Source organism: Microtus oregoni, unplaced genomic scaffold (genome assembly GCF_018167655.1).
Source record: "Microtus oregoni isolate MIOR12 unplaced genomic scaffold, Mior012 000008F_ref0000371, whole genome shotgun sequence".
Taxonomy (NCBI): domain Eukaryota; kingdom Metazoa; phylum Chordata; class Mammalia; order Rodentia; family Cricetidae; genus Microtus; species Microtus oregoni.
The window spans coordinates 49,013,653-49,157,831 of NW_024543067.1; the positions used below are offsets into that span (position 1 = coordinate 49,013,653).

The 144,179-nt window shown below is 44.1% G+C and overlaps 1 protein-coding gene across 2 annotated transcripts; it reads left to right on the forward strand.

The window, feature by feature from the left end:
- Window positions 1-5,057: 5,057 nt before the first annotated feature.
- Ets1 (ETS proto-oncogene 1, transcription factor) lies at window positions 5,058-65,135 on the forward strand. Of its 2 annotated transcripts, XM_041657343.1 has the most exons (8): window positions 5,058-5,468; window positions 37,055-37,174; window positions 38,634-38,834; window positions 41,458-41,535; window positions 42,444-42,692; window positions 47,010-47,270; window positions 63,184-63,302; window positions 64,702-65,135. In XM_041657343.1, the coding sequence occupies exons 1-8, from the start codon at window positions 5,387-5,389 to the stop codon at window positions 64,915-64,917; spliced, it is 1,326 nt and encodes a 441-aa protein (XP_041513277.1). In that variant the 5' UTR covers window positions 5,058-5,386; the 3' UTR covers window positions 64,918-65,135. The 2 variants fall into 2 exon arrangements, with proteins under 2 accessions (XP_041513277.1, XP_041513278.1); XM_041657344.1 differs by lacking the exon at window positions 47,010-47,270.
- The last annotated feature ends 79,044 nt before the right edge of the window (window positions 65,136-144,179 follow it).

The following is a 144,179-nucleotide window of genomic DNA, read 5'->3' on the forward strand; positions in this document are numbered from 1 at the left end:
GAGCTCCCTCTCCCAGTTTCATGGCTGTTGGTCATGTGAGATGGTGAAGGTGGCTTCGTGAAAGTCCTGGGTTCATTATCAGGTCCTAATTTCATTGTAGATTCTTGGAGACTCAAGGACAGACAGCCACTGTGCTTTTGACTTCTATCATGCCCTCTGTTGTTTCCAGAGGAGCCCCCTTCTATTCCTTTACAGTCTCCCCTGGCAGGGCTGTTTTCTCCTAGTCTCCTTTGTTTGACTCTCAACTCCAAATGCAGAATGGATAAATGAATCCATCACTTCATCTCTGCTCCTTCGTCTCCAGAGTGGTACATGTAAAGTCTTTTGGGTGGACTGACTTTGAATTTAAAAATGAAAGTGAGTTAAGGGAAGGGAAAAGATTTCACAGTGAAATTATTTGAATGTAAAGTTCAAGCCATGCATACAGAAAAACCCGTCTTGAAGTTTGGCACTGTCTTTATAATCTAAAAGAAAAACCGGGCAAGATCAGGGGAAGGTTGTAACCTTCTGCTAGGACAAAACCACCTGAAACTCTTGGGGTAGGATATAATCTTGTTGCCATGGGGTAAAAGCCTGTTGCTAGGGGCTTCTGTGATGTTATTCGAGAACCCAGTTCTCTTGCCATCTATGCCAATGCCCTCATCCCCCATCTCCTCACTAATCTAATTTAGAACAACTTAAATTGGGATCCAAATTATAAGATCCCCGTAGGCTCATAGGGCAGTCACATTCTACATTCTCCTGGCTTGGAAAGCAGCAGCGATCCTGAGAAAGACATTCAGTGAGATTAAGGAGAAGCACACTGACCCTGGGTGTGAAGAAGGCCCCCAAGCTCTGCAGTTTTGATTGGCAGTGCCTCTCCTTTTGCTGTCTGTGCCAAGTCTGATTTGCTCTGAGAAGAATACGTGATGTCTAAACTGATGGATTTAAAATGTCGCTTGGTCTGTGGATTAGGCCAATCCATCCCACATTGTTGGGGCTGCAGATGCAGTTGAATGGCTCATAATTATAGCCTAAGAGACTGCAGACAGCAATAGAGCCAAGCCAGACCCCCTTTCTCCTCCTAGCCCATGCCAAGCTATCTCCCACAGGGAACGAGGGTGCTTAGTCTGCAATGTACTTGCCGAAAACAGCACAGATTCCTGCTGGATTTCTGGGAACAGTGCTTGGTCACCTACCTGTTCAGACGCACATAGGGTTGGGCTTTTGTTTGACAAGAGTAAGCTCATTTATATCCTCCACTGGCTAGGAGGGCTGTACTTGGATGTCACTAACAGGCTTCCATCTCTCACCATGTGGTGAGAAAGGGCAAGGTTTTGCCTCCAGTATGATCTAGAATAGTACCTTTCCGCCTCACTTTTAGAACAAATACAAATTCATGTTTTTTTCTTCCTCAGTCAGTGCTGGAAAGTCTCAAGCAAGGCCAGGTAGTTCCCTGTTCAAGGATCATGGAAGGGGACTGGATTTTAAAATTCGTCATGATAGTTATCTGAGCTCTCAGTTAACTGAGGTTCTACTCCACTCCACAGAGTTGTCCAGGGAGACAGATTTAAACTGCTAGTCTCCCTAACTCGGGGTCTGAAGTTAATTGAACACTTTCCTACTTTAGACATTCTGCTGAAGTTTTGTGCACATATGGTATTATTTAAAGCAAAGAGATAATCTTGAAAGGTGGGTGCTATTATTTTCCCCGCTTCAAACATGGGAGCCTGAGTGAGTTTCAGGACTAAGTGGTTTACCTTAGTAACTTAGTAAGAGCAAGTTGGTTAAGTTAAAAATCTGAATCTCACTTCTGAACCCTTGCTGCTCAGTATCTCTGTTTATTACAGAGTTTTCTGGGCGGAATGGGCCTTCAGTCCTCCCCACCCTCCTCCCTTTCTGCCAAACAACTGCGGCTCTCATATGGTCCATTGTTTATTGTATTACTCGAACAATAGCTAATGAGTGTATTCCATGCTAGAAAGATCCAGGGGTGGTTTTATTCCCTGAAGCAGAGACGAGGTTGTGACACCAGAAAGGTTAAGTGGCCTTGGTGAGGTCACAGAGCCAGCCTGCTCTCAGCCACACCACCTTCTGAGTCCCTGGCTTAGTTCCTAAACTGACCCTGAGGCCTTTTGGGATTACACTTTAATTGATAGTTATTTTAATTTCCTGCTTATCTCCAACTTTCCATTTTATTGCTGCTTAAATGGTAGATATTGAAGCCTGGGGCAGTTTTTTTCTTTACTCCACCCCCCCCCCCATACTTTGCACCAAAAAGAAACCGCTTGGTAGAGAGTTAAGTTTCTGACGTGTTTTTCGGGGTATGACAGGGCCTGTTGGCTTTTCTCAGCCTGAAAGGAGACCACAAGTGCAGCTTAGACAGGTTGCTAACTGAGATCTTGAGAGCTTGTTTAAAAAAAAAAAAAAAAACACCTTACATTTCTACCAGTAAGTCAGCCTCTGTGAGTCATGAACTCGCTTGGGATCAGTTGTTAGTGGTCGAATGTTTTTGTGCTCCCTTCAGAGAGGCCTATTTTTAAAGGTTCAGAAGGCAGAGAATTCTAGCACACTTCTGCAGAGGAAGGCAGGAGCTTCCAGAAGTCTTTGAAATTAAATGCATTTTTATATACTTACTGAGTCTGAGGCAGGATTGAGGGAAGAATGAAGGGAGATTATTTTTTGCTCGATGCTCCTTGTGGTGAGGACATCCCTGTATAAAGGTGACTCCTGTCTGGATACCATTCATGCCTTTTTGGACTCAATATCCCTATTCTCCAGAGTCCCAACCTTTGGTCAGATGTAATTTGCTAGACTCTGAGGGTTTTTAAAGATACAAATCAGTTCTCTCCCCAGTAGGAAGCAAACTCAAAAGAGATATTACTTACCCCCCCCCCCCCCATTCTTTCCCCCCACCCTGTCCCTGCCAGGTGCTTTAAAAACCATCAGTCTTGAAACAGTGTGCTCAGGTATAAAGAAGATATATGATGTATGTAAAATGTAGTTTGGGGGAAAAATCTACTTGTGTTATAAAGAGAATACCAATTCCATTTGTCAAACATTAATTAAGTGAGCTACTGTCCTTGGATTATTAATGTCCCAAACATGTAAAACTGTCTTAACTGGTTCTCTCTCAGTGCTTTTCATCCTACAGGGCGTTTCAGCCAGATCCTGGGCTCTTCACAGGACTAGTGACGTTGGGAACATTTGCCATCAGTATCATCCCAACCTACTTTCTGGTCTGGACATTAGCACATTTGAGCTCCTGCACTTTGGGACAGGGAGGGGAACAGGAAGATCTACAAATAGACGGGCACTGTGCAAGGTTTACAAGGAATACATTCCCTCCCTGTTGCCAGGGCAGAAAATGTCTACAGCGCTATCTTGTTGGTGGCTTAAGTGTCTCACATGCAAGCATGTAAGCAGTGGTGTAACTAGACACTAGTTTAGTAGAGGAAGAGAGGTGTGACCCATGGGAGGGAGAGAAAAGGAGTGATTCTGAGCAAGCTGCTTTTGCAAATAGAGTAGAACTCTCCAGCATTTTCCTAAGACCAAACAACAAAATGAAATTCCCCTAAGAATCTGTTCACTTGTTCAGTTCTCCAGATGTCATAGTAACTCAGGACCAGCTCAAGATTCTGTCCCTTGCTGCTTGTTTGGCATGTGGATGTACAATCCATTCATCAGCTGGTTCCCTAAGCTTTTCCCAGGATCCAAAGTGTCTGTTCTTGTCATCTGGAGGCCAGCATTGTTTTCTCATACCTTGCAGAAACACAGCTGGACTGCAAACAGTCTTTGTTCTTTAAAAAAAAAAAAGAGGATTATCACATACACATATTTTTCTCTGGTGACCAAAGAAGGGTGGAGCCCGGAGGTTGGACCAGGACCCAAAGACTGACACTCTATTACTGTTTCTTCAACCTGATTTGCTTTGGGAATCCTGTACACTGCTAAAGCCCAAAGGGGGTAAAACAAACAACAACAACAACAAAAAGCCCCCCCCCCCCAACATGCCTAGATGAAAGTTAGCAGGTGTGATGGAATTTCCTAGAGCAGAAGTTAACAGTTGCAGACATGGAGTGGGAGTTAGTTCATCACATGCTTAGAAATCAGGAAACAGTACCAAGAATAGCCTTCCCTGAGGCTGCTCAGGAAGATTTATGCTGTCTTTTAATCAAAGGTAGATGTCAGTGCCTTGCTCCAGCTACACATGCGCTACCATGTCCTGGGTAATTTGTTGATGTATGTATGTAACCTATGGATTATCCTGGCTCGCCTTTTTATCTGGAGCCTCGGGAATTCCCAAATATGACAACGACGTGCACCGTGATTCTCTGGGCTAGCCCCACAGATTCACACCAGAGTGCTGGTGGATGTGGTGATGTAGAAAAGGATATTGGAACTTTTTTCTAATAGAGCGGAAGAACTAGTTATGGGTTCTGGACTCCCCGTTTAATCCAGGAGCTTTGGGGCTTGAGTTCTGGGGGTCTCCGATTGACTTGGTTCTGAGCTAGGGAAGCTGGTTAAGGTTTTCCGTTCACCGATGCTGGCTACCCTTGTCACTTAACCATCCCAAGGGTGGGATTCTGAGTCATGTCTCGGCTGGAGGCCTCCCAGAACACCCGGTGTGGAATCCCCCGCACGCGCCCCTCGGTGCGTACCCAAGCAAGCCTCACGTCCTGTGTGTCAAGCTTTGTGAATGAATGATGTACACGCACTTGGAAAACTATGCTGCTACCGGAGCGGGCCGCAGCGGTGACCAAGCCCTCAAGAATGCGTGCAGAATCAGACGGACTTTCCCGAGACCGTGGCAGCAGCCCCTGCACGCCAGCTACCCGCGCTCGCCTTTCTCACCAGAAGTGGCCCGAGGCCCTTGTCCAGCGACCCGAGTAGCCGGGGCTGCGCAGCGTTGCGGGGTCCGGGTCCGGCGCGCCCGCCCTTCCTTTCGCTTTTGGGAGGCCGGCGGTAATTGGCTGCGGGAGCTAGGCCCCGCCCCCGCCGCCCCGCGGAGTGGGCAGGGCAGACACGGGACCCTGGGCCTGGGCTCCAGGAGGAACGCCCTAAAGCGGAGGCGAGCTGCACAGCGCCAGCACTGGCCAGCAGAGCGAGCGCCGGGGACGGAGGAGCGAGCGAGCGGGCGGGCGGGCGAGTGAGGCGCGGGCGAGCGAGGCGCGGGCGAGGCTGGGACCCGAGCGCGCTCTCTGCTCAGCCAAGTGCCAACTTCGTGCTGACGGGCTGGGTGTGCACCTTCCCGTAGGGCAGGCAGTCAGCGGGAATTTGAGATTTTAGGGAAGAAAGTCGGCTTCGCCCTGTCCTCTTCCCCCCAGGGTTCAAAATCCCCATTAAAAAGCAAAACATTTACAACAAACTTGCTCTCATCCCGCCGGCCCCCTCAACTCCCGGCACCATGAAGGCGGCCGTCGATCTCAAGCCGACTCTCACCATCATCAAGACAGAAAAAGTGGATTTGGAGCTTTTCCCCTCCCCGGGTGAGTGGCGACATCAAGGCCCCCACCCCAGCTCTGGGTCCCTTCCACTTCTCCTCTGGGTTGCGCTGCGCTCCCTCAGGAGCCAAGGATGCAGAGGCCAGGACGACTGACTGTTGGTGGCCCGAGACCCTTGTTTTTTTTTTGGGGGGGGGGGCGGTATTTATTTTCACAGCTGCTTTTTTTTTTTGTGACTAATGGGAAGAAACTTATAGAATTTCCAGCGTCTTAATTCTGGTGTTTCAATTTTCACACATAAGCGAGAACCTTCACGTTAGCTAGGGGGGCTGACACTGCCTCTCAGGTCACCCCCTAACTCCGTGTCTCCCCAGAATGGAGCTTAATGGGAGGGCTCTGCGGAGTGCTGAAAGGGTGTCTGGCGAACTGCCTGGCCTTCAAGCACATTTCCAGCACTCTTGAGTCCTGAGCGCCTCTGTCACAGGTTCCTTAGGGTCCTCTTTGCTAGGTTGAGGAGGTACCGGGAGGAGAAATGAAATGAATCTGTTTAATTTGGGGATTCATGTAGGTTACTAACTTTACTGGCTTTCTCTGCCGTGTTTTGTCGTCTGGTACCAAAGGTCCTAGAAGCAGGAAAGCATCCCAACACCAGATGTGACTTAGTGTCGTTGGTTCATGGTTTCATTTAGAAGGCTTAAAGGACTTAAAGAAGAGAGGGATAGTAAAGACACTGAATTCTGTCTTAGAAGGAAATTTTAGTGCTCAACAGATGGAGTCAACTCTTCAGGATCTCCGAAACTAGCGCAGTTTGATAGGGAGTTGTGCCTCCTCTTAGGATAGGGAGCCTGCAGCTGGCCTCAAAGAAGAGCAACTTTGGAGGTGAAAGGATATAGAACGATACAAGGAGAAGGGGATGCATTTTGGGAACTAATCAGCTGTCACAAAGCAAACCTCTATTGGGTCCAATTATCAGTAAGTTTAGTTGCTGTTCCCTAACCTTTTTCTCTGCAGGAGTGAACTCTGTATTTTAACCCTTTCTTTAAACTTTCAAACAAACAAGCCAAAATGAGGTTTTGACATTCTGACATGCTGCAAAATGTTAATAAGGACATTTGGGTCCCATCCCTCGTCCCCCCCTTTCCCGACTCTCCTGACATTCATCACAGAGCTGACTCTGTATAAAAGCTGGGCTTGTGTCTTGTCACAGTGTGATGACAGTCAGAACCGTGCTGAGGCCTTTCCTGGGCCAGTGGAGACTTCTCAGGCACTTAGAGCTACAGGTAGAAACGATGCTCTCAAGGTTGTTTTTGAGTGTTCAAGGGAGCCAGAAGTTCTCTGTGTTACAATTGATTGAAACCATATATAGCAGAAGTGAAAGGATGGTTCCCAGCGAAGATATAAACTCAACTAATAGGCCCTTTCCTTAAGGATGGCTTGTTTATATGTGCAGTGTGTGTTTATGGGGAAGAGACAGATTTGGGCATCTGGGAAACATCACGTATATTATGTTAGTTCACATACCTGTCGCAAGTGAGAGCCCCTTGCAGCACGTGTTTCAGATCATAGCAAACAGCTGAAGCATGTTTTTTTTTGGTAATTCAATATTAAATATTTGAGATTTTAAAGCATTTGATGCTATTACTTCAGTTATTGATAAAAATAAATTGTGGGGCAAGTAATTTTATTGAGCTGTCCCACCAGTAAAATAGATCTGGGCAGGCCTAATGTCATACACAGTGTCTTTACACTGGCTTTTTCTCATCAGAAAAAGTGTTCAAGGAATGCAAGTTGGAAGTGAACCTGAACTACATGGTGCATTTAAAACCAACTTGAGCCATACAGTAAAATCCATTTTCAAAAAATAAAACTAAAACTAAAAATAAAAAGCTTCCAAGCCACCGACCAGGTTTTAAAAGTGAATGTCAATGCAATGCAACAAAGCAACAAAATTTCCTTTGGGTCCAGGAAATCCGGAGTCTTGTGCTATTTACTATGATGAGATTTTTTTTTTCTGGTACTTTCTTAGAGAAAATGAATAACAATAATTTGTTGATCATTATAATTTTTTTCTGGGTTGTAGTTGCATTTATGTAAATATTACGTCCTTCCCTCAGATGGGGAGGTAGAGGCACAGAACAGTTAAGCCACTTAGGCAACATTCTCCATAGAGCCAGTGGCCGAAGAGAAATGAGTCCCTATTTCTGACTTGTCAGCGTACAGACACTGAGTAATACTGCAGGTTTTCTTTGGGAAGTGCAACAGAGAAACTTCAATGGAGACTTAAATTTTCGGGTTGCAGAGATGGAAGAAACCCCAGCCAGGAATGCCAGCTTTCACGAGTAGAAGGATAAGATATTAGGTGCAGCTTTACCTGGTCCAGCAGACTCATAGGCCACCTGTGTCTAAGTTGCATGGCTTTGCATCCAGGACTGTGACCTTCGTGATTATTGTTTTTTTTTTTTCCGTTATATTGTTTAGTTTCTTATGTGTGGAGACAAGTGTGGGGTGTGATGTTACCTCGAAGATTAAACCAGAACTTCCTTCCCCTCCCCTTCGCAGATTCCTAGATTCAAAGAGATGCAGTGGGCAGTCTGAGGGTTGAAACTGGAGATAGAGGAACTGGGATACCTGTCAGCCTCTCTGTGGCTAGGACTTTACCGAGAACTTTTATTCACTTTGGCTTTATGTTGAGGTCTGACAGGATTTTTGACTGCATCAAATGTCAAGTTAATATATACTTTAAAATAACACTGGCATTCGATTTCCCTTGTAAGTGTAAAGCGGGGCATACTATTTCATTGCACACTTCTCTCGGGCCTGATATAGGTTTAAACCAAAGGTAGTGTTGACTTGTTCCTGGTTCCTTCCTGAACAGTGGATGAGGCTATGACAGCAGGGTGTGGGAGCAGATGCTGCTTCATTATTCCCCTCCCTCCTGTTCCACTCCACCTTTATAGGGAGGAGAAGACAGCGGCCATAGAGGAACAGTTTTCATCCTGGCTGTTTGCCCATTTCTAAGACTTAAAAGGTTCAGCCCCTACTTCCATCTCTCTTTGAGGATATCCATCCCCTGGGGACTGTTACAGTTCTTCGAGATAGGAAGAAGCAAGTGCTTCTTAGTTTGGGACAGTCTTTGTGTCACTGGAAGCCAGAAAGGGGAGAGTTCTGGGCCTTTTAGATCACTTGCTCACCGTGGTTCTAGATCCCTCTTACCACACAGTTAGTGACTAAATAGCCCAGTGGTTTAGACAGGGACTGTGGAGCCAGCTTGTCTGGGTGTGAATCCCCAGTTAGTAGCTGTGTGACTTTGGGCAGACTACTTAATCTCCCTGTGCTCCAGCTCCTGCATGTGTGAAATGAGTGTATTAATCCTTGGATGAAGATGAAACCCGAAAATGTGGAAAATCTTAACTCAGTGCCAGACCGGTCATGGAGTCTGTTGAGCAGTTAATGAAAAAGCAAGTCAACAGAAACGTTGACTAGTGTAGCGCTTTCAGAAGACCTTGGCAAGTTTGGTAGGGAATCTGGAGGGTGCTGTATATATGTGCCCCAAATCTACCAGTTGGGGAGGAAGGTAGAGTAGAGAACAAGATTTCCTGGCCTGACATCTCACCTGAGCAGCTGTGCTCTGAGCTATAGACAGCAGGTATGGCGAGGCAGAGCATCTGGGAGGCCCAACTGCTGCTGTGCACGGTCCAGAGGCTGGTGTCTTCCTCTGGGTGATAGAGCCCGTCAGTGATACCTCAGAGCAGGAACTCTTCCAAGTCCAAAGACAATGGGGACATTTGCAGAGTTTTGGGGGAAATGTAAAGTTTTTTTCCATCTTGCTTGGTTGAGAAATATGTCTTGTCCAGTTATTATAAAATATCTCACATTTTATTTATTTACTTGGTTGGCAGAGCTTGCATTCCTGGCATTTTTTTTTTGTTGGTTTGTGTTGCTGTATTTTTTTTTCTTTGTCCATGTAACTTTTTTTTCTTCCCTCTTAAAGAGGCCAGACCACCCTGTAGGAATATCTTCTCTCCTAGGAGACAAAGCAGCCGTGGTCAACTTCCCCAAACCAGCTTGTTCTGGGCCCCACCACAGTTTCTGCAAAAGCAAGAGCTGGTTAGCGGCTGCCAGGATTTTCCAGGAAAGAATCTCCCTGTTTCAGAGCATGGTGGCTACAGCGTAATTACAGACGGAATGAAAGCTAGCTCTGATGGCATTCCCGGAGCTTATGTTGATGGTAGATTCTTGTTAGCCAACTGTCGTAGGAACTCCTGAAATGTGCATCGGGTGCACTTTGTATGTTCACACGCTGACACACTTGCTCGCGGGAGCACTTGATCACCCTCAACTCGGGGGAAACGTTACTCATCCCATGATTTTTTTCAGATGGAGAAAGTGACATTCATAGACATCCATACCTTTTCTGAGGCCACACTTTAGAAACTTAGACACCGGTGAGATTGTGGCAGGCATTTTGTACCTGAAGCAAAAGTGTTGTGCTATTTTCAGCAACTCTGGAAATTAAACCACAGTCCACTTTAGATAAGAAGGCAGTGCTGGCTGACGCTTTGGAGGCTCAGGGACTATAGGGGTTCCCTGCCATCTCTGAAAGACTCCCCTGAACTGAGTTGTCACCTGTGTACCGTAGACAGCTTGGTGAAAGGGTGTCCCCAGGCATGGCCATCCAGATGTGTATCTTTTGGAAGACGCTTACAGTTCCAGTCACTCTGACCTCAGATGGTGAAGCAGAACCAAGATTCTGTTTCAGTGACTTTCAGGCATTCCAGCCTTGGTCTCTGATGGGACCATCAAGTCCCTGACCCGCTAGCTTCAGCCCATTTTATCTCCCTTGTCACTGGTGCTGCCGTGAACTCCATTGTTTCAAGTCTGAATGGCGAAAGATGCTGACTGGCAAACTGAAGGCAGTTCAAGTTCGATTTCCTGCTTTGTAAGGAGGCTGGGGTTCATTTCATTTGGTCTCTACACAGCAGATAACCGCTACCTTTCCCCCTAAAAGTTATTATTTTTGACTCCAGTTACTGTGTCAGGGCATACTGTTCAGAGGGCCGATAGGGAAGGTAGGGTAGTTCCATCAGACCACAGCTCACTGAGAAACAGACTGCGGTTCCCCATCCATGGTCACCGTGGGGATTCCTTTACCATTGCCTTATGGAGAGTGTTTCTTCAAATACTTAGAATCCTTGAGCCATGCAGCCATCGTAAAGAGGAACTTGTTTATGAATAGATAGATCCATGCTGTATTTATTAGTTCCATAATGATGCATTGTTCCGTTCTCTGCTCAGATGGAATCACAAGTAGCATTTTCCTCTCTGCAGAATTTTAGATTTTTTTCTGCTTATAGCTGTTACACTGTCCTTAATTCAGGATTAGAAAGGTCAGAGCTGTTCCCTAATCTGTCCTTTTCACTCATGATCATCTCTAACTACTTCTCTCTTTAGTTGGTTTGAGGATGCCTGTTTACAAAACTTCAGTTAATGTTTCCCAAATTACACCAATAAGCTGTTTTAACTTGAATACGTATCTGAAGCCTATGTCTGTCTGAGTTACCTTTTTTCTTGTACCTGGCTAGTCTGTGATCCTTATGCTGGAAGGAATTGATCTGTTATAGGGTGGTAGTATATAGTATATAGTATATATCAAGGCAGAGGCCTGTGATAAAGTTAACATACTACAGTACAAGTTAGAAATCTTGATGTCAGGTTCTTCCCCGCTGTCGCTGCTGTGCTCAATCCTATCACTACCCAAAATGCAGTGGGTGGGTTGTTTGTTTTGTTTTTTTGTTTTCCTTCACATACTCGTCAACTGCTTCTTTCTGGAGCTTTCTGTTCTGTTTCAGCGAGATAGAAATTGATCTTCACAGTGTTATTAGACCTTGTTAGCTCTGAGGATCTTTAGGCAGCTGGATTTGAGATCCTGGAGCAGTATAGATAGGATGATCATATATCTTACCACCCAAATGACACTTCGGAAGGTATGTGTATTAGCAATAATCTCAACAGAGCGATAAAACGTCAAGTAGAACCTTCCCATCAGAAGACGGTCTCCAAGCTTAGGCATCCAAATTTAGTCCAGATTATTCTCTAGAACATTCTCTGTCAGTTGCTCATTTTTAGGTTTACACTATTCAAAACAGGCAAGCTGGACTAGTCGGAGTTTCATGTTTTCCCTCGACTCTGAAGAGCAATAATTTCAATTCATCTTCCATGTAAAGCATAAGGTTCCTTAGCCCCCGAGACACCACCTCATACTAGTTTATACTGAGTGCTTGAAACTTGAAGAAGCCATGGGTAACTGATGAGCCACGAAGTGTGTTTTTCAGAGTTCCGCAGGGGAACTGTATACTTTTTGCAGGAAGGGTGTGTGTATTGGGGCTGGGGGGCAAGCAAATGTGTGAGTGAGAAAAATGAACTTTTGAGTTGGGGAGACAGGAAATATCAGTATATTAGTGAAGATAATTACAACTTTGTTTTGTCGTAAGGTTTATCCAATATGAGTTTTTATAATGTTAAGGTTAAATAAAAATGAGGTGAAAAGAAAACAAAGTGGGTTTTCTTTTTGTCTTTCAAGTGGATGAGAACAAAACAATATTATACAAACCCTCATCTGTTCAGGAGGGGAGGAACGGTGAGTTCAGTTACAACATCCCTTTTGGCTAAAAAATGAGAAGGAAGGAAGGAGGGCAGGAAGAGTACAAAAGCACTAATAAAAGAATAAAAGGAATTTAAGTGGCATTTCATAGACTTTTAAAAACATCCTCTTCGGGACTAAGCATTGTCTTGGACCAGAACTTTTTGTCTCAGGTAGCGTGGTGAACAGTCTTTGGGCCTGTTCTGGCTGTTTGTGATGCCATTTCCAAACATGTAAAACACATGCATCTGTGGCTGGTCAGGACAATTCCGATGTTATCTTTCTCACGTGCTTGCGTCCAGGGCTCCTTGTATTTTCTATGCCTGATGAGTGTCTTTTTCAATAGTTCTTGGCTAGAATTCTTTCAGTAGTTCATGGTCAGTTTTCTGGAGATTAGGGGCCCCTTGGAGGCATTTGAAGGAGCCACAGGAACAAGGGAAGAATTATTTTTAATATAGAAAAGCATGATAACATTGCAAGTTTGGAAGGAAAGAATGATTTGGAGAAAAAAGTATTGATCATAGCGTAGAGAGAAAAGTTAGATGCCTGATTCTGAGAGACACAGGGAATCTCATGAAGACCTTTGCCCTTCAGAAAAGGGGGTGGGGCTGGAGAGATGGTCATTACTTAAGAGAACATACTGCTTTTGCAGAGGATCTGAGTTCTGGGTATTCAGAAACCCTGGCTTGTATTTCACAGCTGTTTGTAGCTCCAACTCCAGGGGACCCAACACCTTTGGACCCAGTGGACACCTGCGGTCCCATGCACACTCCCTCACAAGCACAACATTTAAAATAATAAAAAAATTTCAACACTTAAAAAAACTATGGCAGTTTCAAGGACAGAGCAGGGTTACTGAGTAGGCTTTTGAAAGGGCTGAACTTTTTTTTTCTTGCATTACTTTCCCTCCCACTCATACTGTTAGTTGCTAAAACCTCTATATCAGTTTATCAGAATAGGCGTTAAACCTCAACGAACATGGCAGAATCAATCAGGTACATATTTTGAAGGTAAGAATGGAAAATAACTTAGTCAGGCACTTGTGTTTATAGATGAAATTCTTTTTAAGGCTTTAGGAGCTCTCACTATAGGCCAGGCCTTGTAACTGTTCTTCAATTAATGGGGTGTGTGTGTGTGTGTGTGTGTGTGTGTGTTGAGTGAAACTCTTATTTTCCTAAGGCAATTCCTTGTCATCATTCACATTAAAAAAAATAACGTATGATGGTCTAATTTAAAGTGTATTTTTGAAAATTCATCACAGAGAGCTCACAGTGGAAAACTTTTCATGTGACTGATTTTATACTGATCCTTATTTTTCTTGCTATTTTTTTTTTTTTGCCTAAGTTTTTGGTTAATGTCATGACTTGTGCATAGGTTTTCTTACATCATCCAGGTACTACTAATGTTCAGAGTTCAATGGAGAGTGGGCATGATTGAAGAACATGGCCTATCAGCAGAGTGGAATTAAGTACCATGTGTGATATATACAGCTTACTTTGTAGGCTCAACACCACAGACACAGAGACAGAGAGATCGAGACAGAGAGACAAGTCACAAAGTCGGGAGGGATGCTGTGTACTTGTTTGTGTGATTTTGGGAAAAGCAGTTTTATTTATTCTGAATTGCACTTTCTTAATTAGTCAAATAAGTTAGCTAAAGAAGATAACCTGCACGGTTTCTCTTAACACTGATACCTTGTGACTTTAGGCCACAGTAAAGGCTGGTAATGAGCTAGAGAGAGCCCTCAGTTGTGTTGATAGGTCACTGAGGAATTTGGGGTACCTCTGTAAAGAACACATCACAGAAAGGTATTAGGAATTGATGAAGGAGTTGCTCAGAGCAATCATGAGTACCACATGTTAACTGAGTGCTCCACTCTTAACCCCTGCCTCAAAGTTGTCTGTGGTCATTTCTGAATATGTCATCTCAGGGTAATGCTGGGCCAAGAGTCATGTCTCCTCTTGGTCTCCTAATACACAATTTCCTTTTTGCATAAGTTCTGGTCGCCGGACCAGCTGAAGGCAGCTCCAGTGAGGGGTCTGCATAGGAGGAAGAGAGATGTGGGTTAGTAGTCTGGTAAGTATAGCAGCCGACCCAGCTGTGTCCTCACAGCTGCCCATGTGGTCTGAGTAATGGCTTATTTCATGGACGCTGCCCCTTCTTGTTGTTCTATTCTGTTGAGAAACAGTCCCCTCCTGCAGCAGGAATGTACTCTGCTGCGAGCCACCTCAGCACCCATTCCTGACAAGCCCAGTGAGTCAAGGTCCTTACTGCGTGTTTGCACAGAGGGAAGGGCCCATGCTTGCTTGTGGGACTCACAGGTGGTTCCTGAGCAGCAACCAGCTGACCCCTCCATGGGCACGGCCGGCCTGGTGGAGTTGGGGGCAGACAGGGTGCCACCTGCTTTAGCCTGCCAGCCGTCCAGGAAGCTATAACCGTGCACTGGGTGTGGTAAACACCGACCCTCTCGCTTCTCAAAGGTTGCCTTTGCGGCTGTGGAGCTGCCTACGCACATTGGTTATCTGTGATCTCATTTTATTGATGTTATTTCTACATTTTGAGAAAAATCTGTCATAGTTGCCAAACAAGGGCCTAAGTTCAGCATGTCTATCTGGGAGGAAAACAAGGAAGATTGCCATTTAATTCTTATCTAGTGGGCACATCGAATTCCTACTCATCTTGGTTTTCTTGGTGGTGTTGAGTTTTGTTCATTTTTTATTTATTTATTTATTTTTTAGTTTTTGGATGTTAGGTTTCTGCCTAAAGATCCACATTGTTTTATCCTATTCTGTGCTAATCAAGCATTTCTTCCCATTTCACAGAAGTAAGATGGTAAACCTTGTTGTAAAAGTGCTAAGTACTGTTTGCATTCAAGCCCAGCTGCAGCCAACTCTAAACTTAGATGCATGCCATCCTCACGGCTTTCTGAAGCACCTAGATATTGAATTTGGAGGGGAAGCTAGGTCTGCTATGCACATTTAGCAGTCTGCCGAAATACGCCTCATAACTTGTTATGTGTTAAAGTTGGACACATGACTTTACCCATCAGAGATCCCAGTGATCTTCTGAAATGCCAATATTTAGTGAATAAGGGGAGCATATAGCAGGGATGCCAAGTTCTTCTCTCAGTGTCACATGCAAAGAAATGACAGAACCAAAGCCGGACTTGGTCAGATGTCCTGGCATGTCCATTCAGCCACCATCTTAAGTATTTCTTTTGTTTGACGAACACCTACATAATAGCCACGATAAACACTGGCATGAGATTGAAATGTCAACAGGATACCCACCCCCTTCTCTCTTGCTGGAAGTACCCTTCCTCTGCATATTTTATACATCTTTAACGCGTCCCACATACCTGGGACAAATAGGGCTTTGGACAGGTTGCCTAGATCCTTGTGGTGTCAGATCTAGGAGAATGTCATAGATCTTCAAAATAGCAGGCTACTGGGCAAACTGAATAGTATGACAGGTTAGTTGCTCTTTGGACTGGAGAGGGAGGGGGAGAGGAGTGGGGGGAGGGGGAGAAGGGAGGGAGGAGGGGGAGAAGGGTGGGAGGAGGGGGAGGGAAATGGGAGGCTGGGAGGAGGTGGAAACTTGTTTTTTTTTTCTCCTTTTCTCAATAAAAAAAAAAGAAAAAAAAGAAAAAAAAGAAATGTGGGTTTTTCTATAGGCTACTGGACAAGTATGCACTTTTCCATTGTGAAGGGTTGAACTTGAGCCTTAAGTAATTTTTTTAAAGCATCCCCCAACCCTGTTTACTTAATTTAAATTAAAAAAAAGTGCTTTGCTTTGGTCTTCTAGACCTTAATTTATGTCATGTGAGGTCCATTTTGATGAGTAGAAGGAAAGTTGGACAGCCAGAAGCATGCTTCTGGAAAACAACAAAGCAGAGTAGAAAATTGTGACTGTTACAGTACCTGTTATATAAAGTAATTGTATCCAAGATGCATACAAGAATTAATGATATCTTAGATGACTAATTTATTCTTTCTATTTAAAACAGAGGGTATTTGCTAAGGTACTGTGTGTGTGTGTGTGTGTGTGTGTGTGTGTGTGTACTCAGAGGTTAGTTAGATTGGATCAGATACCTAATATAATGTATTATTATTCTTAGGAAAAATCAGCACCCTCGCCGATTTGATCTTTGTTTTGGTCTTCCTGGAGGCCAGTGCATTCCCCAGTCAAATGACAAACTCTTGGCCTGAGAAGTATTCTTATGGGCTTGCTACTGTTTCCTTGTAAGTGGCTGTAAATCCTAAGTAACCACCAGTACCCTGGGTTTCTCTGGATGATGGAACATGGGGAGGTGGAGATGGGAGAGAGGGGATGGTACAGTGGATTATAGCAGAAACAGAAAGGTTTTAAGTTTGGTATTTTTTAGTCTGAACATTCAATTCTTGTCAGGAAAATTTTAGAACTCACATAAAGTCGATCTTAATGCATCCACAAGGTGAGTCTTCTTCTCAAACCAGGGTCAGTATCTGACTTAGAACCCCTTACTTGTGAGTAGCCCAGAGAAGGCTTAAGGGTTGAGCCCTTGATCTTATCTTGCCTAGCTTTAACAGTTCCTTTGTTGTGGATGGAGCTGGCCTGAAGAGGTCCTCATCTCAGTCCTTCTGCGGCCTGATGTGAGACTCAGGATGCTGAGTCTGTTTTTACCCCAGGCCTTCAGGTAATTGCTAGCTGTTCGTATTCTCTGTATTCTCCTTGAAGGATGCTGCTCAGAGTGAGCTGTCATTCTTTGGAAGAGAGAGTAGGAGAGTTCATAGGTTAGAAAGTGCCCGAGTCACCGATGATGCATGGAGAGCTGTTAAATTAGTGGGAGATGTGGTGCAGAGAGCTGATGCTCAGTACAGATGAGCTCTCCAAGGTGACTCACATGCGTCTGCACAGGGGAGCTCATACAGATCAAGAGTCAGTCGTACTTATATCCTGATAGAAATAAAGTATTCTACAAGACATGCCAATGTTATTGTGCTCTACACATTGCTGTACTTGAGGCATAAGGGCTGAGAGTGGTGAAAGTAATGTTTGTAGAGTACCTCCAAGGCACTAGGAGCATTTAATAATTTTCTCAGGGCCATAGAGGCTCATAGTCACAGGTCTGCATTTAGAAAAAATTAAAAAAAAAATCCTAACCTAAACAGACACGCCTATTTGGAGAGACACCTTGCCAATACTCTTAAGAGAAAGCATTGATTCCTGGGATTCAATTCTGTGTGTTCCATTTCCTTCTAGGATCCTCATCATCAGGGTTAGGAAAAAAAAATCATCCAGTTGATTATAAATATTTACTGTAGGGATGGGCTTGAAAATTTTCCACCATGTATTTTCAAGTCTAAGATGGGTGGATGAAAGGTGTCTATCAAATTTGCTAAACTTGCATACAGAATTCATGCCTGGGCCCCCATGTTGCCGACTGGAAATGGGGGGGGGGGTGATGTGAGAGCTCTGCCATGCCTGAGAACTTTCCAGGGAGGGGACAGAAGTTTAGGCCTGGAGGCCACTTGATGCAGCAGGAATGTTTGTAGAAAAATAAACAGGCACATGGAATAAATCAACATCTGCCTTCTGGACCCAGGCTAACCTCTTTAAAGCAGGAGGCGGAGCAGCAGGGGGCGGAGTCCTTTGCCGACTCTCTTTTTAAAAAGGACACTTCAATAAGGCCTCTCTTAGGGGACCCTAGTGACAGTTCTTTTGCCCTTACCCACAGTCTTCTGCAGTGGGTGGCCTCATAGGATAACTTAGACATTTCATAGACTCCAGTGGCTTTGGGGCGCTTATTGGACAAAATAAGAGTTTCAGGGAGCCTTGGTGAGTTGCTTTGGCTTCACAGGGCTCGCTGGTTGGCGGGCACTGCCTGCTGGCATGACTCATTCGGTACATGAACAAAGATGAAGCAAGGCTCTGGTTGCTCCCAGCTGCCATGCCTTGTAGGAAAGTAATATTTCCAGTGTATTTACCACTCGACCCATTCCAAGGGGTTAGAATTTGGGTTAGCAAAGGCTGGCACAGGGTGCACACTTGTCTCCTCCTACATAGGCCACTCAAAGTGTTTGCGGAGCTCCCCCCGGTTCCTGTTCCAACAGAATCTAAATGTGATTCATCTCATTTAGTCATTAGTGTTGGGTTCTTAAGTTTGTCAGGCGGATTTAGTTGTGCCGTGGGTTGCTTAGCATAATCGTCTGTTACAGAGCATTCTCCTTTCTTGATTGACAGATGAGAACTAATCAAAAGGAAAGGCTCATAGTTAGGTTTCCAGTACGAAGTGATCTCTGCCCTTGGGTCAAGCATATTCCTCAGTAAAGGCACCTGAGATGGCCCTGCTTTGATTTCTGGATTGTCACTCCCAAACTTGTCCTAAGGCAAATGACTTAGCTTCTCCAAGTGTGCTTTTCTGGATCCACATAGGAAGGTGGTGATAAAGCCCTTCCACGGTGATGGAAAGGATTAGAGATAATTCCAGATAATTCCTCTAAATTCCTTTTCCCTTCCTTCGAAGCACACCACGGGGTCTCAGGAAATGGTGTCCCCATTGTCTTAGCCCACCGGGTTCTGCCCCAGTCCTCCTTTGCTGCTGACACCGTTCTTACTTTGGTGGTTGTTAAAACTGCGGTTGCTGTTAACCTGGTTACAGAAAATTTTCCACTTGACACCCCTTTAACCAAGTGAGCCAGAGCGGTCCTGTGGCTCATTATTTTCCAGTCTCTCTCTTCACATACTTACCATATCTGAGTTCGGGCTTTGGCCAGGTTTCCAACTGCAAATCACTATTTTCAGACATAGTCCTTCCAACTTCGACAAGGAGGCTTCGTAGGATGCTTATTATCAAAGCTCCAATAGTTTTCGGTATCTTTGCCCAAGAACTCTTGTCTTTTTTTTGGGAGGTGGCCAAGACCATGAGACTTAAGGAGGAAAACTACTACCAGATACCCCAACTTAGCAAGTAAAGGTTAGGGTCACTTGCTGAGCCAGGCTGTCCCTCATCATAGGTGCATGAGTGAAGGTGTAGGCGAACTTTCAGGACACAGAAGCCTCCCACTGTCTGTCTTTCCTCAGGGTTCTTCATCCTGTTCATGAACAGGCACCTGCTCTACCGTCCCGGTTCATTCAGACTTTCCCTAAAACCCATGCATCTCTGGGCTTCACAGTTGATTGGTTACCTCAGATGATTTACAGCTAGACTCTGGCACCAAGGAAAGGGGATCGTGTGCCTTTAAACAGCTGTGTGCCGGTGTGTGTAAATGTGCTTGCTAATCCAGTGACTAATTCAGTATATTATAAAGAGCAATGAGCCTGTTGCCAAGTTGGGGACCTATCCCAACTGGAGGGTGTGTAAGGCTTGGAGAATTATTTCTTAAGCACATTCTCTCCCTCCTCTGAATTTTATCTCATATGTTCCCTGAACTACAGAGTCCTTCCTTGCCCTCTTGATTCCTGCCCCTCAGTTCTCCTTTTCTCTTTTGTCTCCTGTCTCTGGTCTCTGTTCCCTGCTTTACTCATCAAGGGTGCTGCCCATGCTATTTGAGCAAGGGCCAGGGAACCAGTCAGTGTTGTGCTGGGACATTCCAGGGGACAGAACTTATTAGCCAGCTAGAAAGTTGCCTTAGATGCTCTTGCTGTTACCGTGTTGTGACTGGGCCTTCTTCAGTTCCCAATCTGGGATGCTGTGCCCTGCAAATGTCTGTTTTCCCGAGGTCCCATCTTATCTGTCCCTCTTCTGTTACCTCCTCGGGGTTGGGAGAGAAACCTTCAGCCACAGGCGGGGACCAGAGTATAAGGTGCATTTTCTTCTGAGGATTTTTAAGTGAGGGCAGGGGAAGCCTCTTTTGGGCGTGGCTTGGGATTAGTGTAGTGGCTCTCAACAGTCCTAATGCTGTGTCCCTTTAATACATACAGTTCCTCATGTATGTATTAAATAAAATTATTCTGTTACTAATTCATAATTATAAGTTTGTTACTGGTACCAATCGTAGTGTAATTATTTTTGGAGATAGAGGTTTGCCAAAAGTGTTGTGACCTACAAGTTGAGAACCACTGGACTAGGGACTCAAGAGTTTCTACCCCCCAGAGTCTGGGGCCTCTACATAAGTGTTCCCAGAAGTCACTGACACCAGGTGTCTGTTCTGGAAATGGCCCTTGTCCAGCTTCTCCCACAGTGTCTCAGGGAGGCACACACAGTCTAGCTGTCATCTGAAGCATTTCCATGTGTCAGAGGTGGGTGTGGGAGGTCCCAGCCTCTCTTGGTCTTCCTTCACCATAATTGGCATCATACTTGTCACCTTGGTTCCCTCCCATCCCAGGATGTCTGCAGGCTCCTCCTTATCTCCCTTCCCAGAGCTTCTGGAATCCAGCCACATTGGTCTCTCTGCAAAGTCTTGGCATCTGTGCAGTTGGGAGCATGCATTGCTGTTTGCATATTTACCAGCATGGTTTTAGTCTCACCAGAAGGGTCACTTGTTAGTGCAGGGTCTAGGCTGTCATTTTTCAAGGTACTCCCATTGCCCTCTGAGTCAGAAACGGTTTTTTATCTCTTCTGATAGAATTCATATAGCAGAAGTTCAGTGGCTTTTACTACATTCACAGAGTTGTGTAATTATCACAAGTGCCTCATTTCAAAATGACTTTGGTGTTCCAGACAAACTTCATGCACACCCACGGCCTACAGTGGACACCCATGGAATAAAGGCATGTCATCAGTAGGGACAGGTTCCCAAGGAGTTCTCAAAGTACACTCTTGACGGAGTTCTCCATCTTCCAATCCCCAGGGACCTACTTTCCAATTGCCTCTCCCCAGCACTCAAGGGCTGCTCTACTCTGCCGGCCCCTTGCTTAGGCTTCTCCGTAGAGTAAGGCCCGGTACTGTAGGGTGGAGACGATGGGTAATGAGCGCTTTCACCAGCTGCATACAGACACAGGCCCAGGGAGCTTGGGCTGTGGTGGCTGCAATTTCCTAATGGCTTCCTGATGAGGCAGAGCCAGTCATTAGCATCGGATGAGGGTAGTGCATCCAGGCCTCTCTTTCCCACCTGACCAGGCAGATGGGGAGAGTGGCTTCAGCTACTGCCTTCTTATCAGCGATCAGTTCTTCTCTGATCTCCAACTACTGGTCTGTCTGGCCCATTGATCTGAAGATTGGGCCTGCCTGGCGGCTGGGTCAGAGGCGCCCATAGCTGTCTGCTGTGGGCCTGTGCGGGCAAGACTTTGAGGCAGCGGCGTGATTGTCAGTATGTGAAATCTGGGTGCGTAGGGCTGTTATGAGAGACCCAGAAGGAAGAAGCCTGTGTAGCTCAAAGTGTTAACTAGGAGAGACATACCATTCCTTAAAGCTGTAGGTCCAATACTCTGAATGTGTCTGCTTTTAGGAAGAGAGGTGCTAGGATTGCTCCAAGGCCTCAGTCCCTCTGGGCAGAGGCAGGCAGTTTCCTTCATTAGATGAGGTTTACTTCATAAGCTTGCGCTCTGACTTTGGGTCCTGGGTAGTGCTGTATCTCCTTCACCTTCTCTGTATCTTGGTTACTCTGTTGGGCTCCTCAGAAGAACTGAAATGGAAATGTTGGAGAGGCTTCAAATGGCACAGTGACTCTTGGTTCTCCTTTCAGTGGTTTTTAGATGCAGATCTGCAGATCAGACATTAACTGATGTTTTCACTGCCTCTGCTTTGAGAAGAATGGCACCCCGGGTTTTCAGAGCTGGGGCACGTTCTAGTGTCATACCACCAAAGACTGCTTCTTTAATAATCACTGATATAGGAACCTTTCTCTTGGGGGAAATATCTATAGTTTTATGGTTGTCACTCAACCCTTGTGAGCTATAGTGGCAGCAGGTCGCCCAGGGCTCCACAGTACCCTTCACATACATGTTGGCATGTTGGATAGTTGTCCCTTGGGGATTCTGAAAAACATGGGGGAGGAATGATGCTAATCCAAAGTGATGCTCCAGGACTTGGTGGTGGGACAGGCATGGAGGACCCTCTTCTCCCAGTCTATGGCAATGAGTAAACAGGGGTGGTATAGATGGGAAAAATACTGGGCAGGGAGTCAGAAGGTCTCAGATTAGTAACCATGTGACTAAGTCAAGTGTGAGTTGCCCCCTGGACTTCCTTTCCCCCTTAGGAAAAGAAAGAGTTGGAGGTAGATGACATCTGAAGGTCCTTCTAGTTCTTCCAGGAGTAGCGTGGGACCCTTGGCCAGTGACACAGTCCTGCAGCTCCTCCTCCACTGGCAACTTCCCTTCCATTCATCTTCTGATTATGTCTGGTTGCCAGGCGGGAGCACCTCCCTCCCAGGAGGCGTTAAGGTTTTATAGCAAATTCAGTAAATTCTTTTCTGCGTCTTGGCTGCAGATGAGGCTTTGCATAGCCAGAGCAAGGGCATATAGAAGAACAAGACCAGAGAGGGGTAGAAAGCTCGGGCAGCCTGCATGGGGTACCAAAGCTGAAGAGGTACGTGGCCCAAATTATAGATTAGGTAGCTCTGCACCGACCGTGGAGAAGGCCAGATGACAGGGTTACCTGGGAACCTAATGGTACAAGGAGAGTAACTATCCTCTCTTCAAAGTGTATTTCTGGGTCTTTAACTCCTTAGCAGCTCAGGAGACTTTAGCAGGGACTGACTCTCAAATGATTCCTTTAATGCCTGAAGTCCTAGGGGTCTGGTTCATTAGAGACATGCATTGGGGTTTACAGGACCGAGGAGGGCCTTTAGTCTGTGACTAAAGCCTGAGGCTGTAAACTCCAGATGTTCCAGTGTGGGGCAAGGCCTCTGGTTGCTGGTGTGTTTTGCTGGCCTGCAGGGAATTTTGAAGGCTGATAGGCCCCGAGGAAGGCTGTCTCATGTCTTACCATGCAAACAATGGATGGGAATTTTCGCGTCTTCTCCATCAGCCTCGCTTCAGGTCTGAACGTTATGAATGCGAGTTTCTCAGCCTTCTCCACACTCCCACCATGTGGCTCCCATGTGGCTCCTTTGAAATTACACTGGGATGAGTCAGCAGGGCCTTTGGAAAGAAGCGGGTGTTTTGCCTGCAGGGAAAATGGGTGGAGAGAAATGAAGGAAGCAGGATTTGAATGAAATATGGAATCAGATCACATGTTCCACACCACACTTCAGTGGCCGCTGTCTGGTGTATTTTAAGGTGATCTTCATCTGAATTTTGTCTTTACCATCTGTACTGAGCGACTAGATTGCTTGCTAGTTGTGGCCCTGCACATGGTATCTCAGTTATCTTGGCAGCTCAGGTTTATTAGTGTGCCCTCCAGGTGCCCTGAAATGGACTTGGGAGTGAAGGGACTGGGGAAAAAACACAGTAGAGCCTTAAGCTATCCTCTGGGTCTGTTGGCTCCAGCAATGCCGTACCTTGTCAGCTCTGTGCCTAAGCTCTAAAATTATAAGATGCTCACCACCAGTTCCTTCTCAACCCTGGGGGAGTCTCTCTTTCACATTCTGAGGAGTTTAAATGAAAAGGAGGAGAATTGCCTTACTTCGACTTCCTTTAGCTTGTCTATGTGCTGTTTTCCCAGAGCAAGGAAGGAAGCCACTACTGGAGACTCAGAGGCAGGAGTGGAAACCTGATTATTGCCTCATCGGGGATCTGCATTGGTCCCCAAATTTCTTGCCTTTTGGAAAAATCTAGCTCTGTGCTTAGGATTTGTAGGACTGAACCCAGTGGGCATGGTTGCTGACTATTGGTTGCTTGTTAGTCCTCAAAGATGCAGGCGACAGGTATGATGTAGTTAGGCAGCAGGCTAACAGCTCACAGGGACACACTGGGGGTGGGGGATGGGCGCTCTTTCCTTACAGCTTTCTTTGATTCGGAGGCTGTGTGCATTTTCAGGTTGTTGTCTATTACAAGCTAACCAGACCACTGAAAGCCATTTTAGTAAGCTGGTGGGAGGAATAAGAATCCCAGAAACTCAGTAGGGTGGGATTAAAATTGATTATCACAATATGAAATCATGTTAGAACAAAAGATGAAGGAAGACAAAGCGATAAGAGGAAGTGAAAGATCTTTACTTTGTTTGCCTCTGCATGGTTCAGTCCTTGGCCTCTTGTCAGTGGTGCTGGGCTGAACCCAGATAGAGCACATCAGGTGTTCTAGCCTTGAGATACACTCTCAGTCTTGTCTGTTGGTCCCTTTGTTCAGCTCCAAAGAAGTGAGCTGGGCAATGTCCCCATCGAAAAGCGCTTTTGTAGTGTCACGGCCTAGTGCAATGAACAAACCTGATAAGACCACCTCATAAGACTGTTGTCTCAGGAGCCCTAGCTTTGACCTCTATGGGCTGCTTGATTCGTCCTTGGCATCCCTCCCTTCATGAGCTGTGTAGACAGAGGCCTTAATTGCCTTTCGGGTCTGCCCATCTCAGAGGGGACTAGAGAGGGCAAGCACGCTCTCCACTTGGCTAGAGACCTAATAGATTGAGAAGGAACAGTGTGAGCAAAAGAATAGCTCATTCCTCAGCAGGCCGCTTATATGGTGACCTCATCTTCCTCCCAGCTCTGGTCCAGTTGGAGCTATGCATACAGGGCAGACTTCCAGTTCCTCCTGTCTGGGACTCACAGGGGCAGATATAAATAGACCAAGACTTTGTCTGTAGCCATTGTTCTCTGACTGCCCATTGTTTCTGGTGCTGAAGCCTGACCCACTGCCCCTCCCCCGCCATTGCTCCTGCCCCCACCTCTTTCTCTTGGTGTGCAGAAGTCTGAATTTCAGACTGGGTTTTTCATTTGCATTTGTTGGGTGCTGGGGGAGAATCAACCTATGGTATAGATCAGCTGAATCCTAAGCCTCCTATTTTGACACCAGCAATGCTTTTGTCTGAGTCTTTCCTTGATATATTTGTGGTGGAGACAAAGATATGTGGATGTGTTGATAGTGGAATCGGGAGGATTTGTAAGGGGTTGAACACCTGTCCCCACAGGGTTTGATTAATGTGCCTGTGTCAGAGTAATACATAGTCTGTGGTCTTGCATTATAGCGCTCAGTACTTGGCCATTGCCTTTTCGATTTTTTTCCCATTTTTTTTAATATCATCAGGGGCTTAGAATAGAGCAAGATGCAGAAAGCATTCTTAGTCAGTTGCAGATGGTGCAAAGGCTGGGATAGATAGCTAATAGGGTGTGTGCAGATTCTTGCTATGAAGATTTTTTTTTTTACATGGAGAAGTATGGATCAAAACAGTGCAGTTTGCTGTAGATCAATGTGAAGTCCTGTTTTGAAGCCAATAAATGCCAGGCCCTAGGTGTGGGATTGACGCCCTATGAGTTCACATGGAGCTGGCGGTAGAGTTTGGCTGTGGCAGGATAGTTGCCAGTGTTCTTGATTTTCGATGATCATCTCATTGGTCTCAGTTTACCATAAAAAGTAGGGTATTCTCTGTGGAGGTTTATGGTGCTCTTGAGGGACAGAGAAGTGCAGGCTTTGCAATGTTGCTCTTAGGTGAAGCGAGAGGCCCCTGTGAATGCTTGTAGAGGGTTTGAAAACCTGGACAGAGGGATTAGCAATGGGGAAGGATAAAAGCTGAAAAACCACTACTACAAGGCTTCAACAATTAGAACTGGGTCTGAAGGCCACAACTCCTCAGCAGGCGTTTTTAACAAAATGGGTATGATTCCTCTTTTCATAACCATCATAGCTAATTAATGAAACTGAAAGGCTCACCAAGTAGGGCACCACTGAGTGTCTTTGGCCAGAAGATTGTTAGATAGAGCAGAATGCTGATTTTTGCCCAGGTTCTGCCTTTCCCTTGACTGCCACTCTCTTGTCAGTCTGAGACACATCGTTCTCAGATGTGTCTCATGGCGCCACGTTAAGCATCTCTGTCTCCTCCACTGAGAAAATACACTTGCACGCTCATTTTTTTTTGGTCATGGTTTTTCTGGTTTGAATACAGACAGTTGCACTGTGTGAATGTTTGTAGATGTGCATTTTTCTTCTCCGTCCAGATTTATTTATTAAAAGAAAAACACATCTGCATAAAAAAGCCTCAGAACACAGGAAGAATGTCTACTTTGTTTTTCTTTCTGTAGCACCAAGACATGCCGGCTTCCTCTGAGGGATTTTGAAGACTGGCTTTCATCTCAAACAAGGCTTTTTTTCCCCCTCCACTGGAAAATTGTCCTTTTTAGAGGGGAGGGGGTTTAAGATGTATTTATATAATCTCTAAATAAATAAGAAAACGGGGAAAGAATTTCCTTTCAAGCTTCACGGAAAATGTCCCTTTCTGAACATCATCAGCTGGAGTAAATTGAGGCATCTCTGGAGCCCCTTCCCACTTGGCCTTCTGCCTCTCTTCTGGCTTGGTCCTCCTTGCTGTCTCCTCCTCTCCCGCTGTCTCTGCCCAGGCAGCCCCCCAGCTCCTCTCTTTCAGAACATCTTCCCCGGTTAGCTTTGAGCCCCTGAGCACTCAGTGAAAGAGGACTGGCTCTGTGTTTGTTTCCTGCGTGGGAGGGAGAGGCAGGCCTTGAGAGAACAGTTCAAAAGTGCAGGAAAACTTTACCTCTTCCAGCCTAAATAAACGGGCTTAGCTCCATTTGTTTGCCCAGATTTTTCCTTTGCCCATGGAGAAAATGTTTCATTTCTACTGTCCTGGATTTACTTTCCTGGGGGTGGGGGTGCCCGGGCCGCCCCCTTTTCCCCATATTTTACCTTCCAGTGAAGTACCACTGAGGTTCTGAGCCAGGAGTGGGAACAGGTCAGTCCAGGGAAGGGAGGGTTTATACAGTGGTGTAGGGGCATAGTGGCACCTGGAGCCCCGTGTTATAGCTGCTGCCTGCTATCTCCGGGATTGAGGTCTACTCTTCTCTGAAGCACGCTACATCCTGTGGCAAGCCTGTCTTTTCTGTCTCCCTTGCTTGTATTTTTACAAATAGACAGAGAGAGGAAATATCTACCTTTGTGTCTAAAGATCTGGACTGGAATTTCTGGTTGCGTCACTTTCCTGTTGGCCATGGTGGTGAAATAACTGAAGTAGCCTTCGTGAGCCTCAGTTTCCTCAGCTGGGGAGTGGAGGAAATAATACTAAAACATTCGGGAAAACACTTTCAGCGGTGTAAAATTCTGCTTAAAAAGTAGTGATGGTAATAATAGGTGGGAAGCCAGTGTGAGATTAAAATAAGTCGATTGTCCTAATAACCCTCTTGGGATGGGAGATGCCGAGGCCATCAAGACTCATCAGTAATCCATAAGCAACACACCAGAAGTAGTACCCCTTGCTGGGATAATAACAAGATGTAGAACGTCAGATAGTTTCCATCATTTTGAGAGGGGCTGTTCGATGTCATGCCATTACTGAGAGCCTTCTGACCCTGTCATGAGTATTTTAGTTACAGGGTAGACTAGTAATATCGGAAGTATAAGGGCTGGGGCTGGGGCTGGCTGGTAGAGAACTTGCCTAGCTTGTGCAATGCCTGGGTTCCAGTTCTCACACTGCCAAGCCAGAAGGCATAAGACAGAGAAAGAGTCATCAGTGTGCAGCATGGCTGTGTGCAGATCCAGGCACATCTACCTAGGACGTCCACGGAGACTATGGCCCGGCACTGTGTTTATCAGGACCAAGGGATCACACTGTCCTGGGACGCTATAAACTCACAGGCATATTGTGTGGCGAGAGCTGAAAAGAGCCACCTAGGATGGAAAGGCACTGAAGTATGTGACCACCTTGTAAACAGCTGAAAGCGACCCTCTAAGGGCGTCCACATTCTGTCCAGGTGCTGCTTGTGCAGAAGAGCTCTGCCATAGGGTGGTAGGACTTGAATCCAGGGCTAGCTGTATGCCTTCTGCCATTGAACCACACCCCTTGCCCGCCAAACATTGCTTTAAACTATGGGAGAATCACTGAATTAAAGGCCCATAAATGATTAGTATGGTTTGTTTGGTGTAAGCAGAGACTGCTCGCTCTTTCAGAAAATCTTCATATATAGGAAAGAACTTTGAGTACAGAACTATACATTTTCTTTGTGTCCTGTTGATTCTAACGTGGCACTCATGGGAAGCTTTTAAAAACTAAAGATCCCCAGGATTTGTGTAGGTGTGAAGTGTTGTCATGGCAAATATATTTTAGATGATGGCCACCAAAAGAATTTCCCCCTTGCAAGTTGGGTTACAAGGTGCAGAATGAATAATGTTCCTTCATTGGGGTGGAGAGAGAGAGATTCAGTGGAAGCGGTTTTCCTGAGCTTGCTGTGCCTCTGGGGTGTGCTCTGCCATGACGGTTGTGGGACAGGCACGTGAAATGCCAGCGTCTAGTGGGACATAACAGACGCTCAGCAGAGTGTGGTGTCTTAATTGAACTGGCGCAACTTTTGACAAGAAGCAGTGCATGAGATTTTCTTTGCAGTGCCTGGAAGAACAGCAGGTTTCAGGGATCTCTCACCCTCCCAGGTGTACGGAACTGGGAAAATGAGAACAAAATGAAGAATCGAATCTCTGTCTCGAGACCATTTCTTGGGCCTTCGCTTGCTGGGGCTGCTAGAGAAGATTTATATTTCAAAGGCCTTCTAGCAGGGCATCTTCATCCTCGTGTTTCCTCCTTGGGTGTTTTGGGTGGGAGACTTGAGCCGTCCTAGGGACAGAGTCAGAGCACCGATCCTCAGGACTCAGGGGCCGGTTCTCCTTTCTGCCTTCTCTCCTGGAACGGAAGAGCCTTTCTGGGTTTCCCTGAACACCTGGAATTGATTTGGGTCCTGCTGTGCCTTCCTATCCATGTGCTGAGGTGGAGGATGGTGGAGGGGCTTGGAAAGAAATAAATCCAGTGATTAAAAATAGCTTTTGCATGTCAGGTGCCTGAACGCATTTGGGAACATGCCTGCAATCCCTTTTGTCTGGCAGGTCTGAACTCCGACGCTGCCGAATTACAACCGCTTTCCTTTGTTTTTCCTGCTTCCCTACCATGTAATGGTCAAGGGCTCATTGGAACCATGTGTGAGCCTGGTGACTCACCAGATCCTCAGGACCTCAGTGGTAATAATGTGTTAAAACTCCTTTTGGGGGATAGGGCAGGGGATGGGTGAGGGGAAGGAGGGGGGAGTCTGAGGTCACTTCCTACAGATGTTCACTGTGCCTGGTGGACCCTGCACACTGCTTTCTCAGGCTCAGAGCAGCTTGGAGAACCCGCTGTCCTTTAGGAGACCCTCTCTTTTGTCCTAGGCCAGCATTTCTCTGAGAAGAGGCACCTACCTTTGATTTGGCATGGTGTCCCCGGTGTGTGTTCTCTGGTGGCTGTGTGCATTGGCACAGAGAGATGCTGTAATCTGAGACTGGCTCACGTTTTTGGACGGCCAGGTCACTGGAGGGTGAATTAGGGATTTTCTGTGCCACTTCTTGCTGCCTTCTTTGGATTAGTTTTTACTGGCTGGTGCCTGCTGGAGGGTTGGGTAGAGGAGAGGGACTCATGCTCGATTGTTTGTTTTTCTACCTGATGGGAATCTATTCCATTTCTCATGCTGTTCCGTTGTTTGGAACAGTGATACACTGCATGACTGGAATGGGTGGACCCGGTGGGGACCCCCAGGTTGATGCCTGGTTATTCCTTCGTTACATCGCATCCCTTTATTAATGAAACCGGAGCCAGGGACTCCAGAAGAACTCCTGCCTCCCACCTACCCCTGGGATTGAAGTCATGTCTGCCTAGTTTCTACTGCCTGCTAGGGGACCCAAGAGCAAAACTGAAGGCCACGCTCCCTTTGTCTCTGCTTCTCCTCTACTGTCTGTGAAAGAGATAGGGCAGTACTCCCATTCTTCTGGGATGGTTGGCCCCTTTAGTGGGTGTGCCCTTTTAGAAGCCAATAGCAACTTCCAGCAGCTGGAGTTTTCAGCTCCTCTAGCCACAGCCATTTTTCTCCTTGTGTTATTCTCCTACACTGGGGTTTGCTCTAGGAAACTTGTCTCTTTGAAACTGCCCTTGTGATGTTTGTCAGAACATCAACGTTTTTTGTGTGCTCTTAGTTAGAGTTGAAAGTTCACAAGGCCATGAGCCATTAGGAAGACAAATGATAACTTTAGTCTTTCCCATGTCGGACATGGGAGTCTCAGGATGGCTTTCTATCCTGATCTGAAGATCTCTGCTTCCCCTGTGCCAATTTCTCAATCATGATGATATTGCCTTAACAGAAGTTCTGTGGTTCAAGTGGGCCAGTAGATGAACTGTAGACCTGGTTGGTGTAAGTACCAGGCAAGATAATTTCAAGCCCCATTTTCTTTGACTTCATCTATCTCTTTAAGTTTCTATTCTATAATACTTATTTTCTCAAATCCTCAAGACAATAGAACATTAGAAGATGAAATGACTTGTTGCTTGGATTATCTTTATTGTGTATTTGCATGTGTGTAGGGGGGAGGGAGACAGAGATACGAAATAAGGGTTCAGTACACTATTACATCTGAAAATTATCAGATCAAAATTGTAAAACCCAGTGATACAGGGGCTGCCTCTTAACAGAACTCTTTTTAGAGGTAAATTAGTAAGTGGCTTCCCTAGTGTGAGTTGCCTAATGGAGAAAGTGACAGCAGAGTCTGCAGATTTTGATCAAGACAGCAAGTCAGCCATACGCATGTCTCCTGCTCTCTTTTTTTCCCTTGTTTTTAGAACTCCATCTTTGCATTTGGGCATTCTTCCATTCATTTGTTTGTTTGCTTCTTCCCTTTCCAGGTAAGCTAGATGGCTTCTTCTGAGTTTCTGCTTACTCTGAAAACATTTCAGCAAATTTTGTGTAACTACTTAGTCCTATGTCATATGTCCAGCAACCCATCAAGGTAGCTCGGAGGTGAAGACAGACAGAAACTAGCCAGGTTGCTGTTTAGCCCGTCTGCTTCATGGGGATGGAAGGAAGGAAGGCTTCCCTTAGTCCCAGGAAAGGAGAAGAGCAGTAGATGCTGCAAACAGGGTTCCATAATTCCTTTTGGGATTATCTGTATGAAACGAAGAGTCTTGGGATAGTTTTAATTGTTAAAATATCTCATATTTATCTAATTTTTAAGCAAAAGTAAATCTTGTCTTTTACTGCTTCGAAATTTTTTCATCTCTCGATTATATTTATGCAGTCTGTTTGTTCCCTTTGGTAGTGGAGCTGAGCAGGAAGACCATGGATTTTCAAGAGTAGAAATCTGTCTTCTGGCCCTAGTTAGTCCATCTTGTTCTGTGACTCTATGCTAAGCCATTCTGGTGTCATCTTTTCCACATTTGTAGAAGGGGAACCCTGAAGCACTTCCCAGGACCTCCTGCCCAGGACTGTCGCCCTGTGGAAAGGTGTATGAACAAAGTCTTAAAAAGCTATGAGGTAGCTTCTCCACCTCTGTCTCCAGCTGCTCAGTTTATGGCAGTACCCAACCCAGGCCTAAGATCCCTGTCAAGTCTAGAGCTTCTCCCGGTGTAGCATTCACACAACATTGGATGCTCATCTGGGATTCTTGTCTTTGGCTCTGTCGCTCACTATCTTACCGGTGGATTCCAGATGTTGTGGTCATTTCTACATCAGTTGTTGAGAACAGCAGGAGAAAGAACTTGTAGTTTTATAAGGCCCTTAAGCCTTGAACCTCTTGCTAAGTAAAAGCTACCTCAAATAAGTTCTTTGTAACATTGGTATGAGCGGTTATATTTTAGAGAACTCCAAAGAATGGTAGAAGAAGACACACAAGATCCCTTTGAAGGGTTCTTGGAAACCGAACGGCCCTTAACTTGGACTGAGACACAAACAGACTAGAAGCTCTTGTTTTCTATTTCCCTTGAAATGGTATGGTGTTGTCGGGGTAGGCCACACTGAAATTCAGGCTGGTGTTTCCCTGCATTCCCGGTGCTGCTGGCTCAGTGTGCCTGGAGATTCCAGGAGAGCTGTCCTGCCTGCTCCTACTTCACATTGTGTACCTTGACATGGGTTTTTACCGTTGTCTTCTCAGAAATGTAGGGTGAGTCCTATGTTATTGCAGAGGTAGGGTCCTGAGGTTTAACATATGACTCTAGCTTCCGTGCATTGTGTTGAGAATCTCCAGAGGATTGGCACACTTTTTCTTCAAGTCTGGGTCTCTGCATTTTGAGAGCTGTGTTATTTGATTTTAAGATATTGTAATTATTACCACAAAGGCAATCTCAGTATTTTTCTAAGAAATACAATTAGTTAATGTTCCTGGAGATACTGATTAATGTCCAGATGCCGTTCCCAAGATTAGAGAGTATCTGTATAATGCAAAGTGTTATAGCAATGAAGTAAATGTAGGAACAGTAATGTCTTCTTTCCTAAGCCATGGCAGGTTCTCCATCTGCCACCTCCTCCTCCTCATCTTTGATATGAGTAATTACACAATCACAGATAATATTGAGGGAACTTTTGCATTGGTCTTTAAATAACAAGCTTAATCTCTCCACTTTTGAGCATAATTATTGATCTCATTTCCTTTTTCTCCTTCAAGACAGGGTTTCTCTGTGTAACACCCTTGGCTGTCTTAGAACTCACTTTGTAGACCAGGCTGGCCTTGAACTCCCAGAGATCTGCCTGCCTCTGCCTCCCAAGTGCTACGTTAAAGGCCTGTACCACCATGCCTGGCTGTTGATCAGTCCACACCACAGAAAAGACAACCCAGCCAGCTGTTCACTGCTGTGTAGAGAAAGGCCCCCCCCTTTTTTTTGGTTTTGTTTGTTTGTTTGTTTTAAGTCCAAATCTTGAGTTTTACAAATGCAGAAAAGTTCTGACTTTCCTCTTTCCAGAATTGGTTCCAAGAACAATGAGAGTGCTGTCTGAAGGAGCTTACATCCCAATGCAAGTGTCCTAGATGTGGAGATAGTTTTCTCTAGCTGACTTGAGTGATCTTCCAGGAGACCCAGAGGTTGGATCTCACTACAAGAGGGACAGGACCAGGTGGTTGCATATGAACTAGACTTTTAGAGGGAGTACTGAGGTGGACAAGCCAAGGTAGTTCCAGACACTTCCGTTAGAGAAAACAAGTGAGAGAATGGACATGCTTGCTACCGCAACAGGATGCAGAAACTGCATAAAAAACATCCACTTAACACTCCTGGTCCATGCAGACTACCAGAGCGCTGCTGTAGAAGAGGATGCAGCCTGAGGGAATCCTCCTCCTCAGGCTCTCTGTCATTGTCCTTGCTCTTGGCTGTCTTCTCATGAGGGCATCGTATTGCCCCTGCTTTCATGTTTAGAATATAATGGGCGCCAGCCTGCCAGATTCATTCTGGGTTCAGTTTATGGTAGCCCTACAGACACTCTATTAACCTTGGCTTGCATGTCCCACGTGTGGCCTCAGCCAATTTCCACCATCAGTAAAGCCCTTTTCATGACTTTTTAGTCTAATGGTGGGCACAGAGACAGAGAGACAAACCCACACAGTTCAAGTTCCTGAATTTATATCAGATGGACATGAAGGGGACAAAGTTGATTACATTGAGAAATACTGAATTCACCAAGTATTCGTTGATTGAAGTGTGTTTAGCTTTGTGTTAGCATCCGAGGTTGTTGGAGTTTTCCCAGCTCTGAAGTCATGCTCTCTGCTTAACTAAAGGGCCTCTTTCTCTGAAGTAAAATTGACCTGTGCCCCAAAGGGGAGGCGCTCAATGCCACTTAGCTGTTCTGAGATTGGTGAAATAAGGACGAACGGGAAACATTGATGTGCTTCTTAGTGACTCATGTGATGATTATTTCATTGTTTGAAGGTCTGGATGTTGTGTAATCAACGACTATCCCTTCTCTGAGCCTTTTATGTTTTTATTCCAAAATCTGGGATTTTCCATCATTTTGTCAATCTTCCTGGAGGCACACTCTGGCTATTCAAATACTCCCTGGGACTGGTAGGGCCTGGGAGAGTAGCTATGTCTACCTTTTTCTTCTTAGGAGGGCGGGGACACTGGGTTGCTCTCTGGTAGCATGGCTGAAAGCTGTCCTCAGTCATGCAGTGTTGCCTCTGTTCATTTTGTCTTTCAGAGGCAACATATTGACCTCCTTTTCTTGAAGGTCATACATTCAGAGTCTTCCTTCCTTCCTTCCTTCCTTCCTTCCTTCTGAGGAACTTCTCCAACAAGCCAGCGAAGGAACTCGATCATGTTACCCCAGTTTCTGCATGTTTGTACACTGATAGCTCAGGCTTCTGAAGCTCCTGGCAATGCAGGTACTCACCACATAAGTCACAGAAAAGCTCGGAGGGTTTAGCTTTGGGGAGAAATAGCCTCAAGATGCATTTAGAAGATGCTTTGTGTTGCCTCTGTGCCTGTGCTCAGATCAGGACCAGGGCCTACAGGTGCGGGAGGGTAAAACTGTATGGGTCTGGCAAATGGTGACACTGGCAGGTCTGCAGGATTTGATACCTCACTGTGCTTTCCCTCTTACAGAGGTCATAATTGGGACTTCCTGGATCTACCTCAGGCTTGCCTGCCTATCTTATCAGCATGGCTGCTTTCCTAGACAAAGCCACTGTCATCTCTCAGCAGAACCAATACTCCCACTCTTTCACAAGCCCCCTTGCATCCATTCGTGTGCACCTAAACCACTCTTTACAAACCAACAGTGCTGCGAGTTCCTCTGGTTAAACTTCAGCAGCTTTGGGTTTTCCATAGGATAAAGTGGCATGTTCTTTAACATGGTCTCTACTTACCTCTTCAACTTCATGTCAAACAGCTGCCCGCCTGATCGCTCTGACTCAATAATCGTTCATCTTTTTTTTCTTCTTCTAGTGTTACAAGTTTTATTTCTCCTTCTTTTTCTGTAATTTTAAAAATGAAGTTTGTTCTTTGAAAATTGTGTACGTGTGTATTTTGATTGCTCCCCTCTTATCTCCTTACCATTCCTGTAAATCCTCCCCACAGCCGCTTTCCTAGATAGGACTTTTACTTTTGTTTTGTGACTCAGTTAGTTTAACCAGCGCCATCTGTGTGACCTTTGGTTTGGAACTGTTCATTGGAGCCTGGCCGCCACCCATTGGTGGGGTCACCACTGGGTACACAACTAAAACAGCGACTCCTTATCTGCCTGAATCTGTCAATTAGCAAATAGTTCACGGTGAAGGGTAGGGCTCCCTAGGCCTCTCTCTCATCCATGCTGGGCTGTGGAGGAACTTACTCTTGTGAAGACCCAGTGCAGGCATGCACAGCTGCTGTGTGTTTGAGATTACAATGACTGTGCCTTCCTCAGAAGATGATATTTTATAACCCTTCTGTGTGTCATATAGATCTTACATTATTTCTGTCTCCTCTCCTACTTTGCTCCCTATACCTTAGAGGGGATGGGATACATGTCTTGTTTAGGGCTGAGCATTTATCTGTCACTTATTCTCAGCACCTCATGTAGCTGTGAGTTTCTTCATTTACTACCATTTACTCAGAACAGGCTTCTCTGATTAAGGATGGGAGTAGCATTTGTTGATGAGTATAAGCATAAATATTTAGAGGGCAGTTTATGTTATGCCAGTTTAGCTAAACAACGGTATTCACTTTTCACCCTGTGTAGCCTAAGACCTCCCATCCGTGAGTTTTTGATAGGGCTTACTGTATCAGGCATGGATTCTGCCCTGTGGAGAGGGCCTCAAAGCCCGAGAACAGTTGGTTACCCCATAGCAATAGTGCCACTGGTGCACAAGCGAGCACATCTTGATCGTGTAGTTTGTAGAGTTCCCAGTTGTGTAAGGCAATGGCTGCCTTTTCTCCAGCAGTCTCCATAGCACGTTTTAGGATGACGAGGACTAGATGGAGGAGAGAAAGCTTCTAGCTCAGTCTTAGCTTGATTTTTCTATATCACTCAACCGAGGTGTGTCTCTACTGCCCTGTCTCTACTCCTGTTTAGTATAGGACTCAGTCTTGTTAGAGCATAAAAATGGAAACAAAAAGGATACACATAGGAAAAGAAGTCAAAGTGCCCCTGTTTGTAGGTGGCATGGGTACTGTACATAAACAGAAAATGCCTAGCCAATTAGCTTTCAGTAAAGTGGCAGGATACAAAATGAACATACAAAAAATAATAAAATCAGTAGTCTTTCTATACACCAGCGACAGAAGCACAGAGGAGGAAATCAGGGAAATAATCCCATTCACAGAAGCCTAATAAAAATACCTTGGTGTAAACCTAACCAAGGAGGTGAAAGAACCTCTACTTTCATCTTCTTGTTACTTCTTATCTCATGACCTTCCTTTATGCTATGCCTAAGACTGAGCTGCTTAAGCTTAGTGCTCAGCACTGGGCTTTGTGTTGAAAAGCAGACACATAGGCTCTGATCCAGTAGGCCTTCAGGGGAACTGAAAATTTGTATCCCATCATTTCCAGGCAAGGCTGGTATGCTTGCCTGGGGTACCACACTCCGAGAACAGCTAAGCTAGAGTGTGTTTTTCTTCCTTAGTTTCGGAGAGTCCCTCAGCTCTCACATTAGCCATCTCTCTGCCCATGGCAAGTTTCTCCTGATCCTCTGGAGTTGCTGCAGTTCCGGTTCTAGGCTAGTGTGCATCTTCTCCAATGAAGCCCATGTTGACACTGTATTTAAGCATTTGTGCCTATAGGGTTTTCTTAACTGAATCCACTGCAAGAACCTGTCTTGGGCAGTGCTCTTTCTATGGTCCCTGCTGTTTTTTGTTCTGTGCTATTCCTGTCCCTTGCATATTTCAAGCACAAAGTAATTCTTAGTTGAATGAATAATATTGTTTCTTCTTTTTATAGGTAACTGAAAATATGTAGTAGCAAAAATGGTTTCATTGAATAAGAAGGACAAATGGGGGCCATGGATGGTAGAGATCAGAAGAAAGAATAAACATATTTTGTTCACCAGGGTCCAGAGCATTGTAAGCAAGACACAGGGTTTTGTTTTTTTTGTTTTTTTTTTTTTTTTTTTTTTTTCAAAGGGGCCTAGCATATTGTGGAAAACCCCTTCAATTTTACCTGCTGTGATGAGGACGTTAACACAGTTCTTTCTCAGCCTCTGGCTCATTCACACCCTCGCATTCTTTGTGAGTAGTTAATTACCTGTGTGGTTTTTGTGTTTCATATGCTGCTTTTGTTTTTCCTTACAGATATGGAATGTGCAGATGTCCCTCTGTTAACTCCGAGTAGCAAAGAAATGATGTCCCAAGCACTGAAAGCTACTTTCAGTGGCTTCACAAAAGAGCAGCAGCGACTGGGAATCCCCAAAGGTATCCTTTTTACAGTAGGATAAGGGGTCACTCAGGCCAGAGTGTTAGGGAAGGCTCTTGCTCTCCCCCAGCTAGGCTGGTTTCGAGTAGCAGCACTGGAATCAGCAGTGGCTATCGCAGACATCCGTGAGATACAGGGGCTGAGGATCCACCCTTTCCCAGCTTGTCATCACCATCTTGGTCTTAGGACAGTGTTTCTCGACCTGTCTGTACACCAGACTCTCTGGACCTCTGAGAACTTCCAGCTAGGCCCCAGCCTAGACCAGTGCAATCTTAACAGGTGCTAGATATCTCTAATTTGTAAGCTCCTCAAACAAGTCCAAAAGTTGCAGACAGGTTTGGAAGCATTTGTTGTAGGGTCAGTCTGGGCTACTGTGGATAAATCCTGGGGGCTGAAGTTTATGCTCTGTTTGCTTCCATGTACTTTGGCAGGTGTGCTCGCCCTTTGGGTTTATGGAGAACGGAAAGGGTCTGGAGCTGTAAGAAAGAAGTGAGCTAAGAATTATCAGCTTCACCTAGGAACATTGATTAGACAGTCAAGAGCAGGAAGGCTTTTGTTGTTGTAGTTAAGATAGTTGAAGGAAGGCTGTCTGTATAAATCATGCCTCTTCCTCTGCTGGATAAGAGATTTCCAGCATGGCCAGACTGGGGCTTTGGTTTAGATTTTTGGAGTATATATGTATATTTTTTTCTTCTGTTTCCAATTTTACCCTAAACCTGGGTGGAAAACAATCCCAAACATTCTATGAGGCCCAGAAGGCAGAGCAAAATAACCTCTGAGCCATGGGTATCTTAGCATCTCATGAAGTTAGCTTTTGGATTCAAGCATCAGTCGAGGCCACGGCAGCCCATTGTCATTTGAGCCCCTTTAGTGATATTGACAGATATAGCTCTGTCAATCCCTAAGTATTATATGCAGTTTATATGTCATCACTACTATTCAAAGTAGGGCCTGTGGCAGGTGCAGACATTGCAGGGCATATGTCTAGTGTAGTCACTAATAATGACACTTGAGTGACGTGCTATTATTGGTTGTGGTGATTATTGTAAAATAATAAGTTGCTAAGATAAAAATAATCCAGTATAAAAGCCTCCAGTGTATTGAAGAGTTGAGAGTGCCATTTGTGGGAAACCTTTTACATTGCGACTACTGCTTTTCAAGAAGGCACGTTCTCTTATCTGGGGCTTTTAAATTTTTTAATGGAAATAAGGGTGAGAGAGGAGATGGATGGGAATCTTGGTCTGAATGAAAGCAGGAAACTATTGTTGACTGACCATAGCTCCTCCTACCTGGCAAAACAGGGGAGGTGGGATTGAGTGTGGGGAGAAGCATGGGAAAGTATCACAGGATGCTGGTCCCTAGGTCTGAGGGTAACTGGAATCCTCAGCCTTGTTTGGTCCCTTCACTGTCTGCTCCCCAGCCTGACCTACCCCGTCCTCATTTGGTCTCTCTTCTCAGACCCCCGACAGTGGACAGAAACCCATGTTCGGGATTGGGTGATGTGGGCTGTGAATGAGTTCAGCCTGAAAGGCGTGGACTTCCAGAAGTTCTGTATGAATGGAGCGGCATTGTGTGCCCTGGGTAAAGAATGCTTCCTCGAGCTGGCTCCAGACTTTGTTGGGGACATCCTGTGGGAGCACCTAGAGATCCTGCAGAAAGGTAAATGTTTGACCACAGGGAGGAGGAGGTTGTGTGATGCTTCTCCAAGAGTAAGGGAAAAACTCGCCCAATAGCAGGATGCTCATGCCGTTGTCTGTGGGTGCTCAGCCCTGGCATGGATGGTCGGTGGGGATGTCTTTGGTACAGAGCCTAACATAGTACAAAAGATCAATACTTGCTGGTTTATTTTTGTGTGTGTGTGCATTAGGAGTTAATGTTTTAATTTTTAGCAAGATTGAACTTCTTTAGTTTCTTGTATGCAAAAATACGATCCAAGTTATTTTTCAACAAATAGTTCCCAAACCAAAAACTTATATTTAAAAAATATGGGTTTTTTTCATCAATAACTTTAATATATCCTCCCTTGATCTATGATGTATACTCCTGGTACAGGAGAGCACAGCTTCTCCAGTCTTCTTAGCAAGACAGATTTCTTTGTCACTCACTGACTTGGGATTATGGTAGTATGGAATACCTTTTACATTTGGAGCCAAAGCTGGGGTTATATTAGGACACGGTGTTGCAACCTTGTAATGACACAGCCTCCTCTACCGGCCTCTTCTAACCTTTTTGGACCAAGTGACTCATGTCCCGTAGCTCTGGCTGAGTATAGAAACAGCAGCAGGCGGCAAACTTGGGTGTTTCTGCGCTTATTTTTCTGAATTTCTTCTTAAAATAAATTATAGTTACCAGCAGTCAGCAGTGCCCGGGAGCTGACTGTAAGCCTAGAAGCCTGCTACCCTCTGTAACCAGGCCCACCCTTTCCCTGTGGTCACCAGGCCCCAGCTGTAGGCACAGCCACTGGGGTCAGGGCATCCAGCTCTTTCCTTATAATACCTTCCTTTGTTTAAGAGTATGGCCTTCTCTCAGGACGGAGGAGAGACCCAGTCCCAGTCCTCTGGACACAGAGTGTGATGGGCACTCCTTTTCCGTAGCTTCTTGTTGAAGATGATCAGCCCATGAACACAGTCAAGGACTTGATGCCTCCTCCCTGGGACAGCAGCCTTAGTGTGCACTGGTGCTGACCCCTAGGCACTGACACGAGTGACCTGCTCATAAGAGGAAAAGAAAGCTTGTGGCAGACTCCTCACAGAGCTGGTTTAACTGCTGGCTCTGGAACACAACAGCAGGTTGCACCAGACCATGAAACCAAACATAGTCTGTGAATACAGTGCTTCTCGGAATGCGAATGAGCGCCTGAAGGAGATGTCCCAGCTCCCTCAGCTTTGGGTGGGCTCAGTCCACCCCTGATCCTGACATATTCATATCCTTGATTCCAAAGTGTGGCAAAATAGATTTTTCTCATGGAATCGTCCCCAGTTAGTGACCAGCACTTTAAACTCTACTCACTTCTAAATCTTTTTAGGTTTCACTTCCCATCCTGTGGTCTTGCTGTGATACTGTGGGCTGGTAGGAAATTTCCGTCTCTGAGACAGGGTTGGACTGTAGACTCTGTTTACGCTGCGCAGGACTGTCAGGGAATTGAAGTGAAGTAGGGATGTAACTCAGTACGTTTGAGAAGGCAAGTCCTGTCATCCCAGCCGGTATCCTGAGGCAGTAAAACTGTCTTTCTATGGGTCCATAGAGCTGAGGAGCTGGTCAGAATGTTTGTGCTCAGGACAGCACAGCAGCCAGCGAGCATAGGGGCTTGGGGCGGAGCTGAAGGCCAAAGGTGCAGGGGATGTTTCAATCTGATAAGCTGCTCAGGCAGAGTTTAATCATTTTATCTCAACTGGGAACTTTTTTTGTTTTTTGAGTACAGGCATAAACTTGTTTTCCCATCAGCCTTTGCTCTTAGCAAGCTAGCAGATACCTGAGGAAAACCCCGTATCAGTTGTCTGCCTTTACGATTGTTTTATTTTGGGCAGTGAAATACTGCCAGGTTCTGTAAAGTGTCAATAGCTATTGCATTTGATTCTAGAGTAGTCAGGGGACCCTGAGCCCACCATGACAGTTCTCCACTGTGCCTTTTCTCCGTTCCTCTCTGTGTCCCAAGGAAGTTGGTGTTAAGTTGCTTCTCTTACTTTACGTAAGTCTCCGTGGTTCACTGAGTGGAGTCGCCTTACCAGTGTCCTGCTTCTTGTCTGGGCTTGAATTTAAATTCCAAGAACAATGAGAAAAGCACAGGAAAAAAATTTTTCAGACATCTGCAAAAACTGGAGGATACAAAAATCTACTTGCCCAGAGACTGAATGCGTTTCTGAAGTGGTTTTTAATTTATCTGTTTGAGTGTTAAGCACTGATCAGGGTCCTTGAGACATCCCCAGACGAGCCTGAAGATGCAGTTGTCAGAACAGGAACACAAAAACATCACAAATTTTTCCAACCCTTAGACATTATCCACTGGATCTCCTTCCAAGACTGTAAATCTCATTTCATAGGCCCTGAAATGATAAACTCAGCCATACTTTTGTGATCCTATCCTGAGACAAGACCCCAGTCAGGCAACTAAGACACCAACTTCTTTAATATGCTTGAAGGTTTCTTTCTTTCTTTCTTTCTTTCTTTCTTTCTTTCTAGAAAAAGTTTGAGGTCATCGAGGTCCTTGTGTGTCTAAGACCCTCATGGACCAAGTGTTACTTGCATATTATCTTTATTTTATTTCCTGATGTGTTTCTTACAGAGGACGTGAAACCCTATCAGGTTAATGGAGTCAACCCTACCTATCCAGAATCTCGTTATACCTCGGATTACTTCATTAGTAAGTGCTGTCTCCCACTCTCCTCTCGCCTCTGTCTCTTGGCTCTTTATGGGAGGGAACTTGGAAAGGCCCCTGTTTTAGTCAGTCTCAGGTGCTTTAATCATAACTCTATAGAAAGTAATATTTTCTTAATTATGTTCTGCTTTTGGCTGTTTATTTTATGACTTTCACTGAGTCCCAGGATTCAGCTTGTATGCATGTCGATCAGTCTACAAAGTCCCTGCAATGGGAAAGGGCTGCACCCTGGTTAGATTTTGATCTTATTTAGTCTCATGTGTGATAGTGGCCTGGAAGAGGGCTGGGTCAGGCATTAGATTTTTGTCCCAAATGCTTTCCATGTCTATTATTGAGGATGGCAGCGTTTTATATGGAATCCCTCTGGAAGAATGGCCCATATAGCATCACATTCTAGTACAGAAAGTAAGCCTTCTCCTTTTTAATGTAAGATACCTTAGAACACCATAGAGGTGGCCAGAGAAAAAGAATACCATTGGATTTCTCTGATGGCTCTGCCATCAAAGGCCGTGTTAAACAGGTGTGATGTCGCTTTTATCTTTTTAATTATTCCAGTGACAACACTTACACTCACTAGCCATCAAGAGTGTCCCAAATGTTGCACACATTGTGCACACAGAGTCTAATTTACTCTTACTCATCACAGTGCTCCCAGGAAGACTTAATCAACCTTATTTTACAGACAAGTAAATTAAGTCCCAAAAGGCAGGTATCTTATCAAGGGCTGCAGATAGCAAGTTGTGGATCAAGGCCGAAACCAAGCCCTTCTGATTTCCTCTCCTTTTATTCTTCAAGGGAGTCCACTCATATCACATGGTGGGGCTTTGATATGTAGTAAGGATTGCTTCCTTTAGGTATCTGTCTCTCCAATTGTACACAATCTCCTTTTCTAGGCTATGGTATCGAGCATGCTCAGTGTGTTCCTCCCTCGGAGTTCTCAGAGCCCAGCTTCATCACAGAGTCCTATCAGACGCTGCATCCCATCAGCTCAGAGGAACTCCTGTCCCTCAAGTATGAGAACGACTACCCATCTGTCATCCTCCGGGACCCTCTCCAGACGGACACCTTGCAGACAGACTACTTTGCCATCAAGCAAGAAGTGTTGACTCCAGACAACATGTGCATGGGGAGGGCTAGTCGTGGTAGGTCAAATTTACTTTCAAATTCCTTGGGTACTAGAATGACCTTTATGAGTTTTTCAGGCCCTATTTTACTCACTTATCATCAGCCTGGTATTCATCAGGCTCAGCCTTTCTGTTTTTGAGTGTGTTCGGCAATAAGACCTTTTACCGCGGGATTTTAGCCTTATACAACATGGTGGCCGTAGTCGGACTTTCTTTTCTGCCACTAGTCCCAAATAACAACACGAGACTTAGAATTAATTAAGAAAGCTCGGCCTTAGCATAGGCTTGTCTCACTAGCTCTTATAACTTAAATTAACTCATTTACATTAATCTACATTTTGCCCGGTGGCCTTTTATTACCTGTGTCTCATTTTGTGTATCTGACCCCCTCTGCGTCTCATTGGCATTTTCCTCAAGCACCTAGAATCATCCTGGGTTCCTCTCTTTTTCCCAGAAGTCCCACCTATCTCCTGCCTAGCTATTGGTCACTCAGCTTTTTATTTCACCAATCACAGCAACACACCTTCACACTGTGTACAAATATCTCACAACAGATGGCAAAGAGCGTGGGGTTCATGCTGGAACTAAGTATGGCAGAATAATAAATAATAAATGTGTTATTAGGGTAAAATGGTTTTGCCTATGTAATACTTCTAGTTGAATTTTGTAAAGGAAACTGCAGTTTCATTAAGAGACTTTTGTTTGAGAGCATAATCTTCTTGAAGTTTGATGTGTGCCTTGGTGTTCCTCGTCGGGTACACCTGGGCCACACTGTAGAACCTGACTTGATACCTAGGATGACCTTTGCTGTTCATTCTGGGAACTTAAGCCACTTGTGACTTCTTTGGTTTGGGAACATGCAAGATGGTTAACCAGTGGTTTATTTGGAACTGGTCATCAACAGTGTGGTGAAAGTGTGTATTTAGCTAGGGGACCAGGGAAAAGAGGTGGCAAGAGGCTTCCAAATGAAGGTATTCTTGTTGACAAGGCTATTATAATAATGATAAAAACATTCACTGGCGGTAAAGCCAGTGTTTCAAAATAGGTCTGGCTGACCTGACATTCCAAAGGTAAAACATATGTGCTGTTTAGGATGAGGACATAAACATTTGACCACTAGGAGCAGTGTGTTCAGATTGTTTTGTTGTTGAGAGAAGTATAGTCTGTGAGAGGGAGGGGCTTCTTCCTCCAGGAAGAGCCCACTTGTTTCTGAAAAGCTAAAAATACTTTTCATGGTGGGTAAATGGGAAAGTGGTAAAAACGTGAGGAGGGGGGTAGGTAGTGATTCCCGCTCCCTGTATTACCTGTGCAGAGCTCTCCAAAAGCAGGAGAGCCCAAAGGAGTACCCTGTGGCCACTGTAAACCATGCCTACTGTCAGACTCTTCAAGTCTTTAGACTCACACTTCCTTCCAGCAGGCTCGGGATAGCTAACTGGCCTTGTACAGGGAAAGTCCCTGTGAAACCAGAACATGAATGGTCCTTCTTAGACTCCTGCCTTGTTTGTATTTCAAACCTAAGGGAATGGGTGGGACCACGTCTGTCTTCCCCTTTCTGTCTGTCATTTATTTTTGGGTGTGTGTCTATTTAAATACATGCTCACAACCGTGTGCATCTGTGCACTTCTTCTCAAGCAGCTTGAAGCCTTACAACCATTTTCTTCCTTATGGGGCGGTCTCTGTGTATAGTTAACAAGACTGAGTTGTGGGTTTAGGGTTCAGCGATGTTGTAAATCTGGGTAGATCTGTAATCATTGTTTTACAATTGTGGCCGATTTCGCATTTGTGTAAATGCCCCTTCTCCCTTCCCTTTTCTTGGTTCTTGGGTCCTCACTATCCCCTCAAACCGTAACTAGTGATTAAAAACCCAAACTTATCCTTACTAAAGGACATCAGGTGTTTCTTTGTGGCTCCACTGTCCCTCATCTCCTTCAAGCTCAGGCCATAGACTTATGGGGAAGACCAGCTTGTGCGGGCCTGCTTGCTGTATGGTAGCTGCGCTGTAGCATGGCTGGCCAAAGGGCCCTTGATTCTGAGTGTTGTGATTGGTCTAGACGGCAGATATTACTGTTAGTTGACTATTAATAATCGTAGTATTCAGATTGTGTGTAATAGTCTACAAAGTGCCCCTCTGTCCCTCTTGTTTGTGCTATAAGGCCGGTCTTTGTGTGAGGCTTCTCTGTGGGTTGCTGTGAGGCTGCTCATCTACTGTTGAGAGCGCTGTTCAGTGGGATCAGTTAGCTTTGGAAGGACCTTACCGAGGCATTTCTCAGGAACAATGGTCAGTGCCTGTCTTAGGGCATGCTTGCCTCCCTGGGTGAACTCAGAAGCAGAGCTGAGTATCTAATCCTGTTGGATTCAGCCAGTGTTGTGGAGAAACTGCCCGTTAATGAAGGCTTCCAGCTCTCGGGTTGTGACACAGAACTGAAATGAAAGCCGCACTCTGCTCTAAACCACAGTCTGAACCGAGTGGCATCTGGTGAGGCTGCAAGAGGGTAGTGACGCCTACTTTAGCACTTTGGCTAAATGAAGTGCTTTCAACTCCCGGCCCTCCAAATAGAAAGATGGCTGATAAGAGGAATTGCAGGAGACTCGGGCATAGAGAACACCTACATACCGACGCATTGGGCAGGGCATCCTTCATGAAATCTTAGGCTTTTGCTCTATTTGTATGCCAGAGTAATCAAATAACAGTTAACATCCATAGGCTGTCTGAGAGAGCCCCTTTCTATGAGACACCAGAGAGGTTTCTGCCCTGTGGAAAAGGCCATGGCATTCTGCGTATGAGCTGCTTCCCTGAGACATTTAATGTGACTTTAAAAGATAGTAATCCTGGAAAGGGACTGATGTGGTACTGGCTGGGCAGGCTGGGCTGGGCACTCCTCGGGCCCTGCTTTGCCTTTCTTTGAACAGATGAGCAGAGAGAGGGAAGTGAGCTAGGAGCTCTCTGTCTTAAGCTTTACAGACCGTAGATTGTCCACAGCAGTGGGTTGTACTAGAAGTACTTGTTTGCTCAAGGCTTATTTAAAAAAAAAAAAAGCCACCATGCCTTTCCCATGTATTTAACTTTGATTTGGATAGCTGCTTATGTTTGAATTTTATTTTCTTAACCAGTTCTCACTATCATGAAGAAGAGGGTATGGTAGAAGCACACTAGTACGTGGTTTTATAAGGCATGTTTACTTCAGGATTTAGCCAGCATTATACAATTGAGAATTGATTTGGGAGTATTTCTGCAAACGCATCTTGCTTGGTCTGGAGTAGTAGCCATCCCATCTTCTGAGATCAGCCTCCAGTTGCCAGAAAAGTCGCTGGATATGGAATATAAAAATATATATATTCCTGGGAATCTTTTTAGATCTTCAGTGTATTTATTTTTCTCTTGAATTTTTCTTATTAGCCCCTCTTTTCATGGCATTTTTTTTTTTTTTTTTGCCAGTAGAAATTTCTCCAGGAATGATTACACAACCACAGCAGCTGTGTATAAGCTGGTTTGGGAAATGAATGAACTTGCGTGATCTTGTGGTCAGTGAAGAATGCCTTAAGCAACTCACAGAGTGGAGGCTTTCTGCCCTGCTGTGGGCTGTAGCTCCTCTCCCTTCCTCTCTGCTTCTGCCGCCCTGGAATATGAACTCCAAGTGCTAAACTGTGCCTGAGAGGGTAAACAGTATGGTTTTCTGTCTGCAAGAATGATAGTGAGCTTTGTTGGGCATTGTTTTCCTCTCCTTGAAGGCATCGTCTGACTTCGTTCTCTATCTGAGAGGGCATAAAGGAATCGCTTGGTATTTGGGGAAAATGCTTAAAAAGTAATTGAGTGCCAAGGTCAGGGGAAGCCAATGTGCTCTTAATCTAATGGAATCTTTTTTTCTTATGATCACACTATTTTGCCGAATTGTGCCTTTAGAAATCATTTCATTGGCTGGAATTGAGAGAAAGAAATTCCACCTGACAGGGTTCTGTTTGCTTTTTCATTAATCCACTAAGTCTGACATATTAAACCAGGAATCTCATGACAGGTAACATTCCGCGCTTCTACATTCTTGGCTTCGGAATTCTCCAGGTTCAAATACTATTGTGTCCACATGACATATCAGAGGGATAGAACCTGATTTCAGGTCTCTATGCTGGGAACTATAAACAAGGCTGTGGTAGCATCTCTGAGGTGATAGCTAGACCAACCTCCTTTCCCCTTCTGGGGCTCCTGTATCCCTGGGCCCTCTCTCCCTTCATTCCTTTCCAGGTCTGATTAGCAATCTGTCCTCCATAAGAGGGTTTTTACAGTTGTTTTTTCCCAACCCCTCCTCCCTGCCCTCTTCCTACCTCCTCCTTTACCTCCAGGTAAACTCGGGGGCCAGGACTCTTTTGAAAGCATAGAGAGCTACGATAGTTGTGACCGCCTCACCCAGTCCTGGAGCAGCCAGTCATCTTTCAACAGCCTGCAGCGTGTCCCCTCCTATGACAGCTTCGACTCTGAGGACTATCCCGCTGCCCTGCCCAACCACAAGCCCAAGGGCACCTTCAAGGACTATGTGCGTGACCGTGCTGACCTCAACAAGGACAAGCCTGTCATTCCTGCTGCTGCCCTGGCTGGCTACACAGGTAGGCACCCAGCCCCTGTCTAGGTGGCTATTTGCATGCTTCTGTGGGTCAGGTCAAAAGTGAGGCACAGAGACCCAAGGGCACCCTCTTTTTATTCTGTACAGAGTAGCTGTCTCTCAAGGGTCTTCTGTCTCAAGCCAGGCTGCTTGGGAAAACTGCTAATTTTTTGGAAGCCTACCTCAAGGGTTCATTTTTAAGAGTGGTAGAAAATTTAACTTGAACTTCTTCCATATCTGGGGAAGATGTGTAATGACTGGGAGTTTCTGGAAACTGCCTCATGGCTGGTATTGAGGGACTTTTGTTCTGGGAAGACCATTCCAAATATGAAACTAGAAGCTGGCATTTTTTAAACATTCGAGTTTAGAGGTCTGCATGCTGGAGAGTTTCACAGTGTGTTTATCATTGCAGTTTGCCTTCTGAATTTAGGAACAGTGTTCAAAACCATGTCCAGATCCCTAGGTCTGTACTGGATTTCCATAGTAGAACACATAAAACAACAACAACAGCAACAACTTAGCATTATGGTTGCTTTTCTTCCAGGAATGAAATCTATAGTTAAAATAGTGGTGATTTCAGAAAGATCCCGAAGAGAATGGACTTTGAGAGAATCTGGAAGTAGGGCAAGGTAGTTCACCATTCAGATGGACAGCGGTATATGTGTTACTTAACCCAGGAGCCTTGGAGTAGTTTGTCGGAGAGAAATCCAAGGAGTAGTAAATAATAAATGTACTGAGCATCAGGGCCTTTCTGTAAGACTGCGGCGCTTTCAAGGCTTTGTTAGAGGGGAGCCTTGGCTAAGCATGGCCGTTCAGGTGTGCTTTCACCGCTGTCTGCTTACACTGTCCTGCACCAGGACAAGTGTGGGCCCAGTGTGACTGGAAACAAGCAGCAGGCGTGGTATTGCTGTTGACATCCCTGTCCAAATCTACACGTGACCTAGGGTAGTCTTGGGCCTTTTTCTGAAATTTAACTGATCTTCAAGAACAAAATTCATAAATTTACAAAAACTACTCCTCCTTCAAAGATCGAGAATATATTCTCTATATTGTCTTCCACGAAGACCCTGCATCAATAGTGTTCAAGAAATCTATTTATGATTGGGAGAGGTGCAAGGGCCATATGTTGAATCAGAAGCCACAGATACACTTAAAAATTTGTGTTCTTTTCTTTTTTGAAATGTCATCTTTTCTTGTTTGGAGGTGTGGGTAGGTGAGAGACTTGCTACATTTCAAGAGCATCTTTTTCTAACTCCAGAGAGCAGATTTTGGGTGCATTTACTCATTTTCATCAAAGGTATTTGAGATTAGAAAAAGTACAAGTCTTTCAAGGTACAAGAATGGCAGATCCTGGAACTGGAACTAGACTGTCTCCAGCTGGATGTAGTGATGAGTGGGGAGGGAAGAAGGGCTGCTTCTAAGGGAAGAGAAAGACAAGGCCAGGGTAGTGCTCAAATGATTGACAGTATTCTTGTTTGGATATTGTTCAGTAGACTTTTTCCTTTTCTCTCTCCCTTCCTTCCTCCTTCTCCACATGGGATGAGGGATTGAAACAGTCAATAAGTAGAAGAACTTAGCTTTCTCAAAGACTAAACTCTTTAAATTAAAACAGAATATATTTTTAAAGCATCTCCACATTTAGTTTCTGTTTCTCTACAATTGTGGATTTGACTTTTTCAGACTCAAATGGCGGTGAGAACAATAGCCCAGAAAACAGAAGTCCTCTGTGCCCCCTCCCAGCGCTAACACACTGTGTGATTTTAGGCAAATTTACCTTGTACCTTTTTCTACTTTTGTGAGTAGAACTGTTCACCCTTATCTTGACAGTAGCAGACGTGTGAAAATGCAGTTGAACCAAATCGATTAATTAAGTGGGTGCTAGACATTGTGCTAGAGACGGTGAGGAGAAAACTCTACTTCTAACAAGTTGATGATTTCAGCAAATGGGCACCCACTGGGTGTAGAGAAGACCCCCTCATGGGTGTTCTGTCTTGTTCAATCTACTCTAAATGTCTTTAGACTTGAACTAGAGTCTCTGGTTGCTGTGGTCCAAATAAAGCTTGAAATTTGTTAGGTATGCGTGAGCAGACCAAATTTTAGTGTCTTTTCCCATGGGGCCTGCCTTTGGGGAACGCTTCCTGCCTCCACCGCAGGTTCTCTGATCCTGTGGCTTGATGGCCCCTTCTCATTTCAGAAACAGGAATGGAACATGCCCCTGCCTTGTCTCTTACCTGAGGTGATGGCTATAGTTTCTACATATGGGTAACTGGCTTTATGCCGGAATGGTAGAATGAACTGACATTTGAAAAGTCTTTGAAAAGTGGAAATCACTGTGTAACTGTGAGCAATACTTTTATCATGTTTATATATATAAAGTCACACTCATTTTCTCCCTCTGGTTCTTTCCCTTTCCTGTCCTAAAATTCAGTTGCTGCTGCTTGTATGTGACCCACACTAGGGACGCTCAGACCTCTGCACCGTGACTGCATGGCCTGCGCTACATGTATGTGCTTAGGTGCACCTAGCTGAGAAGAGGATGTAGATTCTGCCCTAATCTAGGGGCTGAGGTTCCTGCCCGCATCATCTCCACAGGAATACATTCTCCTTCTTCCTGTGATATCTTAGCCTCTGCACTGTAAGTGTGGAAATCAGTTAGAAGCTGATTTTCACATTCTCTTGCTCAGTTACATTCTTCCTTCAAAGATAAGAAAATTGCATCAGCCTTCATTGGGCTCCCATGGCAACTTGTTAAATTAGGTCGAGATGTGGGGGCAGATAACATGGCTTGAAAGCCTGCCTGTTAGCTGAGTGAAGACTACATCAAATGCAGCGTTGGCTTCCGCCAGAATGTACCTCCTTTCTTTGCTGCTTACGGTTATCAAACTGATACAATCAGAAAGCTCCATTTTCTCTCGTTCATAGCTACATTTTGAACCCTTTCTTATTATAACAGTCAGAGAGCAACTAGCCCACTGTTTTCTGTGCCTTATAGACCTCAGAAAATTGCTGAGCTCTCACTCTGGGCTTGCACGCTGGGAAAATCAATTCGTTATGATTTTGGGCCCTTTCCTCCTATGTCTAGCACAATTCTAACATTCATTCATGTAATTAATAGGTTTGGGTATAGGCATCTTGATTTTAGTTTCAATGTAGGGCTAAGACAATATACAGGATTATTAAATAGTAGTCTTCTTTCCTTTCTGTGCTGCATGTCTTGCTTGAATGCACCATTTGTTCTTCATGTTAAGGAATGGGAACACTCTGTGGGTGTCTCTATGTCCTTCACGCAGGGATTCAGACCCAGGTGGCTTCTCATCACTAATTAACCCTTCTTCATACATGTGGTTGAGGGTATGGGGAGGGGTAGACCTGGTTTTGGCTTCAGTAGAGTTCCTGGCCTGTGAGTCACCATTATCGAACTTCATTTCATATTCCTAGTCACGGGCACAGATAAGGGCCCATTCCTCTCCCTGCTGCAGGTGATATTCAGCTGATCTGCTGGCAACCCATGTCTAGGTATGACATTGCCCACTAAGGTGTGATCGTGAAGGAAGGAAGTCTTTCAGGAAGAGCCTGGAAAAGCCTATGCCCAAAGCCATTCATTAATGATCATAAAAGAATGTTTCATATTCTCTCTCTCTCCCTCTCCCTCTCCCTCTCCCTCTCTCTCTCTCTCTCTCTCTCTCTCTCTCTCTCTCTCTCTCTCTCTCTCACACACACACACACACACACACACACACACACCAAAAGGAATCAACCTTAGAGGAAAAGCAGCCCCATGTGTCTCCTTGTAGGTCCCCTTAAATTGCCTTTGGTGTGAATGAATTCTATTCTGCTCATTTCATAGACGACAGGAGGGTCAGTCTAAATTCACAGAGTAAGAAAATCCCCAGTCTAGCCCAGAACCCCTGAGGTCTGATAGTCATTGAGTTTCAGGGTGCAGTAACTCAAAACTACTGATAAAATACATTTGAAAAACAACTTGACTACATAAGTAAGGCTGGCCAAGCCACTCCGTTCAGGACATAGCCTGTGATTTTGGCATAATACCTGCACTCACAGTCTGCTGAAGAAAACCGAGTTATGAAGTCATCTGCATTTACTAGGGCACAAAATGATAACAGTGTTGGGAAACTTAGTGAGTCCAAGTCAGCAATAAGGGAAAGGGAGACGGGTTGCTGAGTTCATAATGTAGCACACATCTGTGTAGATTTCAGGTATTCATTCCAAACACGGGTTAGGGAAGGTGCTAGGGTCTCGGAGACATAGGTCTCTCCATGCAAGCACTGCTGGGATAAGACATTGAGAGGTGGATAGCATTGAGATAGGCCAACTTGTCATAGTGGGAAGAGGTCCTGGTTGCCCACTGTAAGCATTGGCCACATTTCCAGAAGCCAGAGACGCTGGGGAGTGACTTCTCTGAGCTCCAAGTCTGTCAAGGCTGCAGGTAGCTCAAGGGCTTGCCAAAGCCAGCACCGTCGGAATGTGGAGTGTTTCTGGGCAGTGTCCACATGGGGAAAGAGGCTAGGAACAAGAAGGACAGAGACTGTTTCCCTTTTGATCTCTGTTCGCAGGAAAGCGAAAGGAATCACAGCCCCAAGACCTGATGGCAGGTCCCAGGGGCTCATGTTGGGCGGGTTTTAGTCTCAGTAGAGGCCCGGGTTAGTTAGCCTGCTGTTAAGTTATAGGTCAGTGGAGAATTACTTTGAAGTACCAGGGAGGAAAATTCCCAGGAAAAAAACTGAACTGGGTGTTAGGAAAGCAGGTCTCTGCAGCTGCCTCACGGCTTCTGCTTCTTAACTGCTTAGTGCGGTGACCGTTAATCATTTTCCACCAATAGAATTCCTATGGTTGGAGGGTTTGGCCACATGGTTGTTAACTTTTGTTTCTGAATGTCTTCAGAGTTTATGGGAAGAGGGATTCCTTACTGTTGCTTGTAGTTTTGAAAGCTGGGGTTGGCTGAGTTTCCTCAAAGCATTGGGCCAGTGGCTTTGGAGTCTGTCTGAACTGCTGGCACATGCGCGCCTCTCTGAGAATTGCTTGCACTCGGGATAACAGGCTGACTCTTCTGTTTCAGGAACAGCTCCCCTGTCTGACTCTGAGAAGTCTCTGAGTCTCACAGTTTGGGGCTCACTGTTTCTTTAACAATCTCTCACTATGCATGATAGAATTGGGCGGTGTCTGCTTGGGAATTCCATGCTGACTCTAGTGTGAAACTCCACCTTTTTTGCCTTTGAAGCAGGATGTTTCCATTGAGCAGAGTGTAGCTGACATGCTGTGAGACATTAACACAAGTCCTGGCTGCCTTTAAGCAATGATTTTGGAAAGTACCTATGGCCTCTGACATGTCCTAGACTCTCTGACTCTGTCCTGTGGCGTCTCCTTTTCTTTGTGGTGCCCTTCTGTCCTGGCTGTGGAGAAACTGCTCCTTACCACAGAAACTCAAGTCCAAAAAAAATCACCCCTGTTCCTATGTGCGCCCACACTCCCCAAGTGAGATTTACCTGATGCCATGGCTTCAGTGACATCAGCATCCCGTCTGCCATTCAAAAGTGCCTTCACAGTGAAGTCCAGACCAGTGAGAGGGTGGCCACTCTGGGCTGCTCCACCATGAGGCTATCACCCGTAGGGCTCAGGAGCACAGACTTGGGCTCGGCCACTGCCCAGCTGTGGGGCATTGGGACATTTCACAATTCTGTGTCCCATTTGTTTTGTATCTGGAAGACGGTAGTAATAATGGATCCTGTCTCGTAGGCAAGTGAGAATTAGTGAGTTCATGGAACCATGCAGAAGAGTGATAGCTACCCAGGAAGTAAGCCCGGAGTGACAGCTCATTCCTACCCCATATTAATCTCTCACCCTTTCGTCTTTGCAGTATAATTCTAGTTCTTTGAGGTCAGGAGATATATTTCACTTATGGAATTCCAGTAATTGCTGACAGTATCACGAGACAAAGTAAGACCTTGAATGTTAGTTGGGCCCCATCTGATCTGTAGTCCAGGCTGCTGAGTGTGTTAAGCACCTTCTATGTCCCGGGCTCTTCCATATAGTAACATTTGCTAACTTTTCACAAAAGGCGTACACGGGAGCTTCTGTTTTTCTCATTGTACAAGTGTGGGATTGATTTTGAGGGGGAGGGGAATGTCTAGACCAAAGCCACAGAGCACATAGGATGCTCTCAGAGTTTTCATATTGTCTAGCTAGCTAGCAACTAAGAAAATATCCAAAGTAGCAAGAAGCAGCTAGAGATGGTTAGCTATGCAAGCAATGTGTGTGGGAGCATCTCCGGAGGAGCAGAGGAGGAGGAGTCAGGAGAGCCTCCAGAACAAGCTGTGGGCCTGGACAGAGGAGTTTTAGGTAGGAAGTGGCTCTGCTCTGTCTGCATCTCAGCCTCTGAAATGGTTCAGCCAAGCTGGCAGGGAGTCTTTTGGTCGCAGCTGCCCAGTGGAAAGACCTCTGTGTATTACAGTTCTGGGCCTGCATGTCCCTTGCTATGCTCTGACCCTGACCTTTGGACATGGTAGAGGAGGTCTGTTGTATCCCCTGTGGCAGGACACCTGAGCAGCGGTTAGTGTGATAGCCGTATTGGACTTGACCCACAAGAGTGGCATCTCAAGAAGCTAACATCGCTTTTCTGTCTGGCCCAGGGTCATGTACTTCCATGTTCACAGTGGCACGATGGGCTTTGGGTTTCTGAGCATGATGTTGGCTCTAATTAACCCAGTGGTGTGACTCACATCTGCCTGACAGATAAAGAGAGTGAAAGTTCTCCTAGGATGACTGAATTCGAAAGTTTAGACTCTGAGAGGAGGGTAGGACCCAAGGTGTTTAGAGGCTGGCAGGACATAAGCCATGTGGAGAAGTTTGACATTCGGAGTGGGTGGAGCAGTTTCTTGGGAAGGCCTCTCTGGGCTCCTTCTCTGGCCCCAGTTCTTCAAAGGCGTAGGCAGGACACTTTCAGCTTACTGCATTATGGTGAGCTAAGAGGGTTTTAGCTCGCGCTGCTGTTAATATTCCGTTTCATGTTCTAGTTGAGCTACAACACCTTGCACTTGAAGCATGTTCGGAAATTAGTTGCTGGCTGAGGGCTTATAAGAGCTAGAACACACGAGTGCTCACTTAGGGTCTAATGCCTTCCCAAGAGTTACAGCAGGCCAGACTGGCAACGTTCTTCATGTGGAAGATGCAGGGTAACCTCTCCCCCAGAGTTAAATCAGTCCCAGAGGGGGACTTCAGAGTTACTCTTCAAGTCTGGAGGCCCGGGCTCATACCCCTAAGCATTCAACCCGTCTTTCTTTCGTTGCTTACCTAGGTACCCAGAGCAAGGTGTTTGCTTTAAAGTGTTTATATATGTTAAGAAAAAAAACTGTCTGTTGGTTTAGAACACAGTTCTTTTCCTAGCACTGATCTTAGCCTGAGCCCTCTCGGTAGCTTCTTAAAAGGCCAGTTCCCTAGAAAACACTGGGAGGAAAAGGCTATAAGGAAACCCACTTCCTGACTTGAGGCTCACTGACTGGCTGTGCAAGCTCACGTGCAAGTAGGCTGCACGGCCTTGACAGCTCTGTGGTGAGCTTAGAGGTAAGAGGTGGCTGCGTCGAAATCAGCAGTTTCCAGCCTGTGGGGCGCGACCCCCCAGGGGTCGCATGTCAAGTATTTACCTTATGATTCATAACAGTACCAAAATTACCCGTATGAAGTAGCAACGGAGTAAGTTAATGATTGGGGTTCGCCACCCATGAGAAGCTGTATCAAGCTGTTCAAATCTACTAAACAGCTTTAGGAAGGTTGAGAACCACTGATCTAAATGGAGGTAGCCCCTTTAAGAGAACAGCGCAATTTTGTGCCACCTGCTGCTGCCCTCACTTGGGGACACTTGAACACCTGCAGGTGTACAGAGCAGGCCTTTCATCATGGTGTTTCAAATGTGTAACTGCCTTCTCCAGCCCACGGCAGACAGCCCAGTGAGTCTCACTGAAACCTATGCCAGGTGGGGAAGCCCAGCTTGCCAGTCGCTGCCCATTGCACTTGGTGGCCATCTTGCTTAGGCCTTGGTGGCTAGACAGGGTGCTCCACTTCTCAGTGAGTGTTGGTGGACCGTGTTTGTGGGAACACTGGGTTAAGACGGCAGGGGCTTAGGCCAGAGCATGAATGATTAGGGAAGAAGCCCAATGTGGGAAAGAGGATCTTAGTCTGTGTGCGACCCAGCTTTCCCCACGCCAGAATGGCTTGTATGTAATATTTTCACTTGCAAAGCAGTTCGCTCTGCCGCCTCTTCTGGTGTGTACCAATTTTTAATTAGAGGAAGGGTTTCAATCTCATCCTGAACTTAAAAAAAAAATCTTCAGTGGTTATTCTGTTAAAGTATTTTAAAAATTGTATTTATATGATTGACTTTAAAAAAATTCAGTTTCTGCTTTTTCAAAGTTGCCACATGAAAGGTTGATTTCATTCATGGAAGCATTGTTAAACTTTATCCTGGAAGTTTACAGTTATTTCTTTGAAAATCCTGTTTTGACAAATACCTATTCTGCTGTCTTATACTTTTCTGTATGATCCCAGTGTTGTTTCCTATTCTTCCCAGTTTGCTCCATTCTGAGGCTGATTCCTTAGTGCACTTGCTCTCTTCCTTACTCCCCCCATGTCTCTCTAATAAAGACTTGATTTATATATCTGCAAGTTAAAGGCAAGCAGGAATTTCTATTTCCATTTTAAGAACAGGAAAACAAGGCCCAGAGAGTTTGTTTTGCATCAGATTCCATTTGAATCAGGAAGAAGTAAAACCAAAGCTCTGTAGGGGTCACTCCCTATGGAGGCTTCCCTAGAGGTGGTGTGCATATATACATATATATATATATATATATCATATTTAATATAGATTACATGATTTATGTGTGTATGTATGTTTTTCTAGGATGCTGTCACGTCTCAGTCCTTCATTGCCTGCCATATAACATTTTTTAAAAGTTTTTTTAAATACTCCCTCTATGGGAGTGGCAGTGTGTATATGTGGGGGTGGGGTGGGGCACAGACATGATAGTCCTGAACTGGACACTCAAAATCTGTTTGAGAACGGTTTTCCAACTCCTTTCCATTGTTAGATGCTGGTTATCTCAGCAATAAATTGATGCAGGTCTCTGGATTCTTTTTCATCATTGTGCTTATCAAATATAGCGTTAATGGTCTCTTCGAGCTTGTATTCTGATCACTACTCTTTGAGTTCCTAGGCGTCAACAGGAACATATTTATAGAGTATAGGATATTAGGGACTTCAGACCATGGCATTTTAGGCAGGCTGTAAAATATGCTGTACTTGGGTCTTGTTAGAAGTGAGGTGGGACAGGACCGTGGTACCAGGAAGGTGTAGGTGAAACAGGCGGCGACAGCTCTAGGCATAAAACTGAATTGGAGTATCGAATCATCTTTGCTCTTTCCTTTCAAAGTTCTTTCCTGGCCTATAGTGCCAAACCAGAGAGCAATATCATCCTGAAACAGAGCCTTGTGCAGTTCAGTCTGCAGCCTAGTGCAGCCTCTGATCACAGCAAGAATCTGTTGCATGATCTCTAAATAACTGGCTCCTGAGCCCCATGATTTAATGGAAACAGTAAGCTTCTGGTGTTATCTGTGACTTAGAAGGGTGTATGAGACTCTGGCGTCACGCACCCTACCTCGGAGACAGGTGCTCCTTGCGGGTATAAAAAGGGAGGGTGTGCTGAGCAGACGGGTCATTTCCGGACTCCGGTATTCTGTTTTTGCTGTCACCGTTGGCTGTGGGTAGAGACACCTGGCTGGAAGGGAGGGGCCAGCCAGGCTTTCTTCGCTGTTTTAGGGCCACCTGGCAAATATGTGCTCTCAGGGTAGAGTCAGCCCCGATGCAAGGGTGATCAACCATGAGAGTTTCATAGGTTAAAATAAATATGCCATCCTACCCACACTGAGGTATCCAATTTGAATTTCAGAGTAGAACTAAAGGACTTCAACTTCTTAGAGCAGCACGAACCCCCTAAGGACAAGAGGTGCGGTTGCTTTATTTTAGGAGCATGTTGATGCAACATAACTGGGTGTCACCCATATTTTGGTCCTAAATATATTTTAATAGAGAGAGGCCTTTAGGTACCTTTCAAACCTGTATGCTTTGCTCGCCTCTCTCTCTCTCTCTCTCCCTCCCCCTCCCTTGCTTTCCCTCTCTTCTCCTTCTCCTTCCTTCTTTCCTCCCTCCCTCCTTCCCTCCCTTCTTCCTTCTTTCCTTCCTTCTTTTTTTCCTGAGGACAGTGGTGTTGGTAAAGCCACCCATTAAATGCTGATGTACCACAAACGTAAGGAAACAAAACTGGAGGCATTTGATGAAACACATTACTAGAGTTGATGGCTGGGAGGTGTGTGCTGATGAGGTGCTGTCCTAGACTTCAGAACTTGGTATTTTCCAATGAGGAGAGAGAGGTGGACCCTGAGCAAACCATCAAGTCTTGGTGTTAGGAACCATAGTGTAAGATAGGCTGGTGGCTCAGTTGGTAAAGTGCTTGCTTCCCAAACATGAAGAACTGAGTTTGATCCCTACCTAGATAGCACCTACCTAAAAACCATGGCATGTTGATACACATTTGAAATATCAGTGCTGGGGAGGAGAAGACAGGATGAACCATGGAACTCTCTGGCCTAGTCTAGCCTACTGGGTGAGCCTTCGACCAGTGCAGACTCTGTCTCCAAGGAAATGGATGGCTTCACTGAGTGTGCTCCCTGAGGTTGTCTCCTACCCTCTACGTATGCATGCACACACATGTGCAACATCCTCCACACACATAAAAAAAAAATCACAGTGGCAATATTAGCAGTCTGCCAGGACAACAGCTGTCTAATGTTGACTTCATCTGTATGAACTCCACTGTCCTATGTTAGCCTAAGGCACGGGTGGTAGCCGTGAACTATGGTTGAAGGGGGAATGAGGAAAGGGTAGAAGAAGCTGAAGTCCAGTCCTCCTCTCCTTTGCCAGCTTTGAGGTCCCTGCCGTGGGCAGGTAGTTTGCAGACCTAGAGAACAAAAGGAATGACAATGACACTCAGCTTCTCAGAGGATGGGGCAGGGAGATTGTAAGTTTTAGGACAACTTTAGTGAGAGCCTTTTTCAAAGGACACACACACATACATAAGTAGATAAGTAAGTGCATAGTTGAGGCCATGGCTCAGTCTTAGCAAACTTGCCTAGCATGTGCAGGGGCCTAAGCTTAGTTCTCAATTCTATAAACAGCAATAGCTGAAAACAAACAGCAAATCTGAACCAAACAAGCCCAGACACATGTGTGCGCATGTGCACAGGCACATACATTAATAAAGTGTACTTCTAGCTTACTTCTGTTGTTATCTTCAGAGTCCATGACCAAAGAGCAGGTGACATCAGTAACTAGTCCTCGACATAGGTGGCAGGCCTTGCTATTCCTAGACAATGACAAGGTAATCAAATAGGACTCAAATGAACAGCAATTTATGTGAAGCTGCTTCTGATTTGTGGCCTCTCTAGGGTCCCCTGAAGGGCAGCATGCCTGGTGTTCTTTGTCCACTTGCCCAGGCCCCTCCATGTGCTTCTTCCAAGTCTGGATCTTGCTTTGCAAATCAGGGCTGCCAACATTGTATAAGAATTTTCCTCTCGTCTTGAGACTGAGAAGGAAAAGCAGTTAGAGGAAATTCCCTAACTTGGGTGGCTGGAAGAGGGCAGAACAGGGGGTATGAAGTCAACCTAGGAGATGGGAGCATGATGGGAGCCGGGCTGTGGGTTTGTGTGTGTGCCGGACTCCTTCATTCCCCGCCTTGGAACCTCCTTCTAACAGGGACCCCTCTGTTGTTGTGGCTCTGAGCTCCACGGAAGCAACATACTTTCCCAGTGATGCCACTGGATTCCTGATGTGTGACACCGCAGGGCAGCATGGTGAAGGGTGCCGTTGACTGCCTTGGGGCCCCAGACAGGCCTGCCATTGTGAGTCACATTTAACATGTGAGCTCCCTTTCCCATGACTGGCACTATTCTTAGTACCCGTTTCTGCTCTGGGGGACAGAGGTTCGCTGGGGCTACCATCCATTTGGGGAGGTGGTTGGAGCTGGGATCAGGAGGAGACGGTGAAGGGAAAATCGAGGAGACTTTCAAATTTCAGAGCATGCTGGAGCAAGGGCAAAGGATGGAGTCTGGAAGCTGAAGGTGTGAACAGGTCTATGCTAAGCAGCCCAGAAATGTCCACAGGAGACCTGTAGCAGGGACTGCAAGTCTCATTCATGAGTCTGGGGCGTGGACTTGGTTGCAATGCGGCTGGCAGATATGCAGAGCCAGTAAGCATTGTAACCCCAGAACTGCCTTTATGTTTGCGCCTCCTTGTGAACCCAGTTTCCCCTCCAGAAGTGAAGTGAGTTAGGCTGATGCATTGCTGTAGAAACGAGGTCCTTGTGGCACCATTGAGAGATGAGAAAACCGTGAAGCCACGGCTCTGTGACCTTCCTCGTTCTGTTGCTCTCTCCAGCAGAGGGGAGATGTGTAGAAGTCAGTGAAATGGCACCAGAGGGGAAGTGTAGTTTTAAGAATTGTCTCATTAGGTACAACAGTGTAAGTTCTTATCCCCCTCTTTTGAATGGGTAGGGGAGGAGCCTTACTACTAGACCAGGGTAGCCTTGAACTCTCACTTGTCCTGATTCTGCCTCCTGAGTGCCAGCTCACATACAGGTGTGTGCTAGCACACCTAAATACCTGTGGGCTATCAGAAGGCATGCATCATCTAACCTGGGTTTTCTGCAAGAATCCCAGGAATGAGGCTTGAGCTGACATCGCAGCTCTCTCAGCCGTCTTGTTATGGAACCAGAGACATTTCTTTCCATCCAAGTGCCTCCCTCTCCTTAGGCACCTGTGTGCATCCCTTCTTTTTGGTGGATATGGAATAAAAGACCTCAAGAGAAGGCGATCCTAGGACTCGGGTTACCAGTGCCCAGAATTCACATTTTTGTGTTCCCTCTGAACATAGGAAAACTCACGGTGAGAAAAAAAATCTTCTCCAGCCAGGATTCCCATGTCCCCAGCCATATTCAGCCATCAGTGGGCAGATGCACATAAGCTGTATTAGGGAGCACTTTGGCGTTGAAATTTAGGTAAAACTGCAGGAAAATAGCTGCTTCTGTTCCCTGGGCTGGTACTGATTATATGATCTGAAGTCCCCTTTTCTGTTCTGGCCTCAAGGGGAGGGACTTTGCTGTACTCCCGAGCCTTCCTCTCTAGGACCTGCAGATGCTTGCTAGGCCCTGTCAATGACTAGGATCTGCCTAGGTCTTTCCATCTCTCCATCCCTCTGCTCAGCTTGATATCCAGCTTCTCTCTGAGAGATTTTTTAAGATACTGTGAGAGAGATTCTACTACTGTATAACTTAGCCCCTGCAGGGCCCTGAAAGGGCTGGCAACATCTCTTATTGGGGTGTGTACACAAGTTCGTAGGTGGGGTGTCTCAAGAGTTCTGTGACTGCGGTGAGAGGCCAGGAAGGTGGCTCCTGGAAGCCAGATCCATTTAGCGCTTGGGTCACTGCAACAGGACAGTCAGTTTAGTTAGGTCCATGGCTTTTGGTTTGGACAACGTATTGAAGAATCTGAGGTCTTGACCTAGGCCTTCTATTTCTCATCTGCAAGCTAGATACCCATCCTGTACATTCGGTTTTCTTTCTGCTGAAAAGTAATAGAAACCAGCAGACTAATGGCAGTGGCTAGAGCCACCGAGTATTCAAAAGCAGACGGTAAAGCATAGCCGTGTCGTGTTGTGCAAGCTGCAGTGAACTGCGTGGCTCCCCTTAGCGTTTTTTTAGGCGTTTTCTTGTATCTGAGGTCTGTAGTGGTGATGCCCAGTAATCAAAGAACTCTGATGTCAGCTTTTCTGTATCCGTCTCTTGGGGATGCTAGTGGTTGTGTAAGATGACTGAGCATCACCAGGGAACTTAGAATTGACATCAGGACTATTATAGTCCATTTCACAAGAGCAGTTTGCTTTCTTAGCTCCTAGGCCACTGAGAAGGGCTTCTCAGTGGGTCTCTCATTCGCCATGTTTATCTTCCAGTGGCTGCTGACTTAGCTCGACTCCCAAGGAATCTGAGCATGTATCTGAGTTGTATACTATGTGGATTTTTACCAGCAGGTAGATGTGGAGTGAGTGAAGGTTTACAGCACTCTGGCTTGTTTCTTTAGATAATTCATTTACTTGGAAGGCAATGCTGAATGCTTTCATTCCTAGCCATGTATCTTGCAAGATGGCCGAAGCTATGTTCTCAGTGTGGTGAGGAAGAGCTGGTTCATTTAGCACATGCAGCTTGTGTGTGCTAAGGAGAGAAATTGAGCTCCTTCCGTTACATCTGTTGGGGTCTGGCCCTACCCGCTTTCTTCTGTGCTGTTGAGAAAGGCTGTCCTGGTATTGAATCTGACTTTGGAGCAAAGTCACGTCAGTCTCCTGAGTACCAGTAGCTTAGAAACAAAAGGGCTGCCTGAGCCCCACTCTCGGCCAATGTGGGGCAGCTATCTCTGAGCATACCTTGAAGGAGTATAAGATAGAAGAAGTGAGCCTCCTAGGGCATAAAGGACTTTCCTTTTTTGATGGAGACAATTCTAAAGTCTGTTTCCTGATGATTTTGAGTTTATTTTGGAGTAGACACATTCAGAAAATTTAAGTTTGGGTATTAGAATATTAATGTCATAAAGTGCAGTATAGATATTTTAGGTATTGACAGTTAAACCTATAATTTTCTATCTAGCCATACCGATACATTAGTTAGGATTAGCTTCTTCTCATTTCATAATAGAAAAATAACCTAAATTTTTCTATAAGAGATTTTTGACTGTTAGGGTACACTAGGCCTTCTAGAGTTAGATGGGGGAAGGGGTACAATAAGAGCTGAACCTATGAAGAGAAACCCTGTAAACAATACAGGGCCGTCCTCATCTGACCTCTGAGGATCCCCCGGGTGGCAAGCTAATTCCTCACGTGGTGGCAATGCATTCCTTTCTTAGTCCTGGCCCGGAAGTAGCAGGGGTGGAGCAATGGCAGAGAAAACCATCAGGACTGAAGCATACCAAGTGCCTGTTCCTTGTGAGAGGATGCAAAATAAACATAGAGACCGATCCTTCTTCGTCACAGGGCAGGGCCAGAAGCCCCTCCTCTGGAAAAATGCCTCTGAGCTTTGACTTCTGCCTGGCCCTGGCAAAGACTTTTCTTTCTTCTAAGTCAAATGTAACGCCTTAGTGTTTAAAGGCACATAAAATACTCCCTGCCAGACGGGGTGGTGCACACCTTTAGTAATAGCACCAAGGAGGCAGAGGTCAGTCTGGTCTACATAACAAGTTACAGGCCAGCCAGGGGTACATAGTGAGTACCTCTATGAAGCCAAATAAACAAACAGGCAGTAAAGATTATACCTCCTTAGAAAATCTTTGAAGACAGACTATATTTTCTTCCCAGAGTTTGCATAGCAATGGAAAGACCCTGAAATTAATTTTAAAAAGGCAAGTGATAGATTATCTTACATAATTTTCCTTGTTTCTTTTTTTTTTTTTTTTTTTTTTTTTTTTGGTTTTTCGAGACAGGGTTTTTCTGTGGTTTTGGAGCCTGTTCTGGAACTAGCTCTTGTAGACCAGGCTGGTCTCGAACTCACACAGATCCGCCTGCCTCTGCCTCCCGAGTGCTGGGATTAAAGGCGTGCGCCACCACCGCCCGGCCCTTGTTTCTTTTCGAAGGAGGATCTCCACTTTTTCTGAGCCCAGAATACTTGGTCCAGTGTTTGTGCTGAGCCTTGCCTCAGTTTTCTCCTGTCTAGACAGGCTGAGGGGAGAGATCTGGGGCTGCTGCATGGGGGCAGGGGCTGTGGCTGTAGGCTTTGAGGGTGTTGGTAATGATTCCTCGTGCCTTGTGCTTCCAGGCAGCGGGCCTATCCAGCTGTGGCAGTTCCTTCTGGAATTACTCACTGATAAGTCTTGTCAGTCTTTCATCAGCTGGACAGGAGACGGCTGGGAATTCAAGCTTTCTGACCCAGATGAGGTAAGGAATGAGTAACTGGGAATCCCGGACTGAGGAAGGGGGAGAGAAAACCCTGGGCTTTTTTGTGATCCTCTGGGCCTGCATTGTAAACCCAGCACTGCTGCTTCTCGCTGCCTGTGTGCCCTCGAAGGAATGATGCGGCCTGCACAAGCTTCAGTTCCATCGTTGACAGAACAAAGTGTGCCCACTGTCCATTTGCTTTCTGGGACAAACTGATATGCATGTAAATGTCTGGTGTCCTGTTGGCCCTTTGTCAGAAGAGGCACCTTCTGTGCCGCACTCCCCTCCTGGTTGCTGGCTCTGGGGATGTGAGTGGCCTTGCGAGATGGATGCACTTTGCATCCTTTGTCCCAGAGTGCTTAGCAAATGGTCGATCTGTGCCTCACTCCATTCCAGTGCCAAAAAATTAGTGACTCTGAGAGAGGAGATCTTTTTCTAGCACATATAAGAAATCTGTACCCAGGCACAGAAAGGATGCTTTTTGCTGGTGGATGCAGGGGTGGCAACTCTGGCCTTTCCTCCACAGCTTCCTGTCCAGTTTTGTGCTTTCAAGTTAACGACACGTGCTTATAATGTGGGCAGAGGGATGTCTGTCCTTTGGCTGTTCTTTTTCCTTCCAAATTAAGTATTTTAACCCCCATCCCATAGGAGTTTAGAGCCACCATATTTTCATGAGTTTAAATAATTAAATTGAGTCCAACACTTGTAAACTAGAACTTAGAAATTCTACGACAGTAATGTGTATGGAATGGGGACAACATTCTATTAAGTGGAATATGCTGGCTTAGAGAGACAGCACATAGTCTTCCTTATATTTAGAAGCTGAATTGCGGGGTCCCATAGAAGTAACGAATAAAATAGTGATTATCAGAGCATGAGCAGGGGGAAGGGAAGCGGATGGAGGGACAGTGGCTACTGAAGCCAAGGATGCTGTTACAGGAAGAGGTAACTTAGAGCTACTGCAGTATTGAAGGGTGGCTGCAGAACATTCATCCGCGATTTCAGAGTAGCTAATGGGGGTTCTTCTGAATGGTCCCCAGAAAGTAACAGTAAGTAGCTGAGGTTTAAAGACACGCCGTTTAACCTGATCTGATCATTGCACAATGCATAGCTGTATCAAAATGTGGCTTTGCACTATTCATATTTTGCTGAAATATTCTGAATTTCCATGGCCCCTTAGTGTACAGTCCCACATACAGTTACTGTGAACAATGCAAAATATTTTTAAGAAGGCAAGTGGGGTTCAGAGGGACTCACTCAGAGCTCCGGACACACACAAATTTCTGAGCATTTTATTTGGCCATCCTGAACCATGATAGAGGTGTAGAGGAATATTCACTGTATTCTGGGATTGCCTTACATACTTTGAGCTACTTCCATTTAATTCCATTTTATTCAGGTGGCCAGGAGATGGGGAAAGAGGAAAAACAAACCCAAGATGAACTATGAGAAACTGAGCCGTGGCCTTCGCTACTATTATGACAAAAATATCATCCACAAGACGGCGGGTAAGCGCTATGTGTATCGCTTCGTCTGTGACCTGCAGAGCCTGCTGGGATACACCCCTGAGGAGCTGCACGCCATGCTGGACGTGAAGCCAGATGCTGACGAGTGATGGACACAGAAGGGACTGGGGGCACCCTGCTGAGACCTTTAAAAAAAAAAACAACTGCGTTGGCTGGACTCTTAATTTTTCGTTGTTATTCTATGTTTTATTTTCCAGAACTCATTTTTCACATTCAGGGGTGGGAGCTAAGGGAGCTGCAGCTGTATTCCATTGGCCATGGGTGAGGCTGGAGAGAGGAAGTGAAGACCTCTGGGGTGGGTGGGTCAAGAAGCTCCTGAGCAGACTTTCCAGGAGAGAGGAAAAGGTCTTCTCAGAAGTGTGATGGACCTGGCTTGCAGGAGGAAGAAACTAACGTGTCCAGTCATTAAAACAAGCCTAAGGAAAAAAAGTCCACCTTGACTTATGGATCTAAGAGCAGGAGGACATGGTCACATCAAGAGTAATGGGATTGATGAAAACCAATCAAATTGGAGGGTGGGATAAAAACATTTTCTTCAGGGGATTACTAAAAACAAGAATTATTAACCTTTCTACTTTTTGAAACAAAGATGAACTTCAGTGGAGGGGGTCCGAAACTGTTTTTGTTTTTTTTTTTTCGTGTTAAAGTTTATTTTATTAAATTTTGTGCCAGTATTTTTTTTTTCTTAAAAAAAAAATTGTCTTAAGCTCTAAGGTGGTCTCAGTATTGCAGTATTGTGAGTTTGTTCTGATTTGCTGGCTGAGGATTCTGTCACAGTGAAAGGCAACAGTTTATATAGACCCCATTGGACAAGTCAAAGCTCTGCGCTGAGCTCGGAGACCCCAAACTCACCTGACTTACAGCTAAGGGAAATGAATGCCGATTCGGGAGCATGTGAATTCTACCTGCAGTTTATGTCACATCTTCACGTCCCTTTACTTGTCACTGAAAGGACTTGTCAGGCTTTGGGCTTAGAGTTAGGTAAGGGGCATTAAGTCTTTGCACTGAATGTATTTTGCAGCTCTGATTTGGGACCGTTGTCAACATAGGAACACTGTTAAAGGTCTTGGAAAGGAAATCGAAGGAGGAAGAGTAACCTGGTTTTGGATTAGCTCTCTACCTGAAGCATAGATGACTGAGAATAAAAGCTGTTTGCCTGGGCATTACCCCTCAGGGCTTAAGTGGGCCATTCCAAATGAACACTCTATAATTTCTCCTCTATGTCTTGTTTTCCTAGCACCCTACATTGTAGCCCTCTCCCGCCCCAACCTCTTGTTCAGTAGAGTGGAATGTAATGCTTTCTGATAGGCGAGTAAGTGTGATTTCAGATATCACGGCATGAATCAAAGAGTACAGACTTGCTAGGCCCAGAGGTCATGGAAATCCAGAGCGTGTTTCAGAAGCATGTAACTTGGCCTCCTTTGGGAAGAGGCTTTCCTTTGAAGAATAGGAGCTTGTCAGGTAGGACTTCAGGTAAGGCTACACGCAGAGGAAGTGGTAGAGAGTTCTGGAACCCGGAGCTTGACCTGTTACCTTGGCAGAAGGCAAGTGAAGGTCAGCTGCAGATTAGAAGAATGACTTAAGGTGAAAATGCAAGGGAAGGAGCTTGGTGAGGAGAATAAGGTGCTTCATGATATTTAGATACGCTTGTGGTTCCCTCAAAGCTTAAATACAAAGAGGTGATTGAGGCAGTCATCTTCCTGCCAGTTGGGAGGGGAGACCTGGAAAGAAGGTATTGGGGAGTAAAACAAAACAAGAAAATATGCCTGGTAACATTAGGATCCCTTCCGCTGGATACTTGCCTGGTTAAGACAATGATAGATGTCCATGGCAGAAAAGAAGGCAACTGAGATGGCCATCTCCATCCTTCTCCATCTCATTGCTTTTGGGGATTTCGCTAAGAAAATGAAAGTTGTAACTACCTTGTATCATCTTCATGAGATTTGATGACTCCCAGATTCTCTCACAGACCCTGAATTACTAAGAGCATGACTCTTGTCCGTGGGTATTCTGTACTGATTGATTGCAGCATCCACACAAAGAGGTGAAGGCAAAACATCCCAGCTAGATATTTTAATCTTACAGATGCAGGTGCCTTAATGAAGCTCTCAAAATATGTAAGAGCTGCTCAGGGAGTATTAGGTGGGATCATTTGGATTACGTTGTTTTATCTTATGTGATCTTTGTTGGGCACTGGCAGTGTGCGTGTGTGTGTGTGTGTGGTGTGTGTGTGTGTGTGTGTGTGTGTGTGTGTGTATGCACTTGTGTAAAACTGCAACTGAAATAATACTGAATTTTCTACTTAAGTCTGTCTATGTTTCTCTAATGATGAAAGAGTACAGCCAGGGCCAATATCATTGCTTGCTGTTTGCCACAGGGCTTTAAACAACCCCTTTCCCAAGTGATCCTCTTTCCCTATTCACTTCATGCTGAGAACTCCCCTTCTGTGAGTCTAATGCCTGCAGTCCCTATGGTGGATGAGTGGAGAAAGTGCCCCCTTACGCTCTCAGCTCGCTGACTTGCCATGATGCCCTTTCTCCCTAAGTCCACCAATTTCAGGATCTGTAGATAGTATATTAGTCAGACAGCTTTGTTGTCCATCTGGCCCGATGCTTTTTCTCCTTCTGTCCAGAGGCCAGAGACCATCCCAGGAAGAGTGGTGGGTGGTTTATATACACTGGAAATGGAGCAGCCTTGTTGCATTGATGCTCTTTAAAAACACGTTCACTTCAGAGGGAGGGGGAACAAATCTGATCGAGCCGGGCGAAGCTCTTGTTTTCCCGGAGACGTGCTTTAACCTATGTGTGGCTTTTGCCTCAGAGTCCAGGAGAAGGGGGCTCTCTTCGTGGAGCTCTGGTTTTGTGGCCATGGAGATTGGTGGAAGCATTTCTAGATCAGAGGCGCTCTTCCTCACTTTGGAGACCAGCACTCTGGGTTGTAAAGCATTAACCTTCGCGGTGAAATCACACCTCTCTCTTCCAGTCATGCTGTGCATGCTGCTTCCTCTGTTGGGGTCTATATAAATTTGTTGAACTCTTAATGAACATTCCAAAGACGTTTCAAGGAACCACAAATATATGTATACAAATACATATATGAAGTATATATGATAAAATGAAATTATCTCTATCAGGAATACTGCCTCAGTTATTGAATTTTTTTAAGAATACTTTTTTTTTTAAAGCTGAGAATTATTGGGGTAAAAAGATGTTATATTGTGTTTGACTATTTTCCAACTTGTATTTTCATATAATTTATATTTTTTAAATGCTGAAATTTAAAAGCAAGATTTAAAAAAAGGAAAAGCAGGTGCTTTTTAACAATCAGAACTGAGGTAGCTTAGAGATGTAGCGGTGTGAATGTCTTATATGTTTTTTTTTAAACAAATGCAAATAAAATTCTTATGGGGGAGTTTTTTGTTTGTTTCTTTTAGTAGCTGATGCTGGCACATCATTTTGCTGGAAAGTTTTTTATATACTGTAGCCTGATTTCATATTGTATTTTAAACTGTGTGAAATTAAAGAAACAAAGAAATTCATTCATAACGAGGTGGCTCTGGCTTGATTCTTTCCTGTCTACATCATGGGAAAATTAGGAGACAGTAATCAACCAGAGAAAAGCAGAGAAGAAATACAGTTGAGTTCCCCAGATCCGGCAACTTGGGATCATTTTAGATAAAGATTGACTAATGAAAGGTTAGAGATATGGGGGCATGGTCTTAGTGTCCCAATGATTACCTTTATTTCCTCTTTTTGTGGATGCGCCGTGCTTTGTCAAACCTCATTTGTTCATTTCTGAAGGACTAAGAACCGTGTAAAGAAAAAAATTGAATGATTCAATAGGTAGCCATTGGAGTCTAGCTAGATACAGTTCCTCATATTTTATATAGACAGACAAAAAGTGTTTTGGTTCCTTCTGATTATAGCTGTGCTCTTTGGCAATATGGACTTATCATATCCATCTCTTCGGCCCTAACACTTCTACTGGGGCTGGGAATCAAGAACTATAATGTCTCTTAAAACCCCTCCAACCTATGGTATGAGTAGAATATGTACGTCCAAGAGTTTGGAGAGGGGAATGTGTAGGGCCATATTCTCCATGCTGCTCTTTCTTGTTGAAACTGTAGAAGAGGTGGATGTTTTTAATTAACACCAGCGTTTGCAACATGAATCCAAACTCACAGCTGGAAAGAGAATTTTTGCTGAATTGTTCACAAAGAGAACTCTGTTTTTGGAAAATCTGTTTCTTCAGGTCTGGAACTTGAGGTTTGCTGAGCACATGTTAAAAACACGGACTGTGTGGTCTAGTGGTCAGGGAGCCCAGCTGTCCTGGAGAATGGCTTTGGTCTTGGAAGCCGGGTAAAGCTACCACCACTAATGGACAGATTTGGGGGCAGGGAGGTTAAGGTCCTCAGATTTTGTGCTTTTCAGCTGCAAACCTGGGCAAAGGCACTACTTCCAAGCCAACCTGAAGCCACATCTGAGATCTTCTGTCCCTGAATAAACAGTTCACAGAGAACAGATTCCAGCCTCAGTCAAGGCTTTGGGCAAAAAGTGTTCCAAGTTGACATTATTTCTCAGAGTATCTGACTACATGCTGACCATAGTCAACAGTATAAGGTACACATGAAGTCAGCCTAGTCCTTTCTCTCTACAACTAGGAGTCACATTTCCAATGGGGAATTTTCAGGCAATTGGACTTTGGTGTTCTCTTAATGACACCAGTGAGGCTCTGTACTGAAGCCGCTGTGGAAGGAAATGGCAGCAGGACAGCAGCCATTGCAGGATTGGGTGGGACGGGACCTGGTAAAGTGGAAGGAAACGGAGAAGTAGGAGTCACTTAAAAGGAGGTTGTGATACACAGATTTGACATGCTTTTAGAGGAGGGCAGGCAAGATGTGACAAGTGTTTTGAATCCTTATCACGACACTATAGCAAATTATCAAAACAAAGCTCTGACCATGCTTCCTGAGTTGGTCAACTAGTTCCCGTTAGTTTGTTTTCTGTAGCTATAACAAAATAGGTGAGGCAAATAGTAGAGAGAAGCGTTTTCTTTAGATCATAGTTTTGGAAAGCAAAGTCCAAGATTAGCAGCTTTATGTATTTGACCTCTAGCGAGAACCTGATGGTAGGTGACATCATGTTGGAAGGGTGTGGACAGAGAGACCTTACCTGATGGGATGGGAAGTCACAGGCAACCAGGGCCAGGTTTACTATTTTCATAATAACTCTCATGAGAGCTAACTTAATTCTTCAGGACCAGCATGAATCTCTTCTAAGGGCTGTGCCCTCCGGTCCTAACCACTCTCCACTAGATTCCATCTCTTAAAGGTTCTACCACCACACTGAGGATTAAAACTTTAGACCAGGAGTCTTTTGTATGACAGGCTCAAAACTATATCCAAACCATAGTAAGAGTTTCCAGCAGACTGAAGTATAACTGTTTTAACTTAAAAAGAGATTGTGATTTATGCTTTAAGCAAAATAAGGGATATTATATGAACTAGCGGTGACCCACAACATTCCATGACTGAGATGGTCCATTTGTTTTTCAAAGCATGGGACCTACTTGCACAGCCCAAGTGCATATCCTCCTGACGTAGATGGGAGCTCTGCATGGGCACTGAATAAGCTGTCACCTTTGGATGAACGCACCTCTCCTATTTCATCCCCAGTAGGCCATCACCCTGCATCGACATGTTTGCCTCTTCCCGGTAGAATGTGAATTTATGACTTCTATGTAGATAGCTATCCTCGGCCAGTATTTGTCTGACACGAAGCTTACTGAATTAAAAAACCTCTAGTGGAAGAGCGTATGAAAGACCATCAGGGTACTCAGACAGCCACCTGACTTCCAAGCCCTTGTTCTTGCCATTATGCCATGTGTTTGCCGTCGAACTTGAAAGACTTCCTTGAGGACATAGGGTGACGGCTCGCCATCTGTGGGAGCCATAGTCCTGCTACCAAGACGCACACTCCAACGCTCCATCTTCTAACGATGGAAGGAGACAAAGTCTCTTTTCAGCCAGGATGCTTTTCAGCCTTCAGAATCCTCCCTGACCTCTCCCTTTCTGCAGAGTCCGCCCAGGAGGTGGTTTTGGATGTGGTCTGCTTGCACAGAGCCTCGTCTCTGTTTCAGGATGAGAGGAATCCTTGACTCACCTGGAAACCAGCCCCAGGACCAGCCCTAGCTACTTGGTGCCTGTCCCATTTTGCTGTTGGTTGCTGACCACCCAAAGGGATCCCTCTATGTTATAAGAGCCTACATGGTCCTAAGAGCAATGAATAACAGGATGAAAATACTTTCTTGGTGCCTGTTGTAACGAGACAGTCACTCCAGGGGTCTAATTACAGCACTTTAGGATCAATTGGTGAAAAACCACAAGGTTAAATTGGGAGTCACACCCATTAATTGAGAGCTCAGAACCCAGGACAGGGGATAAAGTGGACCTGGCCTCTGACTTTGGGTCAATGCCATTTCCTGTTTTACTTCATATCCCAGTCCCCTCCTTTGTTTCCATTTTCCTGGCAAATACATCTGTCCTGGGAAAGGCACTCTTTTCAATGGCCTGGCGTATCTCTGTGTGCTGACGTTCAAAGTAATGATAGCACTGACCGACTGCCCACAGCAACAAGAGGAAATCTGCAATGGCCAGGTCTTGTGACATGCTCCCCAGTTTCCAAAGCCTGCAGGGAGTTCGCGGACCTGTCTCTAATCTCTCATCGCTGTCGTCCAGGCTCTGATGCTCTCAGCCCCAGCTCTGTATTGGACTTTGATGTTGGTTGGCTCTGGTCACTCCCTGTGATATGGCATAGAGAGGCAAGGAAATTTTCAGCAGCCACTTGGGGTAATTACTAAGGTCAAGAGATGGCCAGTGTCTCTTCTGGATCTCCTGCTCGACATTATCAGCTTGAGCCATTGGATCTGAGCCATGGCAGGCCGCTGTAGGCTTTGTTTAGGCAAATGTGGATCTGCAGCTGGTTCTTTAGTTCTCAAGGTGTATCTGGAAATGACAAGAAAGCAGAGACACTTGAAGTGGCAGCAGACTTCCGAGGCCCTTAACACCGATGGTAACTATGGCTTCCTCTGAGACTGACTTGTTGAGGCAAGACTCCTCCACACTATGGAGGAGGGATGGTACTAGGGACTGTACTTTGGTGGGAATTATCCAGTGTTCATAAGAAATGGTGGCTGGCTTCACAGGTCTCCGAGATAGCAAATTCAACACAGAACTGGGGATGTATCTTGGTCTGACAACGGGAAGAGAGGGAGGGAGGAAGAAAGGAAACAACACTGTCCAACCCCAAAGCAATTCCTAACAATGACTGAGGTGAGAGCCCATCTTTCTTCCAAGCTGTCATTTCCATCAGTTTGTTCTAACTTTCCTGACTTCCAGGGGAATAGAAGATTCATAAATACAGTGCACAATACACAAATAAAGAGGGTCCTTTAGTGGGGACATATGGACACACCTGTATATATTTTGAATACTAATGTATATGCATCTTAGATGGATAAGATGATAGACAATGACTGCTGTTGGAGTCATAGATATTTATGCAGGTATCTGCATTATAGCCAAGTTTTCAAGACACGGATGGATATCTGTGGCCTGGCACCAAGGAATTTAAAGTAGATTTGTTTGTTTGTTTGTTTGGTTGATTGTTTTAAATCATAGAGCACCGGAAAATTCAAGAGTGTCACCTGATGGTGGAACTGTCTAGGAACCTGTGTGTGTAGCTCCTTGAAATCCCACATCATAACTCTGACTGCAAATTCCAAATAGTCGTCTCTTTGTTGCTATAAGTGATGACCCGAAGCCTGAAGCCTAGCCAACAAGGACAAAATTAAAACCAAAGTGCAACCATACAGTTTAGGAAATCTGGAATCATCCTGTGCCCATGCAACATCCTGGGTGGCTGCTTCTTGCAGCTCCTTCACTTCCATAGTTCTTTGCCAGGTCTCCTTGGTAAGCTCAACAACGGCTAAGCCATGTAGGTGTGTTCAGTTTTCTGACATTTTATCACAACCTTTTTCTCTGCAAAGCTCATGGTCAATCAAGTTACAAAAGAAAAATCAAATTACAAAAAAAGAAAAAAAAATCCCCCCGAGTTTGAAACTAATGATTCTTGTAATGGGACACCTTCATAGTTATTCCTGGGAACATGTGGATCGTGAAACCCTCGTTAGACACTCACAGAGCAATGCTGGTTGAGGACCAGATGACCTTAAGCTGACATTGTATAATCTCTTCCATAAGACACAGAATTTGAGAGTGCAGAGAGGGCACATGACTTGTGTCCTCCCAACAATCACCCCATTAGTGACAAGACTGTACTAGAATGCAAACCCAATTTCCCTCACATCCCTGTTCTCACACTTGGTTGACTCTGAAACAATTTCCGGGTAATGCATCCTGGCTTATGCTCATCCCTAGAGGACTTAGTCTTGATAATTATTTGTATTAGTTTTGATGGATTCAATACTCTGCTAACTGCTGAGGTTTGCCTAAGGAATGAGAAACTGAGAGAGGTGGACCTTGGGTGGAGGGAAGTCCATTTAGATCTCAGTGTTCAGAAAATAAAATTGCGGGGCCTCTGAGATCTCGGTTCATGGGGCTGTCAGATGTTGCAGCCCAAAGCCATCCTTTGTAATAACACCGCAATGTATTCCTACAGTCAACACTTACTGATCATCTGCTCTGGGGCTGACATTGGCTTGTGCTTGGGGAGGCCGTAAGAAGAAAGTAAACAAGGCTTTATCATTTAGTCTGCTCTTTTGTAAATTAAAGGTTAGACACAAAGGGGGGACTTTCTCTCCAACGAGATTAACTTTGCAATTTGACACCAAGAAGAGGCACCTAAAGGGATTCATGGCCTGCATGGGTGAAGAAGGACCCAGGTAGGTGGGAGTAGAAGAGTTTTAAGTGGTGAGGAAACAGACAACCTGGGAGAGAACCCGAAGTTGGAAGGACAGAGCAGATGCTGTGTAGGCAAAAGTATGAGCTCAGAAGAGATGGGCAGGTGCTGATCCCATGTGATGGGCCTGGTGATGCACATGACAGTCTTGACTCTCTTCCTGCTGCCTTAGCCACAGTCCTGCTTTGTGCTTAGAAAAGTCACTTTGACTCTAAATGGCAGGTCAGAGGGGACAGGCTGGAGGAGGGAGGTGGGCACACCAGAAAGCTACTGAGGTGGTGGCGATGGGTTGGTGTGGAGGTGGTGAGCACTGTGGTCGAACTCTGACCAGGAGAAGCATGTAAAGATGGCAGTGTCAGCCCCCCACTTGGTTCCCAATATCATCAGGATAAGGATTTGAGATCTGGAAAGAACATTAGGGGTAAAGACTAATCCAAAGAAATTGGGAGCTAAAAGTTTAGGAGACTTTAGTCATATTGCTTACTGGTTACTGGCCAAAGAGCTGGTTCCAAAATCATCCCGTGGATTTAAGAAAGGTGGGAAACATATTCAATTGTACCCAGCAGAGAACCAATTCCCTTCTTTCCTCCTCTCAGAGTGGGCTGTTTCTTCTTCCAAGGGCACTATCACCCTGACTAAGCCTGGTGCCTCCTCCACCCAGGCTGTCATTGGAAGAACAGGAGAAGGTTGGTAGTCACTTTTCAGCTTCCGTTTCTGCTCCCCCAGCCACACAGAGAGCTGCCTGGCCATGCTTGGCAAGCGAACCCAAACACTTTCCCAGAATCCTACTGGGCTCTCTGGCCAGTGCTGAGACCAGGTCATGTGTCCTTGAGTTCCCGCCAAAACTGGGCATGTGTCATCTCTGTAATTAACTCTCACAGCCCTTCCTCTGGGCTAACAGCCTCCTGCTGTTAGGGACTCTGTAATATCCTCATCCCTGGTCATTTCTCTTCTGTCTCTTGAATCCGTTCCATTTATTCTCCATCTTGCCTTTTCTCTCTTGTGTCTTACATCCTGCACGTCTAGAGAGAACTTGAGAAGTGTGTGGGGGGAGACAGTCAGATTGAAGGTTAGGTACTCTGAAGGTAGACTGCTTGGTTTTAAATCCAGGCCATGCCTTTTGTGAGCTGTGTGACAAGACAGCAGCTTATGTTCTCTGTGCCTCCACTTCTTCTTTTCTGAAACAGGAATAATGAAAATGCCCTCCAAGGCGTGATGTGGTGGTTGCCAGCTGGTCTGTGTTGGCTCTGGACGGTGGAGTGAGAGCTATCTACAAGGAAGTGGGTCAGTGTTTCAGAAGCTTTGCCTGAGAAGTCTTTATTCCCTTTGGGGAGCCATGCTTTCCCTGAACTCATGAGATGTGGACTCTAGAAGGGCTCCCTATAGAGAGAGGAGGCGCTGACCTCCTTCCAGCCCTTGGCCATGGCCACAGGCACCCACACCTTCAGCAGGTTACCACAGCTGCAGGTGGGCAGAGCAGCTCCCAACACCGAGCCGGCCAACTCTGGGACTCAGCATTTTCCACTACTTTCCGCTGCTACTCTCTCCTCTGTTTTCTTCTTGAGGCTCCCCCGCCCAGCCAGGCCTTCTGAATTATGTCCAACAGCAACGTTGGGCAGCCCAAAGTGCTCTCCCACTATGGCACAGGGCTCCAAGGTCTCTGTTGGCTTTCTGCTGTTGGCAGGCAGAGGGAAGGGGGCGGCTGGCCCACTTAGAAGGCTCATACACAAAGTACCATTGTATATCGTTGGGCTGTGGGAGACAAATGAAAGGGATTTCAAAATCAACGGCAAGTTATTTTTATCTGCGGAAGGGCTGAAATGCCTTTCTTTTACATCTTGGAAAACAAACCGTAAGGGCTTATTGTGCTCCGGGGAGTGTTTTCATTTATCCTGGTACTTAAGAATTTAGGAAGGCGGCCTCATAAAGACCAGGACTCAAAAGGATTACAGCTCGGAGACCCAGGCTGGGGACCTAGAGAGACAGCACAGTCCCTCATGGTGCGGTCTGGATCTGTCAAGTCTTGCTTCTTGTCCAGGACTGAGAGCACAGAAGGGTTGGTGGGGGGTAGGTGGGTACTGTACTGTTCTCTTCACCTGCCTGCCCACTGTCCCTCCACATCTTTGCTGGACTGTTCTTCTCATCTTACCCATGGTACTCTGTGTCCAAACAAGGCCTCTTTGGGGGAATAACACAGCCCTTCTGCAGGCCAGGGGTCACTCCAACCATCATGGAGGAAACCAGTAGAACCTCTATTTAAATTCTTTTTAATGTAACACTAGAAAAGACCCTTTCTTTACTCATATTGAAAATACATATCACTTCTCCCTTAGTCTGGCTTTCTGGGTCATTTGCATATATACAAAGTATCCTGAGGGACAGTGGGAATCTTGAGTGTGTGGGTGGGAGGGCCTACACTGGTGCTCTTGTTTCTCTTTTCAGCATGTTACAGTGATCTTAGGTTTCTATAGGTACAATGAGTAGATTTACAAGCCAGATGAGATAACTTTACCCAGATAATCTTCAGGAAATGGACACATAACTTTCATGTCTCAGCAAGGAAAACATACATTGTAGACATTGCATACAATTCAAATACAACAAGATGAGGAAAAAGTTCTAGTGCTTTTCTGCTTCTGAAACAAATTGTTATTAATGTATTGTAAGTAAATTATCAATGACTTAATCACATTGACAAGATTTAGCCCCAAACCTCTCCAAATTGTCAGAGCTTTCCTGTATGTGACTTGTGGTTACCTCAGTCAGTGTTTTATTGCTATGAAGAGATACCTGAACACAGCAACTCTTATAAAGGAAAACATTTAACTGGAGCTTGCTTACATTTCAGAGGCTTAACCCATTATCATCATGGCAGGGAGCATGGTAGCACACAGGCAGATGTGCTGCTGGAGAAGTGACTGAGAGTTCTACATCCAGATCCTCAGGCACCAAGAAGAGCAAGACCCTGGATTGGGCTTTCAAAACCCCAAAGTGACAGGCTTCTTCCAACATGGCCACACCTCCTAATCCCTCTAAAATAGTGTCACTTCCCAATGGTCAAACATTCAAATATATGAGCTTCTGGGGGGCCATTCCTATTCAAACCACCACAATATCCATTATCATTACTAATAATTGATGCTTCAGCGAGTGTGTTGGTAATGCTATCTGTCATTGATTGATACATGTAAATGATAAATAAATAGGAATATATGTGCATTGGAGATGACTCTTAAAGAAATTTGCCAAAGAAAAAGAACTATTGTCAGAGACCTCTGGAGATGACTGTTGAGGTGATCAATCTTGATTGCTGACCTGACTGGGTTGACAGATGCCTAGAAGGTTAATAAGCACAGCTCTTGGTGAGTCTGCCGAGGGTGGTGGGCCGAGGGTGGGCATCAGATCACTCTCAATGTGGTTGCTAACATCCCATAGGCCAGGGGTTCCTGGTGGGATAAAAGGCGATAAAGAAGGAAGCCTAGAGCACAGAAGCATACCCCCTCACACACACACACTTTCTCTCCCTCCCTCTCTACTAGTTGCTGGTCTCTTCTGCCATGCTCACCCACCCTGGTAGGCTGAAAGCTCAGAAGCCATGGGCCCAAATCAGTCTTACCTCCCACACACGGTTTTGCCAAACTATTTTGTCATAGCAATGGAAAGCAATTACAATTGTTGTGAAAAATATTTGAATATTTGTTGGTGACCCTGAAGATGTCTGGCTTTGCTGGTGACAGCCCACCACCTTCAAACATGAAGAGATCACTGGGGACAGCCCACCACCTTCAACCACGAAGAGATCACTGGGGACAGCCCACCACCTTTAACCACGAAGAGATCACTGGGAAAAGCCCACCACCTTCAACCACAAAAAGATCAGAGCTCAATTCCTACTCTTCTGCTCAAATAGAATCTACACACTCAGTTTAATAGGTGGATCTTGAGAGGCTATCTAACTTCTGGGGCCTCACCTTCCCCAACAGGACAATGAGACACAGAACTCACAGGCCTGTCAAGGAGGATGAGAGGCCTCTGTGGAGATTCTGGGAAATATCATGTGCTTGAGATGAGAGGGCATTTCCGACAAAACCCAGCTATGACTCTGAGGCTGAGCAATGTGAGCCCGTGCTGATTCATGGCATTAATAGGCTGTTCTTGGCCCTACAATGAACGGTGATGTTTGTGTGTGTTTGTGGGGGGGGGGCAGTGCATGTATGTGCACACATGCAAAAAAAATATTGAGACTGGAGACTTCCTAACATGTTTGCAATAAATGGTTACACCCTCGTTTCAGTTCAGAGCCCAGTCAGGCAGCCTTCCTTTCCCCTCCTTCCCTTCTCTTCTCCCCTTCCACTTCCTTTTGCTTTCTCTTCTCTTTTCTTCTCTCCCCTTTCATCACTCTCCCTTCTTTTCTACTCCCCTTTTCCCTTCCCCCTGTCTTTCTTTTTAAAAAGAGAAAGGCTTTATGTGTATGGGGTTGGGGTCAAGCAAGAGTAGATGCGATTTCTTCCGATTTTTTCCCCCTGCTTTTCACTCCACACAGTGATACAAGTTGAGGACAATGGCACCATCTAAGCCCAAGAAACAGAACCTCCATTCCCACCATCGTCTTGTGCGCATTGTTGCTCAAGCAAAGATTTATGTTAGCTGATGAAAGTCAAACACTCACTGAGAGGACCAGCTTGCACACAGAAGGGTGGGGTAAGCTAAGCTAGGGTAGGGTGGGGTGGAAATTTACTCACCCAACCCTTCATTTTAAACAGAACCTTAGGCTGAAGCCTTAATCTTAGTGCCATCCTCCCCTTTCGGTGGCCCTGGGCTTTCCCTTTGGGCTCCAGAGAAACTTTCCGAGGGACGGGATAATGAATGTTTCACTTTCGGTTCTCCACTGGGTGAGGCAAGGGAAGGAAAGCAGGGCTGAGGCCGCTTGAGGAGCGTGCTGTGAGGAGCCTGTTGTGGGGCTTAGAGACGGTTCATCCACACAGAAGCAGCCTCCAGCAAAGGCGCCTGTGAAGAGTTGTGGCTAGAGGAGATGATCTGAATGCACTGCAGGGAAACAGTTCTGGCCCGTTGCTCTCTGCATGACCTCACTGCTGCGTTCTCCATGGTCTATACCAGACAGGTGACCAACCTGTGAGTCAGGCTTTCCGGAACTGGAGTTGCTGATAGAGGGAAGACAGACGCTAGCTAGCTCCAGTCTGTAACCTGACAGCCTTGACCCTGGCCTCCCAGGTTGTTCCCGTTTGAGGACAAAGTAGCCCTTGTTTTTTATAACCTACCTCCTGGGCATAAGCAAGCAGTAGCACATTCCTTCCTCTTCCTACAGTCCCCACTCAGGATCTTTTCATTTGATCTGAGCCACGCTTCTTGTCTCATATAAGACTTCCCTGAGGCTCAGATGAATTCTGTGTGGTGCGCGGCATGGGCATTAGGGTCATTTGCTGTGCTGCTCAAAGAGCCCAGTATCTAGTTTAATAATACAGGATGGCGATGTTCCTGCCATCCTGACAAGTGTTCCTCACCTTCCAAGTTAAAACAACAACAACAAAACTCCGGTCTTGGGTGATTAGAAAGCTGTAGACCTAAGACCAACCCGGGCAAGTTTGGGCACATAGTGCCTGCCATTTTCATCTTACAAATGAGGAGGTAAATCTCAACTTCAGGATCATGGACTATTAGTCCTGTCTCCTGCATTCACTCTACAAGGTAGAGCACCCCAAAGTAGTTTTCATTAAATACATGTGTGATTAAGAAAAGAGTCGCTGCAATTTGGATCACAGGTATTTCTCAAAAGTCCACATTCCCATATTGCACTACTGGAAGGTGGTAAAACCTCCAAGAGGTGGTTCCTTGTGGGGAATCTCTAGGCCACTGGGATAGACTTCCAACAGAGATTGTGGGGCCATGGTTTCCACCTTGCTTGCCAGCAAAAATGTGAGGTTTTGTTTTCCCATGCTTTCTACCAAGATAAGGTCTCTCTACCATCAAAGAGACCTAAAAGCAACAGGTCTGCCAGCTTGATGTGTTTTGACAAATAGGTTTGTTTAAGGTACACTCCAGAAAGTCCCCATATCCAGCTCCTACAGTCTGGCAGCATTGTGAGTGCTGTTCTCAAAGGTTAGTTTTGCCCGTGCGTGAACTGCGTAAGTCACACATCACTGGAGAAAGGGTGGAAAAAGTTCTGCATCAGTAGTGGAGTCAAATTAGCCCCCAACCAGTGCTGTTCAATTCCTGCTTTATTGGCTCTAAAGCAGGATCCAGAAAAGTCACACTATCCCCGAGTAATTTCGAGTATATTTTTAGGAATGTAAAAATATCCAGAAAGTCTACATTGTGTGACATCTAATAAAGAATTACCAGGCATATAGAGAAACAGGAAAATGTGAACCACAGTGGAGAAAAAAAAAATCAGTTGCCCAAAAGTTTCGGAGAAATGCCCCCAGATGAAGCGTTAGCAATAAAGGCGTTGAAACAGTAACATCACGTGGTTAAGGAGCCAGGGAAAGACTGAATGTGTGAGGAGCATAAAGAATCTAAGCAAAAACTCCAGAGGAGAGAGCTATTGTCTACGAGATGAAAAGCACTAGGTCGGATTGATGACAGGCTCTGCACTGGAAACACTGAGTGGATTTGCAGATGTAGCAGCAGAAACTGCCCCGGATAACGCGCATAGAGAAGAGGGCCTGCAAAGCAAGACAAGAAATGTGGGGTCTTGGGTCTGCGGGACAAGTTTTGAAGCATCTGGAGATATGAAATTAACGTTTGGGAAATAGTGGGGAGGTGACTGAAAAACATCTGAAGAATTGCTAATGGCTGCAATTATTCCAAATTTGTTTAAAATTGTCAACTCCCAGATGCAATAAATCGAGAGCATGAGGAACATGAAATAATTATACCAAGAAGCCCTGAAATCGAAGTTCTCAAAACCAAAACTGAAACCCAGCTCTTTCAAGTAGCCAGAGGGAGGCCAGCAAGATGGCTCAGTGGACTAGGGTGTTTCCTCTCAAGACAAGTAAGTTGAGTTTGAGTCCCAGAGCTCATGTGGTAGAAGGAAAGAAAAAGCTGCTATACACTGTCCTCTGATACCGCACACACACGGGAACACTCGGATGCTGTCTCCCACTCCCTAAGATAAATAAATGGGATATAAAAAAAATCCAGAGGGGCCAATGAGATGGTTCAGATTGGAGCAGTTCTAACTCTGTGGGTCGTGATTATCGGGAAAACACATATGTCCTATGGTCTTCGGAACTGAGACACCACTCATTACAGTCATGAAGTGGCAATGAAAAGAATTTTGTGGTTGGGAGTCACCATAGCCTGAAGAACTGTATTAAAGGGTCACAGCTCTAGGAAGGTTGAGAACCATTGACTCAGAGGGTAAAGGCACCTGCGGTATAATCCTGACAGCCTAAGTCTGATCTCAGGATCCACATAAGAGTGGAGAAAACCAACCTCACAAGGTAAAACTCTGAACTCCACATGTGCACAGAGGCACACATACATGAGCACACACACATCCAGAGAAGAAGGTAATCCTAAACAGAGGGCTTCCCACCAGAAACAAGTCTCCAGGAAAACAGGGTACAGTAATAATGACAAAAATTCAATCTGAAGTTCTGTATCTCGTGAAAATATCTTTCAAAGAAAAAGGGTTCCTTCGGGTGGCATTTATTGGGCGATCTCAGTGTTGGCAGACAGGCGCAATAGGAAATGGTAAAGGCCGCCCTTTAGCCAAAGAACGACAGCAGAGGGAAATAAGGATGTGCATGATGTAATTAAGAGTCTTGGAAACAGTGATTGTGGAAGCAAACAGTTTTCTTTTCATTTAAATCCCCTTAAAAGACAACTGAGCACTTAGAGCAAACAGGAGAGCAGGTACGGTCGGCTGATTACACAGGCGGAATAAAGTGCATAGTAGCAGCGGGTACGAAGTTCAAGTGCCAGGGACGGATGCAGGCCTTTGCCGGATTCGATAGCATGTGCAAGTGGGCTGGTTTTATGAAATCTGTGATTGAAAAGGAAACACAAAGGGTCAGGATGGGGAGCAAATAACAGATGGGACAAATAGAAGGCATTTAGAGACCAGCTTATACAGGACTACATTAAACCCAAGTGAGTTCAACTCATCAAATCCAAGTGAGTTATATTACATTGCTTAAACATAAAGCCTCAATAGCAAGATGGCTCAGTGGGTAAAACGCTTGCAGGATGAGCCTCACAACCCAAGTTCAATTCCTTGAACCCATGTACAGGTGGCAGGAGAGCAATGACACCCCAAGGCTGTCCTCTGACCTCCACAGTTGTGTCATAGCTAGGGTGGTTACCATACCACCCTCTCATGGTAACAACACCATAATAATAAATAAAAATTGGAAAGGCCACGAAGGAGATAAGGGTGATGAGGGGGCCCGAGGAAGCTTTTGCAGTGGATTACGTGTTTGCTATGATGGCAGGGATGAGTTGGCCTATAGGTTCATAAGAGCTGGTTCATTTCACATGTGTGTAGCCGAGTGTACCTTATCTGAACCCTCAGGACAGTTCCTTTGTCATGTTTCCAGTGGCGGCGAGCTCAAATGATTGCTGTCCCGTGCTAACAAGGTCAAGACCATGAGCCTGACTCACTGCTAGGCCACAAACTTCTCTATTTCCAGCTGCAACCAAATACAGCCCTATTTTCATGAATTTTGAGGTCGTGGAATTAGAATGTGAATGGCCAGGAAACCCGTAACCACTACAAGGAAAAAGTAGTTTCTCAAAGTAAACAGTTTACAGACAGTGGATCTTAGCTGATCCTTGCTTTACATCGGGGAGCACGATTTCCCCCACCTTGTTTAGAAAATGGTTTCTCAACAATCCTACTTAATTCTGAACTTCACTTTGTCCTCCACTGGTCTAGACTTACTGGTGACATCTGAAGAGTAAGAAACAAAGTTGCTATCATGCAAGCAAGCAGTCCCGTCTCTATGCCATTTTTACATCTAACTAGCTCCTTCTTCCTTTGCTGCTTTTAAATAAAAATCAATGCATTGCACTGAAGTATAATTAACATGCAATAAACGGTACAAATTGCAATTACCCTTTGATAGGGTCTGACACAATGTGCACTGTGAAACAATATATTATATATGCACTGTATTAAAGCTAAGGAATACATCCACAACCCACAGTTGGCTCAAACCCTATGTAATTAGCCACTTCCTACCCCGTGCCCCAGATTCCCCCAGCACCTGTCATCAGCAGCTTCTGATGGCGGGATCTCTTTGAACACTCTATTGAATTGCATAAATTAATTGTGCACCTCATAGTCTTCTGTTTGCAGTTTCCCTTCGAGTAATGCTTTGAGATCACTCATGTTAGAACTACACTTGCTATCCTATCTACAATCTGCCCTTTTAATTGATAAGACGTATTCCATTGTGGGGCTACATGGCAATTATTTATATGTTTATTTATTTTACGTGTGAGTGTGGTTTATGTGCATGTGTATATGCAGGGATGTGCACCCATAAACAAGTGTGCAGAGTCCAGAGGGGGATACTGACTGTCCTGTTCTACCTCTCTACCTTACTCCTGTGAGCCTGGAGTAAGGCTGGCAGGCAGCAAGCTTCAGTGAGCTTCCTGTCTCCAGCCCCCAACAGCACTTGGATTACAATGGAGTTTTTTTTTCTTTGTGTCCTGGGGATTTGAATTCAGATCCTCAGGCATGAGCAGCAAGCCATCTTTGCCCCTTTACTAAGTCTTACCACAATGTTTAAATCCATAAGCTTTGTGGGTTATTTCTAATTTGCGTCAATATTACTTTTCATTACAAATGAAGGCTGCTTTCAACATTCACAAAAATGCCTTTACAAACCTGTGTGTCTGTTTCCCTTTGACTTAACACATAGGAATAAAATGCCTAGGAAGTGAGGGAGAGGGATGTTCTGCTTTTGTTTTCACACTGTATTTTCATTTTTTGGAATACTTTTAAATTTTAGAGAAAAGCTGAAAGATGGTACTGATAGCCCACACATGTTCTTCCTTCTACAGCAGTCATTAGTATCTTAGGAAGTGTTTTACAATTAATGAACCGGTACTGATGCGTTCTGAGGACCTCAGATGTTTTGCTCACGCTGCATTTTTACTCAGTTTCTTTTTTGTTTTGGGTTCCTAGCTAGGTTATTTAGGTCATGCCTGCTTTTCTAGCTTCTTGTAGCTGTGATGATTGCTTAGGTTTTCTCCACTTAAGTTCTTACAGATTTATTTGCGTGTGAGAGAGTGTGTGTGCATGTGTGTGTGTGTGTGTGTGTGTGTGCATGTGTGCGTGTGTATGTGTGTGTATGTGTGCATGTATGTGTGTGTGTGTGCCACAATGGGTGAATAGGGCTCAAAGGACAACTTGGAGCCGTTGGTTCTCTTCTGCTATCCTATGGATCTTGGGTATCGAACTTAAGCGGTCAGACTTGGCTGCAAACACTTTTGCCCGTGGAACCAGCTGGTTTTCTTGTTTTTGATGACAGTGACTCTTTCGAGGGGCATCATTTGGCTAGCTTGTGGGGTATTTCTCTATATGATATTTTTGTCATAAACACATTAGATTATATACTATTGGGAGGGGGCATCTGTTTTTTAAGAGGCCTTATGCACTTTTCTGTGGAAAGTCTAGGCTGCCTTGTGGTCAGCAGTGTTTGAGACCTCCATTTGTCTCTTCTCATTGCCCACACCGATAAGACCTTTCATTTAGACATCCAGTGAGTATGAGGAGATAGCCCTGTGGGTTTAAGTTGAATTTCCCTAATGACTAATACTAGCTGACACTTCTTTCGAAGTTGATTGCAGATTTGTAAGTCTTCTTCTGTCTGCTATGGTTAGGATGGGTGTCCTCAAAAGATCCCCTTATTAAAGGCTTGGTACCCAGGAGGCCATGGAACTCTTGGGAGGAGGAGCTTGTGAGAGCCCTCTGGAGGCAGGCATGCCATCAAAGAGTGCGATGCTTTCCCCAGTCCCCTTTCACCCTATTCAGCTTCCTGACTTAGAAATGGCTCCATCCCAGGCTCCTGCTAGGAGGTACTGCCTCACAAGATGACCTAAGCAGTGGGATTGCCTAATCTTGGACTCACACAACTATGAGCTAAACAAATCTTTTCTCTTCACATGTTAAATGCTTTAGGAATTTCATTGTAGTAACACAAGGCTGACTAACACAGGGCCGGAGCCTCCTGCTACTTAGCATGTTCGCCTTCCTCTTGTTTTAAAGTCCTTGAAGTATTTTGAACAAAAAAAGTAGATGGGGAGGGGAGAGGAAGGGGGGGTAGCAGAGGAAAATGTATAATAAAATAAATAAAATAAAATAAAACCAATAAAAAAGTTAAAAAGTAGAAGAGTTGATTTGTTGTTGTTTGAGTTTTTGTTTGATAATTTTGGTCAAATATATGAGCTTGAATATATTATTTACTGTCTGAACTGAATTCTCTCTCTCTGTCTCTCTCTGTCTCTCTCTCTGTCTGTCTGTCTCTGTCTGTCTGTCTCTGTCTCTCTCTGTCTCTGTCTCTCTCTGTCTCTGTCTCTCTCTGTCTCTCTCTCTCTGTCTCTCTCTCTCTGTCTCTCTCTCTCTCTCTCTCTCTCTCTCACACACACACACACACACCCCAGTTTCACTGTTCTAGCCCGGAGTGGCCTTACAATTGTAATCCTCTTATCTCAAATGGGAACTGCAGGCAAACTGCACCAGGCTACTTTACATTTCCACAATGCTATCTTGACAAAAATCGATCTTTTCAACTACTTTTTCTTCTTACGTGGCTTAGGTTTTTTGATTGTGTCAAAAATCGTCCCTAACCCAAAGCTCTTGCCCGAAGTTTACTAACATAAATTTGGTACTGTTAGATTTTTCCATTCAGTTCCGTGTCTTGCCTGAGGTTGGGCAAACTTAACTCTTTACAGAGTTACGCCCCATAGTTGTACTCTTACTTGTTGGAAAGGATCCCCCACAATATTATTTTAGCATACTTGTCCAGTCGCAGTTGGGAAAACATGGGTCTCTTTCTGAATCCTCACTTTTACTCCAATCAATTCATCTCCGCGACCCTCTCATTTACTTATCACCTGCCCCAAAGCACACTGTTCTCATTGTCTTCAAGTGTGCCTTGCAATTAGACAGGATGAGCCTTGCCTTTCTGTGCACTGCTTCTTTTTAAAATAAAAAAAAAAAATGCTTGTTCCTTTTGATTTATACTAACTTTAGAATGTGTATGAATTTTGAAAGAAGAACTTGGTGGGCTTTCGATGAACTTTGCATTGGATCTGCAGATGAATGTGGACTATTTGGTCTTTCTACCCACAAGCGTGGTTTACCCCACCATTTATTCTTCTCTTTGAATTTTTCTGGGGAATATTTTACTCTTTTCAGTGGAGAATTCCTAGGCATTTTGCTACATTTATTATTATGAACTTTATATTTTGTGACAACACTATATGTATAAATTTGGATCATTTTGCTTTTTATTCACAGATAGCATGTAAGCATAAAGTTAATTTAATTTTTTTAAAAAAACTATTTACTTATTTATTTATTTAAAAATTTCTGCCTCTTTCCCACCTCCCATTTCCCTCCCCCTTCCCCCCACTCCCTCTCCCAAATCCCCCCCTCCCTCTCCAGTCCAAAAAGCAGTCAATGTTCCCTGCCCTGTGGGAAGTCCAAGGTCCTCCCCCCTCCATCCAGGTCTAGGAAGGCGAGCATCCAAACAGGCTAGGCTCCCACAAAGCCAGTACATGCAGTAGGATCAAAACCCAGTGCCATTGTCCTTGGCTCTCAGCAGCCCTCATTGTCCGCCATGCTCAGAGAGTCCGGTTTTATCCCATGCTTTTTCAGTCCCAGTCCAGCTGGCCTTGGTGAGCTCCAAATAGATCAGCCCCACCGTCTGAGTGGGTGGTTGCTCCCCTCGTGGTCCTGACTTCGTTGCTCATGTCCTCCCTCCTTCTGCTCCTCATTTGGACCTTGGGAGCTCAGCCCGGTGCTCCAATGTGGGTCTCTGTCTCTATCTCCATCCATCGCCAGATGAAGGTTCGCTCCGGATGGAACTCCTCAGCACTGAAACAGGGATGCCTGGTATCCCAAGGGCACTGCGGACAAAAGATAAAGTTAATTTTAAATGGTAACTTGGTACCCTATAGTCAACTAATTCCTTAGTTCTAAAAACATTCTCTGAGTTTCTTGTCATAAAAATATGAAAGAAAAAACATACTGTCTTGGCTGTCCTGGAACTTGCTCTGTAGACCATGCCAGCCGAGAACTCTCAGAGAATGGCCTGCCTCTATAACTGTGTCATTAATTTTTTCCATTTCTCTCTCTTTCCTTTTATTACAGTAGATAAAGCCATGGATAGTTTTTGCATATGGCCTGTATATCCAAGAGTGAGCTAGACTCTGAGTGATGATCCTACCATGATTCAATACACCCCCCCCAAACAAAACAAAAACAACAAACAAGCAAAAAAAAAAGTGACAACAGCTACTTAGTAATAAAAGGAAATAAATGTATTTAATTTGATGATGGAAAAATATTACTTTCATTTGCTTAGAATAATGGAGCATTAACACCTCATTTGCATCTTCAAGAGTATCTTTGTGTAACCCACTTAAGTGGAAAAAATAAGAAACAAAAAGTCCCAGGGAATCACTAAATATGATGTCTTAAAAATCTGGCCTCTGGTGGCAGTATAGGTTTTATAATAAATACTGAGAAATGTTTATTGAGTAGCAATTTTGGGGTAAATGAGGAATGCCTTACGTTCTAATGGAGTCTAGAAAAATGAAAACACTGAGCTCCTCTAGCTCTGTGTTGCAGCAGTCACAGTAGATACACAGTCAGGGACTGTGCACTTAGTTCTGGGGGCAGTGTTACTGTGTGCCCACATTTACTCACATTTGCACACCAGCTTATGAGAATAAAAAGGTCTACCTTGCTTTGGGATCCTTGCCTAAAACTTTCTGCAAGTAGTAAGGGGTTAGTTGGAGAACTGATCTTCTTAGCCCTGGCTGGTACTGATCTTCATGGGCTAAAAAAGCAGCCCAGGGGCAGGGCATCCAGAGTTAGCCACCAAGCTTCTCCTTAGCCAAGAAGGGAAACTCAGTAGCAACTGCTGAAGCCATCAGTAACTATGTGCTATTATTTACAGAAAGGCAAGTGTGCATGCTTTTGTCCATAGACTATCTGTATCTAGTTTGGACTATAACTTACACAGAATTTGTTGAAAATTACGTTTCCTTAGGTTTTTGCATCATAAATAACTATTAATTCCCAAAGCTGACCTAGGTGCGCCTGTCTGATGTTTTCTGTCAAGAATAGTAGAGAGAAAACAATCTGTATGCGCTCTGCTTGCCTCATTTTCCCAAACATCAAATGTCTCAAACCACATTCATTGAGTAACACTCTTGAAAGTTTTATCTATAAAATTTGGCTCTGGTTGATAAATTCAAAATAGTGAAAGAATTAAAAAAAAATCCTGCTATTTGAAAGGCACTATGTCCAACCCTTACACGATCATCTTAAAAAAAATTATAACACCCATAATCTGGGCTCCACAAGGGTTAAACAAGGAAGGTGAGTAAGGCATAAGACCATCTCAGCACAGATTAAATATTAAGTATAAATTTGCTAGCAATAGCAGCCCGTTAGTGCTGCCATGGTCTATCTTCCCTGAATTCATATTGGCAGCCATGATCTGTTCTGTTGGCTGCTTATCACAATTCCACTTTATATTTTCTTTACATCACAACTTTGAATGTCGGCAAGTATCTTCCTCCAGAGGCTAAGTCATAAAAGTGGGATTAACATGGAGATTTACTTAGTTGCAAACAGGAAGAAATAGTTTGCATTCTTCTAGGCTTCAGGGGTGAGGGATGGGCTCCTGCAATGTTCAAGAAGACAGCTGGGTCTGTGGAAGTTCTAGACCATCGGACTGAAAAGCCCTGGAACCTTCCTTTCTATTTTTTGTTTCTCCCACTGAGAGTCCATCACATTCTTTCTTCCCTCTTCAGGCAAACTCCCAATGTTGTTCTCGTCACAAATGACAGGCTACGTGGCCTCGGGGCAGTCACAGCTCATGTATCATGGGCGCAGCCGCATAGCAAGGGGATGACTCTTTCTCTTTGGGTGACAGTTTAAAAGTCCCATAGGAAAGGTCTCAGTTCCTACTCCGGGACAGACAGCTGTGTCTGTGAGAAAGACATCCACTCCCGAGGCCTGCAGGCTCCTCTCCTGAGTGGTAAGAAAGTGCTCAGAGCTGAGGCAACTCCCGGAACTAACTACTCTACTAGGTCAAGGTTCATGCACATAACACTTTAAATATTCTTTGCTGTATTTTGCTCCCAAGTGTTCTCCTTTTCCACCCAGTATGTATGTGAGCAGATGTTACCAAGCTAACTTCTTTCCCACCCGCTTCATTTGGCCTTTCTACGGTAATATTTAATTTAGGTAACTAAAATATTGAGGAGAATTAATGTTAAGTCTTCTACCTCCTAAAGAACACTGCATCCTTAACTCTGCCCCCTCCCCTGCCCCACCCTTTTTACAGGAGTAACCGTTTTGCCCTAGTTTTGGAGGCCTCAGACTGTAACTGCTGGCTTCACCTCTCAGGTTGAGAACCTTTCATAAGCATTTAGCATTTTGTAATAGTAAGTTCCAGAATTAGTACCCCCTTCCTATGTCAGTGGAAGTATTAGCTAGTTTTATATCAACTTGACCCAACCTAGAGTCATTGAGGAGAAAAGAACCTCAACTGAGAAAGTCTGCCCCACCCCTCAGCGTGGGTTGTGGGTAAGCCTGTTGGGTATTTTCTTGATTGCTCATTGATGCGGGTGGGCAAATTTTACTGAGCAGTGGGAGGTGCTGGGTGATTGATGTAGGTGATTCTGAGTTGTTTAACGAAACAGGCTAAGCAAACTATGGTGAACAAGCCAGTAACATTACTCCTCCGTGGTTTCTGCTTCAGTTCCTGCCTCCAGGTTCCTGCCCTGAGTTCCCTCAGAGACGTACTTATAAGTCATAAGGTAAAATAAACCCTTGACTCCCCAAGTCTCTTTGGTCATGTTGTTTTATCACAGCAGTAGGAACTGTAGCTAAGACAGTAACACAATTCCTTTTTATTAGAATTTCATGCCTGAGTATTATATTTATATCAATCATTTTAGCCCCTCTCCACTCTAATTCATCCTGTCCCCTAACGAGTCTCTTTCATATTCATGATTTATTTTTAAATTACTATTGTTATGAACACAAATGCGCGTGCATGCACACACACACAGACACACACACATACCCCTTACCGACTCTATTTAGTGTTGCTTGTATGTACTTTTATTTAGTGTTATCCACTTAGAAACGAACAGCTGATTGGGGGATTTATCCTCAGTGAAAACTTACTCTCCTTCTCTGAGAAGTCACTGATAGTCATAGCTCTTTATCTAGCGGAGGAACCTAGTGAAACTTCGACCAACCATGTTTGCAAGCCAGCTGGTGCTGCCATTACGGTAGATCTTGTTTCGACAACTACACTGTTGAGCCGTCACTTCCCTGTCATGTCTAGAAGATCCCACCTTGAGCTTCTCTGACTCTTACCATCTTTCTGCCTACCTTTACTTCCATCATGATCTCTGCACTTTGGTGTAGGTTTTGTATTAAAGTAGATATCCCATTTGGAGTTAGGTGCCCATTGCCATTTTGACATGGATCTCTGTATCTCTGTAATAGTTTGCATCTGTGACAAAAAGAAGCTTCTTTGATGAGGGATGAGAGCTAAATTTTCTGTGGGTATATGTATTCAGAATACAGCTAGAAATGACATGGGTTTATGAAAATGTCAGAAGTAGTATGATCTTCCCTAGGGCTCATGAACTCTTCAGTTCCAGAAGCATAATTCCTACACTGATGATAGCTCCGCTGCTGAAACACCACCTTGGATGCTCCTTTCCCCTCTCTTGCTTGGTCTGGCCCCTTCTGTACGTTTCCGTCATGTCCATAGGTATCCAGTCCCCCTCTTTGCCCTCTGTCTACTTCTGTTGTCTGTTCCAGATGCAGACAACAAATGAGCTCCTCGGCTCAGCTCAGATGTCGCATTTGCTCCACTCACAGCCTTTTATCTCCAATTCCAAATTCTTTCAGTGGGACACAGTCCTTCTCTGGACCACTGAGGAATGATGAAAGCAGAAATGAGATCTATGAAGAGCTAAATAGCTATGGCCTCCTCTGCAGGGACAGTCTTGTTCTGGGGGGGGGGGGAGACAAAGGCTTTAGGAGAAAAATTCTGTACGTGGGCTCTGATACAAGCTACCAGAACATCATAGAAAGAAATGTAAATGTCATTAAAAGTCAGCATTTGGGGTATATTTGGTAGAGTGCTTGCTTGAGAAATACCAAGTCCAGAGTTTGATCCTCGGCACCCAACCACTCAGGTGCGGTGTCACACAACTAGAACTCAGGTGACACTAAGGAGGTAGAGGCAGAGGACCTGAAAGGGAGGGTCATTCTCAGATGCATTGTGAATAGTTTGAGACCAGTCAGGGATAGAAGAGTCTCTGAAAAATAAACAACAACAACAACAACAACACACACATACACAAGAAGTAGAGTGTGCAGTTGGGCAGCACAGAGGACACCTGACGGAGGACACCACCTCCAGAGACGGAGTATGCGATTTTCTTAGGTCTTCTGCCTGAGAAGATCCAGAGTTGGGTGGGATAGGCAGATAAGAACAAGAACACAGAAATCTCCGTGATGTTAAGAAATTTGACTTTTCCGTGGTACAATGAGCTGAGACTCTTTTTAAAAATTGAGTACCGACTAAGAGATGTGTCCAGCAGAAAGAAGCCGACTTCCGGAGTGTGGGGAAGATTGGAGACCTAACATGGGCTGGGATTAGTTTATGTGAGAGGTGATTGGTTGAGGAATTAACAGAGAGGCCCACTGGATCCCAGAGCAGTAGAGCTTGTAGGATATACTGGTTGGTGTGGAGGTAAGAGATAAGGGAGGCTGGAGTGCCCACTTGGGGTCTAAGGTTGCATTTCGGGCATCTGAAAGTGTAGAAAAGATGACGTGCCCTGTGGTTCATATGTCTGTCTTAACACCCAAGACTCTGCAGTTGTGATTCCTTCCTAACCACAGTGGTTATAAATTTTGATAAAAAAAAATTATGTTTGAGTACCCAGAGCATCTTGAACTTTGCCTAATTAAACACTAAGCAAAAAGATACTTGTTTGATTATTTTTTAAAAAATTTGAGACAGGGTCTTACTCCCTATTGTCACCTAGGCTGGTCTTAAACTTTCAGTGATCCTCCTGTCTCAGCATCTTGAGTGTTGAGATTACATGGTGAGCCACTATGGCCGGCTTTTAATGCATTTTAGAAAACACATTGTTACAGTTAAAAATTTGAATGCCCCCAAGGCTCATGTATTATTAATAATGATCATCATTAATAATGCTTGACCCCAAGTGTACACTCCAGAGGGTAGTGGAATCTTTAGGAGTTGGGCTGGCAAGGGATTCTCAGGGGTTGCAGGTGTGCACTGTGCTTCCCGGGTCTCACTTCCTGTCTCTTTCTGATTATGGAAAGAGGTTTTCCTCCATCACTTGTTCCTGACCGTTTGGGTTGCTTTAGGTCAAAGCTCCTGACTTCCGCCCTTGGACAGACATGTCCTTTGCTACTTACGTCTTTATTTCCTCTCCCCCCTGAGCCACTTGTCGGAAGTAGCTGTGTCTAAAGCGTGCCCGTGGGAGAGCACCTAGCATTCATCTAGCTTGCTAAAATCAGAAACAGAAGAGCCAGCCAGGTAGATACCTATGTGGCAAGGGGCCAGAAGGACACAGGTCCAGTAAGTGTTAGGGGTGGTGTGGGGGTACTGAAACGCAGGTAGGGCCGAGGACTGCTCCTCGGGGGCCCCCTGACTTCTAATCTCATGGAAAGAGTTCCCTTCCAGGGGAGGCTCTGGACATCTGTTTCCCATCTGACTATTCATTTATGATTTTCTTCTTCTTCCTCCCTCTGACTCTTGGGGCTCGCTGCAGCGGGAAAACCATGTGGAAGCAGCATTCTCAGTAAATCACAGAGGAACCTCTAGGGCTTTGGGGCTCATTTTTCACTGGGCAAGCCAAGTCTAGCAGAGGCTAGTGAGGGCTAAGAAGGCAAGCGCAGCTTCGGCTATCTCTATATAATGAGTGAGGTGTGTGTGTGTGTGGGGGGGGATGAGCGTGTGCATGCATGTGTGCATGCATGTGTGTAGTGTGTGTGAGTGTGTGTTGGGATATCTGTATGTGACCTGCGGGGAGTGGGGTGGGAGGAGGAGGTAATGATAATGAGCATGTGTCTGCGTGCGTGTGTTCATGTGCGAGTGTCTCTCTGTCTCTCCCTCTGCGTGTGTGTGTGTGTGTGTGTGTGTGTATGTGTGCATCTCTCTGTGACAAAGTGCTGACTCAAAGCCTTCCTTGTGGTTCCAGATAGAAGTCAAGTGGCTAAACTTAGGAGATCTCCCCAAACTCCTCTGTCCGGGCCCACTAAGAGCAAGGTCGCTGTCCCTCCGTGAGAAAGTTTGTGCAGAGCCCAGATCGGGCCCAAGACTCCTGCTCTGCACTTGTCACCCTCAGACCTCACATGAAAGTAAACAGGGTCTGGGAGCAGACACCCGAAAGACTAGGCAGTGTGACCACACTGGAGCTGGGCCAGGCAAGGGAGGCTGTGGGACCATAAAAATTGTTAGGAAATGCCGTCTTCTAGATGGCATTGGTGAAGTTAGTGGTAAAACTGAATTCTGCAGTAACAATGTCTCCTTTTGTGTAAGCGGCTGTCTATTTAACCCTGTCACTTTGGTGTCTTGCATTCAGGGACAGCTAGAGTAAGAGGTATGGGTCCAGAGGCAGAGGAAATTACAGATGAATCTGTTAGCAGTGGTAGAGTTAGGAAAGCGCCCGAGCTCACAGATTCCACAGCTTTTCATAGCTTGCTTAGCATCCAGCTCTTGTGTCACCAGACTTTATAACTCAAGGGACACTGTGCTAGGATTAGTGGACTTTTAGTTGTTAGGGGAAATAGTGACTCTTATGAACTTGATGGTTCTTGGGAGAGTTTCGCTTACTGGAACTTGAGGCTGTATTGGTTCTCCTGGATGGCTTGGAATCGTCTGGGGCAAGCATTTCAGATGTAGGGCTTGGCTTTGCATATTATCTATTTCTTGGCCCAACTAAGTCCTAATACGAGAACAGAACTGATTTTCAGTCTAGGGATATTCCCATTAATCCTTTGTGCAATTTAACAGATCAGATTTGAGACTCACATGATATGGAAAGGATTTCTGTGTCACATCCAACATCCTCGGAAGTGTGGTTTTCAGAAGACGGTGGACGTTTATGAGACTAGCAGATTATTTGGAATGGAGACCTGTCTGGACAAGCCAGGACTCCAGCTTCACATTTTACAAGTGTCTTCACTACATGGGACTGGATTCTGAGGCAGGGCCTCCTCCTTTCCGTGTTTATTCAAAAGCTTCCATTTAAAATATCTGTGCATGTGGGCATGCATGTGTGTGTGCATGTGTGTGTGTGTGTGTGTGTATGTGTGTGTGTGTGTGTGTGTGTGTGTGTGTTTGCCAAGGTGATGTCATGTGGCATGTGTGGAAGTCAGAGGTCAATTTGTCAGAGTTCATTCTTTCCTTCTGCCATGTGGATCCTGGGCATCCTACTCAGGTCAACAGGGTTGGTGGGAAGTGCCTTTACCTGCCACACCATCTTGCCAGCCTGCTCAAACTTCCATTTGACCTGGAGAGTAAATTTTGGGGAAGCTACAATGGGAATGCTTTGGACATATACTGGCAGAGTCAAGATGCAGAGGGCGATGCCTAATGGCAGGGTCTGAAGGAAGTGTGAAGACAGCTCTGTGTCCAAGCTGAATGGAGCAGACACTTTCCATCATCCTTGCTATGGATAAAAGTTAAGACTTCTATGAAGAGGTTATTGATTCAAATTATGACAGTGCCAAGGAATATCCCCAAAGCTTTTGAGAAAATAAAACTTTGTTCTTGGGATAGTTTATTGTACCTGGCAGTTGTTTTCCTTAGAATGAGTCATACTGAGCACCACAGAGATCTAGTGTAAACTGAATTTTGGGATGATGTTGACCATGGATCCCACAGAGATGCACAACTTGTTTTATCCAGATGACCGAGTGAAAACAATGAAAACAATAGCAACAATAATACCTAACCCATGTGGAGACCCTGCCGTGTGCTAGGTACTGCCCTGATTGCCTGGAATAACTGTCATTTAATTCTTAAGAGACTCTCACCCCCCACTTTGCATGTGAGACAAGGGAGCCAGCTAAACAATCTGCTCAAATGCACACCACTGTGGCTGAGTTTACACATATCTGGACTAACAGGCTGCAGTTTGTTCCCATCCCATGTGTTGCTTGCTTCTCTAGAGACATCCAGAAGATGTAAGTTAGCACAGCCTATAGCCTCCTTAGTGTAGCAGCTGGTACCTCCGTGCCACCAGAACCAGGAAGCACAGTTGGTGCTGGAGTCCAGAGTGGGCAGTTCTCCAGGAACTGGGAGCTTTGTAACTTTTTTCCATCATCCCCAAAATAGCTACTGACCATGCTGTGTTAATCCCACATCTGTGGCTGGATGTGGGTGGGAAAGGGAACGGGTGGACCTGGATACTGTTGCCCAACAGAAATGTGTAAAAGAGTATGAATAGTCCCCAAGATTATAAGGATATGACCTCTGAGCAATTCCAAGGCAGGGAGAGGAGAGGGCTGTTGATTCCATCTCTTCCACCATCCCACTCACTTGGACACATAAGACAGAGAGATCATTAGGCTGAGCATGGCTGAGGACAGTGGGTAAATTCTCCAAAGCAACTGAAAAGTATAACCTGGGATGACAGCACTCAACTACAGGGGTCTGGATCCTGTCCCCATATCCTGGGAACCTACCAAGATACCACCCAGGGGACTACCTACTTTCAGGGGACTGCTGTTCTCCATTGTATGTGAACTGTGTTCTCTGGACATGGAACATTCCCTCCTCAGACTTCAGAACTGATCCATCTGGGCCACAGGCCATGCTCCAGCTTTGCAGGAAGAGCCCTTGTTGACTCTTGGGAAGGAAGAGGGTGTGTGAGTGCGTTCTGAACCCTCTCACCACAGCTATGAGCACCAGGCAAGCTCTGAATCTCAGGGAAAGGTGTGATTTATGTATCTTCTCTACAGCTTCCAGCAACATGCTGGCCAGGGGCTGGGGAGCCTGTGCGTACAAGGAGCAGCAGCTGAGTCGAGGGAATCTGTGCCTTCTGCAGTACTAGAGGATCCTCAGCTGCGGTGACAACAGTCAGGAACAGTGCTGCACAAATCTACAGGCAACAGGCTCCCGAGGGACTGAGGGCTCTGCTTCTACCATGCCCACAAAGGCTGGCTAGGACCCCACTGATTACACTCTCCAAGGGGCTCCTAAAGTGGATAGGAGTGTTTGTTTTCTGCTTGGAAACTCCATGTGCCCTGAAGTAGAGTCATACGGAGCACTGACCTCATTCAAAGGCCTGGTTTATAGTCAAGCAAGTTGCCAAATCCCTCATCAGCCAATCAAAATTAAGAATGCCAAAGCTGGGGACTGTGCCTCCCTTATAATTCCAGCACTGGGGAGGCAGAGTCAGGCAGGTTGATGGAGTTTGTTGGTCAGCTATCCTAGTAAGATGTCGCGCTCCACGTTCAAGGAGAGACTCCGTGTCAAAAAAATAAGGTAGAGAAGAATTGGCAAAGACACACCATATGGCCTTTTAGCTGCTACATATACTACACATACCCCTTTGCAATGTGCACACGTGCAAGCAGACACACACACACACAGACTGAAAAATAGTGCTTGCCATTTTGTATATCAACTGTAAGACTCAAGTGTGGTCACATATATCAAGAAGCATGTGGACTGTAATGGAGCATTCTAATATAAACAATGAAGATTATTATGATCAAAACAAATACAACACATTATTACTTAATAACATAACAACTAATATTTATTTAACAGGTACTGCACTAAATACCTTAATAAAACATACAGATACATCAGTATAAATACATGAACATAGTGTCTACTGGGTGTCAGAAACTGCAGTAGGAACTCTCTATAAACAAACATGGGCCTACCTCCTCCAGGGGAGATGGAAACAAAACATGAAAACAATAGAGATGATTTCAGATATCAATAAATACACAGGGAGAATCATGTAGAAGAAATAATTGAGCATTGTGAGGGGAAGGCAGAAGTTTCAGACGGATGGCTCTCTTCTGAGAAGGTGATTTTTGTGGCATAGAAGAGGGAACATTCCCTGTAGGAATGACAAGGTGGGAAGTAAAATTAAGGTCTCGAAGGCCTTGGTGGCTTGGTGGGGGAAGATCTGTGACTAGCTAAGAGTACCAGGGCCACCAGATGGTGTGGGTAGGTCTCATTTCCGGTTGAGAGTCCTGGTGGGGAGTGTGGGTCTCAGCCAGGAAGCAGAGATGAACTTCTCTTTTAAAAATGACACTTTGGCCGCTGGTGGAGGAAAACGGAATCAGGCACTTGTAGAAATGAGATCCTACCTACAATAACTCATAGGAAGAAACAAGCAATGAAATGTGGGGTTCTGAATGAGGACCCTGGGGTTTTAGGGAGTCCGCGGGGCTTTTATGCAAAGTCAGCATGCGGTGAGGTAGGGAATCAGGGTTTGAAGCCAGGTGGATGAGACTCCAAAGCTGGTGCTCAACTCACAGAGTTTTAGTGTTTCTTTCCACCCAAAACCTTTCAAAGCCACCGCAAGGAATGCTGGTAATTGCAGCTCATCAGCGAGAGGAGCTCCAGAGTATTCCACCACAGGTGGAGGCTGGTTTCCAAGGGGCCGGTGTGAGGTGGCTTGAAGGCCTGGCCTGGCCGGGGCTGGCTGCTCAGGACTGTGTTCCACTGTCCTGTGGAGTTTCCATTCCCATCAAGTGTGTCCCCAGAGTGTTTCACTGAGGCCTGTGGCCATGCCATGGCTCCTGTCCATATTCTGCCACAGTGTGCAAGCTGTAGGGCAATGATGGGACAGTTCTGTTTGCCACAACAGTAGTCTCCATGGCAACAGTCTGTGATACCACTGGAAAAACGATTGGTGAGAATTAGAACTGGAAGCAGGGAAGGCAGAACTGAAGAGAGCTGTGCACGGCATCCTGGCAGGGTCTCTGCGCAGGGTCCAGGGGTGTGTACACGGGGGTCCCTTTCTGTGATCCTTGGCCTATCGGACTTTTATTTATGCTCAGCAAATCCAGATGTTCTTCAAATAGCTCAGGACTATTTGGTCCAGATGTAAACTTGTTTTCTTCTCATCCAACCTCACAAATATTTGTAAACGCTTCGTAGTGTGAGTCCCAGGAACTCTTTGGGCTGGAAGGGGTTAATGAGGACAAATTCTCCCCAGATGGCCAGTTGCCCTACCCCCAAACCAGGCTTCTCTCTGAGGGTCTGAGGCCAGCAGGATTTGTTGTCCAGAGGACCTCCTGAGACATCCAAGCAGTCTTTTCTTAGAAACAGGAAACTGGCTTCAGCCAAGTACAAGTGAAATGAGGCACCCAGAAGCCCGAAGGCTGCTCCAAAGCCGGGGCCTAGAGGTGGACTGGGAAGGCTAGGCTCTGGCAGGCTCACTCAACCTGACTCCTGAATATTATTTACCTCATCTGTGATCTCCACCTTATCAATGCTCATGGGTCCTTATGGAAGTTCAGGTTATAATCCCACGGAAACATTTGCATCAAAATTTATATTAGCCATGCCTATATACAAATTAACCCAAGGCTACTTCACTCATTTTTGTACCCTCATAATTTAATTGGACAGCCTCTAATCACTGATGATGGGGTTGGAAAGATTACTGACATACTACTCAGGTAGGCATTTGAATGGAGCAGAAAGGAATAACAAGAAGGCCAGGTTTCCTTCTAAGTATTGCAGGAGCCTCTCTTTAAAGGGTAGACATTTTTACTGCCTCATTGGCTAAGCAGTTACATAAGTCCGTGGATTTCTTTTCAAGCATTAAATTGTTCTGCCTTCCTTGAAGACTGGGATACATCTCCCTATTCATTGTCTTCAGCACCTAGCTTGATGGTGGGGATTCTGTAGGTACTCAAAAAGTAGGCACCGCATGAATAAATAATCACACAAATCAGTGAAATTGGCTCTTGACTCATGGAAGTTGTAGGAAGACTACACTGTGCGCAGTGTAGGGAAAGAGCAGACTGGAGAAAGAAGGCGAGCATGGTGGTGGACAAGTCTTCCTCCAAGGACTTAAAAACACAAGACTAGCGTTTAGTCTTGGTTTGTGTGGCTGTGCGATCTCAGACAAGTAGTTTAGTCTTTCTGAGCATGAATGTCAAGTGCCTTGGCATCTGCAGACACTAGTCTCACAATCTTGGGATTAAAGAGGAACAGAGGAAGATGCCTAACAGCTCGTCTAGGCCACGGTGGCTCCGCACACTTTTGGCCAACTAGTATTTCATCTGGCGCTGCCACTTCATTTCTTTCGAATGCACGGCACGGTTGGTTTTCCATCAACAAGGCTTGCTATCTCTTTTTCCAGTCAAATGGTGTCACACTCTTTGCTAGTGTTCTTTCCTACAACCACACTGCCAGAAAACTCTTCCCGCCACAGTCATGTCTCCTTTCACTGAGCAAGTGATTTCACCCCTCTCCGCTTAGCCGGTCCTCTCTATGACAACTGCCATCACTGGAAACAGCTTGAGACAGCAAGTCAAACAATATTGGACACATCCTCATGTGTTTTCGGAGCTGCGGGTTACTATCCACTGGCGGAATGCGTGCTTGTGTTCCCTAAGACTGAGGCTGGGGGTAAACATTAATTACGGAGCTGGGCCCACCCTGCCATCATGAACAGCCCATGTTCCCCACACCTCTCTTCCTTCCCATCTCTGGCCCCACCTACACACAAAAGGGTGCCTCTGGGACATCTTTTCTCGGGGCATCCCTTCCTCCCATGACACTTGGCTTTCCAACAAGCTGGCCAGCTGAGGGAGTGGTTTCTGTGGTATGGTCTGCCACAGCTCATTTTCCATGAGGGTCACCAGGCAACCGCCAGAAAGTGACAGCTCCTGACGCAAATGCCGCTTCACCCGGCGACAGGCTCTGTATCTCATTACTCAGTCTGGGCTGGGTCCAGGCTGGTTATGCCAGGACATCCTGCTTGGAAGGGTAGACTGGGAAGTTAGAGCCACATTCAGTATCCCGGGTAGCTCTGAGAGCTGTGCCAATCTAGTGAGGGCCTGCTGGGGAGGGCAGGGCAGGGCAGGACAAACAGCATGTTTTAAACTCAGCTGTTGATCCCAAAAGAGTACCTTGCTTTCTTCCACATTGACGAGGCATTTTCCTATCAGGGTGTGACCCGGGTAATAAAACACTGGTGTTTAAAAAGCAATGGCAACATTTTGTCTTTATACAGTGATTTATAATGCTGGAAGCAAATATGCTTCCATGTTTAAAAGTTGTCCATCAAGTAACTTTTCCAGGGAAACTTGGTGGAGGATTTTCTTTCCATTTTAGATGCAGAAAAACCAGCTCAGAGGGAAAATTATTAGCTGACCTTCTATCGGGGAGAGATTGACAGGAAGCAACCTTAGATCTCCTTTCTGCGTGTAACTGTAGTCTATTTGTGTTTCTCAAGAACTACGTTTCCCTTGAAATACTAATTCACAAATCCAGTTAGTATTTATTTATTCATTTCCAAGTCTCTGGGGCTGCTTGTGCATGCCAGGTGTGAACAGAGCAGTGAGAACACCCTCGACACACCTGCCCATCTGGGGTGTCAGCTCTGAGCATAGGCAGGATACTAAAAGCTCCTGTGCAGTACTTGACACATGAGGAAGATGGAGAAAAGGGGCAAGGAGGCCAGAGGGAGCCGGTGTGCTTGGCTGAGAGATGGAGAAGAGCTTCCACCTTACACAGAATGGCCAGCGGTTGAATCGAGTTGACTCCTGGGAAGAGCGGAGAGTGGCCCCTCATGGTTGTCCTTGGGCAGGGGTTGTGTGATTTGTGGGTTGCTATCTATCTGCAAACCAGCTGTGTCTGGTCTGTGTTGCCACCCAGTGACAGATGAGAAGCCCTCAGAGAGGATCATGTCCCAAGTCACGCAGCTGCAAGTAGGGGAAAAGGGCAGGGTGGTGTCTGGCTTCTGAGCTCTGCTTATAACCGCCAGCGTGCAGTCAGAGGCCTGATATGCCAATTACACCAAGGCAAATTCAGCAAGACCAGCAGGGTCTGTTTCGTTAGTTAGTTTAATTTTCATTTCATCTTTTTATTTCCCAAGAGGCAAACCTCAGAGTTCAAGGATTTCCTTTCACATCAAGTGCGTGGTGCTGGACACACAGAATCAGAACAGTTCTTCAAATAGCCCTTATGCTTAGAGGTGTGCTAACTTTGTTGCATGTAGTATCTCGTGTAGTTTTTACAAAACATCTGTACTAGACATGCAAGAATCCCTTCTGGTCAATTCTGCTTTCCACAGTTTTAGTTACCTATGATTTAAAAATATTAGTTGGACAATTCTAGAAACAAACAAAATTTAAAGAGCACACCATCTTAGGTAGCATTACCCCTACCTATTTCCCTCGTGCCCTGAGTCATGAGTTTTCAATGGGCCGATGCGTCTATGCTGTATATGCTACCTGCCTGTTACCGAATACTCACCGTGATTATCCGGCTCTCAAAGTACCATAGAGCTTACATATAGGGTTCAGCTCTATCTGTGGGTTTAGTCACCCATTTTCAGTCTTTTGAATGTAGCCCCAATAAGGGGTGCCACTGTCCTACCTTCTCCTTCATGTTATAGATGATGAACTTGAGCTAACGGGCACAGCCAAGGCTGCCCTGCTAAGTGATTTTCTTACGACTGAACTCATCTCTTATATCACAGGACGAATGCCTGAAGGCCTAGCTGTGGGGGATCTTAATGGGCAAGAGCCGATAGACAAAAGAAAGGAGGGTGAGTCCAGGAAGTTGCTAGGGACAGGTAGCGTGTGTTTCTAAGCGGAGTAAATTGGGATTGGTTCTCTGGAACTGAAGTGTGGCATCATAGAACGCAGCTCACTGCTTCGTTATGAGTGTGGGAGGATATCACATTCCCATTGCACCACTCACGGACAAGCCTATCACCACCTAGTATTCTGTCTTCTTTATAGTCATTCTTAAAGTACATAATTCAATTTAGACGGCATGCCCCTCACCGTCAATCACAATGGAAGGCCGTTTCCCTCTTGAGAACTGCACTCTCCCTTGCTTTCAATACCCCACACTCAATGCCTTCCTTCACCCTCCTTTTCTGCTGTGTTTTCACCGAGAGGATTCACAGCATTCTGTCAGAAAAGCCCTGGCTTTATTGTCTGCAGAGAGACAGCGTAAGCAGAACAGGCTCTGCTACTGAGCTATACATTCTCGACCCCTACAAGGGCTCTGCCTAGTCTTCCCTAGACTGAACATGTGCGAGCAGACAGCAAGATTCACGGCTGTCTGGCCTCTCGCTGTCCTCCCCCAGATGAGCTGAAGCCAGATGACAGCATCAGGCAGACCTGAGGAGGATCGATGGCAAGCCAAGGGAAAAAAAAAAAAACGGTATCTGGTCCCAGTTTGGGCTTTGGCTTAATCGCTACCACATGAGCACAGCACTGGCCACAGAACAGGGCTGGGATTAGACTGGAGCTTGCTTCTAGGATAATAAGGGGAATAATAACTCATGGTACAGGAGATAGTGCAGTGTCCAGGATATGATCCTTCCAATTATAAGACCAGAATTTGATATTTACTGAGTGCCTTCCAGTTCCCCAGCCTGACACCAAGTGTTCAGGACTGATACCACATCAATTCTTCTAGCACGTAGCTAGGCAGGTATTGCTGTTAGCTTCGCTTTGCAAATGAAGAGCCTTGGGCTCACCAAGATGACATAATGTCACCCATCTAGTAAGTAAGTGGTGGAATCGTCATTGGACATAAGGTGGTTGCACCGTAGACCCTAAGCCTTTACTTGGGGGTATATTTCTACCCATTCTTTCTCTAACACACTCCTTTCTTCATGAATCCATCCCCTTGTGCCACCCACGCATTCATTGTGCGCAAGCACACTGATGCAATCTGTTAATGTCTCTCATATCGGCAACAGAGCAGCTTCCTCGCTTTTGTGCCTGTGTTCGGAGAGGGTTAGGGCTTTGGTTGTACATTGGAAGCACCTGATGAGACTTTGGACATTCTAATCATGTCACCTTCATGGCTCCCACTTCTTTTTTTCTTTTTCCTTGACAGAACTATGGGTTACTCGAATATAAGTTTTCAGGGATGACGTTTGGTACCGGTCAACCAGTTGATGTTATTCCCTGGGGAGGACTGTTTGCCCATTCTCAACCTTCCTTAGCTGCCCGCAGTTGTTTGTGTAGAGTTGAGGCCTTATGGCCTTATAATTTAATTTTCCATCTGGGCTCACAATGCTCCTCACATGAGCCACCAACCATTTAATAAAACCCCCAACACTAGGAATGAGAAGACATCTTTTAAGTTGTTGGTTAAGGGTTGATCATGATAAGGAGACTCTCAAGATCCTTAAGGGAAAACTTGAACAAGGTATAATCCTAGGCCAGAAGTTTTTAACAGTTTAAAAGCTGGGACATGGGCATAGGATTGAAAATTGCAGATGCATCTAGTGGAAAAAAAACTGAGAAGTGTGACTGGGATTATACTCAGTGTTTACAGAGTAGGGAGGAAGAGTGGCTTGAACCCATCTAAAGGAAGTAAGTTCCCTGAACATGCTTCTCAGAAGAAATGCTTGAGGTTACAATTCCACAGCCAATGGGTGTGGTGCAGTGCTTATTAAAGTGGTACTGCCATGAACAGTATGATTTTTCAGAATGATTAATGCAGTATTGAAATTTCCATGCAAGACAAATTACACCCTTCCCACGATTTAGACAGAGAAAATTCCAACTGCACAAAAGTGCACAGCATGCAAAAATCAAGTGCTAGGTGTTTTTATGTAAATGGGATTAGGGTATGGACCTCAGATCATTTACGTTTTTACCCATAGCAGTGTCTAGACAAACATGCAGAAGCACTTGCTGAGATCCTTCCGCGCATGAGAGGGCGCTCAACACTCTTGGCCATGACAGAAATGACGGTAGTTGTAGATTCATCCTGCGACAATGTCGGCTTCTAGTCAACTTCACAAAGCTCTTCTGCCAGGGTGGAGTCACATCTGCACCGAACTCCTGATGTAAAGAGAAAAATCAAGGTAGTTCCGAGGGACTGACATGAGGGTTTTATGGAGTCGCATAATTTGAAGTGACCTATGTTGTCCACAATGAGTCCTGACACTCCCCAATGCCTTTGACGTTATAACCAGAGGCCGCTGACTGGTGGATGGGAAGCAGAGTCCCTGGGCACTGCAGCTGTCTTTCCACAAGTGAGTAACCTGGAAGTCAGAGCTGCTAAGAGAAGATGTGAAGGGGAAGCTGGCACACCCGCATTTCAACAGGACAGGGAACAACCTGTGCAAAAGCCAATTTTGTGAAGTTTCCCGGAGAGTGAGTCTGAGTGGAGCCAACCCTTATTCGTTCTCACTGATGGAGAAAGTCTGCATTAGTGAGAAATCCTTATTGCTAGACATTTGCAATTAATGCCTTATTTTGAAGAATAATGGAAGGGCGAGTGTTTGAGTGCTTACGTGATGGATAATAGTTGTACCAGTTGCTTTGAGAATAACAGTAAATACTTATAAACCTCACAGAATTAATAAAAATATTTTCCAAATCTGTAGGTAGAATTTAATTGTGAAAATTGATTAGCAAGATACACTGTAAATGATTGGCAAGAGGGTCAGACCCTAAATGTCTTGGGAGTTTAAGAATGAAGATCTTGAGAATCAGAATGGTCAGAGAAGTTTTCATCAAGGATAGGGCCACACCCTAAATGGTAGAAAAAGATTAAACAATAAAACTAAGGAGTGCTTTCTATTGGAACTAAGAGCAGGGGCAAAGGAAGACAAGGAAGCAGTGATCTTAGTATCTCTCTTGGCCAGGGAGGAAGAATGGGGAGAGGGAGGAGCAGGTTTGATGCAGATATAACAGCAAAGCATCCTTCCAGCCAGGTTGAGATATCAGAGCTGGGCTTTTAAGGGATGAGGTATCTCTGATACTTCTGATCAAAAGGTTGTAAGACCAAAGGTTATATCAAAGTTGAGGGAAAAATCTTTCCTATTTTTTTTTCTAATTTCTATTTCATCATGGACAAATCTTGGACACAGAAACACTCTTGGCCTCTCTGTTGCCCACCCCAAAACTCCCGAGGGAAAGAGGAATGCCGTTTCTCTGATGGATAACTTGGGAAACAAGCCTGGCTGTCCATGACCCAACCCCCTCCTGCCTCCCTTCCTGAGACAGTCCCACAGAACACACATCTTCTTGTACATAGCACTCTGTCTTTTGCAGACACGGCTCCACATGGTGAAGCCTGTGTCCAGATGTGCTGTGACTGGATGAGCAGCTCTGTCTCATTCAAAATGAAGCATTAGCAAGCCCGCTTGGCTGCGAACAGCTGAGCTCCTCACGGAAAAGCCTATCTGTAAGAACACTGACATTTTGATCCCACCTGTCTGGCCCCTGTGTTTCTCTGCTAATTAATTCTGACTTGGGTGGAAGCTGACTGGTGCTTGCTGCAGATAAAACATCCAATTAGACAGGAAGAAGAAATGCTTTGCCTATCGCAAGACCCTTTAAAAATCACTTTAAAAAGTGTATGGCTGATAGAAATTGACTTGGAAATAAAGTTACTTATAGGATAATTAAGATCCCAGGGAAATAGGTAGAGAAACTTCAGGACGAGCCGAGCCAGGTGGTGACAAACTGGCCAACTAGGTCAAATCAAGCTTGACACTTCTTTTTGTAAATAAATTTTTATTGAAACACAATCATGACCATCCATTAGCATATGATCTATAACTACTTTCACAGTGTATTGACTTAGCTACAGGCTGGGTCTCTGTCATCTAAAGTCCTTAACAGTATTTCAGATTTCATACTTTTCAGATTTAGATTATGCTTAATAAATTGTCTTGAGGATGGTCTCCAAATATAAACACCAAATTAATGTGTTCCAAATATACCATATGTACTTACCTGAAGATGATTTTATACAGTATTTAGAATAACTTAGTGCATTAAGCAGCATTTAAATGTGTACATTTTCTATTTAAGGTATCATGTCATGTCAGAGCTACCTCCTCCCAAATTCTGGATTTCAAAATTTCAGATTTTGATGTTTTGAACTGGGTGTTCACTGATCAGAGATGACCAAGCTGTTACAGAGACTGAATGGTCTGAGAAGGCTGAGCTCCATTCCTGAATGGTCACTGAGATTCTCCTACCATTTATATGTGCAATTTCATCTTGAAGAAACAAAGTGTACTAAATTGAAACTTGGAGATATCACATGGGGAGAAAAAGGTCTTCCTCTCACAAACAGCAAAATATTGAATAATAAAAATTAAGCTGTACACAAAATAATAGCCATGGCAACATCGCCTGTATTAGTACATTTTGTCCATGTAATCACTTCCCGTACTGTTGGATACAAAGTCTGTGCTCATGAAATAGTCTGCGTTGGAGCTAAGGCAATTCCTGGAAATCCCCATCCAGCCCCACGGTATGCTCACAACTAGGTTTTGTGAGCACTGCACTCTGAAGCCAGCGTTTCTGAGTACCGACGCTTTGACACATTGACAGTTCAAAGTGCTGTTTCAATCCTTGCATGAGACTCTGAGACAACCCTTTGTTAGGACAGAAAAGGGTCCCAGCTTTCTAGTGAGCCTTGCTGGAAAGAGGAAAGCATTTGTAGACAAGATTGAATTAGCTGTAGACGGTGGGGCTAATTTATTAAAGTTATGAATGATATCAAACGGAAGAGATAAAATTCTCTATTGGGGATAATCCATAACAATTTTCTGAGGGTCTGACTGGAATTTCTGCCGAGGCAAGACTGCACTGCTGAGAGCTGAGAAACCTGGACATCTTCAGGAATGTCTTGTCCGAAAAAGGAACAGTCTCTGAATGTGGACTCACTGGTTTGTTTGGAGGCAGGCTCTGACTGTCTAAGGCAAGCTTCAGGCTCTCCCGGCTCAGCTTGCCCAGCACTGGGATTATAGGTGTGCGCCACCATGTCCAACTTCAACACTTATTTTATTTTCACCTATGCACAATTACCGTGTTACCTCCCAGCTCCTCGCATGCATCTCTGGAAATACCATTGCCTGTTCGAGCGTAGGCCATAGCAAATGCACCCATTAACTGCGAGTATTTTTTTAATGTTTATAATGTGAAAGAAAAGCCTTCAAAATCATATAGAGCTTTTTGGGAAATCTCAGATAGTTTGGGTAGTATTTTATCTCCTCTCAAATTTGGGGTATGATATTGGAAAACAAATTCAAAATCATCAGAGTAGATAAAGTCTATAAATGCCCCCCCAAAAACAAAATGAGTGGCCAAATTTATAGATCACCTTGTCTGCCTCACAGTGACTAGACATTTGGTCAAGCTTAAGCTTGGGCATTTTTTTTTGAGGGTATTTTTGGATGAGGACTTTTTGCATAGATTAGATTATTCATCCCCAATAATCTAGGACCATATCTACTGGGAGAAAGTCTGAATAAAAAACTGAATTCCTCCCAGGTCTCCAGCTTGCCTGCCTTGCCTGCAGAGTGGCGATCGTAGCCTCCAGGATCACATGGAAAATTGTGGGATGTGAAGTGTTCCCTGCATACACACTCTGGTGCATTTTAGCCTGACTGCTTCTTCAGCATAATGCTAAAGTTTTTTTTTTTTGAAAATAACTTTTATTGATTCTTTATGAATTTCACATCATGTATTTCAATCCCGCTTTTCTCCTCGACTCTTTGCGTCTACTTTCTGCTCTTGCAACCACCCCCGAACAAAATAACATTTAAAAGAAAAACTCTAAAAACAAAAGCAATCAAATAAACAGAAAAAGGAGAAGCTTGCTGTGGAAGCTGTAGTGTGGTCCATTGAATTACACAGTTTAACCTTAAGTTCATTCATTTTTACTTGCAAGTGATCATTGCCTACATACACTTCTGCTATGTAGGTAATATTGCAGTGAATTTATGGGGTCATGACCTATTGCAGCAATGGAATACCCAGGTTAACATTCCTACAGTCCCCAAAATTCATGTTTCTGGGAAGGATATTATAAAATATTATAAACAAAGGTCACCAACCATTCAGGCTGTACAAGAACACAAATCAACTAGGAAGCCTTCAGAGGTACTAACAGCCTTGCCTTTAAAATGGTTAACTGAGAAACCCATGTGAGTTAACCAATGACCTTTAACAGAAGACAAACTTCAGGCTTTAGAACAGCTGGTACAGGAGCAACTACATACTCACCATATTGAAGAATCAACCAGCCCTTGGAATTCTCCTGTATTTGTTGTTGAAAAGAAATCTGGAAAATGGAGAATGGTGACAGATCTAAGAGCTGTCAACAAGTTTATCCAACCTTATGGCCCTTTACAGTCTGGAATTCCTCTGCCTTCTCTATTACCAAAAGGATGGTCTCTTATAGACACTGATTTAAAGGATTGTTTCTTCACTATACCTTTACAAAAAAGGGATCAAGAAAAGTTTGCTTTCACAATGCCTACTTATAATAATTCTCAGCCTACTAGGAGATACCAGTGGACCATCCTCCCAGGGGGAATGCTCAATAGTCCCACCCTGTGCCAATACTTTGTAAATCAGCTATTTTAAATAATATGCAAGCAATTTCCTAAGTCTATAATTATGGATGACATTTTGTTATCTGACTCAAATGCAGATACTTTAGAAAGAATGTTTAAAGAAATAAAAAAGTTTTGTCTAAATGAGGATTACAAGTCGCTCCTGGAAAAAATACAAAGAGGAGATTCTGTCAATTACCAAGGTAACAAAATAGATTTACAGAAAATTAGAAGACAAAAGGCACAAATTAGGAGAAACAGATTGTTGACTCTTAATAACTTTCAAAGTTTGTTAAAAGATGTTTCCAGCTTATAACTGGCTGTTGCGATAATACCTGACATAATAGTTTATTTAAACAAAACCTTAGATGGTGACAAAGACTTAACTCGTCCCAGAGAATTAACAGCTGAATTGGAGAAAGAATTGATGGTCATTGAAGAGAAATTACAGGAAGTACATGTAAATAGAGTGAATCCAAATCTTAATTGTCATATTGCCTTCTAGAATTTTCCCTACAGGAATTTTAATGCAGAGGGAAGATATTATCTTAAATGGATCTTTTTTTTTTAACCACATAAGCCAAGTAAAAACTTAAAAACTTACATAGAAAAAGTCTCTGAATTAATTATAAAAGGAAAAGTAAGACTTCATCAACTAGCAGGTATAGACACAGAAGAAATTATAGTTCCTTTTACTGCTGATAAAACTAAAAAAATTATGGGAAGACAATGAACCTTGGTAAAGAACTTGTGCTAATTTTTGGGGAGAAATTAATAGCAATTATCTCAAAAGTGATAGAATTAACATTATAAAGGGAAGTACTTGGATTCTTCCGCAAATTGTATGTGATGCACCAATAACTGGAGCCTGTACATTTTATACAGATGAAAATATCAGCAAAGGCAAGTTACAAATCAGAAGAATTAAGGAAGGTGGAACAAAGTCCTTATAATTCTGTCCAAAAGGCAGAATTATATGTTATTCTCATGGTACTAAGGGATTTTTAAGAACCTCTCAATTTAGTTACTGATTTGCAATATGCAGAAAGAGTTGTCTTGCATATTGTAACTGCTGAATTTATACCAGATGATACAGAATTGACTTCCTTATTCATACAGGTTCAAGATATAATCATAAATAGGCTTTTTCTCATATACATAACACACATCTGATCTCATACAGGTTGCCAGGTTCTCTAGCACAAGGTAATGCAGAAATTGATCAATTATTGATTGAAAGTGTGCTGAATGCCTCAGAATGTCATAAGGAACATCATGTCAATTAGCAAATTTTTAAAGAAAGAGTTTTCTATTACATGGCAACAAGTTAAGGAGATTATAAAAGATGTCCAACTTGCTCTTTCTATAACCAAACAGCATTGCCAGCAAAGAGTAACCCAAAGGGATCTCAAAGGAATGAGATCTGGAAGATGGATGTGTTCCACTTTAATGAATTTGGAAAATTAAAATATGTACACCACACCATTGACACTTATTCGGGTTTTCAATGGGCAACTGCCTTGAGCTCAGAAAAGGCTGATTCAGTAATCATGCATTTATTAGAAGTTATGGCCTCATGGGTATACCTGCACAAATAAAGACAGACAATGGTCCAGCATATGCGTCTAAGAAAATTAAACAGTTTTTTGCTTATTATAATATAAAGCATATTACAGGTATACCAAACAACCCTAAAGATCAGGCAGTTATAGAAAGATCAAATTGAACTATAAAGGATATGCTAAACAAACAGAAAGAAATGAAAAATATCCCCAGAAATAGATTGCTTAATCCTTTATTAACCTTGAATTTTCTTAATGCTAATGAGAAAGAAACAACAGCAGCAGAGAGACATCAGACAATAGAAAAGACTTCTGAATTAAATCAGCCAGTATATTCCAAGGATGTAATGACCTCACAATGGAAACCAAAAGGTGTGCTACATTGGGGAAGGGGTTTCGCTTTTGTTTTTACAAAAGAAGAAAAACTATGGATACCATCAAAATTGATAAAGATTCAGTTTGAAAAAGAGAAACCTCTTGGGAAAGAGAGAGAAATGATGGCTCATCCACAGAGGTGACAATCATACAGGTGGTAGGAAAACCTCATAAGGTTTGGGGAAGGGGTCTTTTCCTGTCTTTGCAGGAAAATATTCATCTTCAAAGAGTGGAGAGACCTTGAACATCTAGAATTCTAAAGATAAAAAGATAGGTATTGAGAAAGAATCAACAAGCAAAGAGAAATCTGCCTTATGATGCTGTATTATCTGGATGGTAAAATTTGGTGATTTGGACACATATACATGTCTATTTAAAAATAAGAACTGGGTTTGGAGTTGGACAATGGCTATCATTCTCTAAATCCAAGCATGTTGTTAAAAGAAAAATTCAGAATTTCTGTCTCATGTCAGGAACTGTCTGGTATGGGACAGAAAGAAGACAGATTTTAAGGAAATACTTTACTTTTCTCCATGCCCATTTTGTTTATAAGATATCTTTCATTAAATATATATCTATATGAATAATGTTTAAGTTTTCCCTCAAATGAATGGTAGATTTTCCTGTAGTAATCTTTTAAGCTTTCAGGAAGAAGATGCAGCCCCACAACAATGACTCCACCTGGTTGATATGATGTCATGATGCTGATAGCGTTACGATGAGAACAGTTTTTGGGTACCAGCTGCAGAAAAGGTACACCTTCTTACAACGTTCTGGCCAGAACTCCAAATAAGAACTTCAAAACAAACAAACAAACAAACAAACAAACAAACAAACAGACCCTATCAACTACTCAGAGACCATTTGTAATTATATGAAACAACAATCTTGAAACCTAACCATCATTTTACTTTTTCAGGATTCCATAGAAAAAACATTGCCCCCATGACAGTAGGAAGCAATTCTTGAAAGCAACATTCCCTCTCCCAATAAAGTTTGTTCTCACAGTTAGAGACACCATTTAAGTGTTGATTATTACTTGCACAGGGTTGGGGGTTGGGGTGGAAATTATGTAGGCCTAGAGATCTCAGAAAAAGGAAAGATTGAATGGGGTAATAGGTAATTTAGTATGAGCTTATTCACACTAATAATAATGGTGAGCAATACAGTGAATACTTGTGAGCTATTTATGAACAATTTACACTGGTATAATTTTTGTATATTGATACAAGTTCAAATTATATTTGTTATTTCTGTTTATAGTATTTGTAAATCTATGCAAAGTTATTTTGTCATATTGTATGCTTGTATGTTTCTACTTCTGTTTAAGACATTTGGTATATTGATACAATTTTAGGATATATTTATCATATTGCATTATATATTTCTACCTCTGATTAAGATATTTATACATTGTTTACATTTGATGTCATTGTCTTCTTTTACTGCACATTTGATTGCTCCTGGAAGCACCAATCTATTTCTGAGAGAGTGTTGAGCACCAAAGACACTCCACTTGGAGTTTTTCTTCTTTTTGGCACAACTGGCCTTAGGGCAAGAAGATGCCCATGCCTCTACCACTGGCTAAGTGCCCAATGTTCAGACTGGACAAAGAGGATACAAGAAAAAAGACTGTCAAATCTTGCCAAGACAGGGTAAGATGATTTTGAAAATTGTCCTGCCTCTGAAAATGGTCTGTCATTTACTCTAGGCCTTAGCCAAAGTTTGTTGCTTCAATATTGCAAATGAGACTTAGGATGATTGCTCAGGCAGCCAGTTGTTTCTGTCATCTACTGTACATTTTAGAAGCTTCTTGATTGTACTTCCTACCTATTCAAGTAATATTATCTCCCTTCTTGGGTCTTCGATGGGGTTGAAGATTAGACAGTCATAGTTACCATTCTCTTATGATATAGCCAAGCCATTTCCAATACAAGACTTAGACTCCTTAGGATAGAATGTTTATTAAAATGTTTAGCTTTTATTTTTAATATTGCTTATTATGTTTATGCTTGTTGTAATTCTAATCTTATACTTAATATCTATTCCTAATGTATATGGTTTTGTATTGGGTTTGAAACTCTCTTAAACAAAAGGGGGAGGTGCTATGGGAGTTCCTTCTGCTCCTTCAGCCAATAGCCTTTAAGATACCAGCCCACTTGAATGTGGTCTATTATACTATAAATCCAGCTGTAAAGCTGTGCTCACTCTCTTGCTTCCAGCTTTCACTTCTGGCTGCTAGACTCTGTTCCTGTTCCCCTTTCATGAAGAGGACTGTGATCTAGGACAGTGATCTGTAAGTCTCCCCTAAGTAAATAACCTCTTCATTGTACATAATTCTGAACTAGCATGGGATTATTTTGTATATTCTGCCATCAGTAACTGATCCATCAACTCAGATATCTACCATTGCATTGTGAATATTCAAAATTCCTCTCTATAAGCTGTTTTAAATAATTATTATTTTATGGTGTAAAATACTAGAAATAATTTCTCACATCCTGTTTTACCGCTGTACTAGTAAAGCTCCTCTTTTCCCTCTCTCTTTGATGACTCTGACAACCATTATTCTATTTTCTTCTAGGAAATCAAAATATTAATTTTTCACATAAAAGTAAGAACATGCTTTATTTGGCTTTCTATTTGGCCTTTATATTTAACATACTATCCAATTCCAACTGTATTGCTGCAAATACCAGAATTTGGTGTATTTTATGGCTATATAGTATTAAATATGCATCACATTTCCTTGATCTAATTTTTAAAATATCCTGCAAGATCTGAAAGATGAAAGTTTATCTTGCTTATACAGAGGAGTCCATAGCTTCCATTCTAGGATGTTAGCCTGTATACAAGTTCACAGTGACCCATTGCACCCAGATCTCATAGACTTGGTCTTCTCTGCTGTGAGAGAATTGTCTGTATTCTGTCAATCATGTTTTAAATAAATGCTGATTAGCCAGGCAGGAAGTATAGGTGGGAAAACCAGACAGGAAGTAGAAATGATGCAATGAGAACAGAAGAATTCTGGGAAGGAGGATGCTGATTCCTCCCACTCCTGCCCAGATCACCGAAGCAGCAGGATGTGATCTGCCCCACTGAAAAAGGTACTTAGCCACATGGCTAACATAGATTAGAATAATGGGTTAATATAAGCCACAAGAGCTAGTAAGTGGCCTGACTTAATGGGCCAATCAGCTTTATAACTTATAGTGATCTCTATGTGATTTTCTTTGGGGCTTGCTAGCTGTGGGGTACCTGATGGAATAGAAACACCAACAAGCAGGCCCTGTTCATGTTATACTCTGGAGAAAACATATCCTTTTTTATTAGAGGTCACAAGTGGATCAAGGGACAAAAAAAACCTAACAGATCTGGATCTCCATTGCCCTTTCACTTCAGAGATCAGCCTGTGATTAGATAACAACACAGTTCCCCATACACAAAACATGCCCAGAACTAAATGGAAGAAAACAAAAATACTAACTCAGAGAGAAAAATCAGGACAGATGAAGTCATAGATGTTGTAGCCGCCATTAAGAATTATTCTGGAAACCCAGAAAACACATCACTGGCCTTAAACAATTAGATCCATTAGATGCAGCTACAGTTTCATGAGGTTGTGTTCAATGTGGCACCTCAATGAGACCTTCAAAATTGTTAAGGAATAACTTTCAAAACATCAGCATAGTTCTCATTCACATATTATGATGATTTCTAAGTTTATGTTCTTTCATTACTGAAGGAACATATCACATGGTGAGATGAACTCAAAGCAGACACCTTTGAGGAACCAGATGTGTTTGGGACATTAAAAAACAATTAGAATAGGCAACAAATTTCTAGTTGTCTACAGCACAACAAAACTGTTGCCTTTGGGATTACCTTTTTGATGGGATCTGAATATGCAACCCATCTCGATGTCCATACACTAATGAAATTTTAAAAGGAAAGCCAAATTGCCCAAGAAAACTGAAGACCCTTTGGGAGGGTCCCTGGAACAATGCTCTCCTGTGATAGAGACAGTAAATATCACCCACACTTTTGACTATTTTTCTCTTTATAAAAATTAAGAAGTAGTTCATTGTGCTATTTTATTTATTTGATCCAAACATATTGTCTATCCATTCTCTGTAGACTCCCAGGATCCTTTTGTACTTTATACACAGACTTCTTGCCTAGAAAGCATTTTTAAATTTTTGAGATTATAATATAATTACATTTCTCCCTTCTTTTTTCTCTCCCAAATTGCCCAAATACCCCTCTTTGTTCTCTTTCATATCCATACATTTTCCACTAATTGTTACTAGGTATATACTTGTATGCAGATATATATTCTTAAATGTAACCTTAGTCTGTATAATGTTACTTATATGTGTGTTTTCTGAGCTGAACATACACACTCAGCATTTATTTGTTTCCAGCAAGAAATTTTGACCTAAATATTTAATGTTCTCTTCTAGCAGCTGGGTTTATACTAATTTTGTGTTTGTTTCATTGTGATATAAAAGAATATCCAGGAGATATTCTTTTTCTTCTTTCCTGGTTTCTTAAAAGTGCTATTTTTTTTTTTTTGATTTGAGGTGGGGAGAAGAGGGCTGCTTAGGACTTCAAAGTCTAAAATTATTTTTCAAATCTTCATCATTAACTAAGGTGTCTTGGTGACTCTAGGTTCTATTATATAATATTATTTTAACTATGTAAAATGTGTTACATTTGTTTATTTGATGGAATATAACTATGTGATGGTGTGTTATATTTGTTCCTACTGCCTTTGTTAATGATATAAAGATGTGCTACATTTGTTTAATTATGTAGAGATTTGTTGCATTTGTTTCACCTTGTCTGCCTAAGGCACCTGATTGGTCTAATGAACGGCCAATAGCTAGACAGGAGAGGAATAGGCAGGGCTAGCAGGAAAAAGAGAATAAGTAGGAGGAGAAATCTAGGCTCTAGGAATGAGAGAGAAGAAGAAAGAGGAAAGAGCGAGGGAGAAAGAGAGACAAGCCTGGGTCAGAAGCCAGGCAACTGCCAGCCGTGCACGGAGACAGTAGGAAGATAAGATATGAAGAAAGAAAAGAAAGAAAGAAAGAGAGAGAGAGAGAGAGAGAGAGAGAGAGAAAGAAAGAAACAGGGAGGGAGGGAGGGAGGGAGGGAGGAAGGAGAGAAGGAAGGAAGGAGGCAGGAAGAAAGTCAAGCAAGCAAAGTCCCAAGGCAAAATGTAGATAAAGAGAAACAGGTTAAAATAAGACCTAAGCTAAGGCTGAGCATTCAAAAAGAATAATAAGTCTCCATGTCATGATTTGGGAATTATTTGGTGACCCAAAAGGAAGCTGGCTACAAGGATCTATATATTAGCCATATACTTGAAAGTTAGTCCATTCACATTTCTCCTCTTGAATCTAAAAGTCATTTAAAACAATAGCAACAATGAACAAAATTATGTATACTTGATATGAAATTGTTCCTGGCTTACAGACTAAAAGCAGGCACCTCACATGGTAGGGCTGTGTGACTCACACAGACAGTAGGAACATTTGTAGCTTAAAGTCCATTTGGGAACTTAGTTGAACGAGAAAGCAACTGTTCTGCACATTCCCTGTCTACCAGGGCTTCCCCTCGTCCCTCTCAGCCATAGTGCCTACATCCCAATGTTAGGAACTCCTTTCCTTTTGATTGAATCTTTGTCAGAATGAAGAGCGATCACATGTGTGTACCAAGTTACCCAACATCCCTGTTGAACTGCTTTTGTGCTGAGGTTTGTGAATGTTAGGAAACACAACTCACCTTCAAACAAAGCTGCCATAAACTACAGTGGCCCACAAAGGCCAAAATTCCCTATGGCTTTCTTCTAAAGCCTGCAGGTCACATCTGCTTTTGCTGGCTGAGGTAGTTAAAAACCAACCACACAACTATAAAACCCCATAATATTTACAGTTCATGAATTTTACATCCTAAAGCCTGCAATTGGGCCGCCACTGAGACTCTTCGGCTACAGGTTGCATTTAGTTTTCGTAATTTAAATTCTTACTTTTGTCTAAAAGCTTCTAGCCTTGAAGAAACTGGTTTCAGAGGGGAAATAATTAGCACTCCCATTTATCCACCTCCTTAGCTTCGAATCAGGTAAACACGCTGAACATTAAACTTCTCTATGCTCTTCAGTGAAACTAAGGGGCGACATGGCCTAAGTGTGACGATCATGCAAAAGTTTCTCTTCCGTGAGTCAGTCCTGCCCCCCTGCTGCAGAGGGCTTGAGGGACATGCGTCCTGGAGGTGGTGCACTGAATTAAGAGTTCCCCGAGGTGCATGGCAACACATGCAGACAAGGCTGACAGAGATACGTTCCTCTTCTGAGGGACGAGGAAGTAAAGCAAACATGCGAATGTTCCCAAGGCAACACTGTCCACTACAGCTCTCAACATCCAACATGAGTTGCAGAACCAGACTCACATTTTAGACCAGGCCCTTGGAATGGAAGTACTTGGCGGCTGTTGGGATCTCAGAGAGTCCCGTCCCTTCATCTTGCTTTCACTCAGAAGTATTTATTGACACTTTACAATATGCTTACGGTCTCCTAGAAACCGAGGAAACAATCATATTCTCTAGAGTACAAGATTGAAATGGAACAAATGCATCCCCAGGATGACTTCAAATGCAAGAAGACACAGACACCCTCACTCAGGATGTGCAGTGGGAGGAACTCCAACCTGAACTAAATTAAATAAAAAAGGTGAATTCTGCTAGCTTGCACTACTGATAAGCTGATGTCTTTGGGCACGGTAAACAGTAGAGCGAACCCCACTTTCCTCTGACTATGGCTTCTCTTTCTCCACCTCATTGCTCTGTGCTATGGGGCATTCACTATTTTCAGAAAGTGTTAGGAGACTCGGTAGCTGCAGATCTTATGTTTCAGCTCAAATATGGATAGAAAAGAAAGACTCTTCATTCTAGCATTCTCAGACAAGGCACAATTGGGTCGTGAAAAGGTCCCCATGCCTATCACTGTTTGGTATAGGCCTGCCTCACAAAGAGCCTCACCTGAATAAGGCATGACATATAAGAGGGGGTGAGCAATTTCCTGGAAAGGATGGAGCACATCTATTAAGATATAGGTGGGTAGAAGGACACAAAGCTACAGATGTTCGCTAACCTGTGGATTAGTCTGCAGTCACAGAGGAGCTTCTTGAGGAAATAAGGCATCTCATTGAGTGACGATATCTTCCATTTTCAGGAGGATGCAGAGCCCTCCAGATGAAAGCAAGATTTGCATGAATATTCTTAGAGATCATGGTAGGGAAGTACATTATATATTCTTGATAAAAATATGACCAAGAGCTGAAGAATAGCAGAGGATGCTGTAGATAGACAGATAACAGATCACATCTGGTTTTGTGAGTGATAGTAGGTGATTGTGAGGTCGTCATAGGGATAAAGTGATGGCATAGAATGAAAATAAAAGACCCATTCACTCAAATGACTGTAGCATTCCACAGACAAAATCCCAATATAATCGTGAGGGCATTGCCACTCTAAAAATTAATGTAGATGCATCTAATATTTTTGTCTCAAAGAAAGATGAGCATTAGAAGTTATCTTATTTGCCAGAATGATTAATATAACCATAGCTAGTGGGAAGGGGATATGACTTACATGCTGAAAAATAACGTTATCATCTTCTATTAGATGTTGACTCAAGCATCTTCCAAATGACTTCTTTTTCTCTCAATGGTTGGATTTGGGCCCAGATCTAAACAACAGTTTAGTATTTGTGTTAAGAATAGAAGAATGTGTGTGCCGTGTCTCGAACAGTCATATCATCACGGAACATGAGGTGGAGGGGGAGAATCACAGACTAAGTGTTTTGGCTTAGCTCTCCTTTGGCCAAAGTATCCCAGAAGATACAAGGTAGATAGGAGATTCCTAGAGATTGGAAAGCCAGTGGAAAACTCATCTGGGGAACTCTTTCAAAGACTGCCTACCCTTGCCTCACCCCTCCCCTTCACCTCAATCTCTTCCTTTCCCCCTCCTCTTCCCCTCCCCCCTTCCCTCCTCATCCCCTCACCCTTCTGTAGACAGGGAAAGCTACCATGGACATAAGGCCATAAGGTGACAAATCAAGGACAAATGTTAACACTAAAGCAAAGAAGCTAAGGACCAAAAAGTACTCATATGTTGGTGAAGTGAAATCAGACTGGAGCAGTATGAAAATAGGTTGCAATGACATTAATTCATAGAGTGGATTCTTCTTGCTAACTTAGGGTTAGCAAAAGCAATTTGTCAATATTTTCCTAAGCCTTGCTTTTCTGAGGCAATGATAGGAAAAAAAAAATCAGGGGACTTGCTGGAATTGGCAGAATCTGTCATCTTCTAGAAAACTAGGAAGTGACAAATTTTAAGAAGTCTTGTTTATGCCAGATGTGGACAGCTGCTGATTTAGAAATATAGGAACTCTTGAGCAAAGAAAGAAAAGAATGTATGCTAATTGAAGTCTGTCTTAGGACGAGAGAGGTGTGAATGGAGCTTCCAGCTTCCTGGGAGTCAAAAGTGTAAAAATATAAGTAGAAATGCCCCAGGACACGTTCTAGAACTGTCCTAGCTGGAAAAGGCAAAGGAGACCTTGGAGCTGGCCCCCATGTCTGTGCAGATCTTCTGTTCGGAGTGGTAGTGTGCTGTGTAGGGGTCCCTAGTCAGGGCACAGGAGTCTCTAGGTGTGTGCTTCGTGGACTAGAGTTACTCTCATCCAGCTGTTGGGCTAAATAAAAGAACCATTCTCATATCAGGCTAGCTGAAAGATAATCAGAAGAACCAAAGGCTGAACTTAAATGAAACCAGGCTGCCGAGTGTTAAAATTTGGGTCAAATTCCCGACTTTTAGTACTGAATTCCTTTGTGTAGTTTCTTATCATTAATGACCTTGTCTAGTGTCAGAAGGGATTTGTAAGCATTCTAGGGACTATCAGGATTGAAAAACTGCTATGAGGTTGTTTGAGCAAATCTTTCAAAGATGAGGGATTTTCTTTTCTTTTCTTTCTTTCTTTTTTTTTTTTTTTTGCGAGGGGGGACCAAAATACCATGCAAATGACCAGTGTGGGTCCCTTAATTGTTTGGGGTCAGACAAAATGTAGCAGGGTAGGATGGGCTGTGGCTTTGCAAATTGATGATTGCAGAAATTGAGGGATGGATAACAGCTGCGCTCTTCTAGAATGGCTTTCTCAGCCTATGGGAACCACAACCGAGTTAGCAAGGTCCGGAAGCGTACCGGCAGGCAGGGACGAGTTCCTGGGAGAATGATATAGGGAATCCAGGGGGGCTCTCTTTACTTCACACAGACCTGTGCATTCAGCTCGTATGAGTAGTCTGTAAAGCCTAACAGCTGGTTTCCCAATCTTCGACGTCTTCTCAGCCTTGAATCAGTTGTTAGATGAAGGGGAACGTGAATCAAGTAATACCACACTAGCTCCGAATAGAGTATAACAACAGTGTTCTTTATTTAAGGTGTGTGTGTGGGGGGGACTCTCAGATCACAACAGGGAGCAGGAAGGAATCCAGCACCCAAGTGTGAGAGCTGAGAGAGAGCCCCCAGGCCAGTGCCTTTTTGGTACCCAAGGCCACGCCCAATGTGGTCCAGTCTCTCAAAGGTCATTGGCTGAAGGAGGTTCCCCATCAGTCGTTGGTTGCCTGGTCTCTGGAAAGACCGGCTGCCACTATTGTATCAGCTTTCTTTTCTGGAGAGCTTGAAGGAAGGAAGCAGAATGAAGTTCTGCCTGCAGCTGGCAGGGAGTGAGAAATGTGTGGTCTCTGTAAGTATACAGACACTACATATGCTCTGTTTTGCAAAATGATTGCTTAGAAACAGAATGGAGGGTGTGTTAGCTAAGAGTCTCTGGGAGAGCCACACAAGATGAGAAAGAAAGAGGGGCAATGTGGGAGTGGCAAAGGAGGCAAAGATTTCTGATGGATTTGCTGTGAGGTCCGTGGGGCAATATTTCCTGTGGGAACTTCCCTTCCTCCCTTCCTCGTTCTCACCTCTCAAGAATTTAAGATCTTTCCCTTTTGGTCATTCACTTTTTTTTTCCCTTCTACTGATCCCCAAGTAGCATTTAGAGGCTTTAAATGGACAAGATGATCACGACTATGGTGTGAATAAGAAGCTGTTATGGTATTTGGACCCCAGGAGTCTTGCATGTGGATACGACCTTCTTATTCTTTCTTTATGATTTTTTACTCTAATAGTTTGGTAGCAAAGTATTTTTCCAGAGACCCAGTGACCAACATCCAAATCCTACTTGGAAGAAATCATTATACATTATACTTGTCTATTATGCCCTCAAATTTGACAATTACTGTGGCAATGTGTGTGTGTGTTTTTCACTTTACTTCTTCTTTGAGGCAAGAGAAAGTATTTGTCCGTTAATGGACAGAAGCGCTTCAGGGTGCCTCTCCAGAGTGTATGCTTCCCCACAACGTCTTTGTGCCTGGTGTTTCCGTGGGCAGTGCAGAATCACAATGAACTATTGCCTCCTCTCTCCCTGTTCTTAGAAGCATGCACCACTCGACAGGCTGCTAGGCAAAGGGCTGCGGAGAACTTTAAAGCCTGGGCGGAGGACGTTTGGAAGAAATAGCATGTGAGGCAGTATACTCCTCACAGAACTCCCCGAGTCACAGAACACCGAATACTCCCAGTGCACATGACTCCCAGCGCCTTTATCTTACCACTTAAGAGACCTGTGGCGGCGCATGCCTTTAATCCCAGTGCTTGGGAGGCAGAGACAGGTGGATCTCTGTAAATTTGAGACTCGAGCCTGGCCTACTGAGTGAGTTCTAGGACAGCCAGGGCTACACAGAGAAGCCCTTTCTCGGGGAAGAAAGAGAGAGAGAGAGAGAGAGAGAGAGAGAGAGAGAGAGAGAGAGAGAGGAGCTCCCCTATAACAGAACCAGGACTTAACAACCTGTGCTCTCTAGCTCCTTGAAGTCAACTGCACCACACCCCCCACCAATGCCCAGGGCTTCCTCCTTCCTTCCTCCATATCTGGAGGGCCTGGGAGGGGACAGCAGTGGGCCGCTTTGGTCACAGGTGTTTCCTTTGGTTCCCAGACTCTGGTTCACTGGGAGACTTATTTGCAGTCTTTGCCCTGTCTCTTGAGATTCCTGGATCACAGACCAGACAGGCTCCAGGGACTTCCTTCACAGGAGCATCTAAGACAGGTCAGCAGTTCATTCTCGCCTGGGTCAAAAGGGGCAGAGTCCCAGGATCTTGCTTCTTAAGACTCAGCTTAATATTCACCTGACTCAGCAGGGGCTGCTGGCTCCTCAGGGGAGCACTCACCAGAAGTGAGGAGGTTGTGTTTCTGTTTCTCTACCAGGGAGACCAGAGACCAAAAGAGCTGACGATGACCACTGGGAAGGAAAATGCACACACATAAACACAGCAATCTCAACCCTATAAATAACCCTAATTAAAAGGAAAACAGCAGCGGACTATCATAGTTTTATTTTTTCTGGTGGACATCATGGGAGGTCCTCACAGCAGAACCTCTGATGCTTGCCAACAATAACCAGGGGCTGAGAAAGAGAAGCTTTCTCTGGTTCTCCATTTTTTCTCCTTTCTTTCTTTCTTTCTTTCTTTCTTCTTTCTTTCTTTCTTTCTTTCTTTCTTCTTTCCCTTCCTTCCTTCTTTCCTTCCTTTCTTTCTTTTTTCTTTCTTTTATGCCGACCCGTCCAAATCTTAACTCTTCTCCTGAGGCTTCATTCTGGTCCCTGCCCCTCCTTTTCCTTTCTGTCTTTTAAGGTGAAGTCCAGAGCTTTGTCTCTGAATTCGTATCCTACCCTGAAATATCAGGCACTCTACAGCTGATTTATGAAGATAGTTCAACAGGGCTTCATTCATCACACGATTAAAATAGTGCATGAGGGCTTCCCCGGGAGGGAGGTTTTAGTTAGACTCATTTTTAAAATGGACCAGATAACAGGAGACATAGCACAGAAGTCTCTTTCTCTTTCGAATCGGGGAGTAGAATAAGCGGCTGTGGCCTGGCTGGCTGTCTCAATGTGCAGAGAAAGCTCTTAGAGCCCCCCAGTGGGGGGAGAGTCTCTGTATGACTAGGGTGTGGTGAGGCTGCTGCAGGTGACCAGTCTCAGGCCTCAACAAGGCCCACCCTTCTGTTTCATAAAGGAGGTCGTAGGGCTGGGAAGTTAATAGAACCCTTACTCTACTCCAGGACACACAATGGGAACAGGACCGGAGAATCAGAGAAGAGCTTAAGAGGACTCCGCTTCAAGTTAGTTCCTCAGAATTTTAACTTAGAAAATATGGTCACTTAATTCCCAACACTGTACAAAAACACGAAACAAAACAAAACATTCTGAGAAGTTTTATTAGCTCGGATTCTTAAAGTTAAACAACAGCAGGGCCAAGGGACCTCATAAACGCAGAGATTCTAGGTGGTCTTTTCAATATCACACTCCTTATTTGTGTCTCATGCCAGCTTTAGATCCCCAAACACTCCCACACACTTAGGCCACAACTATTTATTGAGCATAAATATTTAGTGCCCCCATGCTTCCAAGTATCCAGTGAATGATGTTATCGTTTTTTAATGAACTCATCTGTCTCCCTACACCTGATTGTGTGTGTGTGTGTGTGTGTGTGTGTGTGTGTGTGTGTGTGGTGTGCGGTGTGCAGAGTGTACAGGCTTGCGAGTGTGGGAGTGTGTATATGCATACATAGGCCACAAAGCTGAGGTCTAATATGGTTCTTCGACAATATTCATTGAGGCAGACTCTCTCAATCAAACCCAGAGTTCTTCAACGCATCTAGGCTCTCTAATCAGCTTGCTCCAGATTTTCTAGATCAGCTTTCCAAGGCTGGAATTACAGACAGGCTGACACATCCAATTGGCATTCTAGAGATCCGAACTCTGGTCCTCACACACAGCATTCTTAGCTACTGAGGCACCTCCCAGTCTCTCATCTGTTTTTGACTCTGCCTTTTCCACTAGTTGTAAAGGCTAGACTCATGCTTTTATTGTCTACAAACTGCTGAGACCCATGGTTGCTAGATCTTACTGATAGTTTTCCCAAAACCAGACACTGTCCTTGATGTTCTGAAGATTTGGAAAAAATAAAGCAATTCTTTTATTCTATCATCCTTGGAGGAGGAATAAGATTTACATGTCTAATTCTGTATGTCATCTATATAGGAAGATTATTTTTAAAAAATCAAACCTTTGGGGCTGGAGAGTTGGCTCATCAGCTAAGAGCACTGGATGCTAGTGAACAGGACCTGTGTTCAATTCCCAGAATGTGCATGGTGCTCACAACTGTCTGTAACTCCAGCTCCAGGGGATCTAACCACTTCTTTTAGTCTCTGAGAATATATCAGACACACACATGGTGCACAGAAATACATGCAGGCAAAAACATGCCTACACATCAAAAGTAAATAAATGGATGAGAACCAACAAAATATAAATAATGTGCTTTATAAAAATTGCACGCTGAATAAAATTTAAAACTTTTAATATGGTATGTGAGTGATCTTCACTTGGTCCCATCATCTTCTCACCCCCTCATGACTTTTGTTTGTTCTTTAACTATTTAGATATTTCTGATGCTCCGGTCAGTTTCTGTATGGTGTGGCCTTTTCCCTTAAGCACTATTCTACAACTCAATCCATCACCTAAGACCTGCTTTCTCGATCACATTTGTCCAGAACTGGAATTGCCATTGTTTTTGTCAAATTTCTTACAACATCTGTCACAAGGCCTTTTACATCTTCTTGATCTTTCCCTTCTTATCTTGCAATAAACTTGAATCCTGTTGATTGCAGGTGGATTCTGGCTGGAAGCTGTTGTGATTTACTTGACTACCTGTCTGTCACCTATTCCTGGCTGTCACCTCCTATGCTTCTCAGGCCATTCTGAACTTGGATGAAACCATGAAGAAATCCATCTCCTGTTCTAAGATTATGTACAGGTCCCCTAAAGAGTAAGCAGTCTTTGTAGGAACCAGTGGATTTTGGGGTCTGCAGTGAGTTCTCCATGGCCATCTTATTCCTATGATACCTGCCCCTTGGATTAGGACTCTGCCTCTGAACTCGTAGGTGTGCATTGCTGTGCAGTGCACGGAGGCCAGAGGAAGACATTGGATGTCCTTCTGTATTAGTCAGGGTTTGCTAGAGGAGCAAAACAATAAAATGATGCATATATTAAAATACTTTGTTAACTCAGCATTAAACTTGTTACATTAAAATAGTAACCAGTTGGCTCACACCGGAGATGCTGAGAGTTGGGTGGATGCTTGTTTCCTGAGGCTGGTACCTCAGCACATGAAGTAGACCCACAGTGACTGTCTCACAATGGAGAGCTAACAACCTGGTAACTCCTCAGTCCACAGGCATGGTGCCTCAGTAGTCCCAATCTGGTACCAAATCCTGGAAGGCTCCTAGAGAGTTGCATGTGCTTAGTCAACGATGGAAGCTTGGAAACGCTGGTTCTGACACTGATAAAGCAGCAGCCATAGGGCAAACCAACTCTGCAGGGAGGGAAGGCAGACTGAGCAAAGGGGGAATCTTCTTCCTTCTGCTGCACCTGGGGAAGGTGCTACCCACCTGCAGGGCGAATCTTCCCAGGTCAATTAAGGCAATCAAGAGACCTCTTCAGGTGTAGCTCCCTGCTCATTCTAATTCTGTCACATTGACATCAAACCAACCATCACTGCTGGGTCTTGAGGCAGATTGATTCCCAAGTTTCTAAGAAACCACCACACTGATTTCCAAAGTGGCTGTACAAGTTTGCATTCCCACCAGCAATGGAGGAGTGTTCCTCTTACTTCACATCCTCTCCAGCATAAGCTGTCATCCGTGTTTTTGAACTTAGCCATTCTGACAGTTGTAAGATGGTATCACAGAGTCATTTTGATTTGCATTTCCCTGATGGCTAAGGATGTTGAGCTATTCCTCAAGTGTCTTTTAGTCATTTGAGTTTCTCCTGTTAAGATTTCTCTGTTTATATCTGTACTCCATTTTTATATTGAATTTTTTGGTATTTTTGTGTCTAGTTTCTTGAGTTCTTTTTATATTTTGAAGATCAGCCCTCCGTCAAATGTAGGGTTGGCAAACATCTTTTCCCATACTGTAGGCTGCAATTTTGCCTTATTTACAATATCCTTTGCCTTACAGAAGGAAAGGAAAATAGTTAAGCTCTCCTAGGTAAACTGGGAGGAGGGGTAGAAGGGAAGGGATGGGGGATGGGAACATGAGGGATAGAGAAGGCCTAGTTGGAGGAGGGACTGAGGGAGAGAGCAATGAAAGAGATATCTTGTCTTCAGAAATTTAGTCCTCATTCCAAGGAAGACCAGTCCAAGGTTTCTAGGCTGGTTCTCAATTTTGTAAACACTCAATATGCCCTGGGAAATGAAACTTTCAAATGAGCTTTATCTCTTCCTTTTTTCATTCTTTCCCTTTTAAAGAAATTCTGAGGGTGAAGGAAGACATTCTCTCTCTCATGTGTTTCCTACTGTGAATACACCCTCAATATAGATATGAATACTAAATTGCTGTGATTATTTGGGTATTCTCATGTTTGCTTCATTTGACAAATACCAAGTGATTAGCTCATGAAATTCCATGAAACATAGTGGACAGTCAAATATCAACATTTGTTTCAGACAGACATTTTCAGTTCTTTCTCTTTCTTAGCCAAACTGAAATATCCTTGGATTAGAAAATTATAAGCAAAAAAAATCACTAAAATATATTAGATTCTCTCCTAAAATGACAATTAAATAATGGCTGTAAATGCTTACTTTATCAAAAGTGTATATTTATCACAAAGCAGGCTTTTTTTTTAAACTAAGTATACTTCTTTTTTTATTTTTTATTGAAAAAAAATTTTCCGCCTCCTCCCAGCCTCCCATTTCCCTCCACCTCCTCCCGCCCCTCTCCCCTTCTCCCCCTCCCTCTCCAGTCTGAAGAGCAGTCAAGGTTCTCTGCCCTGTGGAAAGTCCAAGGTCCTCCCCCCTCCACCCAGATCTAGGAAGGTGAACATCCAAACTGGCTAGGCTCCCACAAAGCCAGAACATGAACATGCTATTCATTGAAAACACTGTAGTGATTCTATACAATTGAATAATAATAAAAAGTATTCTTTATATATATATATATATATAAAATGTTTCCCAGATACCAAAAGATCAAATAAAAATCCCTCCCCACCTGCTGTGTTCCTAGGTATACTATGTACTCAATTGAGAAAAGTGTCTTAGCACTTGATCTCAGGTTCACAGGACTGGAATCGCCCCACACCCTCACACACTCGTTAGGACTCGTTATTTCCTATAGCACCATATGGCAAGATAGGGGTTTGTTGATGGCTGAAAGTGTTGGATGTATTCTGGTGGAGACCTGGTTACCAGCAGGCTCAGCATTGGGCACCAGGGCCCTTCTAAAATGATAGTTCTTATTCATCTCACAACTGAGGGGGTTTTCTTAAGTCTGTATGGCCCTCTACTGTTTTTGGTCTGTGTGTTATCTGGCTAGTTTGTGAAGTCCTGAGAGCAGCACTGTTCTATGTCTCTTCTATTAAAACTGATGTGAATCATTGTGTGTGTGTGATGAACTGACCTTAAATTTATAGCTAGGTGGATACTGGGGTAGAGTGTGAAAGAGAGTGTTTAATATTCACAGGAAGAAGAAAAATCCAGACACTAACTTGCCTACATCATTTCTATTCTCTACCCTAGTAATATAACATTGGTCATATTTTGAACTGCAGCATTCCACAATAGCTACCATCAATTTAAAAGTGTTTTATATTAAAAATAACAGGAAATGACTTAAATAAAAAATAATGAGTGATAATCTGTCTCCAGTTAGCGATGAATATGTATCTTATTTAATTACAAATATCCAAATATCTGTTCCCATAATAGAGACAAGAGAAATAAAGTAAATTCAAAGGCAAAAAAAAAAAAAGAAAAGAAAGAGATATCTTGATAGAGGGAGCCATTATGGGGTTAGAGACAAACCTGGTGCTAGGGAAATTCCCAGGAATCCACAAGGATGACCTCAATTAAGACTTCTAGCAATAGTGGAGAGGGTGCCTGAATGGGCCTTCCCCAGTAATCAGATTAGTGACTACCCTAATTGTCATCATAGAATTTGCATCCAGTAACTGATGGAAGCAGATGCAATGAGCCACAGCCAAGCTCTGGGCTGAGCTCCTGTACTTCAGTTGAAGAGAGGGAGGAGGCATCATGTGAGCAAGGGCGGGGGAGGGTCAAGATCATGATGGGAAAACCCACAGAGACAGCTGACCTGAGCTAGTGGAAGCTCACAGACTCTGGTCTGACAGCTGGGGAACATGCATGGGACTGAACTAGACCTTCCGAATGTGGGTGACAGTTGTGTGGCTTGTTCTGTTGGAGGACCCCTGGCAGTGGAACCAGGACTTATTCTGGGTGCATGACCTGGTTTTTGGGAGCCCATTCCCTATGGTGGAATTTCTTGTTCAGCCTTGATATGGGGAGGAGGGGCTTGGTACTGACTGAACTTGGTATGCCAGACTTTGTTGACTCTAGAAGGGAGAACTTACCCCCTATGAGGAGTGGATGGGGCATGGAAAGAAGAGGAGGTAGGGGGAGGAGAAGGGGAGGGAGCAGGAACTGGTGTTGATATGTAAAGCAAAAACATTTTTTTTTTTTTTTTTTTGCTGAGGTAGCTCTGAGGTTAAGAGCACTCACGGATTCTTATTTCAGAGGACCCCGGTTCAATTCCCAGCACTCACATGACAGCTCATGAGTGCCTGTAACTCCAGTTACAGGGGGTCTGACACCATCACACAGACACACATGCAGGCAAAACACGAGTGCACATGAAATAAAAATAAATTGTTTTTTTAAAAAACAAAACAAAATCAACCATCACACCTGTTCTACCACTTTCTGCTTTAGTCTGTTGTGTAGTAATAAGAGGAGCGGCAGGGCTGCCTCCCCGGCACCCCGGCCGCCTGCTCGGCTTATGCTCCGAAATAACAACACACAAACTGTATTCATTTAAACACTGCTTGGCCCTTTAGCTCTAGCCCTTACAGGCTAATTCTCACATCCCGATCAACCCATCTCTAAAAATCTGTGAGCATCGGTCTTACCGGGAAAGGTTCAGCATGTCTAACCTGGCGGCTTGCTTCATCACGTGCATCTGCCCAGGAGAGGGGAGCATGGCATCTCTCTGAGGCGCCTGCTCCCGAGAGGAGAGCTGTGGAGTCTGAGCTCACTTCCTCTTCCTCCCAGCATTCTGTTCTGTTTACTCCTCCCACCTATCTTCTAACCAATGAGGGCCAAGCAGTTTCTTTTTATTTAACCAATGACCTTCCTCCATCATCCTTGGGACAAGATCTCCCCGTGTTCTTTCAGTGTCTGTCCCCTACAGTGCTGAGATTATAGGCAAGTGACCATACCCAGATATTTACATGGCTGCTGGGACTTCAACTCAGGTCCTCCGGCTTGTACGCATAGCAAGTGCTCTCGTCTACCCAGTCTTCCCTTTAGCCGCACTGATTTCTGAGGTTGGCACAATCATCATACTGAGGGTTGGTATCAGAAGGACATTTCATGTTAGGATCCCAGAGAACATAGCTGCTTCCCTGAGCCCAGGGGAGAGGCAGCTCCAGAACAAATAGACTCTGGAGCACCTTCCTTCTTTTTGGCTTATTTAAAAGCTTGTTCAGCAAAAGACGTTTCCAAGAGAATTTGGTAGGAATGATGTGTTTGGGTGTGTCTCCTCCCCTCTTAAAGAGCATCATTAGCATCTAGCAAGGGAGATGGAAAATCACATGATGATGGTAGATATAGGTTTTTAAGTCCACTAACCTGAATTATTTTGCCTTTAAAATATATCCGAACAGGAAGGTTTCACTGTTTGTGTTATTTTTGTTCGACCCCCAAATTAAGATACTGCAGACCCCTCAAACTGTTGCTGTGAAAATGAAATTAAGTGTTGTGTGTGGACCCCTTGGTTCAGGATCTCCAGCTGATACTGAAGTCCACGTATGCTCAAGTCTCTTATGGAAGATGGCATAGTATTTGCATTTGCCGCACACAATCCTTTTGTCTTGCATGCTCTGTCTCACAGATTCCTTGAAATATCTAATCTGATAAAAATGCTATGTAAATAGTTGTTATGGGATATTGTTTAGGGAAGGATGACAATAAAAAGATCTGCACATGTTCAGTACAGATGTGGTATTTCGGCATGTTTTCCATCCTCATTAGTAGATGGGGAATCTATGCATATAAAGGAATGATTGTAAATAACACTCGAGGTGTATTTAGCTTAATTTTCTTAGGCTCTATGACAGGTATAGCTACCTTTGCCTCATTTTCTCCACACCTATCAGCTGAGGCATGAACTTCACATTTTATTAGGATCCTTGACTTTTTGCTCAGTGGAGAACACTGCTTGGCTCTGGGCACACTTGTGTAAACAGAAGTTTCTGTCCTGCCTGGTCCCACAGTCGCTCAGTCCCAAAGAAACACACAGAGGCTTATAGTAAATATAAACTGTTTGACCTGTTAGCTTAGACTTATTATTGTCTCTTACAACTTAAATTAACCCATAATTCTTATCTACATTTAGCCACGAGACTTGGTACCTTCTCTCAGTGAGTCATTCTCTTCTTGCTTCCTCCATGTCTGGCTGGTGACTGCCTCTCTACCTTGCCTCTTCCCAGAATTCTCTTAGTCTGGTTGCCCTGCCTATACTACCTGCTTGGCAACTGGCCAATCAACATTTTATTAAACTAATGTGAGTAAAAAATCTTTACAATGTACAAGAACATTTTCCCACAGCACACTTGTGGTCTTTAGGATGGTAAAAAAAAAAAATCACCTCTTTGAGGGATCCCAAAGTTTTATTTCCAAGAGTTTCTCAACCATTCTTTGGTTGTTGCCAGCAAATGGCTAATGTGGACATTTTTCCAACTTTGGTAAGTATTTCAGAATCGCAGAGTTGGAAAAGCAAGTAGAGAGCCCCATATGGGTCAACAGTGATGGTGGCATAAGAATGAGGTAAACTTGCATTGAACCGTTGGATACCCATGAACCTGACTGAGCAGGCACTAATGATCCTGCTGTGTTCTGTGATGGACAGAACGCATTCGGAAGGGCTTACTAAATTCTGAGCACTGCATTTTAAAAGGAACATTATCAACAAACCAGAGTATGTTTACACACACACACACACACACACACACACACACACGCGCGCGCATGCACGCACAAGCCAATGTAACCAAGGACCTCAAAAAACAGATAACTAAGGAAAACGGGAGGAAATGAAAAGATAGGACCAAAAAGAGCCCCTCTATTTCCGTTCATTGTCTTCTGAAACTTACACGAGTAAGTAATAAGCACTTTTCCACAGCTGCTAAGAGAACTCAGTGGCTCATATGCAGCTTAGTAAGGGGGAAGAAGAGGTAGGAGCAATATTGGGGCTTAAGGTTGAAAAATGAAACTCCAAAAGAACAAGGAATTTTGTTTTATGTTGTTTTTTTTTTTTAGTCTAGAATAGAGCTCGAAGGTTTAGCATGTAAAAAACATTTATCGAATACATGAATAATGGTTTATCAAATAGTTAGAGCTGCCTCAAAATTGACTGTGATACCTTAGGAAGTAATGAATCCTTCATGCCTAGAATTAGGCAGACACAGTCAGTGGTGAGATGTGATACAAGACACTCAAATAGGTCTATGCCAACCTCGAGATTTAATTATTAAATAAATCTTGGATGGGACCAGTCCTCAGAAAACAATCACAAGGCTTGGTGCCCTTCCAAGCAGTTTCTCTCGGCAATTCATTTATCCCCTAACACCCTATCACCCTACTCTGAGCATCAGTTCTAATGAACCCTTGGATTGCAGAGGGATATATTCATTAACTGAATGACTGTGGTGACCTCCTGCTGATCTGGCAAGGGCACAGCTTTCAGCTCATACTTCTGTCAGTTTTTTCAGAGTGTCCAGCATAGAGTCTGGCAGGCATCAAGAGCAGAGAAGCATACACTTTACATGGGGAATCAGGATTGAGGGATTCCTCCTCCCTGTGCCCATCACCCTTCCCATCACAGCTAGTACAAGTTCCAAAGTTCTGGCCTCTTCTGCTTGGCTTCTTCTGGTTCACACATCCTGCCCCCATACTGTCTTTTCTTTTTTTTTTTTTTATACAAGCCGGAACCAAATTCCCTGAGCCCCTAACTGGTGTGTAGACTCAGAGCTAAACACGATCCCTGACATTAATCACAGTTAATAGAAACCAGAGATGAGCTGTCACGGAGTTGGCTAGCCTGCTGCTGAGTCAATGCAACCTTTTAAAAACACACCAAGAAATACACACACGGGCTGGGAACCGAGCATGAAAGAAATTCCAAGGAATATTTCCCTTCTTTTTTTTCTTGTGTTTCTTCTTTTAATTATACAGGAATTTAGTCACCAGAAAAACATAAAGAATTAAAAATAGACTCTGACTTCTGAAGATATGCAGTAGAATAGTACATGGAGAAGAAAGCATCTTTTTTATTACAGGCCATTCTTACAACAAGAGGCTTAACGATTTCAATATGAAAACTATGCATGGTCCATCTGGCGGCTACCTCATCATTGTAGTTGCTGTTCTCAGCAGCCATGTGGCTGGCACAGCTTGTAGACAGTGAACTTGTGATGTTGGCTTGGAGTCCAAAATTGACTTCGTTCCTTTATGATTGCTGCGCCATTGGGTAATCTGTATTATTTCTAAATTTAATTAGCTCACCTTGATGAAGAGAATCAGCATATCTACTCCATAGTATTGTAATGAAGATGTAATCCCCTGATCTTCTATCCAGCCCAGGACACTGAGATACAAAAGATACTTGACAAAAGTTAATTGATTCTACGTTTGTTTATACAACAGACATCATTCAAGATCCAAAATTTAATGGCAAGTGACAAATATGTGTGTGTTTGTGTCTGCCCATACATATTAGGCAAGTATATATTATGAATATTATGCTAATGGCACATTTTGTGATGGCGTTTTACGCTGACTGAATGCTATTTGCAATGAGATAGAGCCATTTTACTGTGGTCTATGTCAACACACCTTTACTGATAGAGACAGTCTTTGTGCAGCAAAACACAAGGAAAAGAAGTACAGCATGCAATTTTAGTTACAGCTCAGTTGACTCAATTCAAACAAGATGAGCTAGAGGCAGAAATTAGAGGAAACTTCTTTATTTGGACATCCGTCAACCAATGTTCTTCTGTCCTCCTAGTCAGTCTTTAATTATTGAGTCAGCTTCTAATGCTCTGGCCTATTGACTTTATAGATCATTATGAGTTTTTCCATTTCTTAGTTAATATGAATAGATCGCAAAGGCTAATTTTTCTGCTCTGGAGTGAGGCTGGGAATCACTCAGGTTTTTGTTGCATAATTACAATGCCTGTGTTAGGATGGAGCTGGTTTGCCTAAAATTCTCTGGTGAGCACAGGCCTTGTGTGAAAACAGCACACTGTGTGTTGAATGTTAAATGTGTAAGCACAATCCATATGGCGAGGTTAAACCATTTTATAACTCAACGCTTCAAAGCAGAAGCCTTCTGACTAAAAGAGGGGACACTATAATAAATATTCTGGAGGAATATGTATAAACAGGACCAGTGGAAAATCCAAGACACATGTTGTTCTAACCGAAGCAGGCTGCTCTGGAAGCTGCCAGGGATCTTGGAATACCAGGGAGTCAGCTCTCCACAAGTGCCCTTCTGATTGACTTTGAACCTGCTGCCTGGGGTCTTTTGTGAATTTTTTTTGTTTGCTTGCTTGCTTGTTTTGAGACAGGTTTTCACCGTGTGTCTCCAGTTGGCCTGGAACTCACCATGTACACCAGGTTGGCCTTGAACACGTGTAGATCCACCTGCCTCTGTCTCTCTAGTATTGGTACTGATGCCATGTACCAATGTGGTTGGCTTCCTTCATGGATTCTTAGTTTCAATTCATGGAAATGACATCATTCTGAGTAAACCAATCAGATTTTTGTTTATGGTGCACTCAGTGGTCCATGTGCTAAAGTGGCGGGGGGGGGGGTTGTGTGTGATTAACACTGATTGTTGAATTTTTATTTTATTTTATTTTTTATCATTCAGGTTTATATAACTTGGACCAGAGTTTCTTAAAGCTACACAGAGAATTGTACAAAACATTTAGTAAGGTTGCCAAACATGGCAAACCTTTCTTAAGTAAACACAGCTATTTCTTTAAACAACAGTTTTTGAAGAAACCAATTTGAAAGTTTAGCATCAAGTTTCTTAAACTACTTACATCTTTAATATCACCTTAGGCAGCTGGTGACAGTTTATTTGATGGTTTGTCAAACTACAGGTCCTTATGTATGCCTCAGAAAAGTGCTGAACATGACATTATGATATAACGTAAACAAAATTCCGAGAAAGAATAGTAGTTTGTGTTTGTGTGTATGCATGGATGCATGCACCTGCATGTGTGTGTGTTTGTTTTTATCCGAATTTTTCACTGTGCCATCTCTTAACTTTTCTAGGCTTCAGCATTTGCTCTGCAGAGTTTTTCATTTCTGTTAGGGATTTACTGAAGTGCTGGATCATTTCACACGCATAGTTAGACTTCTGAGGACCTTGTAGATTTTTCCAAATTATGTACCTCATTTTGTATTCCAATAAATGATGTATGATGGTTGAAATTTCTCTTCCCCCTCAGCAAAACTCATTATTTGGGCTTCTTATTCCACTAATCCTAGTGAGAATGAAATGGTGTCTTACTATGTTTTTGTTGACATTAATTTCCCTAAATGATCCCTGCAATTAGTCTTATAAACATATGATTATCTATTCTGATTGGTTTTCAAGATGCCAGCATATCACATGTATGTTGAGCATTCCTAACCAGAAGACTGAGTAAGAAACCAAGAAATCAACCAGGAAAGACAAGGTGAAAGTTGCGCCAGCAGAGAGAAGCTTGATTAGTAGAGTCTGTGACAATGCAATGAGCTGGATGTCCCTGCAGAGTTCAAATTGAGTATAAGCATTTGTTCTCTCTAGACCTGGGCTTCTGTCCATCAGTGGTCACCACATTAGCAGGCTGTGCCCAGTCCGACACCTCCACGCTTTCCCCAAGGATTTGTTTGTCTAATGGGTTTTCACTAACATGACAGAGGGACTTACAGCTCTCTTGAAAGTATGTCCATCCTTCACTTACCAGGATGCCAGTCACTGCTTGTGACCTTGGTGTCTGTCTCATTCAACCTCTTATTCTATCAGATAGATTGTGTTAAAACCAAGTTTGAGAACAAAAGGCAAGTTAGAGAAAGAAAAAAAATCTGTCACCTTTTAAGATTTTGAAACTTACCATTTTAAATAAATCATATATTAGTGAAAAGAAATCATTAGAACTAAGAATGCAGAGGGTGTGTGGGTTCTCGTTGACCTGACTTGCTTAACTAGCGCTCTCTCTCTCTCTCTCTCTCTCTCTCTCTCTCTCTCTCTCACACACACACACACACACACACACTAGAATTACCAGTGAAGATAATTAGTTTTTGAAACATGCTTGCCAGAGTGAAGGATCTGATGAACCAATTTGTCACTATTTAAAAATTGCTTTTTGCTTTGTTATGGTTTTTCTAAGATTCTAATGAATCAAGAAGAGATATGAAGAAAGCCATTGATTAATGTGAATTCATGCAGATTTGGTGTGCAACAGTTTAGTTACTATTCATGCTGTGTTGTGGTGTTGGTGCCCCGAAAAAAATGTTATGTGCAGGTACTTTCAGTGAAAGGAAATAAATACTATGTTCTTTGCTACACACCTATCAGATAAAGACAAACTTGTATTTGGTGCAAAGTCCCGGTTAATTCTATGCATATTGCTTCAACCTTATCTTTTGATATAACCACTTGATGAACTATGTGCTTTTTAGTGAGATGTCTTCAAAGAAAGAAAATCAATGAGTATATGAGAACAATAAAATTGGTTTATTATGACATTCATGCCAGCATAAGCCTTATGCAAGCATAAGTTTGTCTGACTCTGAAGTTCTGAGATCTGGCATGGAGATGAGATTGAGAATCAAGCCTCAAAGTCCAAAAGCCTGAGGATCTGGAGAAGCTGAGTTCTTCAGAACCAAAGCAGAGGGTGATTGGCTTTCCCTCTGCCTTTTTGTTCTAGAAAGCCCTCGGTGGCTTGAGATGATGTATGGCTCCATTGGTGAAGGTAAGTGTTCTTCAAACAACCTACTGAATTAAACGTCGGTCTTGCTCAGAACACTCTCATACCCAGAAGTGATGTGTACTGGTCATTTATCCAGGCAACTGGACACATAAAACTGCTTTGGTCTATACTCCAGCCGTGTCAGGACATTGACATTCCTCTAAAAGTTCATTTCTTCTTTTTGATTTTTGATTTTATATTCACTGGCTCCTTTGCCTGGAAATATTTTTTCTTGAATTATACATCTGTGAATCACTAATTTCTTTTTATCTTTTAATAGTGTGTATTGTGTTTGTATTTTACTTTTTTCTTCGACAAATTCATATATGCATCTGCAGAATTTGCGGAACTTTTACCCTTTCATTGCCATCTTTCTCCCTGCCACTCCTGTGGGAGCTCTCTTTCCCAACTATTCTTCCCCTACCTTGATCTCTCCTTTAACAAAAAACAACAACAACAAAAAACCCCAAACCAAAACCCCTCATAGCTCTTCAGCGAGGGGTGGGGCCTCATGTGCTCCTCCCCTATTGTAATGAAATGGTAGTGGCAGGAACCTTGTGCAAGCCTTTTGCAGGTAACCATTGCTGCATAGCTCCAGCGAGTTCATGAGCAGGATGTGATGACTGGAGACACACTTTTGCAGCAGTCCTCCTAAGGGCTTCTCCATTCTCTCTATTGCGTCTTCTATGAGTTCTCTGACCCTTGTGGTGGAAGAGGAGGATACAGATGCTCCATTTAGAGCAAAGGTTCCATAGTCACTGACTCTCCACACTTTGAGTATTTTTGAATCTCTGTATTAGCCACTGCCCCCTGCAAAAGAGAAGCTTCTCTGATGAAGGTTTATAGCAGCACTAACCCCGCAGCACAGCTGGCTGTGGTATCTGAAATCTGGTTTCCGACCTCTTATGTTCTTTTAATTTAATTTACTTTACTTACTCTTCCATCTCTTTTTCTTTTATCGATAATAGATTTTTTCCATGCAATGTATTCTGTTTATGGTTTCCCATCTCCCACCTCCTCCTAGCTCCTACCCACCTCCCTTCCCTCCCAGATCCATGCCCTCTGTTTATGGTTTCCCATCTCCCACCTCCTCCCAGCTCCTACCCACCCCCTTCCCTCCCAGATCCACACCCTTTCTGTCTTTAGAAAACAAACAGACATCTGAGGAATAATAATAGAATAAAATAAAAAAAAAACCAAACAACTCAGAAGAGGACTAAACAAAAAAAAAAAACTAAACTAAAGGAAGAAAAAGAGCCAAGAAAAAGTCATGAGAAACATATAGACACAGAGATACACGTGTTCACATACAGGAAACCCATTAATTAAAATACAAGACTAGAAAGCATGAGACATACCCAAAGGACCTGCCAGGTTAAGTTTAAAAAATGCCCTGACACAACCTTTGAGACAAAGAACCTTTAACGATGCTGCTGAGTTCATTTGTGTTGGCCATCTACTGCTGGGCATGGGGCTACCCTTAAGAGTGGTTTCTTTCTGCAGTGAGTCCCCCCTGAAGAAAGCCAGTTTTTCATGATAATTATTCAAGATTTAGGTCAGCATTCTTTTCTATAAAGGCTTTTCTGTTTCTTTACAGTTTTCTTTCTCTGAGCTGACCTCCTCCTCCACGAACTATGTTATACCTTGCACAAAAATAGACCCCTTCCCTTACTTCTGTTGAATACCCATTATGTTGTATACTGTGGTAGGATCCAAAACAACTTTAGCATGGCCTGTTTTGTTCTTAGCTTTCTTGATACAGCAGAAGAGGAAAAAAATGTACAGAAAACTACAATGTACTATCAAGTCTTTGGAATCTGAGGGGTTCACTGGGATTGGGCAGCAGATGGTCCATAGTGGGCAAGATATTTTTGTTGGCTTTTGAGTAAACAGACACCTGAAGATCTCAAAGGATGGGAATAATTGAATGGGGGGAGAGGACCGGATAGCAGGCTTATACCAAAAGGAGAAAGTGAAGATGCAACTTGCTGGAAAGGGGAAGGGTGGGCACTTTAGGAGGCTGTGAGTCACTTACATGATTGTAGAGCACAGTGTGCACGGAGAGAGAAGGGCATCTGTGGTGTGAGCTAAAGCCCACTCTCTGTTTGAAATATTCTAGCGACCATGTCCTCTCTGTCCTCGGGGAAAGGGACTCTCTTTAACTTGGGTTTATATTTCGGTGTCTAATACAGGACAACTTTTGGGAGGCATTCCAAATCTACTCATTGAATGAATGTGTGAATGAATGAACGAGTGAATGAATGAATGCGTGAATGATTGAACAAGTGAATGAATGAAAGAATGAATGAGTGAGTGAGTGAGATGAACAATGAGGACTCAGATCCCAAACTGACTATAAACCATCCACGAAGAGGGAGCAAGGATTTTCCACAAAGCATTAGGTTGACTCTGAAAAAAAAAAGGATGTTGATTTAATTCTTTTTACCCCCCATTTCATCCATTTTATTACCATATATTTCCTCAAAAGAAGGTCTGGCTAGTATCAAAACAAAGCTGATCGCTCTGGTTTTAATTACCTCTTTCAAGGCCTTGCCGGCTAGGCCAGTGCTGCCTGGATCCCACTTGAACCATGATCAGAAACACACTGTCTCCTTTCCTTGTAAGGTTGACTGGTGTGCACGAAGCTTCTATTGATAAGGGTTGAGTTGGGGGGCTTTATCTTTTAATAGGGGTGATAAGATTCGAATACCTCCACCCTCCACTATCTGCCTGCTGATGGTGGGAACAGTCACCAAAGCGCTGTGCAGGCGGCAGTGGTGGGGCCCTGGGTTAACCTCAGAGAAACACAAACATGAGTGGGTGGAGTGGTTGCTTTCCATGAGAATCTGTCTCCTTCTCTTTCACAGCCTGGCCCACTCCATTGGGCTCTTTGCCAGCAGGCAGAGCTTTGGATTATTTTTCCATTGGTCAGAGGAAGCTTTCTCCTCTCTCTCTCTCTCTCTCTCTCTCTCTCCCTCCCCCCCCTCTCTTTTTTCTTCTTGTGAATGGAGATAAAACCTTTCATTTTACAAGAGAACTTTTGGAATTTTCGTTTTATTTCAGTGAAACGAAAGATGACTCAGATTCCTAGCAAGCATTTGAGGAAAACTCAAAGAGGCTGGGGCACTGAAAGTCCTGGAACCCTGCAGACTTGGAAGTTGTGTGTTTCTTTAACTAACTATACCTTTCGGAGCCTAGGTTTTCTTGAATGGTACATGAGAGATTTCTCAGGTAAATAAGATGAAATGCATGTTAGTAAAGAATAAGTATCTGGTAGACACTCAATCTTTCTTATCTTCCTTCATGTGCCCTTGCATTTATACAAAGAACTAGCTTCCCTTCCCAAGTTTTCTTTGTGTCTGGGAATAAAGTTGTGACTGCAGATCTAAGCTGTTCAAGGGAAAGCTTCACATAGACAATGTCATTTCCCATCTGTCGATCTCATTCCCTTCCCTAGGCCCAATATTTATTACATATATACTTGTGCATGAATGTGCTTGAGACTGAGCAGTTTACAGTTGAATAAGAGATGCTGGCTGACCTCTAGCCTCAGGAAGCAGATCTTCATACAGCAAAAATCTTTATACACTGGGCTAGTAAATATTGTCAAACTGCACGCACATGCATGTGTGTGTGTGTGTGTGTGTGTGTGTGTGTGTGTGCGCGCGTGTGTGACTGCATATGAAAAGTCATTTTGGGAGGAAGTGAGCAGGAAGAACTGGAGATACAAAATGGAAGTTTTAATTATTTTGGTTCCGGTAGGAGGAGTTGTATAATGAGTGAAAATATCTCCACAACTTCTTTTCTTAGAGGTCATTGCTTGGTAAAAGACAAGATTCGAATTTCATATAACACTAGTCATTTTCTCGCTCATAACAGCTCAAATGTTGCTGCCTCTCTGTTTCTGGGTCAAGTTATTTCTCCTGGCTATAATCTTATTATCTTACTGTAGAAATATAACTATAGAAAAAATATATTTTCCAGATCAAACTCTAGTTTAAGTTTCATTAATATGAACAACCCCCTGGTCTGTGATATAACATAGTCACAAGATACGACATATTTTAGGAGTCAGCCAATAGAACTTGATATGTCAAATAGTTTTGAAGTTAATTTCTCTAAGAAATATTCCACCTATCCCCCAACTGGCCTATCCTAGGGACCGACCTACCACTACTTGTCGATCAGGTCTTCCTGCCCCTATCTTCTCCTGATTTTCTTTGTGCCAGGACCAGAAAACAAGAACTTCTGCAGATATTGAAGATACTGAAAGCCAGACACTGACTCGTTTCCCTTAAAATCAGCTCCATCGCCAGAAGGAAAAGAGCCCTAAGTTTTGAGAAACACAAGCTCCTCCTAGCAAGTCCATTGTCAATGTGTCAATGGACAGATGGGGACTCGCACAGGTATTTGAAGAGGGCATGAAGACAAAGTGTTGAGTGTTTGCTTGCGGACGCTGTGGTGAAGGGAAAGGCACTCACTCTGCACCAGCACGGTGCTGCAACAAGGGATCGATGGCAGGAAAGTTAGAAGCAACCAAACAGCGACGTAGTCATTCTGTAAAATCCTCCATGTTTCCATTTTGATCTCCTCACGTTCATGTACTGATTTACAATGTTCTGATATGACTGAGGTTCCCAGCAACACTGCATAAATATCTCTTAGTTGCTGCTGTCTAGGAGGGAAGGGCAAGGATTTCTAAGATCTCAGCAGTGACCATTTGACCAAAAGTGACTCTGAGATTGGCGAAGGCTTAGGAGTTTGACTACTGAAAGTTTCAGAATATGTTTTAAAAACCAGTGAATTCAACAGGATGATTGAATTGCAACAGAAGACTCGGGGTGCTTGGGCTTTAGAGAGAATGTTCAGGAGACAAGAGTTTTCTGGAGTGTGCAGTTCATGGCTTTAGTTCTTTTTCATTTTGGGTACGTCTCTTCTGTGTCCTGGTTTGTTTGCTCTAGCCAGGAGCCTGAGAGGGATGATAGTCTAGCCAGAGTAGACACAGCCCACACTCAGCCTGGTCTACTGGTTCTAGTCTCTTGTTACAGCCTATGGCAACAAGAACTGTCTTGAACTTTATATATAGAATTTCTCAGGAAGGTGGTCAAAACCCGCCTCAAACCAAAGGGAAACTCACTCACAGGCAAGGATGGAAGACTATGTAGGTTTTTTTTTTTCTTTTCTGTCTGCCTCCCCTCTCTTTGCTTTTATCAGGGAAAATGTTGGAAGCCCAGCCTGTGGCACTTGAAATTCTGTCCCTCCTCAGATCTGCTATCTCAGCAACAAGGACAGGGAGATAATTCCTATCTACCCAGCTTTTCCTCACTCAGCCCTCTGGGCAAGAAGACTGGCTCCTGCCTCCTCTTTTGCAACAGGGAGGTTGTAAGAATTCAGCTCCCTTAGAAACAAAGCACACTCTGGTGGTCACTTCCAGATGAAACTGGCTTTTGTTTGACTATGAATTTAAGAGAAGGGGAAGTCAGCACCCTGGTGTTGGCAACAATGTTGCTCTACAGAACCAGCTCTGATGATCTTCCAGGAACTCAGGCCAGCCACATGTTTTATGTCACACTTCGGGGACTTGAGATCCCAGAATTTCTTGTCCAGATGACAGGTGACGTGTTCCTAGGGTTTCCCTAGGCTTTGTCCTGGGGTGTTTGTCCTGCGAGGTAGATCACCTCATAGGCCTCACCCGTGGCCAGGGTACTGTTCCTTATGGGGGCAGACTGGTAGATGGAACCTGAGTTTTGGACCAGGGAGATGGGGCAGAGGTAGGGAGAAATGGGGTGCTCTCTCCTCACCCTTTCTTGTTCTGCTCCAAGATTCATTGGAGGCTGAGCATTTCGAGTTTCCTTTGGGGCCTTAGAGCTTTTCATGAAGGCAAATGACACAGAACATATGTAGCGTGTGACGTTGAGAATTGTGTCATGCTGCTTTCTGTTTGAATTGTTGCTCAAGGCCCCCGTGTGTTAAAGGAGACCCCGGGCAAAAGATGCGTTTGTGCTTGGGCTGATGAGAGGCATCAGTGAGAGTGAATTCAGGAATCCCTCCTTACCCACACTTCACTTTTGAAAGTTTTAGTTACTTGTGATCATCCAAGGTCTAAAGCGACTAAACGGAAAATTCCAGAAGTAAACAAACGCTTCATATGTTTTAAAGAACTTCTCTTATATCCTATTGTTATTCGTATGTCCGGAATTTGGTACTGCCCACAGTGGTGCCAATTTCAACGTACACCTCACAGATAAGGTTTTCTACTCATCTAACTCCGCTTCTGAAGGGTTGTGAGGAATAGGAAGGAAATCTGCAACAATGGAAAGTACCTGAGATTTGGAGCAAAAGAGACCTGGATTCCAGAAACGCTTAGGAAGCACTTGGTGCACATCCGCCTTGGGGGTTAGATCCTAGGGTATAAAAAAATACAGACAAAATCTTCTCTCTCTCTCTCTCTCACACACACACACACACACACACGCACGCACACACACACGCGCACACACACACACACACACAGTGGTCAAATGGATGGTCATGCAAAACTAAAGAGCACACAGTCTGCTCAAAGATGCTTCAGCCTGTCAACCCCTAACAAATGAGGAGGGCCCTCTGAACTAGGGAAAGCCGTTCACAAAGGCTTTGCAGAGGTGATTTTGCATGAGTGCACTTCACCTACAATCTGTAGAGGTTCGCCACAGGGAAGAAAGCAGCCGCAAGGGAATGAAGGTGCCCACAGATGGAGACATGAGAAGGGACCTCACCTCCATTTGATAATTAACTCAGTTACTTAATTGTTTAGTGACTTTGGAGTACGTTACTTAATCTCTTTTAATTTCAATTTCCTCATCATAATGGGGGGTCATAGCATGGCAACTGTGAGACAGTGCATTGGAAATACGTATTTTAAATAAGAAGGCTCCCTATTCAGATCCCTCTAAATCCCAGCTGGGAATACTCTGCTGATTTTGGCATGAGAGCTGAGGCATCTCTTGGGGGCCCTGAGAATCAACAGTCACATTGGTCACAGCTGGTGAGCTTTTTATTTTTTATTTTTATTTTTTTCTCCACAGAAGGAACACTGAGTTCAGGGTGGGCCTGACCAGGAATGGCAGTGTGGGTTGGTGTAAAGAAGAGAAACCAGAAAAAAAAAGATCTACTGGCATTTCAGTGGTATCTTCATTATGTTTCTTTAAAGTCAGAAATGCCTTTCTATTGCCTAGAAGCGAAACTTAGTCTGTGACCTGTGATCAAAAATTCAAATGATGGCATCATCTGGGTGAGAGGTCAGGCTGCTTTGGTTCCCCCGGCAGAGCCACCAGCACCCTGCTCCAGCCTTCATTGCCATCCATCCGCACACAGGATATGGTGATGGTGGTTTTGAGTTCTGGGATTAGCACTGGCGTGGGTGATTAATATGCAATCTGAGGACAAAGAGTGTGTCTTACAGAACTCGAGTCTCTGGGACCTGGCGTGGATAATGAGCGTGGTGTCTGTGTGTCAAGTGGATGAGTTATGGGAAGGGTCACTCCTCCAGGCTTGACAGGACAGGGCGCCTTCCTTTCCCTGTTCACTCAGAGGGACAAAGTGTTTTGTGTGCTCTGGGCTGTTCTTTACGCCCGTGGCTGTCCACTTTTAATTGTTGGGTACCAGTCCCAGTCAAGACACGTCAACAACAGTGCATCTTACTCAGGGTCATCTCCTTCAGGGCAGACCCCGTCCCCCCCCCCCTCCCCCCCCCCCCCCCCCCCCGCCCCGGACATTGACAGCTTCTGTTCCGCATCTGTTTTTACTTCTGCTCGGGTCTTCTGGGTCACTGCCTTGGCCCAGGGATCTCCCCTTTCACCTTGTTCCCACTCTGGGTCAAGACAGAGAGGCCTCCTTTCTTTTTTCAGTCCCCATTCCAGGTTTCTCTCCATTGCCTGACCAGATCCCAGGAACTCTGGTCCTGCCCCTGTGCCGCTTCTGCCAGCCTGGCTTGCTCTTGTCACTCTGAAGAGACGCTCACATGTGCTCTCCCTGACCTCTGGGTCTTGCGATGTCAGAGCGTACACGTGACAAAGGAACTCAACCTGCTAGATTCATTAGCTCCTCAAACTGGCAGAGCCCAGAGAAGTTTCCTGACACCAGCACTCTGTCAGCCGAATGTTCTTGCCACTGTCATCTCTGCTCTCCCAACTCAATCATTTGGGTCAGAGTTGATGGGACATTTTGAATTGTTTATAGCAAAAAAAAAGATAGAATGCGTGTTTCTTCTTCTTCTTTTTCCTGAAGAGCCTTTATTTGGTACCAAAGGAAACTTCATCCCAAATGACCCTTAGTAAACAACAGCAACAACAGAAGGAAGGAAAAAGAAAAAAAAATTAAAAAAAAACCCAACCAAACAAACAAACAAATGCAAAGACCATGCTGTGCCTGCA

What these genes read in the sequence shown, in the direction of transcription:
- Ets1 (XM_041657343.1), top strand. Translation starts at nt 5,387, where the DNA reads ATGAAGGCGGCCGTCGATCTCAAGCCGACTCTCACCATCATCAAGACA. An exon ending in GCGACTGGGAATCCCCAAAG is followed by an intron (nt 37,175 to 38,633) that starts GTATCCTTTTTA and finishes CTCTCTTCTCAG; the next exon opens with ACCCCCGACAGTGGACAGAA. An exon ending in AGCTTTCTGACCCAGATGAG is followed by an intron (nt 63,303 to 64,701) that starts GTAAGGAATGAG and finishes CATTTTATTCAG; the next exon opens with GTGGCCAGGAGATGGGGAAA.